The sequence below is a fragment of the Styela clava genome, chromosome 3 (assembly GCF_964204865.1).
Source record: "Styela clava chromosome 3, kaStyClav1.hap1.2, whole genome shotgun sequence".
NCBI lineage: Eukaryota > Metazoa > Chordata > Ascidiacea > Stolidobranchia > Styelidae > Styela > Styela clava.
In genome coordinates, this window is record NC_135252.1 from 6,082,291 (window position 1) to 6,226,469 (window position 144,179).

The window sequence follows — 144,179 nt, forward strand, 5'->3', positions numbered from 1 at the left end:
TGGGCATAGCATAACAATTTTTAGGAAAGTACGGTACGTACATGAGACCCCGCCTGTGTCTCATGTACTTTCCTACCTAACGTACTTCTAGTAGGAGTAGCATAACAATTTTTTTAGGTGTCAATCCTATCCCGCACCTTACCACACCATCCAAAAATTATGTCACTGCAACGTCACAGTGACGTACTAGAGTCCTTCAAACTATGCGAACTTTCATCCAAGACGCGCAGACGAGAACCCGAAATCGAACAGCCGTTTCTCTCGTTTTCTAGTCGCATCGATCCCGATAGGAGAGAGAGCGCTGACGTTAGTCAGTTCTTTATCGTCGGCGCCGATGCCATTTCGGGCGATCGTACCAGTATTTTGCAACCTCTATGACATGATTTTTGGATGGCGTAGTCAGGTGAGGGTTAGGATTGGCATGTCAAAAGATTGTTATTCTACGCCTACTAGAAGTACGTTAGGTACGAAACTACATGAGACCCGCCATATTTTTTGTGCTATCAAGACAGCCACTAAATATCATAACAGAGTTTTGAGTTATACTTACCGTATAGTCTCTCTGGTGGTAAATCGATTTCAAGTCATTTAGCTGTTTACCTTAAGCTACGGTACCGGTACCGTAATCTTTAAAATGGACGATTTAAACGAAATTAGTACCCATGAATATTTCACGTTCCTCCTATATAAGCCAAAGCATTTTAACTAATCCAATGGTATTTTTACTCGTTTATATTCTTTTTAGATTTGAGTAATGTAGTCCTATTAGCCTTGAATTAACACAGTGAACCTATATTTTGAGATACAATGGCATCGATTGGCAACAGAGCTAGGCAAAATGGAAGTGCTAAAGATCTGGATGCAAAAATAAAGGAGTCATTCAACATTTCGGGATCAACGCAAAAAGCTTCCTTCAAGTTTCAAGAGCCTGCACGTCGCACTGGGAAAAGGCCACAACACACAGTATATAAACCAAGTTCAACTTCAGCAGATTGGAACAGCCTGGCTTTGAAAACAGATGATTTCATTACTCCAGTACACCAATACAATACGAGACCATTAACAATGCAACACGGTGTAACTAATTTTCAGCAACAACCAAACTATTTGATGGCCATGAACCCATTAACAGGACAGGCTAGTCAAAATCAAATGCCACATAATGCTCACTATCAAAATCAAATGCCGCATAATGCTCAGCAGCAATGGGGGCCAAATGTTCAGTCAAGTGCTGGTTTTACACATGGAAACTTCGATTCGTCATTTGAACATTTTAAACATCAACCTAATACTAATTCCCATTCATTGTATTATAATATGCCAGGCTGTATGGAGCCATCAAATGAAACTAGATTGACCAACCAACAAGTTGATACTGGTAACACTCCAGGTGTAAAAGCAAACTCATACTTTGGTCAGTTGCCATCTTGGATGATTAATCCACATGAAATTCCGATTGTTTACAAGGAAGTAATCAAGTTATGTGCATTGCCAAACAACTATGCTGATACAGCCAAACTGTATCCAATTTTTGTCAGTTCACAACTACCACAAGATGTTCTTGGTCATATATGGTCTGCTGCTAACAAGACCACCCCCGGTCAACTTACTTTTTCTGAAGTATATATAGCACTGGCTCTCATAGGGCTCGCACAAATAGGTGAAATGAATCTTTCGGTTGATTTTGTGAAGAAACTGAAGTCAGCACCTATACCAGCACTTCAGTGCATGCAAAAGGATGTTAGAGCATTTGTTGCGCCAACTATTGCTCCGAATACACCAATTGTCAGTAATAACATTGCTGATGACGATTTCGCCGATTTCCAATCTGTTCCCCATGTTCCGGTATCCAAAAATCATTCATCATCCTCTTGGGGGAATAAATCATCAGACTTAACAGATGAAAGCTTCCAAGATGAAAGCTTCCAAGATTTTCAATCTTTCACCCCAAGCATTACAAATACAAACTCTATGATGACTCTTGATGATTCTAATAAACTTTCAGGAACGTTTACCGGTCAAAACAATGCAGAGGTGAAAGAACCGAATCTTAGTTCAAGCATTTTATTTGCAACTTTGCCCACTCCTCCAAAAAATACCAAAATTTTGAATACAACAAACTCAAAACCTATTTTCGAAAATTTTAGTGTGGTTCCTCCTATTATTCCGACTGGGAATGTGGCTGAAAATTCTGGCAAAATTAAACCGCTATCACTTTTTGGTGACACTGTTGTAAAGCCCCTGGAAGATAGTACTAGTAAGTCTACTGGATCTTTGCGATCTGAAACACTTTTAGACAACTCTAAATTTACCATACCATTCCCTTCTAAGACCTCTGTTGGTGATAGCCAAAAGAATGATTCTGCTGGTGACAAATATTCCGCACTTCGTGATTTGACATCCATATCATTTTCTGATGCAAAAACGTCTGAGGAATCAGATACAAATTTTGATTTGATAGGCCCAGAGCCAGTAGCAACAGGATCAACATTATTCCCAATTGCTAACGAACCAGAAGTGAAGGAAAAGCCATCCACACCAGTTAAGGAACAAAATCAATTTGAAAATGAACAAAATTTATTTGAGAATTTTTCGAACTTTACTCAAACTCCCCCCATAATGACCTCTTGCGAACCAGCAGCCACCGATGATGGTTTGTATAGTCTTGATGAACCCATTTCACCTTTGTCTGAGAGAAGAAACAGGAATGATATTAAGCCAATACCAATGTCACCACCTAAATCTCAACGTTTCGTTATTCCAAAACGTATTTCAGAAGCTGATAGTGATGACTTTGGCGAGTTTTCTTCGGGGCCACCTCCAATTGACGACCTTGATATTGGAGAGTCTGACATGTACCACAATGGAAACTCTTCCTTGGTTGACTTTGATGCTTTTGACGACTTTGAGAGTGCTCAAGAAACAAAGAAGACCAAGGACAGAGAAATAAAGGGAAAACATGATGGCACAGCTTTCAGTGAAATTCTTGTCGGCCAATCAAGCACAGAAAAATTTACAGCTTCAAATACCACAGTTGATGGTGCTTCAAATGACGATACAAAAAATACTGTGAGTGAAGGGGTTTGGAGTGAATCTATTAGCGATTTTAGTGAATATAAAGTAGATGATACAAGCATTCAATCGATTGCTGAGTCCAACAACGACACAGTAAAAAAAAAGAAAATGAACACAACTGATGTGAATAATATATCAGGTTGTATAACCCGACCAGAGCTATCAGTAGAAATGAATGAAGGTACTGTTGAAGTTCACCAGTCTATAGAAGAGCCAAAGTGGGATAGAGGATATGAAGAACTGAGAGCCATTGTTGAAAGTTCAGTTCGTTTAAAACCAATGGAAATATATGCAGATCATTGGGGAAGATGCTTGGTCATATGCAAAGACATTATTGCTTCCACCAGTAACATTTTTGCTGCTCTTAACAGCCCTCTTGTGTGCCTTGAAATCGTGAATTCCACTCGGGGTAAAGATTTTATTTCATGCACGAGTGAGGTATATGGCGTTGCTAGACGAATTCGGAAAGGAATGGAAAGTGTTGGACTTGAAAATGAGGATCTTGAAATGACATTAAAAGATATTGAAATATCATGGAATAATCTTTTAGGGTTTTGCCCATACACTCCATCTGTACATAAAACACCTGAGCATTGCTGCACACCTTCAGGGAAAAACTCAATTGATGTAAACGGTGCAGATGGATCATCTGCGTGTGGGTTATGCCTATTAAGTACTAGTGGTGAGTGGCCAGTTGGTTTGGAATGTGGTGGAAAACTGTATCATGCACCTTGTGCTAATTTATGGTTAAATCAGGTTACTCCTATTTTACCACGTTTACAAGTGCCCACTGTGTAGTTCTCCGGCTCATAACGATGGTGGATAATCATTTTTGTCAGCTAATCATCGTTCAGAGTGCATCATTTTTTTTTTATATAAATTAAATACTTGTGAAATAAGCAAATATCAATCTCTGTTTCTACTATCTACTCTATCGCTCAATATCTAATAGTATACACAATGAAATAAATCTCTTTGATAAAAAGAACTTGCAGGACTGGCTTGTTTCCAAACCTAATTTACTAGTGCTTGTTCATGAAAATATTCATCAAATGATTTTTATAGTTTTTTGGTGAGAAATAGTGTGCTGTCGATTTCGTCAAAGTTAATCTGTGTCTTATGTTTTCTCAACTGTGTTATATTTGTATGCTTCTCAAACTCATGTAGTGAAGTTAGATTTTTTAATAACAGGATATTGTAACAGAAGATACCGTAGGTATTTATATAACTGCCCGCAATGATTTAGAGTTCAAAATCTATCTAGATTTTAGTTATATGTAATGTTGTAAATTCCAGTGTTAAAATTATTATTCGCAAATTTAGTGCTGGTACATAGGATTGATTTTCTTTTATAAATTCGTCATAAGGTAGTAGTTTAAATTTGAATGTCTGAAGTTAGAGATATACATACATACATAACAAGTAATAAGAAGTAATAAAGTCTATATGGAATAAATGCAACATAGAACATTTGCCTATTTCACTTCACTTGCAATCCAATTTACATTTAAATAGGTAGAAAATGTTGTGATATTTGATTATCTGCATCTCAAGTGGTTTGCATGGTTTATATATCAACTTTACCTGATCATTTCTAATAATTGTACTAATGACTATGATATATCTGGTGCCATTGTGTAGGCAATTAATGATCTGACAAAAATCCATCCTACAATATTTGAGAATAATATAATCTAAATCAGATATTTTTGTGTGTGCTTAGAAATTTCATAATATTTCTGCAATTTTCTAACTCTATATAGTATATTTCTTGGTCTAAAATAATATCCCCATAACCGTTCTTCAGTGTTTAGCTGGTGTTAGATGGCAAGCAAAATACGATATCACCAAACCCAAATATCTCTTTGATAAATTTAATTAGGTATATGTTGGCTGCTATGTTATATATATAAAAAAATATATATTTACCATTAAATGCAACGGTTAATTACATTCAAATAAGGTGCCAGGACTCTCCTTGTGGACCACGTTCCCCCTATTGAAACAGTCTTGATTGACAATTTTAACTGCGTTAATTGCAAATGTGGTATCGCATATAACTTTTATTTTATGTTCCAACTTTTTCTCTATTTTATTTTTATCCATCTTGTGCTTCCATGTATTCGAGGTATGTGTGGAAGTTTTGTTGATTTTGAACCACCAATCAGATCAAAGCTTCAGCACTGAGCTAACTAGGTCAGTTTGTCAGATGGGCATTGTTACTTTGTTTCATACTCAACCGAGAAGTGATAACTATGAGCAATTAGAAGTCTATGTGACTAAGACTTCTGAGATATAACCCACAAAAACTTGGTAAATATTTTGATGGCAGGTTCTGTTTTTGTTTTATGAACAATTGCAAATATGTTAGTGCAATTTGTTACCTCTGATTGTTATCACCCATTCACCATGCTCAATCTTTTCATTAATATTTGTTTGGCCGTGTGCTTCTTATGAAATGTATAGTGCAATATATTATAAATAAAGTAAAATGTTCAAAGAAACCATTTTAAATGCATTTTGTCTCAGCGGGATATCGAGTAAACTGTTTTTATTATTTTGTAAACCACCGGTGTTTACAAATCGGATGACTCATTTAGTGCAGTAGAGTGACACAGTTTTTGTGATTCCCAAAGGAATAACGTCATCGCATTCAATAATCTTATTGTTTTTCGTCGAGGAAAGGCATGACACAATGGCATCTGTAATCCGTGCCGATTATTCCGCCGATGGGTGTTTGTGATGGCCATGATTGGATTCTTACACGGAGCCTTCTTCGTAGTAAAGATGTGATTGTTAGTAAGGGTATTTTATTCGTTATATAAAACCCCTCGCTTTATTTGTTCCCTGAAGAATAAATATGAAATCATGTTTTATGATGGATGTTTAATTATCGCTAATACCGTGCTTGCCAAGTCTTCGTCTCACAGTTTCGATTCAAGTATATGAAGTATTAACAATAATTTATTTTGCCGCGAAAACGGCATCAGCTTGCTGTGAAAACTTGCCTGCGTTATATTTACCGTTTGAAAGGTTAAAAAATTAAATAAGACGATTAGCTGAATTCGAAAAAAAAACTCCCCCTCCAATCTTGAAAACAAAATAAGCTAATTCAAAATAATTGAACAGCTTTTATCGCCATAATGGCCATTTACTGTAATGAATTTCGAAAAGATATGATAATATAGATATGCACCTATAATTTACCTAAGCAACAAAGGATATAAGAATTATAATATTTTTTACTACTTCGAATCTCTTTCATCGTAGAACCGTTAATTTGAAATTGGTCCATGCTCCCCTTCTTATACGTATCTTGCTTGTGAGAGTGAAACAAAAATTTCGTATTTCCCGCAATTTACAAAAAAAATTATAATACAGTAATTTTTACTCCGTGAAAACCCTACTGTTAGGTCATAATGAATTCTTTGCGATGTCATTGCCCAAAGAGGGGCGGGTCGGCAACCTGCCCGCGACTCTTCACTGAATTATAGTAACAAAACAGCTGTTTTGACGATCATATTCTTTACGTAACAGACTTTATTGCTGAGACGCACGTGTAGACTAAATGATATTAGAACCTAACAAGTATATAATTCACAATTACTCATTTAATGAGTCTATAATTTAAATATAATTAGACAAATGGCAACAAAACGCAGAAAAGTTGATGCTGAGTGCAAAGGGTTCAATGGCGCCGAAAATATTCAAATGGAATTTTTTGAGATGCAGTGCAATGGGGAAATAAATCGATATTCCATTCGAGAGATGTATCACTACTTGATTTTCATTAAAAAAAGTATCATCTGTTCGGTTTTAAACTTTCTAAAAATATGTGCGGCCGCCAATGACTTGCAACCCTAAATTTTGGCCCGCGAGCGACAAAAGGTTGCCGACCCCTGCCGTAAAGCCTCTCATCATCTAAATCCCGCCCTGGCTACAGCTCATCTCGGGCAAATTTTCTTGGCCCCATATTCTTTACCATGTTTCAACAACAGCGTGAACCCCAACAAATCAATCACTTCTTATATGTAATATGGATTAATCCCTAATAACGATTATCGCGCATGGTTGGATATTACATTGTACAGAGATACCCCCTTCAGCACGATACCGACGTTCACTAGTTATTGCTTCCAATCCAAAATCCCTCTGCCGTATGGTAAGCTAATTGCAGGATATTTCACCACTACTTTCACAAGTTCAGAAGAACAAGGAATTGTGTGCGTAATCGACAATTGCCTCCCATCAAGACTGGAGATGTAGCGATACCAGTTTATTTCGTCGATACCTATTACCAAAAAAAAATAAAAATCCGATACCTATTTGTAATTATCACTTTAGTGTGTACGGGTTAAAACAGTAGTCTGCGAGCATTATGAAACACGAAATGGACCTATGGATCGTTTTTTATTACGTTGTTGTTCTTATTGATATTTTTTTTGTCCCGCATGAAAAAACCGCTTTTCTCATTATTTACTGGGCCAATTTTTTTGAAATGTTCAGTGGTTAAAGATTGTATTTTTCGCTAGAAGGCTATTTTATTTATTTCATACTTTCTGTGGGCTCTATGTGATTTGTTTTTCACTTTGAAATTTTGTGTGATGACCTCTTGAAAATCGATACAAACATTTGTAGCGTTTCTTCGATCTTTCTCGTGCTAGGCGAAAGTCGGAAGTTTTTTTTACGGTAACGGTACTGAAAAGGATGCAGCCTACTACTGCTTCGCTTTGGTCTTCGTGTTCATATATTCGAGCATCGCTCTCTTGTTTCTAGTAGTGCATGTAATATCAGCTTGGGAATAATAATTTCTAAGAACCTAAGGAATTGATGTTTGTGATCTAGATTAGATGCATTAATCGATTCAGGCGCTAGTAATCTCGGTGTTCGATTAGTAAACTCGTAGCGGTTTGGCTATACTATAGATGGTAAAATAAAGAAATGTTCATTAAACTAATCGTAAATATATACTACTACGAACTAATGCATTGTGTTGCGTGCGTATAGGTGTTTGTGCCAATAGGATGTCATCTTTTGTATTTTACACATTGGAAAATCCACCAATGTTTGATTGATATTTTTCGACATAATTAGGCCTACCATGTGAAATTCAAAATGTTGATATAAAATTTTGGGAGTGAAAATAGCCAAATAAGTTGAGTCAATTTGTCTGATGAATGGCTAAACACAGGTAAGAATCCTGTTCCCGTTTCTACTCGCGGGGATAGAGACGGGCGTGGCTTACAGTTAACGAAGTGAATACCGAGAACATGATCCCATCATGGCAGATAATGATTTCAACATCATATGAAAATGTAATCTTGTGTTAAGCGAATGTAAAAATATCCACCAACAATATACCCTACCCTAAGACTTTTTTGAATAAATCGTATGTAACTATGTACCTGTCGCGTGCGATACCGATTATGCAACTCAACTGTTCAGTGGCGATAAACGAAATTAATAATTGACAGAAGTTATGCAAGAGATGTGGACAAACATTCTGTAAATGACGGGTAACATTTTACAATCGTGACCAAATATGGAGTTGCAACGAATACGCACCAGCTTTCAACTTCTATATTTATTTTCGTTTACATTAGGACCAACTACGGCCCGAAATAGAAGCATTATTTGGAATAATTTGTGCCAACGTCTTAATAGAGATGTACCGATGTATCTGTAATATCGGCCAATTTTCCGGTAATGTTGAAATTATTTTTGCATGAAAGGATTATGTTCGTGGTATTTGTCTCGTTAATTCGGAGCCATGCTCGTCCCCACCCTCGCGAGTATGAACGGGAACAGGATTCTGACCTGTTTTTAGCTATGTATCAGTCAAATTAGCTTAACTAATTTGGCTATTTTCGCTGCCAAATTTTCACATCGACATTTTTAATATAGCATGGTGATTATTTAGAAGTATATCTATCGAATATTAGTGGATTTTCCAATGTGTAAAATACAAAATCCCGCGCACGTGACTCAATGTTTGATAGGTCAAGTAAACATTTATTTACTTCACCATTTATAAAAGCAAAGCCCTACCAGTTTTCTTCCGAGCTGGAACATCTTTTTCAACCTAAAATAATGTGCACTATTAACAATGCTCAAGACTATTTTGTTTTAACCTGTCCGCCCTGCACACTGCAGGTAATAATTACATAGTAACGAAATACCGGCATCGGCTTTTGAAAATAGCGGCCTATGGGTATCGCCATTCAAACTGCTACCACGTCTTCACACCAGATCATCCCACGATAGGGGCCCACGTACATCACAACTGGCGGCACCTGTCGAACACATGTATGGAAACTTAATGACACCCCCCCCCCCAACACAGTTTCTACGAAAAACAAGTCAAACGTAATGTGTAATGTATATATTTAGTTGTGTGTCAGCAGAGTTACACAGAATCGATCTGGTGGAATGATACCGTAGGAATGCGTCTAATGTTTATTCGAATTGCATAACAGCGCATTTACATTTGTCGCAGATGTACTTATGACATCCGCATAGGGTCAAAGTGGGACTGATACTAGCAATAGAAATAAAAATAAACACTTAGAAACATTTTCTATGTACAATCGAAGGGCCAGATTCATCGTATTCTTGTTTGGAGATCCACATCTGCTGGAAGGTCGAAAGCGAAGCAAGGATAGATCCTCCGATCCATACAGAATATTTTCTTTCAGGCGGGGCAATGATCTTGATCTTCATGGTTGGTGGCGCAAGACTAGATATTTCTTTCTGCATACGATCGGCGATACCAGGGTACATGGTGGTTCCGCCTGACAAGACGGTATTTGCGTACAAGTCCTTACGAATATCGACATCACATTTCATGATGGAGTTGTATGTGGTTTCGTGAATTCCAGCAGATTCCATTCCCAAGAAAGATGGTTGGAACATGGCCTCTGGGCATCTGAATCTCTCGTTTCCGATGGTGATGACCTGTCCATCGGGCAACTCGTAGCTCTTTTCAAGAGAGCTAGAACTGGCAGCCGTTTCCATCTCGTTGTCGAAGTCGAGACCAACATAGCACAGTTTTTCTTTGATGTCACGTACGATTTCCCGTTCAGCTAAACAAGAAGAAAGCTTTGTTGGAACTTGAACTAAGGAATTTTAAAAATTATCAATGAGACGCTCATCATTCATTATCACAGCAAATTTGTATAGCGCATAGATCGACCACGCCCAGCAAATTTTTATGTCAAACGCCCTCTGGCCACATTTTGAACACTATTATAATAATATTAATGCAAAATTGCCAACTCATACCTGTTGTTGTGAATGAGTACCCACGCTCAGTCAAGATTTTCATGAGGTAATCTGTTAAATCACGCCCAGCCAGGTCCAAACGGAAGATAGCATGTGGAAGGGCGTAACCTTCATAGATCGGAACAGTGTGGGAAACGCCATCGCCGGAATCCATGACAATACCTGTATGACAAAACGATTTGATTAAAAAGGCCATGTAAATTAATCAAATAACGCTCGAAAATCAAATTCCTCACGAACCTGTAGTTCTTCCAGATGCGTAGAGAGACAACACCGCTTGAATATTTACATACATTGCTGGAGTATTGAAGGTTTCGAACATAATTTGGGTCATCTTTTCACGGTTCGCTTTTGGATTCAATGGGGCTTCTGTAAGAAGAACTGGGTGTTCCTCGGGAGCGACACGAAGCTCATTGTAGAAGGTGTGATGCCAAATCTTTTCCATGTCATCCCAGTTGGTCACGATTCCGTGCTCGATTGGGTATTTCAACGTCAAGATACCTCTTTTGCTCTGAGCTTCATCGCCAACGTAGCTGTCTTTTTGTCCCATCCCAACCATGACGCCCTGTTAAAATAAATCATTTGTGTTGACACATGTTATTTCGGGTGTTTGTTTCTTATCTGCTGCATTTCAATAAACCATACAGTTTTATAAAAGTTCGAATTCTTGCTTACCTGATGTCTTGGTCGTCCTACAATTGATGGGAAAACGGCCCTTGGGGCGTCGTCACCGGCAAAACCGGCTTTGCACATTCCTGATCCATTATCTACAACGAGAGCAGCAACTTCATCATCCATGATTATTTATTAACAGTTGAGTTACCGAATTAGTTAAATTAAAGTTGATTCTAATGAACAATTTATAAAAAAAATGTCAAATGCTTGTTCATCTCAAGACAGAAATATTAAGAGAAAAACCTTGGAAGAGTTAATAAACTAGTTAATTGTTACCGAAAGCGATGCTCATTTGACAATGTACAATATACCTTTTTAGTGAACGTCCGCACGTAAGTGTACATGAAAAGAAAATATGAATTTCAAATACACAATCGAAAACACCACCGTATGCAACGGCTACCTCTTTCAGATGGAGTAGCGGGAACGCCCGACCACGACGTACCAGGTAGACCTTCCGTCTCGTATTTCCTTTTTTCGTATCTCGGGAGTTTTGTTTTTTTCTTTTATTTCCGTCGCACCTCGTCACGGCCCATATACGGTGAGATCGTTATCCATATTAGGGAACGTCGAGCACAATGCGAGAGAAATAACGGCGGAGAAACAACGAGAGTCGCCGACTTTTCGTACAAGTAAAATTTGCCGCGCCCAATTTACGACTTGTATAGGTTTATCGAGTTGAGTCGCATTAGTTGAGAGGCAGCTTTTAAAAAGTGACCTTGATCCCTGTTTAGTTTTAGGTTTATCTATAAAGAGAGCGATCTACGAGACTTTCACCTTAGTTTAGTCTAAGCATATTACTTCGATACCTCCCCTTCTACAAACTAAGGTCAGAAACACAAACGTCGCGTCCGGTGGTCAATGAGCAACTACCAGCTTGTATCTAAGCCGGATAATAAATATACCTCGAATCGTAATACGTCACATTGTAAAAACCGCCTATCTTCCTTATTTGGCGTGCTACGAAATTGAAAATGTAAGCTCCAAACGAAAAAGAAAGAAAAAAAAAGATCGCTGCGGATGCTATCATCTTCAATGTTACAGTACGCCGTTAATGCAATAAAGTGCAGTTTAACGTAGTATTGCCCAAAATGGCGCACTGAAAAGATATTAATTACAACAATGTACCAGATGTTGAGTTCTTCTTACATATGTAAAATCTTTGTTCAATTACACATTCCAATGTGACGAAATGAAATGTATGTCACCCACACTTCCAGCATTTATATAAACAACTTTACTGTACATGTAAACTGAAACCATATATAGCCACGCAATAACAACCTTTTAATAATCAGCACTGTGCCATGGATCAGTGGCCCCAAAGCGTGGCCTGTGCTACATCAACTAACTTAGTGAGCAATAAGTTGCGACTTGAAGCGGACTTAATCCAAGGCTTAGTTGTTTGGTGACATGTTCGGGGCGAAAGTTGGTATCTCATTGTGAAATACATTGGTGAATTTACTGTTCATTACTATTAACAATTGGTCAACGAAAGAAAAACGCTCTCTCAATTTGCTTCTCGGTCGTTGGGCGTTGTGTAGGGCTTTTCTCTCACGCCCTCCTTTTGTTGTTCAATCACATGTGCCGGCACATGCCCTTATTTGGCGTGTCACGATATTGACGCGCAATCGGGCGAGGCGGACTTTTCGTAGTTGTACCAGGATATACGGCTAGAGCGGCGCATAGTTTACACAGTGACGTGTTGCAGGTATTGAAAGCAGGGTGATTTCATCTTGGGAAATTCTTTTGTAAGTTTATTGTCTTGTACGCCTTGATGGATTTATTCCATATGTGTTGATAATGCCAGCAAGAACATGCTAAAAGTCAGTTTGTTATCTCATTTCTACCAAACATTGCGTTTTTGTTTTATCCGACAATGTGCCTGCAGCGTCATATGCCCCGCGGGTTTAAAATGGCCTCACGCCCATGCCCAAATGACGGATCTGATGGGAGAGAGAGTATGTGATGATTTGTCGTCGTTTCCTTTTATGGAAAGTAAACCAAGCGTCTTTTCGTAATCATTCAAGCAAAACGGTTGACGGGACCTGCCCGAGAAGCCGTTGTAAGCATGTCTGAGCAACGCAGGTATTTTCGCTCACAAGTATGTTATTTGATCTCACCTCATCTTGTAGTAGACTCAAGACGAGCAACCCAATAAGATTCACGTTCAAAGACAATGCTTTCTCCAACATCCTAAAACTAAAAAAGTTGAAAAAAGACCAGAGGATAATTGGTTTATGATTTCCAATTCGGTAAACGTTGGCCACACAAGCCTATAAGAAATTTAGTTGAATCAATAAATATTCAGAGACTTCACTTGTAATCCACAGCTGCCGGTTCGCAGTAATGTGATTCCTACCAGTCAGTAGAATTCTTTATTACAACGCGTTTGTCGTTTTCGTTTTTTCAAATAACTGTAGTTGGGTGTAATTTGAATTTTCTTTTGAACAGTGTAAAAGTTGATGATTTGTGTTCGTAATTGGCGCGCAGTTCTAGAGGGTTCCACGGTTGTTCATACCTCCAGACCTCACTTTGAAGTGTTACCACCGTTTGCTAGTTGGCATTGCTTATGAAATCTGACTGAAAAATTCTGTATCCTCAATTTTTAGGTAGTCTATTTATACAACACGTACTGTTCGAATATTCTCGTCAATAATGGATGATGAAGTTGCTGCACTAGTGGTTGATAATGGTTCCGGTATGTGTAAAGCTGGGTTTGCTGGAGATGACGCCCCAAGAGCAGTCTTCCCTTCCATAGTCGGACGGCCACGTCATCAGGTTTGTGACCGGTAATGTTTTATTCCGTGAATTTGCAAAATTCCATGTTCATAACAAAACATTATATTTTAATTGACATAAAAGGACACGGTCTGGTCATGGAAACATATATCCATCTAATTGAAATATTGGTGTGGAAACAAAACCTCAGTGGAATGTCGGATTAAGTATAGTTTACAGTAAAATTTTGTTTAACTTGTGGTGCACTTTTATCAATCAGTTGTCACCCTAAACATTTTCTCCTTATAAATCAATTTTTGTGATTCGAAACGGGTACAACGGAAACAATAAACACAGAAATTGTCCAGATTGTGCCTATTCGACGTTCGATCTGATTTGTCGACTTAAATTTCTTGCGCAATCTTTCCTGTGTGAATTGTTTTCCGTTTTACTTGGAAACACGATTGTACCACTGGAAGGGACAAGAAATATTTATTTGAAGGAATCGTGTATGTATTATTATTTATATCAAGCTCTGTTACTGTTGGAAACTCAACTGTGGAATTTTTTTTCTCGGCCAGACCTTTAAATGCAAACATACAATTACGGGGTTGTAAATAATCGTAAATCATGGTATCAATGCATGTAATTGCCATGTTGGCCTCTGATAAAAATGCGGACTAAATGGGTTGTAAACCATTTTCAGAGAGCACTTTAGTAGGACATATAATTTCTAATTAGTTAGCGCTAAACGTATTGACGTGATACAAATATTTTAAAAATTTATGGTTGGATGAATAAATCATGTTTTTCTTTGACATCGTGCCGATTGATACATCGTACAAAACGATGGAAGCCTAAAATGATTGAAATTGGACTATTCAAACATATAAAAATGTTTTTCGCTTAGTCAAATACTTTCTTTACATAGCCGTATTTGTCAGTATAGGATTTTCACTGAAATTATTCAATCATTAACCAAAAAATAGTTTTGTGAGATCGTTTTTATCGCTGTGTATTTGAAATAGCATACCGGGGCGTCAAATCACCTGCCTATATTTAATGTCATTATTCACATCAGAAAAATGGGCACGCAATACAGTCATGTGGGTCGTTTTGCGAAATTGTGATCCATGTTGATACTGCGAATTTTCAGTAGCTGAAGATGGAACTCTCTCCTTTAAGGCATATTACTTTTATTTTTCAAAATTTGTCCGCTCCGTCGTTTTACTCTTTAGAGTATTTTTCAAAAATTAGTTTTTAAAACTGATCTCAACTGTCTTCTTGTCTTGAACGCCATCGGTTACCATATCTATATCGGCGAGGAATTTACAAAAAATGCACCAACTCGATGTCACCATAATAGGCATATTTACGCTGGCAACCGGCAATTTCTTTTTCGAAACTATTTTTTAATTAATTGCGTTATGTGGCTTTGTTTTTGTCAGGGTGTTATGGTTGGAATGGGACAAAAAGACAGTTACGTTGGCGATGAAGCTCAAAGCAAAAGAGGAATCCTTACACTCAAATATCCAATCGAACACGGAATTGTCACCAACTGGGATGACATGGAAAAGATCTGGCATCATACTTTCTACAACGAACTTCGCGTGGCACCTGAAGAACACCCAGTCCTTCTTACCGAAGCTCCATTGAATCCCAAAGCCAACCGTGAAAAGATGACCCAAATTATGTTCGAAACCTTCAACGCACCCGCAATGTATGTAGCCATTCAAGCTGTCTTATCACTTTATGCATCTGGAAGAACAACTGGTGAGCAAAGATGATTTTAGGAATCTTCCTGCAAAACCTGAAAGTGGAAAGGGCTTTAATTTAAATTAGTAATACCTTTCAACGCACAAATGTTATTCATTAGGCAAAGGCAATAGCCTAGTATTTTATGTATATATATACCAAATTTAGAAAGATGTCAATACGGCTTACGGCAGCGATCGGCAACCTTTCGTCACTCGAGGGCCAAAATAAGGGTTGCAAGTCATTGGCGGGCCGCACATATTTTTAGAAAGTTGAAAACCGAACGGATGATACTTTTTATAATATAAATGAAGCAGTGATACATCTCTTGAATAGAATATAGATTTATTTCCTCATTGCATTGCATTTTCGGCGCAATAGAACTTTTTGTACTTAGCATCAACTTTTCCGCGTTTTGTTGCCATTTGTCGAGTTATAATTAAATTATAGGCTCATTAAACGAGTAATTGTGAATTTTATACTTGTTAGAATATAGTATAATTTAGTCTACACGCGTCTCTCACTGGATTGTGTAACGTGCAAATTATAATCGTCAAACAGTTGCTTCGTTACTATAATTCAGTGAAGCGTCGCGGGCCGAATTATGTTACTCCGCGGGCCGTAGGTTGCCGACTTCTGGCTTACAGTGAAATTATTCAATCCAAATCGACATGGTCATACCACAAGTTTTTAAATTTACCGGCTCGAGATATGGGGAACTCTTTAACACATCCCAATTATTAGGGATAGAATTGACTAAATTCCTGTAATACATTCTTGCTTCCATTTCAGTAAAATCGTGTATTCTTTTTAGGTATTGTCATGGACTCTGGTGATGGTGTATCGCACACTGTGCCAATCTATGAAGGGTATGCTTTGCCACATGCAATCCTCCGCTTGGATCTCGCAGGGAGGGATTTAACAGATTACCTGATGAAGATATTAACCGAGCGAGGATATTCGTTTACAACGACAGGTGAATCTTGGGAATATGAATTTATATTATCAATTTATTTATATTTCGACTTCTGCATTGTATTAATTTATTAAATTGTTCAACTTCAGCCGAGCGCGAGATTGTACGCGATATAAAGGAAAAGCTCTGCTATGTCGCACTAGATTTCGAACAAGAAATGCAGTCTGCAGCCACCAGTAGTTCGTTGGAAAAGAGTTACGAACTTCCGGACGGGCAAGTTATTACGATTGGTAATGAAAGGTTCAGATGTCCAGAGGCAATGTTTCAGCCATCTTTTCTGGGAATGGAATCTGCTGGAATTCACGAGACCACATACAACTCCATCATGAAATGCGACGTTGATATCCGTAAAGACTTGTATGCAAACACCGTTTTGTCTGGCGGCACTACGATGTTTCCAGGAATCGCGGATCGTATGCAGAAAGAGGTTTCAGCTCTTGCTCCTTCCACAATGAAGATCAAGATCATTGCTCCACCTGAGAGAAAATACTCAGTATGGATTGGTGGATCTATCCTTGCTTCGCTCTCTACATTCCAACAGATGTGGATTTCTAAACAGGAATATGATGAATCTGGTCCTTCGATCGTGCACAGAAAATGTTTCTAACTGCATCTGGGATTATTGAACTAACTTTATAATGCTGACACTCCTATCCTGCCATCTTCGCGCAACTTTGACTTATACATTCCCATTATTCGTTAATAGACGCAAGAATGTGTTTGTGTCGAGTATATTTCACCCCATCTTCATGCACCTACGCGTGCTATCATATTTTCTTCAATTTGTTATTTGTTGTAGACTTGTAGTTTGTTTACATCGTATGTGGCGACCCAGTGACTGAAAATCATGATTGATTATACGAAACTGCTGCTGTAAGTCTTCTTCTTTGTGTTTTTGGCCAGTAATACACAAACGAATATATATATGTTCTAGTTGTTAAGTCTATTTTACGACAAATAAACTGTAGCCACGTAGAGATATGCCGCGGTTTAAAAAGCACGGTATTTTTGCTATTGTTGTAACTGTCCCAATTAACAGCTCATGGCTGTTTCAAGGAGACTTGAGCACTTAGATTTGCAGCATGTAACTACAACATCGAAAGGACTCTTGATACTTTATGTAAAGCGTGTCAATATAACTTGCATAGTGACATACTTTAGTAAATATGACGTACAGTTAAGTAGGCTTGGTTTTCTGAAATGAGGAAACCTGAACCAGTTCGGTACAAAAAAACGAAGTTGTTCACTGGCGATAACCAGCATGACGCTAATGATAATATTCGGTTTGGTTGGATATGAAGGCCATTAAATTGGCAGTATATCAGGCCTGCACAACTCAAATTACCACGAGGGCCGCAAGCATAAATTTGAAGGCTCGGCGGGCCGCAAACTTTGCCACATACATATTTCACAAAATGAACTACAAATAATATTGTAAAACAGTTAAACTTAATGAAACACTTTCATTACTGGGGGGGCTTGAAATTATGAAGAATCTTATTTTCTTGAGTAAAGACAAGGTACAGTATTTTTGCATATGAGATGGCAAGTATGTATTGAGTGGTTCAACTACCTTGAAAACCCACCCTTCATTTTCAATATTTCTTCGACTGTTAAATTACATTTTTCTACAAAATCTGCTCCAATTTTTTGAAATTTAACAGTAAATAGCAAAATCTTTTGTGCGAGAATTTCTGCACCATTCATAAATGAAGGAATTGTTTTTAAGTTCTAAATTTGAAAAAGAAACTACAGTTTCATAAACTGCTAGTAAAATATAGTGGAATTATCAATAGGTAGCTAATATGCACTAATGGGTGTGAGATTGTACCGATATTGTTTTAAGCGTTATTCAGTTTGAACACTAAGATATCTAAATCAGGGTTTTCCAAACTTGGGGCGAGAGGTCGAGCAACGAATTTTAAGGGTCGCGAAGGGCACACCAATTTCACACAAAGTTCGATAATTATTGAAACTAGTGCAAAACATAAACCTCCCGATTTCGAATATGATCGGCGTAGCGGCTCGCTTGCATAAATAACAATGCCGGCTTTGATTGTTAGACCCGAGAAGTGGCGTGTTTCCAAATCAACCGCGGGCCGCACAGAAGTATCTAGCGGGCCGCATGTTGTGCAGGCCTGCAGTATATGGACACGTCGTAGCACCTAGCTATTCTGGGACGCGACTGAAAAGATAGGTATCACAGATATCAGTCACTAAAAAGGTAGGTATCATTGACTAAAAAGGTAGGTATCAGTAGCGGATGACTAAATGGTAGGGTTAGGATACCCGTAACCCTAACTTTTCAGTGATACCTACCCTTTTTTAGTCAGATCCGCTACTCTGTGACCACGGCGGTTTACTTGTTTTGAATCTCGACTTCTGGCGAAAGATTTTTTCAGTAAGAACATCAAAAAAGAACTTGATGACCGGATATCATAATAAATAAATAATTTTTTATTTGAAGCAAAATTTGCAATAGGCGAAGATTATGTTAATATATATCACCATGCCTCTACTAACGGCGCGACTGACATTAAGACGTAACAACGCTCATTGGCTAGTTGCGAACACCGCACATCCAGCCCCCTCCGCAGACCAGCGGAATTAACGGGGATTACGGAATTGTTAAGACAGCGATAAGCTGAATTATACCCGTCAAAATTGACAAATTATCCCTCTAGAAGTAAGTACCTCTTTTAATACCATTTCTGATATGTGGATCCAAGATTGTCGCAAAAATCGATTTTTGGTCGATTAATCATTCATTTGTTGACCAACTACATAGTAAAAATGATTATAATATAGAATACAGTTGGTAACGTTAGTCAATGTGTGATAGGGAATCAGCGACCAATGCAATATGTTTGCCAAGCAACAATGTGTCTTTGAGTGTTAGGTCAAGTCACTGCACTGCCGAGTCACAAGTCAAGTAGAGTCGCTGTAATCCCGAATCACAAGTCGAGCCCTGAGTCATAATCGACTTAATAAACAGAGGTGGATGAATAAATAACAGTCTTATAAAAACTATTACGTAAAACACCCGATCTCATATTAATGCGGAGGTCGGTCACTTTTTTTATGCCGAGGGGCAAAATTAACAGACAGTACCTAATTTCTACCCATACAATTACCTATAGGTAAACGAAATAATGCAGGTATACTATTATACAAATATATTTTTTATAGAACTTGTGATAGTATATATATAATAAATCTATAAACGATAATATCGGTCAGAGACCGAAAATGCTATTTCTATACCAAGGTATTTTGGCAAGCTCATTACCGATATGCTGCCCAGAAATAGCTCAATTTGAACCACCGCACACATATATATTATATATAATATTTTTTCAAATTTACAGCTATTCGAGTTACAATCAGTTTCTTGGAAAGTTTCTTTTATAAATACCTAGTCATATATATATATATATTGACGGAAACCTAAATTGGAATGAATATGTGACAGAGTTGTCAGGGAAATTATCACGGTCTGTTGGAAACCTGAGTGTTCGTTAACTTTTTCCCACTCGAGTTCTGCGTTTGATATATTTTGCCCTCTTTCAGTGTCATATTCGATATGGTTAGGTTGCATGGACCAATTAACCAATTAGAAGAATATTGTCGCAAAGAATAGAAGTTTTATACCTTTATAATTTCAATATCTCATGGGCATGATTATGGATCCTATTTTTCGTTTTGTTTATCATATATATTTACATTTATGAAGTAGTCTTTTTCTCCTTAATCTACCAGTATAAGCAGTTATCTATTAATCTACAGTTTCATCCTTTAAAAGTATATACATACAGTTCTGACTTAGTATGTTATGCTCAACTTCTGGAATTCAATTTTGAAAACGTCTAACTAAATAGGCTGGAACAGCAATATATAAATCAAAATAATATAGAGGCGAATTCCCTAATCCTGAAAAACTAGTCGAACTATGCATGGCCTTGCAGCGCCATCTCAGGGCTATGCTGTTCTTGAGTTTTATTAGCGCAGCTATTGCAAGGTAGCCGCTGACAAGTAGACCGAATGGTTCTTGGCAAAAACATGAATATATATATTTTAAATTTCTTTTGATTCCATTTTATTGTTTCCGTTTGTCTGAATGGCCAATGAAAAACAATTTGCTTGATCGATGCAATCGAAAACACAATGACCTTATTACGATTGCAATTAGTAATTGCTGCAACAAGCTAGTGATCTTATATTTTTTAATACGACCTTAACAGTAGCAGTAAGTCGTACATTATGTGACCCACGTCACATTTGCTGACATAAGTAACAATTGATGATAACCAAAAGTAGCATATTGGTATTGTTTCGTCATAAAAATAACCGGAAAAATCTTTTGACACATTGTCGCATCCCTAACGTCGTTGAATTTGCTAGTGACATGTATAGCTGAGACAGTCAGTGGACTGATGCGATTTTGGTAGGATAGTTGAATAGTGTGCTTAGTCAGCCTAAACTGTTTTAAAAGTCAATTGTTCGATTTTGGCACCTTTGAATGACTTAAAACTTCCACAAATTGATTCTATCACTTCCTTCGGGAATATTCCGTAATAGTATCTCAAAAGGCTACAAAGACAAATGAATATCAGCCTAGCGTTATATTCCCTGCTGCCTTGTCTTTTTGTAAACAGTAACTTTGAAATTGGTGCCTTTATGTCAGATAATTTCGTAAATATCGATTAATGTCGCGATATTACCCTGCTTTAGTAATCGATCAATCTGAAATTAATATTGTGGCTAACGACGCCGACAACCTTGGACCACCCTGTATTGTATCAATGCACAGAAAAGTTGAAATCTTGAAACGACAACTGGTCACTTTTGTTGCTCGGAAACGACTTTATATATATTTTTAGTAGCATATCGAGATTATATTTATACTAATTTATACTTACATACTAATTTATTGATATGACATGCTTAAAGATTTTAACCCCCAATTTCTATTATTTAAAAAAATGTGCCTCTACTTAGGCTTTCGGATCGGCTCGCGAGTTGATACTTTTGTGGGGCCCTCTTTTGCGAGAACGTAGTTTTCGATCAACGAATTTTCGCGCAACCGCAGTGTCGAGATATGGGGAATTTCAGAACAAACTCTCTGTCATTATATGACGGAATCATTCATATGAGACAGAGAAAAATACCTCTATAGCCTATATATTTTTATTACATTGAATTGGTAACACCGAAAAAGTAAATATATATATATTATTTCTACCAAATTATTCCGATAAAAACATTGCATATTATTTATATACATATAAAGTTTATGAACCGATTGGTTGAGTCAGGTAAAGCACAGTTTAGTTCAAATATCTTGACAGCGGATTTCGGGTACAAAAGCATCTTTGTGCATTTTATTTGAAGTCGTCTAAACTTGCCAACCTTGCCTGATCAAAGTACATCAAAATCAAACTTTGTTCACGTTTTTCTGGATATCAGAATGGGAAAGATTTCGTACCATTCTTTCCTCGCAAATTTCAATTCGAGGTATCAACTTTATTGATCAACATAAATTGCAACACGAAAAAATTACCTGTTTTGGTCTTCCGACTGGTCCGTTTCCTTGTGGCACATACTTCACAAAATCCGCCTATAATTGCAATGAGTTTTTCGGACAAACTAAACCACTACGACCACTGTGGCTAACAGATCGAAGATTGCAAGTCATTCATTTCTCAAATTTCAAACTGCATTCGGATGCGAATAAAAGCACTTACCTTACTTTTGTTATAAGTACTGACTGTTCATCGTCAGCGTAAGTGTTATTTAGTCCATCGCGATCGTTAAGCTGAATGAATTCCGCCACAATTATCACGCTACACAAGAATTAATTGTTGTGCTACCATGGGCTTACATTTTTATTTTGCTCACGAAAACATTCGCTGATTCAGCAATAAGCAAATATATATTATTACGCGATCATATTCATAGTCGTCATAATCAAATAAGTGAACCCGATTCCCAAATTTTCATTAGCCAATGACGAAGAAAACTGAGGTTTATTTTTCGAGACGGCGCCGATTTAAATCTTTCATGTCGGCTTTTATTTTTGTTTATAAATTAATAATATTAATTTGTTTATAAATCAACAACGCCGGGAAAACGGTAAATCCGCGATTTAGTATATCCACGATATACTAAATAATATATAAGAGCTATTCTATACGCTGTAAATTGCAAGAAATGCAAAAACTTTTGTGTATGTTCGGTCACTATCAAAACGAGGATGAAAACGGCGGCGCTATGATGTGTGCGCGATATTTGGTTTTCTTTTAAACACGAAAAACGATATTCGAAGGCCGTGATATTCGAATTGGCAATTCCTGAATTCATTTTATTCTCTTTAATTATCTTAATGAGAACAATGTATGTTTATATCGTTTGGAAGTTTTTGGAAACTTGCTATTTTGTAAGAAGCACAGACAGCAGATTTGGGAAACGGAGAAAACTCTATTTATGCATAGCCTACTTATGTTTTCGATATATAACTGGGAGAAAACTTTACCCCTTTTTGGAATCATCAGAGTGTTGCCATGTACCAAATACTCGTGTTTCAAAAAGGCTTTACCATAATTTAGTTTTCTTGGATATTTAGATGTCAATTAAGTAAAGATTTTTTTTTATATCGGTCCAAATATATTTTGAACTAATAAAAATGCATGTAACTGCATATCTGTCGATAAGACTAAGATTATAGGAGCAAATGGGCGAATATATAGTCTGGCGATCACGATTGTGCACGTTGGGGTAAATATATTAACAATCCCCACAGGGAGCTGGAGTCACTGCGTCTCAGACTAACCCGCGAATAGGAGTCTATTCCTGAACCACGATAACTCAGAAATGCAATTGATGGCAAGGAACGGGAATCGGAATGCAAATTATGACACAGGTCGACTAGTCTGGGCGTTACCGGCGCACTGGGTAAATGACACAGTGGACAGAGGAACAGCGTACCAGTGCGATACAGTAAAATGAACATGGCCAGTCTATTTTTCAAGTAGACTCTTTTGAATATATCTTCTCCAAACATCTTTCTGAAATCAAAATCAACTGGCGGTGTGGCGGGCGCATCGTGCTCATCGTTAGGAATACGCTCGCCATCGCACCTCTGATTAGCAGTGGCGGCGCGTGGTATTTTGACAACCGGGGCAAGCTACTGCGGGACCAAGTCACCCCCATCCACGGGGACAGGATGAGCCCTGTAAGTTCTCCTATCATTTTATGAGTATAAAAACCATTCCATCGGTAACAACCAATCGGCAAAAGCGACAATTTTTAACGATAAGAAAGTGTCTTTAAAACCGGTCCAAATCAAGGGATTAATAAATATAGACATAGTTTATTTTGAAACCTCTTTCAAAAGGAAAGGCAATATTTACCCAGATAAATACAATGACATATTAACAGAAACTTCGGGAAAGCAGACAAAACCTAAAATAAGGTTTAAAACGTTACTATGAAGAAAGGAAAGGTAATGCAAAGATAAGGACATGCGTCGCTCACTCATAGATATATATGCTGCTAAACTTCTACTGCTCTCTCAGACTTCTCTACTGAAGCAAAATGCTCAATAACGCGCTGATTAAAGTCATGCATCCCAGAAATAACGTCTATGTGAATGGATAAAACAGCCAAGGAATTTAATCTATCTTGCTTCATTGTGTTTCTGAGATACGTTTTAATACGCTTCAGCGTGCTGAATGTTCGCTCTGCGTCGGCGGAAGAAATAGGCGTCGTCAAAGTGATGTCCAGAAATTTTGCAGACGCCGCAAAGGTAGTTAGTTACTAGAGTGTTATCTATGAGGAACCCATAGAGCGCGCAAGTTGATGTGATGTTCAAAAAAGTTTGATTGGTGTATATACATCGCAATTCATTTTCCAATTTATCCACGTTTATCATGGGGTAAAATTTGGAGACAGTAGCCAACAAATGGATGGGAAATTGACGTGCAACTTTGAAACCCTCATATCTTGCGAACCTTATATTATATTTATACAAGTTTTACATCGTGTGAAAGATAATCTACAGGACTAGTTATAATTTAAAAATTGAGATAAAATATTGTGATCATCTTATGAAAATTGGCAAAATTAAAAAGCATAAAAAAAATTGGTGCACAAGCTGGGAGACGGCGGCTACATATCTGGCGAAGGAGGTCAGAGCGCTTCGGCGAAACGGAAAAAAATGAAGAAAACCCCGAAACATTTGCAAAAAATATACGGACGAGAGGGGTATCAAGACACATATTTTTAATAACGAGGTTAAATTGGTGTGCATAACAATGTAAAAAATGCGCATGAGGAAAATCTTCTTTTATATAAACTTGAACACCATGTTTCGACCCACTCATGACTGCCGCGCCGTCATAAGTTTGAGCTATCAATTTTGACTTCGCGTTGTAAGGCTGTAACACTTCTTTCAGTACAGCCGATATCCCGCAAGCCGTGCGATCAACGATTGGTACAAAGCTGTGAAATCTCTCGGTATGTTTACTATCTTTCACAAACCGAAAAATCACCAGTTGGGAAACGCACGTGATGTCAGTTGTCTCGTCAGACTGAATCGAAAAGAACTGGCAATTCTCAATTTCCAGAGCCAAATGTTGTAAATAAATTTTATACATTGAGTCGAGCAAATCATTTTGGATATCCTTAGATGTCCCTTTCGAAACAGTTGCGGCATCAAGATGATCTCTCAATACTGTATCTAGGGATGCGGTGTATTCCACCATTTCCAAAAATACTCCTCTATTAGAAGAGCCAGCCCGTTCATCGTGCCCACGGAGGGACAGCTCGTGACAACAATGAACTTCAAAACATCTATCAATCGACCGAGAACATGGTGGTTTTTCTCGACGTTTTGGTTGTGCCGACGAATAGAAACCGCGCGTCCTTCATCCAACTGTGCTGCAATATTAACATTTCCGAATGTTCGGTATTTTACTGCATTGTCCAGATGCTCCATAGAAGATTGATGATCCCTGGCACGCTCGGAAAGATGTTTAAGATCTCTAAAACCAAATTTACACCAACGTGAGTCACGGGCGGTAGCAAAAAGTAGGCAATAAAAACAAAAAAGTGCATTTTTGTCCTCGCTGTAACACAACCATTCGTGTTTTTTATACCAAGTTTCTGCGCAGAATGTATGCCGACGCTTTCCTCCATCATGGGATTGTTCCAGTGAACAATTTTTTGGTTGATAAGGCCCAAGACGTTGTACCTCTAATTTTTGTTTCAGCGGCAGCTGCGAAAACGGAGTGCGAAGTAGTGCATCAACCTTATTCATTATGAGGTCTAAGGCTAAGAAATGCGAAGCCGGAAAGAAGTGAGGAGCTCAAAAGGAATGTGGAAAATAACTTAAGGCTTTGCGAGCGAAAAATGAACCATATCGGGAGAATATGGCTAGTGTAGACGGTCTGTGCAACCGATATTGAGGTATTTTTCGAATATTTTTTATTATACCGAAAAAACAACCGGGGCATTGTCCCGGTTGGCCCTATTGACGCGCCGCCACTGCTGATTAGCCTGCATGGGTTTGCATCCCGTGGGAGGCAATTATGTGCGAGAGGATTGCCAGACTCTCTTCCGCCGTAGGGTGGTCCACATAACTGCTGGTCGGGTACTGCTTCCTCCGCCATCAAGTCCATGCATCTTAAAAATCAGATCAAAGATTACGTAATCACATACCCGACATGCACTGGCAACCGGGCGAGAGGCCGTGGTTTGCTTTGTGATTAACTTTCTTCTTCTTCGGGATAAATATGCAAAATGTTAAATCTAAGATGTTTTATTTCGCAGGTAGGCTACCAGCACTCATGATAACAAGGTTGGCAGATCAGATATCATCCGAATCACATGCTATAAACATGGAAATATCATTGAACACTGTCAATCAGTCGCATTCTCTGCTACCCGACTACCCCAAATTTCATTTTGTAGCGTTCGAATCCTAGTGACTTGTGAACGTCGTATTCCATGGGGTTGCCGGGTCTTTTCCATGGAGAGTATGGTTAAAAAGCGGCATATATTTTTTATACAAATATTGGGCATATGAAACATATTGGGAATAGCCTCCTCAGCAGGATTCAAAGATATTGAGTGTAATACTGATGCCGATGGCGTTTCAAAGCGGTTCGTACAAAAAGACACGTAGGCTGTTATTGGACGCGAAGCGGGCGTCAAACTTTTGATTGCAGCCACCAAGGAATTGAATACCATCTACTAATACTCATATGAGTTTAGTATATATTTACGGTTTAGTCAATGCGATGCTGAGTAAAAAATTTTAATCGTGAGATTATCATCATTTCAGATATGTTAAAAAATATCCTTTTTTAAATCAGAATAAAGATTAAGTGACACCTTTTTATTTATGTCATACACTACATATTAGTTCATGAAAGTCAATTATAACAAGTGCTTCAATAATTTTCTAATTACTTGAAAGGGCCCATCGTTTCTCCCTTAAGTACGTCTTCAAATGCTTTATCGGATCTAGTCATCATCAATCATCAACGTCCTTATTTAAAGACTTTTTATTTCGATAATCTGATAGCAATTAAACAAAAATAAAGTGATTTTATTTTCTGATTTGAAATGTACCGTATATTATATATGCTTTGACGAAAGCGCTCATTAACATGTTACTTTTACGTGTGTACAGCTGAAGGATGTTGAATTGATTTCAAAGTTGATGCCTGATTTTATACTGTGTTCTTTATGTGATAGGCTTGTTTTTGTTGTTGGTTCAGCCAGCTGCTGTAGCACATCGATACTTGCATTTAAATATCTTTGGGCAGAATACTAAAAATATCAATAATTTTAAGCTTTGCTGTAAATCCGATTACTACGTTTGCTCATGAAATCTATAACGGTAAGAAATTTTGCTGGTAATTTATATATTTGTTTTGTCGTTCATGGTCGTTTAACATATCCGTGTATTGTACAATGCAATGCCGAATATGTTCGCATTACACTCTTTAGTATTCAGTTTAATTCCACAACATCATCGTTTCCGGAGCTTCCTTCCTATAGGTATACCGTATAGGTGACGAATGCGCTTGAAGCCGAGTTGTTTATGAAGAGGATAAAAGCGTCCCACTTACATGTACGAGGCCTATATAAGTGAAGACGCGGTCGGTTGATGAGATAAATTTTACAAGTACGAAAGCAGTTTTGGGCCAACCAATTTTACCATCAATGTTACAGCAACACTCCGTACAAAAGGGCAACCACATTCTTTTGCCCGGCTACCAGTCAATGTCGCGTATTGGGACAGTTAACGTGTTATTAATTTCATCTGTATGAACTCGATGGCGGAGGTATCGTATCGAAACTGACCAGCGTCAGTTTCGTGAACTTCCCACGGCGGCGAGGAGTCCAACAATTCTTTCGCACATAATTATCTATCAGGAGTGTGATGTCAAGCACACTTCTAACGCTTTCCACGATGCGCCAACCGCCTAGAAAAAATGTGTAAGCTGTCTTGGAAAGAGTCGTGATGGGTGGGTGAAGCGACATGGCCTAACAATTAGGATTTTTTAGAAACGTTCTTAGCCACTGGTAGCTGAAATTTAGAAAGAAGTAAAATCATAGAATTTAGCAAACGAACTGTTAGTGCTTGTGAGCAATGGAATGCGTCCGACCACAGCTTCACACGCGTAGTACGGTAAGCGCTAACGTGTCTATACTAATTGACTCCTTACATCACCATCCGCGTACGTGGGTTCTGCAGTGAATATCAGGACGATTATTATTATTATGTAGGTCTATAGCCCTGAAGCCTGTTTGCAAGTCAGCGATACGCTGGTACAGCAGGTGGTGTAGTATAGGAAACTTTACTCCACGCCAAATCATAGTTAACAACATAGATAATAAATCTGCGTTGATGTGATTTTTGGCAAATCAGCTTAGAGAAGTAAAATATGATACGTGATATTTACGGCTGTAGGGTGTAAAATGCAATATGAAAACAGTTTTCAAATGTAAGGTTGGGATGCATAAGTTTGATGGGCAGTGACTGCTAGCACAGAAGGATGATCTTATGCGTTATGAACACACCGAAGATTTGTTGAATGAATCCATCATGTTGATATTATCAATTTGATAAGATTAGGCAAGCGAAAACGATATTCTGCAATCATTGATCATCTCATGATATTCTAATACACTGATACCTGAATACCTAGATACGGTACCAGGTTTTATTGTAGTCTATACCATAGTTGCTAATTTTGTGTAGAATTTCTATATTTTCATACTTTAAACGATGATTGAAATGAAAGATAATTTAAAATTATGCAATAATGAATTAATTGCTGAATTATGTCTGTATGTGATGGTTCTAATGGTCATCGAAAAGTATGATTCTCCATTTCACAAGCATAGATATAAATCTATATGATATTAGACATAATTCTGTAATTATGGTAACAAATGCTAAACTGGGTAAATTAAATATTTTTCATTGTGTGTTTTTATTTTATATTTAGCCTATATACTGATATATATTGTTATGTAACTAAATCAGTAAATTGACCAAAAATATCATGTTATAGATCTAAGTTAAAGTAGTTCCAATTATGATTTCACTTTTAATAATCTCATAAAGACATTCTCATAGAATTCAGTTCTTAACTCTAACTAAAATCACTGAGATCAAAGAACAGCTGAGATCACTATCAAAGTAGCATCGAGTCACTACACTTTTAAAAAATTGATGGAATTCCACAATTGCTTGAAATGGCCCATTCTAGCTTTATATCCATTAAATTGATTTTGAATTATCCAGCTTTCAGTCGAAGCTCATTTCTAATTTCACGTTTAGGCAATTTTTCTCTCATGATCATTGAACAAACAATTTAAATTAATGTAATGATTCAAGATTCGAATAGAACTTGCATATTTTAAATACTGATATTCAGCTCGAATAAATTAGTAATGATCCTTTAAGTACAAATATATTGATTGTTACAATTAGTTTTCTCATTATCATTTCTTAAGAGCATTAGCTCATATGCCAGTATTGCCGCTTGTAAGATTTACTGGGCTCAATACAGCAATAAAGAAATAGTATTTGAATTATTGTTTCAATTTCTAGTGTGCCATTTCAATAAAATTTGCTGTACTAATATTTATAATGATGTTCCAAATAATTAATGTGTGTTTCTGTTACTTCAAATTTGTAACCATAATAATAAACTATGACAATTTGTGTTGGTAAATCGAAAGGGAAGGATAAAATTAACTTTTAATTGATCAATAACAAATTCTATTGATATCATAATGCCTTGTGAGTTTTTCATTTTATTTTTTATTTTAGCAACAAGAGAGTATAAGAATCTCATTCTACATAATACAAGCTATAGCAGATAACCTAGTATTACATGGAATGAGATGCTGCTCTTTTGTCGTTATAAACTCGCGACTTCATGTACATATCCAGCACTTCCATAAGCATGAAATTATAGATAGGCAATTTGTCTTACATTCTATCAGTTTGAATAGATACTCTTAATTAATTGATATTATTGCATTAATTAAAGGAACAATTATTCATACTGAATAGGAAAACTGTTTACCGATTCACGAGAATAGTATAAGAATGGAAGCAGGGTAGGCTATTGAAATATCTTGAATCTAAATTGTATTACTTCCTTTTAAAAACAGTAAATGATATCACAAGATAACAGGAAATTTATAATAACGAATCACTAATTGCTGCTGGTTGATTACTTGGAAGAGAATACTCGATTGGAATGGCTCCGTATTTACGGAGGAACATAAATGAATCAAGATGTGAAGTTTTTTCATACTTACGACTCTTTGCTAATCCTATAATTCCGAAGACGCCCAGTTGCATGGCTGCAATTTTTATAATGGTTTTTGCATTTGGTTATTGCAATGCTGAAAGTGCTGTGCATTATGCAAATCAATGGGTTGTTGAAATTGATGGAGGTGATATAGCAGCAGATGAAATTGCTACATTGTATGGATTTAGGAACTTTGGAAAGGTATGATATTTTCTAATATACGAGTGAGTGTTTGTTTTAAAACCACTGTTTCATTTGATCTTCACCCCAAAAGCAATTTAACTTTATGGTAAAGTATCTATGAAAGTTGCTGCAGATTTGATATTTCTTCACAGTCCACTCACTTGTGAATGTGATGAACTTTCTTTAATATTGCGTTAAAATATTGTCTTTTGAATAGTTGCATTAGGGGGGGCAACATCTAAAAGAATTGTTGAAACAAATTATTACAGTCAAAGCAATATGCTGTGATATATTCAAAATAGGTATAGGTTTGTATATGGCAGAGATGAATAGTGTTATATGTACTAATTATATGGAAAGTAGGGCTGGGTAGCTGGTTTGGAATCGCAATGTCTCCGGATCCAAAGTATATTTGAACTGTGGCTCCAGCTCTGGTCCTATAGCTTCAATTTTTGCATTAGAGCTTTGCTCCGGCCTCATACCCATGAAGTATTAGAAGATTATAAATGTGAAAAAATAATTAGATGCTCAAAGCCTTTAAAATTTCTGTTAGCTCCAGCTCCCACAATATGATAATAACCGTTTTAAATAATCATTTAGAGTCAATTAAAATGGGAACTAAATAATAACCGTAGAAAACTCTCTTTGTCTTAGACTTCATGATTTCTCTAATGTATGTATTTCCATTTTTGTAGCTTTTTGAAGATGGCAATGCATATAAGTTTTATCATCCTTCTGTTATGAAAAGATCAATAAGTGAGAGTCATGAACATAATTCAAAATTAACGTTACATCCAATGGTATGTATATCTATATTGTATTTCTTTCACTAATATAGGCCTATGCAATTTATATATTATTTCTTATATCAGGATAATGTAGTCCTTGTTTAGCATGTTTTCATTGGAGTCGGAGCTTTGGTTGTATTTTCGTATAACCCGGAGTCGAAATTTTAAATTCCCCATATTCTGATTTCAGACATTTAATGGTGATGATAAGATTTAAATTTTTTTACAAGAATTCAAAAAATCACAGTGGTAAAGCTTTTTCAACAGTCTCTTATATAGATGTCTTGCACATGCCAAATTTTTAATAATTTTATTCCAATGGATGTTTGCAGCAAGAGTTGGAGTAAAAATTTCTTCCAACCTAAGTCGTTGTGAATTTTCACTGTAAATTGACTTGACCATGACAGTACATTAAATTTCCACTGATTATGTTAATAATTATCCAAGCGAACACAGAGTAAATTTTTTAGTTTTTCAAAATTTGAATTTTGAAAATTTTTTGATTTGTGTATAATAAATGAAGATTGTAGCCAAGTAAACTTTTCAAATCAGCTACTTTTTACTTTCAAAGGTGCGCAGTGCCGAACAACAGATAATCAAAAGTAGGGTAAAACGAGACCTAACACATTTCACTGAGGAAGATCAACCCAAGGATCCACTTTGGCCAAAGACTTGGTATTTGGTAATTACAATTGCAATATTATTCATTTTTTTTTCAACAATGTGGCTTAAGCTGTGTATGGGTATCAATAGTTGTTTGTCCAACGAGTTTGTTTCAAATGAGATTATAATTACGGTAACGAATATTTTGAAATTTTTAATAACGCTTCTCAGAACATTTTTCTCAATAGCAGTTAAATATAGGATTTGATTTTCTAAACATAGAAAAATTTGGTATCCTTAAATAAATTCTGACATGAGCATCGTCAAAATTGGAAGGTTTTACTGCAGACTTCTTTTGAAGCAGTTATATTTCCATTTTATTATCTTCGTTACATTCACTGAATATAGGATAATAATTCTTACAGCTTCCCACAATTCGACCAAGTATGAAAGTGTTTGAAGCATGGGAGGAAGGTTACACAGGGAAAGGTGTTGTTGTTACTATTTTAGATGATGGAATAGAATATAAACATCCTGATCTTGCTGCTAATTTTGTAAGTAAAATCAAACATTATTTTTTTTGTTCGAATTTATATTTGAGTGGACTCTTGTGGGTCCTCCCGTAGTGTGTGTACCAGGTAAGGGTTAGGCCATAATTTTATTCTGATTTTTCTTATTGAGTTTTATTACGAGTTCGGGGACTGTCTGTGTTAGCCAAGTGAATATATATGCCCATGGGCTTCCGTCCCTGTACACAACTTGATGTAAAGTAGGCGAACAAAATTGGTTACCTCCATATTGGTACACACGCTTCTGGAATGCCTTGCTGTGGGCTAAGCAGCATTATTAATTTTTGATTTACTTTGTGATTTGGAAAAAAGTGTCGCTGAAATAAAATGCTTCGTCAGCTCACTCAATGTTTACATAATATTTATAAATTTGTGTCCTTCAACTTGGGAGCATTATTAATAATTACATAAAAATTAGTTTGAGCCAGTATTTTTCAAAGCATGTCTGAGATTTGGAAAGGAAGATCATTCTGTGCCATCATTTTTTATTTGTACTGTTATTCTGGGCATAGTGACTCAGTAAGCGCTAATGGAAAACTTGTTTAGAATCAAATGAAAAACATCTTACAAAAAATAATGCAGTTTTTTAATAATAAAATTATTATCCTGCTTTGTTAATTAAATTTGTGTAGTTGAAGGATATGTGTAATGATGTACTAACCTTTCTAAGATCTAGGTTGCTATCCTTCAAACCGATTTACTTTACGACATAAAGAAAATCATTGTCATTCAGGAAGCAATTCTATTGATTACTTAATATTTATCTGTTAGATTCTGAATGCCAATTCTGAGATACAGTTATTAAACATGCTTACGTGCTGATGTTTATGCATTTCTTGCCAGGACTAGAAATGTCACAATTTCAATTATGACATTTTTACATTTCGTCTTTCTTTTACAAGTTATGAGTTTATGGTCAATGCCTGGTAACATGGTAATCAATAGGAATTTTATGAAAATAGATGAAATTTTTTCTATATATATCGATGCCCTATTCAACCCCTCTGATTATCCTATGTAGGTTCACAGGTTTGAATACAGAATACTGTTTAATAAGTACCGGGATAAGTCCATAAGATCAAGTCCGTTTATCTGAAACAAATAACTGACAAACTAATCACATACCCGATGGTAACTGGCCGAGATAATGTTGTTCCCTATTATGATCAAGTCATATTTTTGGCTTACCTCTCTCCAGGATAAATACAAAAAATCATATCTTATCGTAACAGTTTCAGTCGTATTCAAAATATGTATAAAATTCCATTTTTAATATGACTAATTGGGCAACAAAATTACATTTTGAAGCAGAATGTTACAGAGAGGCTAATTTAGCAGAAAACGGTCTGAATGCTTTAACCCATGATCACTTCCTCACCTCGTTTTATATAATAGATTTGGGTAGGCATTTAGGCAACGTTGAACCCTAAATTCTTGGTTATTCCAATACTTAAAATAAGAGTGTCTTATGTAAGTGTCTGCCATGGACAGATCTTGTTCACGATGAGAGTTTTGTAAAAATTTCCCTTTGTATGACAAACTAGTCGATGTAATCCAACAGAAATAATAAGTTTTTTTATTTTCAGGATTTGCAAGCATCTAAAGATGTAAATGACCATGATGATGATCCTGCTCCAAGAGATACATATTCAAATGAAAATAGACATGGAACAAGGTGTGCCGGGGAAGTGGCAGCAGTTGCAGACAATAAATACTGCTCTGTAGGAATTGCTTATAAAGCTTCTATTGGAGGTATGCGTACATGCTTAATTTTTTAAAAGATTTCATAAGTAAATGTCAAGAGCATCAGACATTTTGTGTCCAGCTTGGATGATGAATATTGGACAACCCTATAGATTCTGTAAGAGTTGTTGGACATGAAATGTACATGTCTTGCTAAATACTTTTTGTCCTGAAAAATCACTTTGATTCTTAATAACACTGCTCTACTACCGGACCCATTGCTTTAAAATTATGGTTAAAGCTTGTTGTTGTTGCTAGAGGGCTATTACTTATTTATTTTAAAAATATTTGTGGCCTACTTTTTGTTTTACCATGAATTTTTGTGTGATGACATCATCAAAATAAGAAATTGTGCACCATTTTATACTACTTGGCTTCGGCTTTTGTGTTCATATATGTAGGCATTGCTCTCTTGTTATTATTAATTAATATTAAAACACTTTTGTATGACATTTGACCTTTGTGCAAATATGTACGAGCATTGCTCATTTATTTAATATTAAAATTATCGAAACATATTATAAAAGCTAGAACATTTTAAAATGGAATATATCGAATTTTGATGATAGGTTTAAACGACTTCCTTCATACACAGTTCAAGTTTCTAATTGTTTTCAATTAGTTTCCAAAGAAACCATACTCAAAATAACATCATGGAGTGTGTGCAAATCATGACTGAATTAATTTATGAATATTTAACATTTTTGTTACTGGATTTACATTTTTGTTATAGTAATTATTATAATAGTATTCAATGGTTAGTAATTAGTGCATAATAGGCATATTATGTGTATTATTCATTTTAATGTGTTAATGAGTTCATTGATAAATGATTTAGTAGGATATTGTTTTGAAGGTTCAAATATTGTGAATTTGGCGCTCCAGAAGTGTGTGTACCAATATGGAGGTAACTAATTTTGTTCGCCTACTTTACATCAAGTTGTGTAAAGGGACGGAAGCCTATGGGCAGGGAGTATATTCACTCGGCTAACACAGACATTCCCGAATTGTAATAGAACTAAAATGAGGAAAATCAGAATAAAATTATGACTTAACCCTACCTAACCTGGTACACATATTGCAGGGGTACTGTATATTTTAATTGCATATTTCAACAGGATATGGAATTACTGGCTTATTTCAATGATCATTGTTTTGTTTATGACATCAAATATTTTATACACATTATTGCCAACTAAGAATCAATCTTTATTTGAACATGAGCTATAGCGCTCAAGATAAACAAATACCTTTCTAATTAATGGACTTGTTGGCTTATAATGAGAATATGACAGTTGGGGCTTTCATGTCATGCCAATAGTTTTGATGTGACTAATTATTTACTTCCTCCTATTCCCTGTGGACAATTGTTCATCTGTCATTTAAGTGTTTTGGTTCCGGGCTAAAAATATATCTAATTTTTGTGACGTAGTAGCAACTTATATCTAACATGAAAATGCAGTGAGTTTAAGGTATATTTCCTGGTTGTTCAGTAGATCATCAATGGCACAATATCATTGGATTATTTTTATAATTCCTAAAGTAGTTTCTCATCAGGAAGTTTGTAACAGATTCGAACTTTTGTCTTCATTCTTCTCTCATGACGTGCGTTATATTGTATCTTAATTAGTTGTTTGCTAAGCATTCATTCTGAAACCTCTTGAATGCAAAAATGTCTCTTGAAAAGCATACATGTCATCTACCAGATACAGTTTGTGACTGATAGCCTTTGGACATGGAAAATTGCGAGCTAAAAATATTTATGATCTGTTCCATATAATAACTTCATTTTACACTTCAGCCTCATTCGAATATGACTTGCATTCTTTCTTAATTCACTATTTTTGATTTAAAAAACTAAGCAAATCGTTATGTCATTGAACTAAGGTATTTAAAACATTGCTGTGACATGTTGTTGCTATTGATAACAAAATCAATAAGATCTAATAAAAGATAGGGTGAATCAAAGTCTTGACTATTTAGTAGATTTATATTTATTAATGATTGGTTTTCTGTGAGACTAACAACTTATCCTTCTTCTATGCTTTTGTACCGGCAGAACCGTATGCATATAATGCAAGGATGCTGCAGCAAGAGTAAAGATAACTATCCCAAATAATTCAAGAGTCTTGCTGCACACTAACACAAATATTTTCTGAAACGTTTCATCTGACCAAGATCAGACTTTTTCAGACATACATACATATACAACTATGATATTATATTTATTTATCTGGGTTTATTTACTTACACCTTCTAAATACCACACAAAGCTAGATCACAGGCGGTTTGTACTACACTGCAGATAACATTATTTTGTTGTTGGATACATGGTTGATCTATGATTTTGCAACCTATCTTCATTTTCTAAAACAATTTATGAGAACGTTTTACTAAGTACGTGTTACTCATTGTCAATACTAACTAATGCCTGATGTTTACTTTACTTCAACTTAGTTGGTTTGAATTAAGGTAAACTGTTTTTGACATTTGACAAACTCATTTTATTTCTTGGTTTAGTAAAATTCAACTCATGAGATTATTTTTATTCTATTTGTATTAGCAATGTCATGGATTGTTGGATCATTGTCTGGAATCCCAGACAAAACGAGTCATGACCTATAGGAAATAGCAATAACACTTTGATTGTCATATCTTGTTTTGTCTGAAGAATTTAAATCGCTGACTATTTAATAACGAAATTCTAAAATACACCACCATTGTCAAACTGTTTTTGTTAAAAATTATTCTACTTAAAAAATATACAAATTATTATAATCTAATATCATCGTAGTAATCTATTTATTTGCATATTTATTAGAAATTATATTAAATATTAATCCATTGCATTGAAGAATGCATCAATTTTAATAAAAGCTCATAAATTATGAACTACCAATGTTTCGCTTAATAATTCAGCATCGTTTTATATAAAATGAAAATGTGTTTTCTAGTCTTCAATTAGTCGCTCCTGTAGGACAAATTGCAGGTCGCAAACGTAATATGATAAGGCCTGCAATTTTGTAAACCTTTTAATATATGAACACGCATAGTAAAATGCTTATTTTGCTCATCTTCAACAATGTAAAAATTTGGAGTGAAACGTTTTTGAACATATTCATTGCGTATACAGTTATTAATTAAGGTCAAATGGCAAATATGGCTACCCGATTGTCATGAAATGTTAACAGAATTATATTGTATGACATATGGAGGTACTTCTGCAAACTATAAAAACCAAAAAATCATTCGAAATATCAGGCACACTCAAGAGTTTCAAATGGATTGGTTCATTGGTTGTGGTGAAAACTAAATTTTTACAACAACCCTAGTCCCTAACTAGCAATAATGATTTGGTAACATATAGGTTCTTCATTTTATATATGTTGTCGATAGAAGGTTTACTGAAAAATATTATTTTCTACCATCAAATATGTGTTTATGAACCAGTAGTGTTTAGTAATGAGTCACCCACTAATAGCACACTTTATTATGAGCGTATTTTTGTATTAAATAATAATTAATTTGCTCATCAAATGTAATTTTATCATTCGTGTCTAATATGTAGCTCACTGTTAATAAAAAAAGTACTGTTAATTGAAGTTGTTCCATATGCAATATTTTGTCCTTCAAAAAATACTTCTCTTAAGTCTTAACCAATGTTATTCTATAATCCAATATTTCGAACCAAACCAAGATTGTGATATTAAAATATTGGCTAAATATTCCCACATTTAACGTGGACGTACCGTAACTGTACAAACGTGGTGGTTTGCGATATGATTAGGCTGATATATTGGCTTTACCCGTGCGGGGAAGTCTGATGAGCAGATTCTTTACAGATCACCAACTTCAGTGTCTTGGAATAAATCCATTGTTTACAAATGCAGCGTAAAACATTCAACCTGATGTACATCAAACTGTTAGAAAAGATCTTATTACAACCAAATACTATCAGTTTAATAGAAAATAACACAAACATGTTTGACACAGAATCGGAGAAATGGCATAGAAACAGGATAGGAGAAATGGCATACTATAACCCAATAACCCTCCCCTAGTAAAAATATGAAAAATCAGTCCTATATGTTGAATTTTATTAATATATAGTCTAACACACGCACACGAATAAAGGGAGAAAAACATCCATTAGGAATTTAAAAATTCAGATGTTTAAACGGAAATCCTTTCAAATTTAACTTATATCAAATTCATTACCGTAGATATTCATTTTGTTAAAATGATAATAAGAATGGTGTAGAATTTATGGATTTGTGGTGTCATCTTTCAGTTTGAATTGTGTGTCTGGGTATCATTCATCACTGGTAACTTAAAACCTTGAGATAGCAGTAACTTCACATGAATTGGTAAAGTAATATTTGTTTTGCATGTTACAGTCCAGGAAGTGGCATGAGTAACTGAAAATCCTATAAATAGATTATTGATGTAAAGGTGTGTTTGCACTTCACTGGCGTACTGTATTCTATGGATGAATGAAGATGAATGTTATAAAAAGAGTTTAATATGTGTTACATTAAATGATTTGCAAAGTCTTTTTACATACAGCCTTTTGAAGGCTTGTTTTTGATTGCCAAAAGTAGGTTTCGCTGATTTGCTATCAATTTTTTATTTATTGCAGTAGAATTATGATTAATCACGAATTTTATTTTGATATTATAATACATATAGGATTCTGTTGCCCATTGAGTCGATTTCTAATTATTTTTCATTCAAATCTAGAAATAATATTCATCTATTTAGGCGTAGTATAGTATGTAATATTTTATAATAAAATGAACTAATTAGATCAAAACTGTTCTTTGCCATATTTCATTGTATATGGGCAAAAAAGCACACATTATCGACCTAGATCATATTTATAGATTAAGTTACTGTAAACCTATATTACTATGCTGTCTTATTACAACAGGGGTTCGTATGCTCGATGGTCAAGTCACAGATTTGGTGGAAGCTGAATCAATAGGTCTGAGACCAAATCACATTGATATATACAGTGCTTCATGGGGACCCGATGATGACGGTAAAACGGTTGATGGACCGGCACGGAGAGCTAAAGAAGCATTTGAAAAAGGAGTCACATTGGTAAGAAAATTTGCTCTGGACATAATTCCTACCATAAAAGTGCTTTCTCAGAAGATTGATAGAATATGCCTTGGGCCATTTGCTGTACTGTCAGATTTAGTTTAAAAAAGAGCAGTAAGTATGACTTTAAAACCCAACTTTCAGTGTAATAACTCTTTTCCTTATTTATCTCAGGAAGAGGAAAGCCCATAAGACTGATTAATCATATGACGAGCTAATCCATTTATTTGGTTACCAAGTCCATGTGTTGTTAAGGAATAGTGGTAACCAGTTATCATTTCTGATGCATGAGCTTCTCACCATATGAAGCCGTAACTGACCAGTGGTTTAGTGAACTAACCATTCCCAAATCCTGTGAACCATAATTGTATCCCACTTAGTAATAAAGAAAGTATCATCTTTCATAATTTGTTTTCAGGGAAGAGGTGGATTAGGATCCATATTTGTGTGGGCATCAGGTAATGGGGGAAAGAGACAAGATAATTGCAATTGTGATGGATATACAAATAGCATATATACATTGTCAATCAGCAGTACAACAGAACACACTCAAACACCATGGTATTCTGAAGACTGCTCATCTACTCTAGCGACTACATATAGCAGTGGTATTGACTCAGACAGACAAATAGTGAGTTATTGTCATGTTAAATTTTACATTGTTTTTATAGTATCTTGGTACCGAATAAACTCGCTAGTTCAATTATTTGAGTTTCGCCAGGAATGCACCTTTTGTTTTACATTCATAAACAATACTGTGATGATGCATGGTGTCAATGACAATGAATATTTGAGAAGGTGATTCATATCTGAACTATAAATTTTGCAACTAGTTTTTATTTAGTTATATGGTGGTATGTGCATTGCGAAGCCTATACCTGAGTCTAATTTTCATATCTATGCCTGTGACATTACAATCCCTTAACAGTTAGCTTGTGCGAAGCGAACAACGCATGTCATAAGATCAATAACTAAGATTTTTGTGCCTGCTGCTATTAAACATAATAAAGTATTAAAAGTTACACACCCCATGCTGTAGTTAATCAGCCACATATTCTGTGAGGTTGAAATTGGGCATTCGGAATATTGCTCTGGTTTGGTACAACTGATTTAATACAACCTTGGTGAGGATTGATTCATGTATTCCAAAATTTCACATTTTCATATTTTTTTGAAGGTTACTACTGATCTTCATAAGAAATGTACGCAATCACATACAGGAACTTCTGCATCTGCTCCTCTTGCTGCTGGAATATGTGCTCTAGCATTGGAAGCAAAGTAAGTTATCACTCTTTAAACAGAATATTGCAAACTATACATTTATATTTAATTATGAACACTTATTTTGTTACCTATAGAAAGGTTTCAATTTTATGTTAATTTGCCCCAATATTTATGCATTGTTAAAATTGTGAATAGTAAATTATAAAAAAAAATTGGATTAAAATAAACTTGAACCTAATGCTGTATAAAATGCGTTTAAAAATTTATCTGTAATTACCCATTTTTTTTAGAATTTGCTGTTTTTCGCCAGACACTAGCTACTAAAATATTTTTGGTATATAGGCTATATCAGATCAGTATTCAAACTGACATGAGGGCTGAGGGTATTATTTTATTTTTTTTGTCTTTGTACTTTGAGTATGCAAACTTGTTTTGATTAATGAGTCCTTTTGTGTGTTCGAAATATTTTTGATCTCCAGAGCAGCTTTTCATAAAATTTCTGGCAATGTCTTTAAATTGAAGTGTTACAAAATGAAGCTTGAGACTATTACTGGAAAATCAAGTCAAGCATTGTCATATTCTAAAGTGGTTTCAAGTGTCTGTAACGGCCATAACGTCATATACAGATAATACAATGTTCGTTCTATCTAATCTTATTAAATTGAAATGTCTGACCTTGGTGAAAGAGGCTTGATGTTTCACTGATGGATTAACCACTTCATATTCTACCTACTTGGGATATCAAAGGAATATATACATTATACAATATAATTACTGTTGTCAGTTGTGCGAATTTTGTGAAAATAAATTTTGACCAAAATGATGGAAGTGGGATATGACTTGTTACATCCGATTTGAACCTCGTTTTTAAGTGCCATTGTTGAATTATTTATGTAATTTTACTTTGAATTTGGCGACCATTACTCTGCCGACATGTTTTTCGCTCATGAGCTGTGTTTTTAGATTGATGATAGAATCTTAATTGAACCATTATGTTGAAATTCCCATATACAATCAGATTATGTAGCCTTTTTTTAAAGTCAATTATCGTTTTTCAATAATTAATTTATATATTTATACTGTTTATCAATATTGAGTAGAAGTCCCAATCCAATCCCCGATTTGTGAGTCAGGTCTTGTCGGTTTCGCAGTTAGTGAATGACTAGTAGGAAGTCATTCCATCAGATGACTTGAGTAACTTTCTAGCTCAAGTTGAGTCAATGACTCGAGCCTTCCTAACACTGCTGTTAACTAATCGTGTAAAATTGTTGGAATTGGTTGTAAATTAATATAGAATGCAAAAATAATTTTACTATCTCTCAGAAGTTTCTGATTATCCTCCCAAACAATAATATTCTTATATTTCACAGTAAAAACTTGACATGGCGAGACATGCAGCACATTGTGGTTCAAACGGCAAATCCTGATGGCTTAACAGCTAGTGACTGGGCCCTGAATGCTGTCGGAAGAAAAGGTTTGTGTTCTATTTCAATAATAGTCGTAATATCAAATAATGTCTTTTGTGATTCCGATTTTAATCATAAAAACAAACCTAATAAAATTATTCAATAGTAAATATGATATTTAGATATTACAGAAATGGATATATAATAAATACATGTGATGTAATGAATATACTTCAAATTTAGCCTTTTTCAAGTTAGTTCAAGTGACTTATCAAGTGAAGTTTTCCATCCTATGCATTTTATGGGTAATATCTTGTGGTAAGTCCGTTGAAGATTCCCGTATTGAATATTTTAATTGTATTATAAGGGTGTTGTTGTATACTTGTATTATAGCGAATCTTCAAGACTGTTGGAATGAAGGTCACAAAAAATATGTAACTATCTAATTTACTATAGCTGGACAGTACAGCTGTAAATGAAATCTCAAATTTTCCTTTTTTTTTCAAAATTTCACACAAAAACATTGCACAGATTTTCTTTGATTTTATTTTCTGATAAACAGATATATCACTTCTTTGTTGTTTTTAATGTGATTTTTTTATCAGTAACATTGCTTTGTTTGTATTAGCCTGATTAAAATAAACTAATTGCAGTGAGTCATTCGTATGGATATGGATTAATGGATGCTCATGCTATGGTACTGAAGGCAAAAAGTTGGAAGACTGTTCCCCAACAGAGGAAATGCAACATTACCATATTACATCATAATTCCAAGTCGTCTTTTTCAAGGGGAAAACCATTAAAGATAACTTTTAATGTAAGATGCTTTGTGTAATTCCAAGAAGTTTACAGTAAATGGGAGTAACATTTTTTGTTAGATTAAATTTTTTTTGCAAACTTGCTTTAAATTTGCTCAATGATGACATCACAAGAAAAAAATCTGATACTCCTGTAGTTTGTGTACCTGTTTAGGGTTAGAGTTTTATTCGGGGGACCGTCTGTGTTAGCCAGGTGAATATATATATCCCCTGGCCATAGGCTTGCGTCCCAGTTGCACAAATTGATGTAAAGTACCTAGGCGAACAAAATTAGTTCCCTCCATATTGGTACACACACTTCTGGAGCGCCAAAAATTCTAACAACCCATTTTTTGACGCCAAGGGGCAATGAAGTTGAAAATGTCTGAACTAGTTTTTTAATTGATTCATGACTACACCACTTATAGCAGTGTGTGAGATAATTTAGAAATTGTGAAGTGATATACATTTCTGAATAATTACTTGTCCAATTTTGGAACTCAACAAGCTTAACAATCTTTTTATATTAACATTGAGGGAGAAGTAAGACTAAACTATTTTTGACAATCATCCATGTTAGAATTGTTTATAACCTGTTATATTAGCAAAAAAAAAAAGGTTTGCGTATTACATTGATTAAATGCCAATGTATTTTTCTTGTCATAATTAAATGTTAATAAATTATAATGCGCCATGATTTGTGCTACAGAAAGTGCATGCAGAAATAACAAGTTGTGTAACCTCTTGACTTATTGGTGAAATATTTCATTTTTTTCCAAGGTTAACACATGCGAAGGTGTAATGCCTGACAGATTAGAGCATGTACAAGCTGAAATCAGTGCAAGTTGCGACAGACGAGGTGATATGAACATTTATTTAACATCAGCAATGGGAACAAACTCTACATTGCTAGATAGCAGGTAATCATTTGTTCTTCTTATTTTTCTTATAGAACATTGTTGAAGAGAATTTTCATTTCATTTTGACCTGTCTTTGGAAAATATTGAGCACTATCAATATGACTTTTTTGAAGGTAAATGTCCTATTTCAGGATAAATATTGATAGTTTTCCACTTTTTTTTTCAAATTGGCTCAGCAGTCAGCACTTTGTCAAAATTGGGATAATTATAATTTTATTGTAAATCTCCATTTAATATTGGATTGTTTTTGTATACATCAGTGTTTCAACCTATTTCACTGCAATAAGCAGTTCAGTGGATTTAATGTTTTATATTAGGCTCAACATTGTGGTTTTTGTATGATTTGGTACCATCAACATATAAAGTATAATTAGTGTAGTTTAATAGTACTTAATGCCTTAAGACGAGATTATAAACACGATTGAAATTAATTTTAGTATGTGGCTTATTTCATATTGAATATTATTTTTAATAGGCAAGTAGATCTGAAATCTGGTGGTTTCTCAAAGTGGCCTTTCATGACAACTCATAGCTGGGATGAAAATCCTGTTGGATCATGGACATTGGAAGTTCATACACATGGAGTCGTTACTGGCACTGGTAATCCTTATTTTTGCCTAACCATTTGTCAATATATCAAGGGATTTCCAATAGCAAATTGATATATAGAAATAGATTTTAAACGCAGTGTATAATATATTGGGTTGACAATGCCGGATTCATTACTCTGCCTCTGTATTGCTCACCGTTATTATAAATTTTAGCAATTACTTTGTTAACACTGGGCTTCAAATATTTAAGAGCCCATTTGAAACAAATGTCAAAATTTAAAGAACATATGGTACATATCAAACTCTTGTATAAAGTTTATATCATTTTCACAGCATTGTCATCTATATAATACTCAGGATATTTAAGTTAATCCCTGTCATATTAGATATTTGAGTTAATCTCTGTTATAACTTAGTTAGTGTTGGCATTGATGACTGAGAATGGTGAATTACGAAGTGCTGTTCAGGAAAGCATAGTAAATGGAAATCGAAATTGATTACTTACAATTTGCCTGTGTTTTGAGATTAGTAAGATAATATAGCGATATATTATATGTTATTGCAGGTTCTGTATCATATTTCAACCTCATACTCTATGGAACTTTGAATAAAGACTGGTCAGCAGGTCTAGTTGAAAATGTTCAAACCTCAACTACGGTATTTGTTATTAATATTATATTTCACATCTGTAATTTTTATGCTCCAAGCCAGCGGTTCCCCACTGAGTTTTCTCTCTGATAATTTGGCGCTGTACGAACAAAAAGTTCGCGAACCACTGCTCTAAGCAAAGTCTAATTTGGATGTTGGTTTCAGTTTTGCTAATAAATTTTTGAATACATTTCAATTCTTAATTGATAAAGACTGCTATAATATTTTGAAATTCTGAATTTCGGTTTGACCGTTTTATAACAACTTGAGCTTGTCTTTAGACATACCCAAAATATCAAAATTCTTTCGTAATTTATGTATCATTATTTAACCAAGAGCACTCATCAAGATCTGGACCATCTAGCCATTTTGTAACTTTTCGTGTGACTATGTGGCTTGTAGCATTACTTTATGGATTTGTTTTTACTGTGTTCTAACTTTTGAAATCATTTGTTATATCTAGAGTGTCGCATCATCAAAAATAGCTTCATCTCCAGTAACTGAAGTTTATGAAACAAACAGTAAGTTGCTTGATGACTTGAGCAGGTTTCTAAATATTGGGACAGGTAGTCTTGTTTGATAGGAAATTGGCACTGATGTTAAAGTTTCTGAGTTTTCGATTGAATATTTCCTCAGGGAGTTTACCTGCTCAGATATTTTTTTTATCTTGTAGTTCGTTTATTTCATTTGGTCTAATTTGGTTGTAGTCACACTATTCTTGTTAAATCTTGATAGGGAACTCCCAAGTCGATGTTAGCATAGTTGATGGCATTAGTGCTTAGAGGTTTTTTTTTTTCTCAGAAAGAATTAACTTGTCAAGCCATTATAGGTTGTCCATTTCTGAGAAATTTACTGGTTTCTTGTCATTGCAGGGTAATTTCATATTTCACTAATCTGTAATACCTTAATTAATAGCTCATGCATTGGCTACTTAATTGGTTAACTGTTTCCATAACTGACATGGGCTAGTATTGAATCCACTGCAAGTAGTTTCAATATTATCAAGATTATGGGTATACCAAAGTAATATTGCGTTATCCCAATTTATTTGACAAATTCCAAGTCTTAACTTCTTTAAAAAATCTAGATGAAGTTTCTACAACTCCAAGCCACTGCAAGATCACCAAGTCTAACAATTTATGTATAGGTAAGAATAATTATTTCCTTTGCTGGAAATCTTATTTGTTACATATTGAATGTTTGCTTTGAATGGGGGAATATTGTTGACTATGTGTATTTAAGGTGTTGTAGTATTGGTAGTAAATGGATGTTCAGTAATCTGTGGTGCTACCTACTGCTTTATATGAAATGATCTTGGCATGTATGGGCCTAACAGTCAAAACAATTTCGGAAACGAGATCGGAATATGTAAATCGAATCTGGATGGGGTTGCAAAACTTTAAACTATGATTGTCTGACTGAAATGCCAATTATAAATTACTGTAAGCTGAGATAAAGATACTTTGAATCTATCTCGCTATTTATAATTATAATAAATTGCAGCAAGATTTTCCTTCTCTTGTTTCTAGCAGCAAGAAGTTCTAGTACATGAAAATTATTAATTTTCAAAAGCTGAAAAAAAGATTCCATTTGATTCAATTCACTCCATTGAATACCATTTCTATGTGAATGTGACCGTCATATTGGCATGTTATGATGAATTACTGTTTCCTTATTGCGTGAAAATATTCGATACAATGTATGTTTGATAGTTACGTGCATTGGTTGTGTGGCATTGCTTGATGTTTAGCTTAATTATGTTAAAATGATCATTTATTTCATCATTTTATTTTGCAATAAAACTGTTAGCTGTCCACCAGACATCAATGTTATTTAGTTTTTATTGTTCGCTCTGGAGAAAGCTTTTTTTTTTTCAGGTTAAATGGTGACTAGGCAATCAGAATTTACTTGCATTTTACTACTATTTGATCTCATGGCTGTGCATTTTGCATGATCCCCCTTTGTAAATTTGCAATTGCTAGATAAGTGTTACCAGCTGTTAGCTGGTATTATGAAGAACAAAAATTTGTCTTCCATGTGATTTAGTACCAGTCTGTGCTTAGCAATAGAACTATTTCATAGTTCGAAGCAGTCATTTTTTGTATGATTATCTGCTACGCATAATCAGTGTATCGCATGTCTCCTTAAAATGTGCATCTTCGTGTGTATTTTAATGTGTGCTTTTGTCAAATTCTCTTCAATAGTTGGCAGAAATGCATGAAAATAAACATAACTTTTACTGTCATCTAACAGTAAATATTCTGTAGTATATTAAATTTTCTATGCAATTTTATTACCTGGGTTTATGATGGTTATGTCGTGAAAAAGAATTTGCCATTTTCGAGTCTTGAAGATCATAGACATATTAAAGTATGATAAAGACAACACTATCTATGAATCATAAATGGTATAGCATATTGGTGAATAAAATTGCAACTCCATAATATCGTAATCGAAGCAATAACTCAATGTTCCTCTTCGGAAGGGTTATAAAATCATTTATTTACCTATTTTCGCATACCTTGAATATAATCGCCAGGTCTTGATGATATATGATTCCAATTGGCCATAATGTAAACTGAACAAAATTTTTGCAGCATAATATACAATACACAAAGATTGTGGAAATTCTGTCGTTTAAAGTACTAATGTTACAAGTTTACAAGAGCTTGTTTGCATAATTTATATACACCATTATAAGCCATTATGTAAGAATAAATTTGGACTATAAGAAAGGTGTATGTATTGATGATCTTTCAAGAAGTTACATATCAACTTAATGTTTACTTTATTTAATTTGGAGTCATACATATGTGGAATAAATGCAATGGCGTAGGGTCATTAAACAATTAAAATTCACCACAAGTATGTTCATAGCCAGAGGCATTTTACAAAGCCTGTCTATGACAACCGCATACTTGTTTATTGGTGATTAAGAATATAGAGAAGCGAAACAACATTCCACATTTATTATTAGAGATAAAATAAACAAGGTGTTGGTGTTGATATTTCAAAAAATTGTCTACTGTTCTTTTGAATAAGAATGTTGCTTTGCTTGTCATTTGGACAACTGGTTTTATAATAACATAGCTTTTTTTTATAATTTGAGTCCTTCGAATTTGCTTAGCTAACTCACTCTGCTATAGTTCGCTAGCTGAAAATTATGCTGATGATTTTGCTTAATATTTTTAATTTAATATTGAACATCCAGAAAATTTAAAGTTCCAGACATTCATTTTGGACCTTCACTAACAAAATAAGAAGTAGTTTCTAGTCTAGGTGATATCAGCTGCTGAATCTAATTAAGTTTTTGTAAGGAATACTATGCAATTTGGTGAAACTCTGTAATGTTTATTTCTAATTATTACAATCAATGACATTCACTTGAGTGTAGGGATGCTTGGAATAGGAATCTTGATTATTACATAACTTCGACTGAATGCTATTTTGTTATTTATCTATCCGAATTTCAAAACTAACAAATTATCAATAAAATAATGTTTCTTCAGTAAATACAAAATATCAGATAAACAATTGGTCAAGTAATTTCAAAGGATTAGATTTATTCAATATCTAACTTGACCATTTTACTATCATTCAATGGCAGAACTTAAATTTCTTGAAATTAGATTCTATTTTTGGCATCCCTATAATTGATAGTAACCAATAAGGATAGTTATTACTCAGTTATTAGTATAATAGTTTTAGGGGATCTTATATGCAAGTGTCCAGCCATGAATTGAAGCCCAAAATCTACTGATAGGTCTGGTGGCCAGCTAACAGTTCAATCTCACTCTCCCGTAGTAATGTGTTTATTTTTTGCATCTTTTCTACTTGGATGGTTCCTGTTTTAATGATGATGTCTTTTTTGTCGTCCAATTCTCTTGCCAACTCACAATTACAATCAACTAACAATGTGCCTACGTACTGTGAACCCGTACTATTACCTCACAATCACCATATTGGATGTTGCAATCTCCATTACGTTTTTAAGTGTGCGAAGATGGGTATGTTCGCAGCCATGATGGGTTGTCTTGCCTAACCTCTTGCCCAGATGGACAATATCTTTCATCGGAATGGGTTGATGAAGCTATGAAGGCTGCAGCTGAAAAATTACCCAGGACCAATGAAGACCATGATAATTTGGAATCTGACAATGATGGATATCCTGAGAAAGTGAATGTGTGTGTTGTTTGCGATCCAGGTTTTTACTGTACTTCATGTCATGGACCAGAGATAAGTGATTGTTCCAAATGCATTGATGGGTTTAATCTAGTAAATGGAGAATGCATTCTTGAAAAATCAGAAAACCAGGAGTTGCACAGAAAAATCTTTGGTTTAACTATAGCAGTTTGCATTTTTTCTGTCATCATATTTGTATTTTTGTTTGTGTCCCTGCATTATTGCAGGAAACAAAATAAACACTGTTGTTATCCATCAAGTACAAAGCCACTGTACTCTTATGTGCCGAATGGTATAGACAATGACGAAGAGCTTGATGGAGCTCGTTATTATAGCAATGGTACTATAGGATTTGTAGACAAAAAACGTGGCAAACCTAATGGCTCGGCACTTAAAGATGCTGATATGAATCAAGGACTTCTAGATGAAAGTGATGACGGGAGGACTTGAAACACTAAAAATTGGAAAACCAAATGCGCCTTTACCTGAAGCTTGAGTTCACCAGTTCTATGCCCGTCATCAATGTATAGACTTTAAATGCAGTTGAAGCCCAAAAATCAATGTTTTGGTTAATGTATGTTGAATTAGCGAAGTATATTCGCTATTCAATGCAGTTAATAATGTGCAATTACCCAAAGATTCCATCTTATTGGCAGTGTTATACTACTTGCATTTTAACTGATCTGTCATTGGTCGCAAGACTTGCAACAACTAATCTGTTGTGTCTTCGATTCAATATATTCTTGACACAGTAACAGATACAGATCAATAGGATGATTTTAATGTTCTTACCGAGTAAATCCAAGTCAAATGAATTCTTCTTATTGTGGTAGTTGTAACTTGTATCGCAATTGGCACTCACTCGAAATTTCAGGTATACCCAACATTTGATAATCGTAGGTAATCGATTATTTTAACATTTCTGAATCGAAAAATTCAATCTCCACTAATGTGTGAAACATTTCCTGATAAATGTGGACCAATTTCGAATATATTTGATATTCCATTTTTGGAAATATATTTTCAGATTGTATTCAGAATATAAAACTATACAAACTCTTATGGCCATATTTGATTGAAATTACAACTAGAGAGCAGATGTTACTACCTGAGATTACAATTTCTATATCTAGAGTTTAACATCTAGTTAGTCCATAACCTAGTTATCAACAATATTATTTTATTCCCAATCAGTTCATAATAATCTGAGTACAAGCATGCAGTACTTTTACATGTGCTACAGTATAATGATTATCAGATCAAGTAGTGTTCGACTTTTTGTACTTGGGAATTTACTATTACATTCACTACACAATTTTCCATGCTAAAATTTTGCATACATCTGTATTACTGTATGCCTTATTTTTGGTACATTTTATTCCAACAACCATTCTTCTATCACACCTATATTATATTCTTATTATCCTTTGTGTTTGTTTCTTGGCACTTAAAATAGAACAAACTTTTTTTTCTATCATTTGCTTATATATTATTCCAATGCTCATTGTGCAACTCGCAGTACAACTTGCTTTGTGATCAAATTTTTAGATAGGTCATGCATTTTGATTTTACCATATCTCATTGTTTCACTGGTATAAGTTAGTTTTTCAGTGGCGCAGGAAAATGTAAATTGATTGCCTCGTCACTATTATCTGTAACAAAATTACCCTAGTATTTCCTTTCATAAGATCACTGTCTGCCTCTACTTCTCATGTCCATTTGAAATAAATAAACATAATGAGGAAGCATCCCCAACATCTCGCTGACAAGATCGCCATTGATGCTTTAGTGTTTATCTATATTCTTACTCAAAATAAACATCATTTGTGTGTCTGAAAAATCCAATTCAAACTCGCTGCCTTTATTACATTATTTATTTATTGTACACATCTTCTAAGGAGGCTTTAATATGTCGTCCCATATTGGTGCGTTTGGCTGGTATAAAATCTTAAAAACATGTTCACTAATTCTATCATGTATGACTGAATGGACGAGGAGACATTGGTTGTGACTAAGGTAACAAGGAATCGGTCACGCGTAGGTAATGGCGCCATGAGGACTTCAATTTGAAAAGTTTCCCACGTCAGCATGCCTGTGGTCGCGCTTTGTGCCATCAAGAGCTGCAAAAGTGAAACAGTACATTTTGTGTGCTTTGCTGCTAACAATTATATTTACGTTATCCTGATAAACATTAGTTTGCACAGTTTGGTGTGAGTTATAGCACCATGTCTTAGCAAAATTTTATTGAATCATGTTTTATTAGTTACTGATATTTTTGAGATTGGTGCTTGCTGCATATTGGAAAATTTATTTTGTTTTTCTTGCCGTCCTGTAACGTATATTTAAGCAGCTAAAAATGTATCATGGCATTTGTGTTTTGTTCTAACGGGGATGGGTCAGAATTCCAACGATTTAATGGGTGATATTGAAGACTGTTGCGAATGGCAGACCCAGCAAAGATGTTTGATCGGTCGACTGACTTGTACTTAATTTCATCTTACTCCCAATGGGTCAGTTGTTAAGTAAGCCAGTTATTGAATTTTGCTTCCTGGTAAGTGGACCGGTGCACTTATCCCCATATTTGTACCTGCTAATTATCAGATAATCTCATTTCAAGACTTTTCTAATTGTGAGGGTTGACTGTTGAATTTGTGTGCTCGTTCCGGTTGCTGCCAGGTCTCGTATCGGCCGGATGTTTCTCGCTATTATTGCAGTAATGATGCAGATGTTTGTCGCAAACTTGTTTTCCATTATTGCAGGCATATTGATATTTGACTACTTTTAACTGTTATTATAGAATGGGCTGCCTGGCGAGAGGGGATGTCAAGCGAATTTACCAATTCGATTTATATACAAGTGTTTATACTGTGTTAAATTGTTATTAATATATATGATGCATCTTTCGATGACTGGCGATTTAATCCACTATTATTGCATCAATGCGTTCTGCACAATATTCTAGAACTCATATTTCAATTAGGGATATACCCAGCAGGATAGCGGCCAAGGACGCACTGGAGCTGGATAGATGTAATCGGTTAGTTCTAGTTTGTATTTTCAGACTTATGGAAATAATATGAATTCATGTGATTAGTTGCTCTGACAGTTTTATTTGTCTTATCTGATCGCGTTTGTGCTGATTTTCCACGTTCTGTCATTGATTCCGGTTGTAGTTTGAAAATTTTGTAATGCATGAGAAGCTGAAGGCAACAGTTTTAGTAATTCGCGTTCAGAAACGTTGACCGGCCACCAATATTGACACAAATCTTCGGATTCCTGAAGAATCAACACCCGAGAGTGAATCCACCCACCCACAGAAGCCGATAACTGAGCCCCAGATGACACCAATGCTTTCAAACTAGGAGAAATTACCTAGAGCGTTATTCAGTCTTCATACTATTTTACAACCCTGGTCTACACGAAGAGCCACGAATATTTTCACATGAGCCCAATACCTTGTCAAATCAAGAACTACCACGTCGGTCATCAAGAAATAAGAAAATCGACAAATGATAAAAAAATTGCAATTATTGATTTAGCAAAATTGTGTAAAACATCAAATATCACAATGCTCATTTATGTCTCTGTCTTCACTCAAAGGTTATCCGAAGACTTGGGATTATCAGTAGCATTGTGCATTTCTTCATGTATATATTTATTGGTATTCGATATCACCCCATACAGTAGGTAAATTATTGCTAACTAATCGCCTACTACAAAAATAGTGATTTATAAACATCTACCAACCGTTAGTTGTAATTATAAATTTAGTTCAGTTTTATATTCAAAATGGCTGGGAATCGTAAAAAAGTTGGCGACGAGGGTCAAACGTTCCTAAGTTATTGGATGGAAAAATAAGGCAACCCAACATCGCTGTTATATGCTGGAGATATCACCAACAAAGTTGCTAGTTGATTTGAACGTTTTGGCCATCACACAGAATCAACATCATCCTACACATTGATGATAAGCAATGAGCATGTGATAAGTAAATAAACATGAACAATGTGAATTTTTTGTAAGAAATGAAAAAAGTCACAAATCGGTGGATGTGTCGGGGAGAATGTGTGTCCTTATCTGCGTGTCGGGGGGGGGTTGCTAAAATGACCCATTTTCATTGAATTCAACATACTATTAATACAAAGGGGTTAAATACATTAAAATCCATAGTTATAATCGTTACGGACGTATAATTGAGACGGGCGTTAGTTAAACATAGGCTTACCATAAATCTGAAACAAAAAACCGGGACGGTGCGATTTGGCAAACATTCGGTTGATTGCCAGTCTTTGTAATATTGAAACGTCTACCAAGCCATTGCGGGTATATACGGCTGTAAATCTCTATACTGATCATTGAATTAGAAAAAACACAAAAAAATAGTTTGTATTATTTATTTAGACCAAAAGTATTTGTTCGCAGATGGAACCCTTCTCAAAAATTCTTGTTTTGATTTTGTCATATAACTGATAACAAGAGACATCACCATTAAATTTGCAGGTTACGAGTGCTTTTATATTTTCTTCTGGCATTCTGAACCTGCTTCCAGACCAGAAAGTTTTAACAATGGAGAAAAAAATCTGTTCAACAGATGCCAATGTTCCGGCAAACAAAATCAACGAGTTTCTGCAAATTCGAAATGCTAATATTTCTGTTAGAAAAAACGTTTAACATCTCTGTCCACTTAAATTCAACCGCAAAGTAAGCCAAATTGCATTTGGACCATGCTCAGATAAATATCTCTTTATCAGTATTCGTCGAAAAGTGCATCTCTATTCAAAACCTGACTAGCTAACCGAACATATCATTTATCAATTTTGCAAACAAAACACTTTAGTCCAGTTTAAATCACCCATAATTTGTCCATATGTGGGGCCTGGGGAGCATTTTAGGCTTCATCATGCAGCTTTATATACCGCAAACATTCTTTTTAAATACAGTTACATCGATTTCATCAGAGCGTTCCAAAGATTCCAGAAGTACAAGTGATTGCGACGAAATTAACAGTCTTCACCCTTTTTCCTTCAAATTTAGCTTCGCCTCTGACATCTGCGGCAGGGCTTGGCAACCTTTTGTCGCTCGCGGGACAAAATTAAGGGCTGCGAGTCATTGGCGGGCCGTACATATTTTTAGAAAGCTGAAACCGAACGAATGATACTTTTTATAATAAAAATCAAGCAGTAATACATCTTTCGAATAGAATATAGATTTATTTCCTCATTGCATCGCAAAAAATGGCATTTGAATATTTTCAGCGCCATTGAACCCTTTGCACTTCGCATCATTTTTCTGCGTTTTGTTGCCATTTGTCTAATTATAATTAAATTATAGGCTCATTAAACGAGTAGTTGTGAAATATATACTTGTTAGGTTATAATATAATTTAGTTTAAAAAATATAATCGTCAAAACGGCTGTTTTGTTACTATAATTTAGTGAAGCGTCACGAGCCGGATTATAATATTCTGCGGGCCGGATCCGGCCCTGGAACCGTAAGTTGCCGACCCCTGATCTACGGCATTAGTATTATCTTTTTTCAAAATTAAAATAATTTTGTTGAAGTAGGTGAGCTGGCAAAGGACAAATTTCAAGTGAAGTTCGTACGCTGGAACATTTAAGCATAAGAGTAGGGCATCCTTCTTGAGAATTTGAATAACTTATCAAGCTTTCAAACAGTTCCGTAATCCTTTGCAAAGCAGGTAATAAAGGGAAAACCCGAGTGTTGCCATGCTGTAATAGCCGTTGATACTATCAACAAAATCGCAGAATGATTTCTCCTCTGTTACTCGGACAGTGTGAATGTAATAGTATTTATACATTTTGACAACAACACAAACAGGCAAAGTATCTACGACATGTTGAAAATGGCATCGCAGTGCACAGTTGAACTACATGGTACGCACAATCTATACCGGTTATATTTCTTTTAGTTTGAAAAAAAGCATTATTTGTTTATCGTCTTTTTACGCCTCCAAAGTTGATGTTGCAATTATCCGCACAGAATCCAACAACTTTTCCGAGAAAAGAGAGTATTCAGTAAAAGTTTTGGCGGTTTCCCTGGGTAAGGATTTGAATTCTAATAGTTTTATCTTCACACCAACATCAGGTAAAAAAATAACGAACCACAACTGGAACAAGCTTTAAATTCTTTCTGTTTGATGCATCGAAGGTTACTGATACGAAACTGGTTTAAAGTAAATCATCATCAAGTTCAGAGGAGAACAGCGGAGCAATTCAATTAAAAATCACCGACTCTCATTTATTTCTGGCTAAACGTGCAAAATCAGCGAATCCGCTTATCAGACAGCGGACATCAGAAATCCTAACTGTGTATATTTACAAGTTAATGCAAATTTAGATCGTTGACATCAGAACGACCATCTTATTCTTGACTAATAGAAAAACAGATCTGCAATGCGTACAGTGTACCTTTCCTCCTTCAGTTTGCGCAAAATAAGGAAAATCTCCTTTCAACTCATTAGAAAATTTGTACTTTTTTTATGGCATTTCGACAACTTAACGGCATTGTAGTTAACGCCAGAAAACGCATTAAAACATATACCGATTGTGACATAACAATAGAGCAATTTTTTACTCTCTGAATTAGCGAAGTGTGTCGCAAAACAGTGGTAAATGGGCTGCCACTGTTAAAAAATTGTAACAATAAGGAATATGAATTTTTCACCCATGACAGCCGTGCTGACAAACCGGGACATCTGAGTCGACCGGACGGGACGCCGGGACAGCTCGTCAAAACCGGGACTGTCCCGGCTAAACCGGGACGTATGGTAAGCCTAGTTAAACACAATAATATAAGTTGCGTCCTAAAATGTGGCGATTGTTTATAGGAGGAAATTAATGCGACCCGCACACCTCCGGAAATTTGTATTTGGTCCAGTAGTGCATAAAGTCTCTCCCACACGGTATGTTAGTCGTTGCTCCCACATTTTTATTCGATATTCACAACGACTAATGATATTCGAGAGAAAACTTGCGGTGTTTGACGACGCGTGACAAACTCAGGCTGCAAAACACAATAAGAGAGAAATACGCTATCAATCTGCTTGCACGTTCTCTTGATCACGTTGTAAGCCAAATTAAACTCGACTAAAAGGTTAAATTATTCTGGAAGTCTCGCTGGTTCAACGACTTCGACCAAAAGCTTGCTTGAGATATAAGCTCAATTTTATCGCGAGAATTCATTTGACGTTGAATAATACAGAATTAGAGATCGAAATGAATGCATGCATAGGCCTAGCCTAGTTCTGTAACTTAATTCTGTAATTCCCGAATTTAGTGACTGCATAATTGACTAAAAATCTAAGTTAGCTGGAAACCGAAAAATCTCAGCATAGATTTTCAAATCTTGATATTGGTTTCATGATAAAAACATTCTTATTAGCAACTGTTGTAAATAATAATTTCTCTACAATGAGCATAAAACCACTTGATTTGGTTTATTTTTGTCTGTTACACAAACAACTAACTGCAGAACTGACTAAGTCTGGAAGTGACAGGGTCTGAGGGAGGTGCTTGGTCAAAGTTCTGAAGTTATGCCACAGTGGCAGAACGGTGTGTGTCAGGGTCATGATACAGTACCGGTACTCATTATACTGTTATAGGTTGAGCCTAAATGGTTCATTAATCAACTAATTAATTAATCTATAAGAAAACAAACACTCTCAAAATAGAACAGTTAAAGAATTCACTTTAAATTTTGAATTCAGGTGTAAATTTGGGTTTTATATCTAGATTTCCTATTCGTTCAAGAGAGCGTATTAGGTAGTAGGTAGGCTACACCCTATTAGAATCATGGCAGCGATTGAACCACAAATGGAAAATAAACTTGAGGTTGAAGATGATGATGATAGCGATATGGAAATGGGTGATTGCAGTGGGGGATTATTTGACTTCGACTCTGATGATGACAGTGGCCAGGGTTCATCTGAAGATAATGCTCCTGTGAATGAAGCAAGGTATTCTATTTTCATGTTAGTTCGAATATTTAGTTTGGTTCTGCGTTCTTTCATTACCTTTTAGAACTCGAGGAATGAAATCGCTAATGCTTATGACTGTGCTGCATAAACATTTTTCAAAGAAGTATTTGAATGTTCTGTTTTACAGTTCTTTATATTTTTGATTTACTTGTTCATGTATTATGCTATTGAAAAGACATGCATAAAAATAGTATCATTTAAAAATTTTGTTTATATTACATGTACATTGTAGTGTTATATACTCTGGCTGTAATGGTCACCACCATTTCATGATAACTTTTTATAACTTATATCTGTATATATATTATTTAATATATTTTTTTGTTTGTTACATTTGAGATTGCCTGTTGCTGCAAATGATATATTGTATAATAAGGGATTTCGATATGTAGTGTTGCCTAATATTTTAATCTTTGTTTACTTCTTTCTATCATGACCACATGTGAAGTGGATGAACTGATGTGAACTTTAGGAAATGAAATACTCAACAATATTTATATTTATTTTTGAAAGTGAAACAAAATGGAAGTGATGGTACCTGGTTTTTGCTTTCATGATTGCATTGATCAAATCAAAATGAAATTATAGAGTTTGAGTTGTCAAAATGATTTTTTTAAGAATTAAGGTGATCACAAAGAAGAACATTGATTTATTTGAATAATAATGAATGAAAGCCTCATTCTGGACCTACTATCTTATGACCTCTTCAGGTTTACCATGTAGTCATTTATTTGTTTTGGTCTTCAAAATATTAGATCATGCAACCCTCTCTATCACATGTTAGTACCACAAAGCAATCAAGAGATGTTTCCTTATAATAAATAGTAAAGAATTATATTTTCCCCTTGACTCGTTGTGCGTCATTTCATTTTGAAGCACACTTGATGACTGTCGTTTTGTAATCAGAGTGGCATGGTGTACTAATATAATCGAAAACGTACATCGCTAGTGGTCAGTTCCTATTATAAATTCGGTTTTGATATTGATATCGCGATCAAAGTATTGACTGATTCAAATTGTATGTAGAATAAGAGAGTCAAGCTAAAGGACTGAATTGGACTGAATTTTGCTATTTTTGATAAAGGTTGCTTGTTAAAATTACTTGGGTTGGTATCTGCTTTGAATTCTTATGTCTAAGTGACAATGTAAGAAGTAAACAGAGTTTTGCAAGCTTTTCGATTGATAATTTATACAGCGATTCTAGATATGCCCATTTCATACAGAAATACACTGCTTATTTACTAAAGCATAGGTTTCCAATTTTGACCTAAAAACTGAATTATTACATTTTTGTCAACTGTCTGGAATCCTTATTGAGCATTATAGTTGTTTTGTTTTGCTTAAAGTAAGTTTTATCGATTCAGTGAGAAAAATGAAGAGGAAGATCACGATCACGAATCATTGGCAGACAATTTAAGATCAATTGTCTTCAAATCGATGACTAATCAGGTATTGAATCTTTTTCACTTTTTGTGAATTTTTTTTTAACATTGTTTCAATTTAAATAAACTAAATGATGTATTTATCTGTTTGCTGTCACACAAGTTCTTTTTGAAGGGGCAGGTTCGTTGTCCACCTAGCTGTGCCTATTATAAGCTAGGGCAGGAAGACTGTTTTGAATTCATAGGCTGATAACATCTAAGAATTGTGTATACTTTCTGTATTGTAAAATGAGAATTTACAATACATTTAATTATAATTATGCTAAAAACCCATTATTTACCTACACTTGATGTGTTCAGGTGCAGATAAAATTGAATTGAAAATTCTCTGGGAAATTTTTGATCACCAATATAGATTTGAAAACAATAGCTTAATTGTGAATCTCTGGCTCTTGAAATATAGGAAAATAATAATTTCCAATTTATATTGGCATTACATATGAGTTTGGTTAAAAATTAATCTTAATCATTATATATAGACATTGCAGAGTACATGATGACCATATGCTGTCACATTTTTTCTGGCGATCAAATATGGTTTAGATGTGTTTACTTTCATCAGCTATACTCAGTCTCAAATACAGTTGGATAATTCGGAATTGGAATTCTTCCCATTTTTCAATTATCAACAGAACAGTTTTTGCAGCAGCCTAAATATCATCGCTAAAAAATATTTTTCTGGCGTAATGCGAATCTATTATGCTCACCAATACTGCATACATGTTATTAGTATGTTGGTTTATTGGAATGACTTTCCATTCAGCATTTGCTGTATAAAATGAGTGCAAACTCGAATTCCTAAAAAATTAAATATTTTTTTTTCACACATGCATGTCTCTACTTTGGCTTATAAAACCTGCCTTGAGAATCTGGTGGATTTTCCAAATGTATTTGATTTGGATTGACAAATGCAATTCATTGTCAATGAATTGTCTTTGCATGTATCAAGATTTACATTATATCATTTTTATTCATTGTCGTTTGTGTGAGTTGTTAACTTCTTTCTTGCAGCATATAATAGGAAGAGTAATATTACTGGTGGCAGTAGTGGTTATCGCTTACATTTGATTCATTTTAACATATTTCCAATGCCTAAAAATTGTTGTATATCAATATTCAACATTGCTTTCCAGTCGGGTATTTTAGTTATTTTTGTAACTAACTAACTCAAATTATCAGGAGGGAAATTCTGAGTTAGAGGATCAAGATGAGAAGGAAGAGGGAGATGTAAGAATGCATGATGTAATTGGAATAATCACTGTATTAATTATTTGGCTTTAGTTTATCACAACAACAAAAAGACTCACATTTCTGTAAAATAACCACAGTTTTAGTAGTTACAGTTCACAGACATTTTCTGTTGACTACTCACACTACACAATAAGGGAAATTACAATAGAAATACCTATAATATCACATAAATTTTTTCATGTTATTTTTGATTGGTACCAGTGAAACATTTTTTGAACCGATAATTACTTGGGCTATGCTTGGCAAGAGAAAAGCTTTGATGATAGAAAGAGGGCATTGTGATACTTGATAACACGATCAATAAAAATACAAATGACGCTCTAGTCTACGTGCATTATTTGTTTTAGTTGTAAACAATACTTATGAAACGCTCCACTTCTCCGAATCTATTACGTATGTTGTTAAAGTTAACAAGGCAATTCAACAACAACGCGTAACACAACAACCACAACAGAATTACCATATTAGCACACCTGTTCTGACATAATTGAATATTGGGTATTTTATCAAAATATTCCAAATTCAATGATAAACATATCACTTATCAGTCACATTTTTGTTATCACACTGCATGATCTATTTGCTTTGCTTCTTCCAAAACTGCATTTTATTTTTGAATGTTAGGTATGCTCTTATTAAGTATTTTCTTGTTATTATCTATATTCTTTTTATTATTATTTATCTATTTTCCTTTTTTTCTGTTGTTTTATTTAAGCTACCAAAAGGACATCGAAAGTCTTTTCCAGTTATTTCACAAAAGATGGCGTCACCGGTATTCTGTAGTGTGATTCAAGCATGCCTAATTTGCCTTTTTTGAGTTATAGCTTCGAAGAGTGTTTATTAATTTATGCTTGGCTTATGGGACTAGGCTACATTACATATACATGGTCATGCATGTAAACTGAAAATGGATGTGCCCAAGCAAGACAATCCAAAGCTCCTAATGTTTATATTTTGCCTTATCTCACCATCAGCTCGCTTTGTTTTTATATATGGTTTTGGTCAATTTGTTATATCGCATGATACTTATTTTTAGAGATAGTGCCCTGTTTACTCTAACTCCTTCAAGGCTTGTTTTGTGCTTCCTTTTTTAATAAGTTATTTCATTATCATTAAAATTTTGAATAGAACTTATTTATTCAAAAATGTTGTAATTATCTCATAAAAGAACAATTTTCGCTTCGTATAGAAATTCTACTCTTGGCATTCATTGTTTATATTCTGTATGGTTATCAAAAGTTCAATGTTGCATCTAGTCTACTCATTTATAGCTAATTACCAGAAGGTTTGGCTGATCATCCTCAGTGACCTTCATTATTGCAAAGAAAACTCATTACAAATTATCACAGCTATTCCTTCATAAGGTTTTATGTAAAGCTTTACTCAGTAATGAACCAATTAAAAATATTCTAAAATATCTCAATATTATGAATTGAATATTACGAAATTTTCAAAACATATTAAAATGTAACTACAATTCAACTTATCGTGAACAAATAGATAGTTGAAGTCTGGATAGTTCAAATTTATATTTTTAGATAAAAAAAGTATATTCCTAACTATTAGTGGCATAATCATTACTCAATAATATGGGTTTAAAAGTATTTTTGATAATACAAAATTTCAAATGCCAAGTAAAGTGCTTTATTAGCTTTTGCTTCCTGCTGGAAAGTTGGTATAATTATTAAAGCTACGCTTCTATAGATATTGCTTGTAGATATAAGCCATTAATTATTTGCTTCTTTGGCACTTTGTTGTTGCATGATTCTATCATTTATAAATAGGGCTGGGTGTTTTGATACTGAGTGTCAAAAGTCAAAACATAGAGGTGTTGAAAGTTAAAACATTGACGTTTCAGCAAATAAAAAAGCAATACTCGTTAATTTGGATATTTGTCCCATTTTGATTATTTGGATCGAATTGCTCTCTGGTAGCATGCTACTATTTTATCTAGTTTTCCCTGGAATTCACGCTTTTCAAATTAGTATGCCGCTTTTTGTTTGAGTTAAAATGAAATTGTAAAATCCTTATTATCATCTCATCTCTATACTTTTGATAATATTTCAAATCATTGCATTTTGAAAAACACCCAGCTCTCTGTAGTAAATTAATTAGGTTAATTCAGTTCAGAATAATTTTCCATTCATAGAGTAATTATTATTTTTACATCAGCTAGAATAGATCTATATTTGTCGGAAGCTAAGTTTGACTGAAATAGGTAATTGAAAAGCAACTAAAATTAACTGATGAGCTTTGTTACCTATTTACAGAGATGCTTAAACATGGAAAAATTCGATAATTATTGCTTGAGTTCATTGTGTTATGTTATGTCCTACCATCACAATTTGACTTTGTATGATTTATCTTGTTAACATTATTACGCTAATTGAAAAGTCTCATTTGGGCAATTTATCAACATTAAATTGGCTGGCCTTTTCAAAAACTGAACGGAACAAAATCTTTATCATCTTGTATTAATTAATTAATAAATGTATAGCGACTTTGATGTTCGTTCCTATCTACAATTACTATTATCCCATACTTGCAGGCTCGCAAATTGTCACAGCCTAACATGCGTGGAAAACGCATGTGGAAGTTGTCTGCATCACATGCAAGGGCTACTGCAAGAGATTTGTGGTCTGCGATAAACAACCTTCGAGTTGAAAAAGTGCATAGATACAGGTACAGTCCAAGGAAAGGAATTTGGACAGAAGATGACATTGAAATAAAGATGGAAGAAGACGTGAGTAAAATCAGACTTTTGAATATATTCTATTTTCCAATGTTCCCAGCTACGGTATGCCATTAAATTTCTACACAATGTTTTATTTTGTTGGTGATTGCATTTTTTTCTATGTGTGAATTCACATTCATTCATATTTAATTATATTATGTGTACTTATTAGTCTTTAAATTGGCGACTTAGGGTTAATCATGTAGGTGACAGTTGTCAAGCAAGTATTTCTATCACTTGTAAATGAAATGCAGTATTTTAATCCGTTAGGCTATGATAATCTTCAATATGCATTTCATATAGTTATTTAAATCCTTTATTCTCATAATATTGCAGGTAATAATAATATACCAATACCAATACTCGAAGTCATGTTACAATCATTTGCCTCTATTGGATTTACAAGAAATGTATAGTGGGTGTTAAATTTATATACTTAGAGAGCTTGTCAGATTGTATGCTGGCCTAAAATTTATAACAGTTCAAGTTTAACAACATCTAATACTGAAGACACTTTCAAATCTAAAATAAATCATATATTTTCACAATTTATGTCACTTTTTTTTTGTGGTATTGATTTTTGAAAATATATGTCTCAAAAGTTCGATATAAATTTAACAATATTCTGTCCCATACAGTATTAAAAATTTGTTCATCAATATATGAAACCTGAAAATACCAGACATGAAATGTCAACTTGAGTTCATGTTTCTTTCTGTGTTTCCATTTATTGATATCCTTTGGGCTAGACACGCTCAATAGCATATACAACAGTACTACCCAGATATAAAACTTTTCAGTGTTCCTGTATTATTTCTGTATTCAGTTCTTGTGGTCTTAAGACATTGCAACGATGTAATGGGTATTCATTAGGAACACTCGATTTTCTTGAACCTAGTTCGTGTTTTGACCCCCTTTCTGCTTTTCTCTTTTGCAGTCATTCAACCATGGAGCCATGAGAGAATGCTTCAGATCGTAAGCTACACCTATTTTTTAACACCTTTGTATTGAGCGTTGAAGACAATTGAAAAAACAAAATCCTTTGAAATAAATAATATTATTTAAATGCAGTTATACATTTTATTTTCAAATCAACTATGTCATCCAACTTTGTGACGAACTTGACAACCTATTTTTTATTTGAATGTATCTAATATCCGGATCCATATCTTGAAACACTTCTATATATTATTAGTTGTTTTATTTCATATCCAATTTTTTTTTACCTATTTGACATATTTTGAGCTTTTGTGCCATTTTCAGTAAATTTTATATGCAGATAGGGATATCTATAGATATCTATCTTATTTCAAATGAAATTATTGATATTTGAATTACCGGTAGTTCGATTTTGACAATTATCTTGAAGAAATGTTAGATATGATATGTTAGTTAATAATGCAATAGAATGTAAGATTATTGTTTTTCGTGAGTTGATTATAAAATAGATCAATATAGAATGTTCAAATCTGAAAAAAAGAAAAGATAAAAATTGTGGACTATCGAAATAATAATATTCAGTGAACATCCAAAGTATTGTCTAGTAGACATTTCGATTTTCATTCTCACTACTTACTAATGTATACAGGAAGAAAATGTCTAGTCTTTCTGTTAAAAAAGATTGGGCGGGTGCAACAAACTGTGTTGCAAAAAAATATATGGAAGATGTCGAAAGAAAAATTTACTACGAAGACGTCAGATTGCAAATGGATGCTAAACTTTGGGGAGAAGAATTCAATAAGCACAACCCGCCGAAGAAGGTTGGTAAACTAATAAGTTTAAAATAAAATAAAACTAGATACGCTGGCCTATGGGTGTTAAGCATTGAAATGCGCTATATGCCTATATAGATATTAAGTTCTTATGCCATGCCTACTGGCTGACTTTATGTACGATACTTTAATTTTTTAAAATGGCACCTTATCCAGTAACCTCCCCACGCAGAGGGGCAATAATAGTATTTATGAAATAAATACAAATAACAAAAGAATCAAATTGAAAATGTATCGTTATATATACATGTCAATATAGAAAGAACAGTGATGACTTATCTAACTAGGCAAGACCCCAAAGAAATATAAGTGGAAAGAAACATGCGTTCGTATAAGAAAGTGCTCTCAGTTACTTTCATATGAAAGAGACTAAATTTTATGTCACCATAATCTGGACAAATGTCATACTCATATTAATTCTGACATTAATCCAATTTAAAGTACTCAGAAAACAAGATATCTATTATATAATATATCATCATTAGAAGTCACTCACTTGAAATATGGCTTCATGAATTTTTGGTAAATTTGTGTTAATGTTCATTCAAGAATATACGGAAGTATTACTGATAATAATCAATCCAATATGAATAGATATTTCATGTGATTATTCTGTGATTCAGAAGTATTTTTAAACATAATGATGATGTTGAATATTTCCTTGAATGAGTTAATACCATTTGTAATACTGAATCATTACGTCAGTTGACATATAACTAGACTTATCTCAGCTAACTTTGACTAGTTTTGGGAAATTTTGAAACATTGTCTCATAAAAAGTTTTATGAATAATAAATAAGAATTGTTCTTCTGAGAGTTCTTTCAAGTTTATCTGAAACCAAATTGTGTTTGTTGTCGAGAAAGTTTTCGAATGTCTGAGTGTGTAGCAGTCTAGCAGACAATTTTACTCTTGGGAATATTGAACAGCGAAGCCACGTACTAAATTTAATACTCACAGAGTCTCCTTGCAATTTTAATTTTTGTTCTAAATTTATCTTAACTAGGTTTGTTTTAATTTAACCAGTGTTTGTTTATTTAGGTTTTTTTCTTTCTGTAGTAAACCTTTAGGGGCCATCAACTATATACAGCAGGGGTGGCCAACCTGCTTTCGACCGCGATCGACTGAAATCTTCAAAATAGCTCGCAATCGACTGATCGGTAATCTGGTCATACACAAAAACGAATGCTTACTGAATATGCAGATAACTACACACACGCTTACAAAATTACACCGCTGCCAATAAGCTCTGCTCTGTGGGAGCATTCTTAATGGAATCGCCACAAAAATTTGTATGTTTTCATGTTTCATTAAATTTGTTAATATGATTATGTAATTGAACCAAGAGTGAAGGTTTCATCATCTATTTGAGATGTATTCAAATATTACAATTCAGATCTACGGCCTGTCTAATTTTTAGTCGTAAGTGTTAAAAATTTTCCAAAAAAAACTTCAGTATCAAATTTACAATTTCGTCCAAGTCCAATTCTTCGCTCGCTCGGAATTAGAAAAAAAATTGGCACTCTGATGTCACTGTTGCCATTGCGATTAAAAATTTCTTTTAAAATTAAACACACTACTCTTGGAGTGAGACAATAACTTTTGGATACTGCAAAAGTTATTATGGGATTGTTTTGTCGATTAAGACCCACAATATTCGGCACATTCATTCCTGAAGCTTGGCAGCAGCAAAACTTTGTTACGTAATAATATGCTCTATCGGACTTGCCCAGACTCAAGTAGTGTATGTGTATATCGTATGTTGTGCATGTAAAATACTGTATTCTTCCTGGTATAAAACACACAAGAGGCACTGCATGAAACTGGTTCAAGGCACACTGGTTCACCCAACATTAGACGCGATCGACTACTCAAACCATGGCGATCGATTAACGTGTTGACCACCCCTGATATACAGTATTAGTAAATTTCCTTTGCAATTTGAAAAATAATAGAATTTATGAACACTCTGTACTATTTAGATTTTTGTTCTACATGGTTCCAGCTTTTACAAGAGTGAATTCCGATAGAAATTATTTTATACAACAAAATTTTATTGTTTAGGTTGATATCATGCAGATGTGTGTAATAGAATTTGTTGACAGACCAGGATCACCACTCTACCATCTTGAATCGTATATTGAAGGAGATTATGTTAAGTACAATTCCAATTCTGGTTTTGTCTTTGATGAGGACATAAGGGCAACTCCACAGGTACTTGCCTTTTAGTTTGTTTCACTTAAATAAAATAAAAAACCGCAACAATTTTCTGTTGTCTAGTCTAGTTGGATATGACTTAAATTCTGTAAAATATCGAAAAATTTGTTCCTCAGTTCCTCCAAAGAAATACATTATTTTCTTTTTAAGGCTTTCAGCCACTTCACATTCGAATGCTCCCAACACAGACTTATTGTTGTTGATATTCAAGGAGTTGGAGATTTATACACAGATCCACAAATTCATACATATAAGTAAGTTTAAATTTTTTATCAGTCAGTCAGATTTGAATGAGTCAATTTCCAATACCAACCCAAGAAACAATTTTATTTTGAATTTCTATATTTCCTCCTTAGCAATTTAATTTATTATACTTAATTTGAATTAATTCTGGTCAATGTGTGCTAACTACGATAATAAACTGATTTCATGAATATTCCAAATTTTAATTTTTCTAGTATAGAATTTTTAGTTTTACTGAATAGCCTATTGTTATTTAAAGACATAGAATTGTTTAAAGTCCATTTCCTACCCTGCGGGATGATTTTGCACTATTTTTGTATGTGCATTGCAATGTTCCTGCACACTGACTTGTTGAAATATAGCGTCTCTGGGAGAGGTGTATACAGTTGAATTCATTGAACTATCTATCACCAGAACAATCCAGTTTCAAATTTTAAATTAAATTTCTGAGAACTTATTGTCTATCATTTACAGCAGGACATATTGTATACATAATAATTAATCATATATTCTTATAAATACTAAATATTATAATTACGTGGAACTGGAAATGTAACATTTTAATATCAGGGTTTTTACAAAGATTATTCATAAACCACTTTAATGCGTTTATTGTTATTGTGCGCAATGTAAGATCTGCCCCTAGGCATCCACGTTAGTGAAGATTTACGTGAATCACCAGTGTTCTTGGTAATATCTCGAGTTACTCTGATGATATAAACTACCAAGTTCAGATCATAGGTCATTTCCTGTTTTTTTTTCTTTCAAACATAATATTGTATAATTTCATAGGGTATCAATGACGTAACTGCTTATTTTTAATTTATGGGTTTTTCTAACAACTATCAAATAAGTTTTTAACAATATTTATAATATAGGAACCCGTTTTTTAAACAATTTCCCATATATCAATTTACTAGTAAATTTTGAGCGCTCCAGAGTATGTGTACCAATATGGAGCTAACTACATCAAGTTTTGTGCAGGGACTTATACCTATGGACAGGGGGATATTCACTTTGCTAACACAGACAGTCCCAGAACTTGTAATAGAACTAAAAGAAGGAAAATCAGAATAAAATTATGGCCTAACCCTAACCTGGTACACATACTATGGGAGTACCAAATTTTGGAACAATGAACCTCTCAGGTCATTTAATTAATAAAAACCCTTTTTGACACTTAACATTATCAACTTGCTAGATAATACGAACTGAATAATATAGTGTCGATGTCGAGCCAAATATTATATTGTTTGAACAACACATACACACACACCTAACCACCCACTCGCCCATCCTAACCAAGTCAATACATATGCTAGTTTATACTTCCACTCCAATTAAAAAAAAGTCATGACACTATTCATCATGTTAATTCAAATTAAACTTTTGTTATTAAGGTAATACTGATTTCTATGAATGCTTCGTGCATGTGCTAATTCAAAAAAATTCAATATACCAGTATTTTTCCAGGTTTTTTATTTGGGAAGTTCATTATTTGATTTTGACCATGTTAAACAAACATGGTTTTTGCTGGCTTTGCAGGTCAGCATAGAAAACAAAAGCTCGTGTTTACTTTGTTCAGCATATAGGAACAATAGACTCTGTGTTTATTTTGTACTTATGGTGTATTATCGTCTGGGCTTGTCAGGGTTACGTAGGTACCTGATGCCTTCAGGCCTTGAGTTTATTTAAATATTATTAATTTGAGTTCATGCACTTGCACAGTTTTCGATGAGGTGATTCTTTATTCTTTCGATGATTCTTTAACTGAATTTATGTTGTTCAATTCATTGACTGCGTGGAACAGTGGTCGGCAAAATGTGGGGTGCTGCCGAATTGTGGGCAGCTGAGCATTTTCCAGTGGCCTTCAATAAATTGCAATTATGCCAGTGATATACAAAAAAGGGCCTCATTTGGGCCTCACCTAAAAAACTTTGCCGACCAGCATTCACCCGTCACGAATTCAAAAGTGAAATGCATCTCAAATTTTATTCAATTTTAACTTCTACTAATACCCATAATAAGTCATGGGGCGAAAGAGGAATTTCAATGTTATATTGTGGATGAAGATGTCTAAAATAATTTGTGTAAAACCATATCAATACAGTTAAACATGTACCAATGATATTGCTAAATTTCCTGGTTGCAAAATTTACTCTCAAATCAGGTCGAATTTACCTCCAAGAGTTGATAGGTTTAATCAAATTGAAGCTCATAAACTTCATAACTTTTTATCCCATTGAATGCCTGCAATTTTTTACAGTGTTAGATTCTTATTTTCTTAAACAATCATTTTATGAATGAGAGAGACTTCATTGGAATACTATATTTCAGAGGTACAGAATATGGTGACGGCAACCTAGGTACAAAGGGAATGGGATTGTTTTTCTTCTCTCACACATGCAACAAAATATGTACAAGTCTCAATTTGTCACCTTTTGATTTGTCATTTCAAGAACATAAGAATGACAAAAGAGGTTCTATCTTTCTGGTAGGTTTCTTTTCTATTTTAGTTATTGCAATGCTGGTTGGATTAACTATTTTTAACTTCAGAATCAGATGGAAATTTTGATTTAGAATTAAATCAAAAAGTTAAGATATTTCAATGTAGTTCGTCATTTTTAATTAAATTTTCATGGGTAATTTCACCAATTAATGGACCGATTCATAGTAGTGAATTTTCCTAGGGGCATTCCACATATTGCAATACAATATACAATTATTTGTACAACATGGAAAAGGCAAAGATTCCTGTTATAATATTTCAGAAATTTGGTTTACATTTATTGTTTCTATACTGTTGTATGAAGTCCCATGAAAGAATAATGCTTCCCAGTATTAGGGAAAACTTGTATTCACCTCTTGGCATCATTTTATTCTAGCAGTCATATAGTAACTAGGTCATAACTATTCAATACTGGAATAAACAGTCCATTACATGACCTATATTATATGTAGTTGTTTACTGAAGACATTTGGATGAAGGGATTTCTGAGAAAATTTCATTTTCTTCTATTTGGAATATATAAAATGAATTTATTGATTCAAATACATCTGAATTAGAGATATTTTATATAGTAAATGCCTGAGTTTAAAAATAATTCACAAAATTTTCATTTGAAATGTATTCTTTTGAACAATGAACTTGAAAATAAATTGGTGTTGTGGAGCACATGAAGAGGTTGACCAATATTTACAGAACCCCACAATAGATTTATAAAGAAACGTTCTTGGGTGAACTAAAATTACCTTATTTAATGACTCGGATGTATTTGCTGCTTTGCATTTAACGTTATTCAGTATATTATTAATGAGTAAACGAATAGCTCGCGGATCCCCTAGGTTTCTCTCACAAAGTACTGGGGCTCCGTATGGAGCACCTTGACAACCTACGATATGAAATATAATGCTAATTTTTATATCTCTAATTTAACAGAGAAGAGGAACAATGCCAACTGGTTATGAAGAACCTCTTTCTCCATTAGTTAAGGATTCATCAGATTTATTTGCTGTTCTCGAGGAATCATCAAGCTATCTTCCTCCAAGATCATCAGAAGGTTTTTAGTTTTATATATATTCTCAACTAGGCAATAGACAAGTATCTTAATTGGGACTAGAAAATTTTTTTTGTTAAATTGACATACTCACATATTCTGATAATATTTCTGTATATGAGCCTTTAACTGGTTTTATGAATCTAAATCCTCTAAATACCTACATTTTTGTATGAGAGCAAGCAAAGATTTTATTTCCATAATAATCTCATATCATATTTTTCATATAACAACTGACAAAAATATCTACTCAACCTTTATCTTCATGTTTTGTAGGACTTTTAATTTGTCGAGGTCAAACTAACTATAAAATGCTGATTCTTGGTACTTGGTATTGTATATATACTTCTCCATTTTGTATTTATGATTTGATAAAACATGCCTTTGTTCTTCTGTTCAGGTTGATACAGTAATAATCAAAAATAAAACTGTGATTGACTAACTCAATATGATTTGTGTTATTCCTTGTTGTATTTTTTATTTTGAAGAAAAATTGTTATTACGATTAATTAATGATCCTTTCAATCAAAAGTATGCATTTAAATTGTTGGCATTGACGAACATAGAAAATCGATCAAAGCAAATTATGTCTCAATTTTTTTTATCCATTATAGAATTCATTATTCAGAAATATACAATGATTTTTACAAATTTGTCTCGTCCAATCAAAATCGATTCTATATTTAAAAAAAAATTGTTTTGGAAAATATTCAGAATAGTATAATATTTGTTTTTGGTCATCCCTGATTCATGTTTTCGGGCACTAAGTGGTCGTCTTATGGTCCTATTACTAAATTGTTGTAAGTTGTGAGAAAAAACGGAATCTTTTCCGCAGCCAATGGATTTCAAATTTTCAATATTTAAGGGGAGTGAAAATCTGCAATTTTTTCTAATCGATTCCAAATTTTCAGTATTTATTTTTAAAGATGAAAGAAGTCTCAACTCCCCAGAAGGCTATTTCTTGTATTTTTTCAAGTGTTATAGGCACGAAATTCCACCCCAATATAGGCTGTTTATTTTAGTATTCTTATTAATAACTATAGGTAACATTTTAGAATGAATTTCGCTAACAGTCAGCCGTATTAGTATCATGCCCTTGTATCTCATACTTTTGTAACGTGAATATAAAGTTTTGACCTTGAAATAGAAGGTGTGATTTCAGGAAATGACGATCTCTACATCCTGCAAGAGGAAGAAGAAGAATGTGATGATGGAGAAGAATTGAGGGAAGGAAGAAAACGACTTTATACTAATCAGGAATCCATGTAAGTTTGTGTAAGGGATTATGTTTTTGTATGATATGGGGACAGATTCTAAGGAGTTTTCATAGTATAAGTAGTTAGCTAACTGGGTTTTGGAAGGGTTAGTGTCTTTCTGGTTCAGAATACAGTATAGTTTCTTCAAAAATGATTGAGTTGAGTGACTTGAATTTATATTTATAGTGAATGGGTTTGACTCATAAGTTTATAATATATAATGCCATCAAAGGATATGATTTTCATATTTGTTAAGGGAAAGAGGGAAGACCACTCTCAATTTTATGGCTTACCACGGTTCGTGTAACCTAGTTAATCAGTTTCAGATGGAGGAGAAAACGGTCTTAGGACCGGTATATATGTGAACCCTATGATTAGGAGTACAACAGTCTCCTCGCTCATAATTGCTCAACCTTTTTTTTATCTGAATTGGTTAATGCGTTTAGCGTAACCAGAGACGTGCTCCTCTAATGCTCAGCTCGATGCGCTGACATTGGGTCATAGTTAAGATGGAGCGTTAGCTTAACTATTAGAAAACAAATTGCTCTGAAATTCTTATTCACATTTCAACCTGGGTGATATAACCTGTAATAGAAGTACAGTAATTACTAACACCAATCTTTAAATCTCTATGAATATGATGAAGTTATCTAATATATAACCTTTTATTATTTAAAGTATAATATTCATCAATTAATTGTTCACTTAAAATATATCTGGTGTATCACTAATTTTCAATGGGTATGTTGAGTTTATTAGTTTTTTTTTATTTCTAACCTTCATACAGTGATAGTGCTTTCGGGGGGAGTTCTGTTGCTCAAAGCATCAGTGAAGCAGATGAGGACGATTCATCAATTTCCAGTGGATATAATTCCAGAAATGGTTCAGCAAGACGTCGACATAGAACTATCAGTGAACTCTCTGATCATTCGGTGGGATTTCTTTATTTTTTTAGTTTTTTTAAGCTGTGTTTCTCCACTAAGGGTGTGAGACTGTCCCCAGAGGGAGAGAGAATATTAAATGTTAAGTTGGGATAAAAAATCAACTTATTTCTGTAATTTGCTAATAGTTCGTTTATTATTTTAATGTCATATATGTGAAGGAGTTGGAAAAAAAACTGGTTTTGCTATTTACACACAAGAACAATATTATTTATCTTAATTCCAAAAATGAGATTCGAGAATCTGTTGATAATTTTAAAGTAATGCAAAAAGGAAAAATGTTTGGAAACTATTGTTCTAAGGAATCAATTTCTTATTTCAAATACCTGAGCTATTCAATATAAGGAAACAGCTCTTATCGATGTTATTAATTATAATTTATACCAATCTGTAACTCAACCCCCAGCATCCAGTTTAGAGGTTCCTAGTTTTAACTATAACGACTTAGTTTGTGTAATATGAGCCTATTTGAGTTTTAGTAAAAAGTTATTGATTAACTTATGCACTTCTCTGAGACCAATGACTGTGACTTTGGGTGATGTTATTTAGTTTTTGTAGAGAAAATTTTCTCTTTTTTATCACCAATGTAAGTTTGAAAATATGCCAGTGGCTACAGTGAGACACAGCCCTGGTAAAAGTATTCAAAAATATTGACTTGAATAATTTTCATTCAACAGGAATATCACGATTTCTTGAATGCAGTTGGCTCACCACCACCACCAGTAGCTGAAGATATTCTTGCACCTCTACCTAGTTTCCGAAATCAGAAAAGCAATCAACACCTGTTGCCTGGTGCCAACATGATAGGAATGAGAAGACCATCGTGTGTCTTAGCAGAAGTGTCGAAAATGCTACATGTTTCTCCCAAAGTGCAAATTGGGAAGTCTGTGCTTGGAAAGGTGAATTTTAAAAAAAAAATTGCATCAACAGTTAAATGCCAGCCAAATAATCATTCTCTTTTCTGAAGGATTGTAATTTAGTTACAATAATCATGAGTTTGTCCAGAAAAAAACAAAGACTGCCATGGACTAGGCCATCAAGGTTTTTGTACCCAGGGCCCAAAAATCTAGACTAGCGGGCCCTGTAAGTGTGACATAAAAGTTACATTTTTTGGGCAATATTTACAGTGTTACAAAAGCAGAAGTGGAAAATAGTATAGTCATTCCAAAACATTCCAAATTTAATCGCAATCCCATCGAATTCTATGAGCTATTTTAGCTAAAACATCAAAACTGGGTTTTAGTTTGGTTGTGACGGCATCAGGCGGGCCAGATTGAATTACCCAACAGGCAGCTTTTGGCCCGCGCGCCTTAGTTTGCCCATGTCAGGAGTCTCAAGTTAGCCATGCCCATGGGTTGGTTATGGACATGTAAACCAATTTGAAACAAAAATACTGTGAAAACAGGCATTTTATGATTTGTGATATTAAAGTATAGGAAGAAGCTTTCCATGGTAAATGGTGTCATCCAACATTTTTCTCATGCCAAGAATGTGCTTGTGATGTTTTGCTCTTTGTTTCAGATTCATTATGATATGGTGGTATACTATGATTTGGGACGATTCCCATTTGATGAGGATTCAGCTATCTTTCATTTGGAAACAGCTGCTGAATGTGGATCATTGGATGGAATTTTGGTACTTGCTAAAATGTATCTCGGAATGCCACATGACATTCTCGCTAATGTAGAATTAGAGGTATGTATAATGCAGTTTAAATCAATTTCATACTTTTGCTTTGGTCATTTAATTTAATGTCTTTCAACCTTAGATCAACATGATGAAGCTTGGTTTCTACACTGTCAAACTGATATATTCTTACTTTTCTATGGCAAACTAAAAAATAGCAAGCTTTGCATGATTGAAAAATGTAAATTTCTGAATAACTCCTTCCTGTAATTCAACACAGTGCCAATGCCTTTGGGTACTCCCGTAATGTGTTTGCCAGGTTTGGGTTAGGCCATAATTTGATTCCGATTTTCCATTTCCATATCTTAGGTCTATTACGAGTTTGGGGACTGTCTGTGTTAGCGAAGTGAATACACCCCCTGCCCATAGGTTCCAGTCAGTCCCTTGGTCCCCTTCCAACAAATATTCTATTCGAGACCATTAGTGTTTTAAATAACTAGGTTTAACTTCAGGAAATATTATGAAAATAACAAATTATGGCCACTGAATACTTAGAATCCATCCATTGCAAGTTTTGTATTTTTGTATTGTATATTTTTCCATTCTGAAGCTATTGTTTACATTTCTATTATCAGCTTTACCAATAAATTTGAGTTTATTACTGCTAAGCAAGAGGCGTGTTTCAGATAAAATTTATATTTTCGCAGAATTTGAAAAAAATTATTATGACTGTATGTATTAAAAATTCTTTATTCTGCTACTGACAAAGCAAAGGCAATAACTGTTATTAATTCATATTATTTCAGCAATGTGAAGAGAATACTAGAAAAGGATTTGACTTGATGGAAAGAGCTGCTGATGCAGGAGATCATAATTCGATATATATTATCGCACAAGCATATCATTCTGGCGCTGGTTTGCCAGCTGAACTGTAAGTATATTGTATTTGTTGTATCTAAAGAATATAATTATTGTATGAAAAAAAATGGAACGGTTGTGCTGGGAGTTACAAATACGCTTGCGTACCCTGCATGGGTTCACATGTTCGAATCCTGAGGGGGATAATTATGTGCGACAAGGACTAGTGACCGATGAGAGGCCATGGTTTGACATAAAGTATACCTTGAATGCTCGTTTTACGGTCCGTGTGAACAGAACGTAAAATTAAATAAGGGCCGGTGCTTGAATACCCGCCCGATGCAAAAGCTGATTTTTCAGTGTTAGAGAACAATAGGAAATAAGAAGCGCTTTTGTCACAACGCTGTTGAATTTTAAGCGCTGGTAGATAACACTCACGCCCTAGGCGTCCAATTACATAACAGATAGCATTGATTATGTAACACCGGGGTTCTCAAACTGGGCGTCTCGCCGCCCAAGTGCGTCGTTTCAATATTCATAGGGCGTATCAAAACTTTTCTTCTTCTGCGGATTCATGCCTTCGGTGCGCAAAAAAAGTCAAAATTTTCGGTATTCTCGTTCAAATCATACTTGAGAACTGGAAATGACAATATATTAATAATTATTGTAACGATTGATCTTATCTACGTATATGTGACTTGACAAACATCACGGATCATTCAATACTGTTCCAAGAAATAACAAGCGCCCATGCTTGAATAAGGGCTCGGTTAGTGAGTTTGGTTAAAAAAATATGGGCTCGTGCTACAAAACGAGCAAATCTGTTAGCTGTTTCATTTGTTTCCCCAAGATAAATATGAAAATTCTATTCTATTAAAATTGGGATCTGGATTTGGATATAATATTATTTTACGACTTTATTGTATTGCTCTGTTACATGTAGGACATAATTCTCATCTTCTTCATTTTTCCTACTGCTAAATTTGTGTATGATCTTGGTCACAATTTGATGTCTGGGTATCTTCAGAAACTATAGTTTATAGCACAAGTTTTACCTTTTTAAAACGGTGTAGCATAGATTTTCTTGGTGAATCTTTTGTCACTATACTGACGGGCAGACAATTTATAATCTGGATTGATTTTGAATTCTGAGAATTGAGATTTCTCTTGTCCTTTTGTTGTAAATTGTGTAAGTTAGAAATTCTATACTATTTGGATTGCTGCTAACTATTCAGATACACGTAATACATGTTTGTGACACAATACTTGCTTATATTCACAGAGAAAAAGATTTTTCATCAGCTTTGCACTGGTATGATAAATTACTAAAAGCTTCTGAAGAGAATGATGCCGAAGGTGGATATGATGCTGTAACAACTCGTATTGCACCTAAATATCAAGTAAAAGCTTCTCAGGCAGAAATCTATTTACATGGTGGACACGGAGTGCAAGCTGATCCCAATAAAGCAGGTATATTGATTGGTTCTAGTTTATTCAAACCTTTACGCACAATCAGGGCTGGGGAACTGGAGCAGGTGTTAGAGCCTGAAGCCATAGAGCTGTGACATTTTGGTGGAAACAGAGCTTCAGCCAAGTTTAGAATATTAGACTTTTTTCTACGTTTTAATTTTCCAATACCTAATATGGCTAATAAAACCTATCCTTTTCAGCTTATACTTTTTTTTATTCTTTTTTAAAAATTTCAATTCCAAAGTTGAATTTATATACCTGAATTTTAATTTCATATGATTTGAAGAAACTAATTGGAAGTCAACAATTTCGCTAACATCTTACAGCAATATAATATTCGCGTTATTTTCTTTCTGTATTTGTATTTTATTATTCTGCAAAAAAAATGTTTTTCAAAAATTTAATTTTTAACCTTGAAACCCTTATCACCGTTGTCACAGATTTGAGGTTTCACAAAACTGCATTCTGGCTGACGTTTTTGTTGTATTTGTGTATTTGTATTTGTGGTCGATTACAGGCCCGCTCCGACATAAAAAAAATGAAGCTCATGAGTTTCATCCGTAGCCAAAATAAATTTATTGATTCATAAGTCCAATTTTATTGAAACAATTCATTATTGTTTCAGGTGAATTGTATAATGAAGCTGCAGAAGAAGCAACAACTGCAATGAAAGGACGACTTGCAAGTAAATATTTTATGTTAGCCGAAGAAGCTTGGGCACAAGTAGAAGAAGAAGAAGAATAAAACGTCAACAAATATTAGCTCCTAATTTTTGCCTCAATTTTTCCCATTTTTTTCTTCTCTTAGTGGGTTTATATCGAACTCTCATCATATCATTAGACAATTTTCAACTCTACTGGTGGGTGGAAAGGTTATGAACATTGGCTGCTGAATGTATAATTTCCTTCTTGTATTGGATTTTAGGGGAAAACTGAATGTGCTGCCAATTCTTTTTTTTATGTCTAAGTAATATTTCTTATACATACCCAGATTAATGTATTTGGATACTATTCTGACTTGTTAATACCTGTGAAAGTTTTAACCATCATCAATCTTGAATGAGCTCTGAACAATGTAATAGTATGCAATCATATTGAAACGACAAGCGAAAATGTAGTCTAACTGAATTTCTTCATAAGATTGAAATATAGCATTTCCAACTTTAATGCATTTTGTGTTATAATGAGACGGCAAAGAGAACACTTCTAAAATTAATCCTATTAGTCTGCAGGTATGACGTTAAATCATTGTTTTCTACTTTTTGATGTAAAGACACTAGGGTGTCACGATTCTTTCAAATGAAATCGAGGATGTTGAAATAATTAGGTTGATATGTTACTGCGGTCTGTTGGCCAGTCAGCAACTGCATTCAAACTAGGAAATTATTTACCAGTCACGCATATCTACCTTTTTTTTAATTTGTTTTCATAACTGGATCATAGCAACCTGTACATAGCACCATATTCATCTTTCAATTTTCTTTTTTATTTTCATTATGTTCTTTTTAATGTGTTTTTGTCTGTATTTGTATTGTGAAACCTATAATTGATCTAAATCTAGACTCTAAACAAACACGGATTTTATGTAGCTGGTATTCTTATGGGTCACGGGTGCTTGGTTTTTTTCAAATTTTGAGAAAGAAATATGGATCCAATTTTGAATATTGTATAACGAGATTAAGATTCTAATCGGAATTTTAATGTAATAATTTTAAATTTGGTGCTTTCTTTTTTTGTTTTCCAAAGATTGGCAAAGAACTGCTTGGTGTTTAACACAAAAGTCTGATATTACATTCTAAATGAACCAGGTTTTCACAGTTACATCCTTTATATTTTGGCACAGAATAATCTTAAAATGCTTATTCCTACAATTAATATTGGTATGTAAAAACGTAAGCTAATCGCAATAATCTCCCAGTACTGCTTTTTCAGTTCAAACTGTTTTGGATAGAGGTGTCTAGAAAGCTGAAAAGTTTTCTTGGCTAAGTAAGTACATTTCAAACTGCCCTAAGTATTGTGTTAGTTGATAGTGTTACTGCACCAATAAGACTGTACCTCTGAGTACACAATTACTTAATGTTGTAGAAATAATTTTTTATTTTAATTTAATGGGATAGGTATATGGGTTAGAATTATGGGTGATACCTTTTTGATATAAATTTTGTGGTGCTCAACAAATGGCCCATCATGATTTTAAGTTCATGTCCTGTATGGGAACAGGCCATTATTGTAATTTCCAGTTAATACTTGCTGTATATTACTAAGATGGCAATTAGTAGAATAAATTATTTCTTACATTCGGTAACAACAGTATAATTTCAATTCTACAAACTTCTGTCTCGTCTGATATATAAGTCTATGTCTAAATTTCTCTGGTATATAGTTTTCCTTGAAGAGAAATTCGGCCTGCATTCTATCTGGAAATATTGATGTTTGAATATGTTCGTCGTTATATATTGTTATATGTTTGTTAGCGTTAGGTAGTATAAACCTATTATGGCATTGGCTTGTAATATAATGCTATGGCTATTCTTCATGTTATGTGTTGTAAATTTCATGGCATGGTTGTGAGGTAATAATCTCTGTCCAAAATTTCTTGTTATGTTTAGTTATGCATTTGCTTATTATCAAGGTGTTTTAGCGGCGTGGGTCGTAGAATTTTGTAAATATTGCAATATTTTTCCGTAGTCACTGATCAAGGGCGATGTTATATTTAGTAGCAGATCATTAATAATTTCATGTCTCACTCAGTGCCTTTGATCTATTATAAAATGTATAGCGCTACAGAAGCGCGGAGTAACCTTTGCAAATAAAATATGTTTTGCAGTGCAACTGTCTGTATTTTGGTTGTTGGTATCGATCTGGGTAATAACAAAAATGTCATGGATGAATTCTATCTCCGGTATTTCAGGGACATAAACAAAACCAGAGTATTCGCGATGTCCCTCGATGCTGCTTTCTGTCTCCATATACCCGAATTATGGCGAGGCGCGAAACGTTGGGAATCCGCTGCCATCGCACCTCTGATTACCCTGCTTGGGTTCACTCACACGTTCGAATCCTGCGGGGGATAATTATTTGTGAAAAGATTGCTGAACACCTTAGGGTGGTTCCGGTTACGGCTTCCTCCATCAAGTCCACACATCTGATACAAATGCATGGTGACAAGAAAATAAATCGGAACGGATGAAAACATTTGCGGTTGATCTTTCGTATTTATGATGCTACGACGGACTTTAAACTGGCGCGGGTGAAAGTATCCGCATGACAATGTTTGGGCAAACCACGCTGGTAAAATATCTTGAGTCACAAATGTGTGTATATTAATCATCACGAGCACAAGTTTGGTACGTACATTGGGTACGAATACACGTTGGAGTAACTGTTCATTAGTAAATATTTCGCCTGAGAATAAGATGAAATTTTAACGCTCCAACTCACACATTCCACATTGTGTCCATGACGACACTAACAATTTGTGATAACCTTTCCGGTTATTGATTATCAACTAATCTATGCAGCAAAGTCCAAAGAACTTATTAGCGGTCCATACACGTGTGATGTTGCGAATTGCCAGTCGCAAATAATCAATCACTTTAAAGTTCATATCACTGTTGCAGAATTAAACAGTGAATAAAATAATTTTATTGTAAAGTTTATATCTGGCGTGGATATGACAGATATTGTGCTTATTTCAATAGGTTCAATAAATCTAGTATATGATAGTGAACACACTTTCGACTTTTAGCCTAAACAAAAGTCTGATACAGTTAATTAATTTATGATAATCAGGAGATCTCTAATGATTTTTGATGCGTCGGTTTTTATTTTTGGCATGTTCGTGTGGTGGTTCGTGACGTATGGTAGTTTTATCAATATTTTTTATGTACTGATATCATTTGCCGCATACACTGGCGTAAACGCCCAACGAATGTCATAACATATGAGCTTTATTATTCTAGTTATAATATATTTTCAAGTACTTCTAATTTGGTTTAGAGTATAGATGAGAAATTGTTTGAATATTTAAGGTATTACCGAATAAGGCGCAGTCCTGTTTACAAGTCTGAGCACAGCTGAGAAAAGGGCGTGTTGAACATTAGTGAAAAGCATATAATCTTGTGACAAACAAAAGTCAGCGTCAGCCAATATGTTGGGTTTCTTCGGAGGTGTCATAACGATAGTCGATAAACCTCTGGTGCATTTGCATTATTTAGGAACCAGAAAAAATACAGAAATACTGGTGGAAAAAATATCAAAATAGGCCATAAATCCAATATAGTGATTCAATGTCTTGCAGCACATTAATACAATTATATATCATTGGTTTATGTTAGTGTGCAGAAAGCATTCAAATCTATCTCACCGAAAGCTCATAGTCGCGTGAAATCAATACAAACTCAAAAATAAGTAGCCTAAATTGGCAGTGGATGCCACATGTCATGTGAAATCGAATGGCTCTTCCCTCAATGCCTTGATCAAATACCCTTTAGCGCTACATCTATTTACGTTAGATTCGTCTGGAGTGAAAATAACATTTAACTGAACCTAACCTAACTTCGAACCTTTGGCCTTGAACGTAACTTTTAACTCGACTTATTTTCATGCGATATCCAAGATGGGCTCTCTCTGTCTGGTGATTTGGCCCTAACCTAAGTAGCCCAAGTCCAAATCGTTCGGAGAGATAATTTGGTTGGTTTCCCTCTTCATAACCACAAGGTGATTGGCAATAATCGACATTAACTATAGGAAAGTTAACCTTTAGGTATACGGGCCAGTCTATTTTTGTAATTTATTCAATAGCATTTCACAGAAACACGCTCATACTAATATGGGAAGTTTTGTAGATAATGAATGTCAATTAATTTTCAATTCACTAGCTGCAAACCTTTGGGCTGATCTGATTTTAAATTGCCTTTATTATAATATTTTCCCCTCAGAAGGATTTCACGCAAAAACGCTGTAATTAGAACTTAGAAGATCAAATTTGTTATTATAATTAGGTTAACATAACTAGGTGACCATAGTGTTATATAATATATATGATTACTTTTTATACATACAGTGTAATATAGGTCATTCCTTTTAATAATTTACCACAATGATTTCGATTGCTTTCCGTTGTAGTTTTTTATATTTTGTTGCGGGGATGATACTGGCATCCTCATCAACGGATGCAGAAGGAATATCATGCTACGAAGGTTTGGGCGTTATTGGACAAGGTGTTCAAGTTAGAAATAGCACTGCAAACAAATGTTCTGAAGATGTTGAACATACTTGTTTGTCGGCGGCAGTGTATGTCCAAGTTTTCGGACTTTTATGTAAGTTGATCATGAATTGTGGAAAATACTAGTCTGGTATTCATCATAGATAACCAGAATATCACGGTGACCGTACATTTGATACCACGTACATTTGAACCCATACATTTTCACCCGTATATCCGCGTATATCAATCTATATGAAGGTGCTAAAATTCCCGGGTTAGGGTTAGTATGGGTTCAAATATCCTTAAAAAATGTCCATAGGTGCAATTGTTGTAGGTTCAAATGTAATGGAACCGAATACAACTACATAGTCTTAAAATATTTGGATGAAAATTTTGTATTGACTTTTTAATGCTGTTATTTCCGCATAAATTGGAGATTAAATTCTTTGGAGAACGGTGATACTCAGAAACTTCTTTTTGTATGAATAGGACACTTTGAAACAAACCGTCTCCAGTTGCACTGAACTCAAGTAAATGACAACCCGAATAATCTTTTCTCATAATTATATATAGGCTATATAATAAGGAAGTTATTGTAATTTTTAAATTGTCCTGACTCCCAAGCTAGACATCAATGCACATTCAGTAGTAATTGTATTACTTTCAATGGTAGGCTACTTAAATTTTGCTATTTATGTTATTTTAACCTTATGCATGCAAATATTCGTCGTTTACCTATATAAATCTCTCTCTGTTATATTCAGTCGATGTCGAAGTTGGAGCATGCCTCGAGGTTGACAGCATTCCTCTTCTTTCTTGTGAATATCTCCTACAGAGATTCAACGAGTCTGGATATGTCCCTAGGGGTTTGGATGTGTCAGCGCTTGATATCAGGTGGGAGGAATCTGTATTCATAAAACGAATTACCGGGTATTGATACTACCTCGACATTAGGCGTGTCGGTTCCAGGGAATGGAAGCACCATTGATAATCATGTGGGTTAGACGCAGGTCAATATCGTTCCAGATACCTGGACTCGTTTGGACGAGGAGGCTCTAACCAATCAGCGTCGGCAAAATCCAGTAATTCTCTCCTGCATATTGATTCATTATAAGATATGAATAAGCGCTCCCAACCGACGATAATCAACCGTATCTCGTAATTCTCACCTGAGTTTCCTAGTAGTCGAGTAGACAAGCTTGTTGGTGGCGCAACAGCAAGCAACTTATGAAATATGAACGAGTAAACTCACCATAAAAATAATTATCACAACAAATCGTTGAAAATTTCTATAATTGCTGCTCTTAATATAACTCATAACCAAGTGAATGTAAAAAAATTATCGGATATCTCAGTATTTGTTGAAGAGATAAGCACTCAAAAAAATTCAATTTAAACTCCACATATATTCGCAAATTATGTGTATTTACAATTTGTAATTTCAAAATGTGTATGCGTAGATCAATTGATCTGTACAGAGCAACGTCTTACAATTTTTCGTGTCACGTTTAGAAATTGGAAAAATACTCCATGTTTCTGTATGTAGTCATTAGGATTAATTAACTAGCCACAACGTAAAATTAGCATTTTAATATCAATGTTTCATAATAAAATGTATTGTTTTTTAGTAACTGTACCCTTGATGTCTGCAACACTACGTTGTGCAATGGAATCCATGCTCCATCTCCAACCCAAGCCCCTTCCTCGACCCCAAGTAGAGGACTGTGGGTTATGGCGTCTTTTCCTACACTTTTACTCGGAATCGTTTTATACTTATTGTTGAATCTAACGCAATAATCAACGTTTAACGAATGCTCGAACCAAATTGTTACTCCATAGCTTGCTAATCTCCAGTACAAAACAATTAACGCCAAAGAAGAAAATAAGTACGACAAGATTCTCGGTGACATACCACCTTTCGTAACAAATTATCTGATTTTTCGACTTTATACTCACCATGGTTTTATATTGACAGTGTAAAATCTTTCTTTCCATATGCTGATTTTCCCTATTTTAAATTTCACTTATCGGTGACAACCTTTTCTGCTCAATTTTATTTTTAAACAAGTAATTTTATATTTTTTCACCATCGATTCAGAGTTTTAGACCAATATATTAGATACAATCATTTCTCAGGCAAAGCTGATTCCAATATTTTTTCACGTGTTTTTTTACAATCTTTAGAACTAGATCGCTTCGTTTCTAATCCACGAGAACTGGCAAATAACGATCCGAAGTTTGTGCAATAAACTCAGAACAAGCCATCTTTTTCATGAAATAAATTGTTTTTAAAATCGGCAAAATTGATTATAAGCTTGAGTACTGCTCCCCCAATATTATTTGAAACAGAGCAGCGCATTTGAAGTAAAACCCATTGATATAGTAAGCATACTGTGTCGTTGACGACCTCAGTTTTTATTACTGTGCCATCACTGTAAGAAATTGCTACGAAATAACGGTCAGTACAGAAATTCGCGAAATAGGATATTACACTTTATTTATCTCAATAACAGGACAACCCGCTTGGGCCCCCCAGCACGAGGTTCGGTCTGTAAATTTAGCAGCCTGACTAGTTGTAGCAGTCCACTTTGCGTAAGACAGCAGTTAACTAGGCGCAAAACACAATCCAATAAAACATTCAGCATTTATTAGAAAAATAATTTAAAAAACAAACGACTAAATGAAATCAGAAAGTGTGTAGAGAATATTTTGAATATCATCAGCAGAAAACAGTGTCAAAATCTCGGAAACGGCATTATGCATTTAGGTGAACGTCTTTTCCCGAATTCCAGTCTTGATCCGACATGAAGTTTCATGAATAAATTGGTGTTAGTTTGCAGCAAGTTCTTTGCAAAAAGCAAAACAAATGGAATGAAAAAATACAACCATTTTGTGTAAAAGCAAAAAATTTCTCAACTATTCAAAATTTGGATATTTCTAGAATTAGAGAGAATTTGACAAAAGTTAAAAGAAATAATTAGCGAACAGACATTACCATTAATACCAACAAAACTTTTTGAGGTGAAGGATTGGTTCATAGATACATCCTACAAGCTATTCACTAATGTAGAATTTAATAATAATAGAGTAGAGAAATTCCACACAACTACTTTTCAACCAACTTCAAAAGTAAATGGGAGAATATTGTTGTACCAGGTTGCTTGATCATCCATTCCACTGCATCAGATTCACAATCGGCTTGAGTTTCAAGTTTACAAGGAGAAATTTTCCTTTCTTTAAAGCTATCAGGTTGAATATATAACTGGAGTGCAAGCTGAACTACAGAACCTTTCTTTGAAAGATCGTCATTATAGGTCTGAGCAAGTCCAGATTTCTCATCCGTCACAAGTTTTAAACTAGGTGATATTATTACTGGAATTTTCTTTTTTGCAACAGCATCCTCAATATTTGATTTACAACGCATATCATAAACTGGAGTATTTTCAATTGGTACTTCACCGCAATCTAATAATTTTCTGATGTCACTCGCTTTTGTGTTACAAAAGGCAACGGTCCAATGTTTCGAAACAGCTTTCAAATCAACATTAGGATGGGTACGTAATCCGAACGAACACCATCCAACAGGTTGTGGGCAAGAATTTGAAAATTCACTTTGACATTTGCCAGGCAAATCTTTTTTACTTTTAAAGCAAGCATTACAAAAGCAGGAAACAACACCAGTAAAAAATTCCTCTGGTACTTTTAAAGCTTTTAGGTACTTGCTGCAACTACTTTGGTATAGACACATAATATTCGTGGATGGTAAAGAACATTCTCCAAGTCCATTTGTAGGTTCTTTGTAGTTCTTCAAATTCATTTCTGTAAAGTATAATTAATGCATGAATATTACACAAATCCTATTAAAGTCCATCCATTTAAATAACCTGTCACAGAGGGCTATATGTTTTCAAAAAAGCTAGCCACCAATTTCAGTTTTATAACAATACTGCTATCTGTGTGATAAATAAATTTCTGCAATTAAATTGTATATTTTTCTTTCGTAGCGAAAGCATATAAATTAAAAACAAACTGCTTGAATTTAACAAATAATTTGTAAAGAGAAAGGCATAATTGTCTAAACTTTATAAAAATACCACTTATAATACATATGCAGCTTAGATCTATCTATATTGACAAATACTAAAAATACAGTACCTTCAGTTACTTCAATCTTGTCACAGCTACCATACAATTCCACAATGGCATGAATTGATTCAGGTACATCAGTCGCAGCTATTCCCTGATCCTCACCATCAACGAACAATCGCAAATTTTTTTCTTCATCAACACAGATCCCAATAGTTTGACAAACTGTTATAGTATCCAAACCAGGACCATAGTTGTCCTTCAGTTTTATTCCATTTTTGAATACAGAATCACCTTGTATTAACCAGGTTTGTTTTGCAATTTTTAATGCATCAATTGCAAGTTTAACTTTTGAAAGTGCTTCACTTGATACACCAATAGAGAGTGTAGATTTCCATTTTCCATTCAGATTTTTTACTTTTACTTGAAACAATGCATTCTTTCTTAAGGGTTCTGCTGTGGCCACAATTGCTTGGTTGTAACTCCCAACTCTCATTGCCACTAAACCATCTTCAGATACTCGTACATTCTTGCCACAAATTATTTTTGAAAAAAATTGGATTGTAGGTGGTATTGATGCAGTTTGTGCTTGTTCAGAATAGTCATCATCATCTTCAGAACTGCTGTCTGAAAGTGAGGGCGGTGCTTTCATTTCTTTAATATTCGCAGCATTTTTGACAACCTCAAGACAACTAATTCGAGTTCCCAAACAAATCACAACATATGGAAGTTCGTTGCCTAGAAAATTGCAAGCGATTTTACCCATGGCTTGTCCATTATAAAGGAGTTGTAATGTTTCATCACCACCAAGCATAATACCAACCCTGTCATCATGGTCAAGAGTATATAAGTCTGGACAATAAAATTCATTAATCAGAGTACCATTAACTGTGACACCTTGAGCAGATATCAGGCAGCATCTTTCCAATTTCTGAAGGTCTTCAAGCGTTTTGGTGTTGGAAACGCAGGCAAACAACGATGTATATTTTAAACAGACAGCACCAATGACAATACTGCCAATCGATGCACGGCTGTCATTAATCAAAACTTCAAATACTTCGCCTACTTTGAGGGGTCTCGCACTGAATATAATCGGAGGTTTTGTCATTTCATTACAAAGACGTTTCTGAATCACTACTCTGTTTTCATTTAAAAACACATAACTTCCATCTGTGTGATCAAAAAATCGATGGTTGTTTCTCAAAACGATGCATGGCGATATCTCGAGTGGTGACTTGGGAGATATTCCAGCTTCCATTTCATGGCTTAAATTAGCATCACCTTTTCCTAAAAATGTAATCCTGGCGCACTTTCCATATAAGTTGATTACAGGATAGGAACATTTTTTTATGTGAGAAAATATAACTCCAATATCTAGACCATCATAAAAGGCCTGAAGATCGCCATTTTCATTCAGCATTATTCCTATCCGCGAACCTGATTTGAGATTCTCAGTGTCATATGCAAAATTATCCTTAACAAGTTGTCCATTTTCAAATAGTGAACGTCCCGTCCAGACAAATATATTTTTTTCCATATCAACTAGACTAGATGGGAACGAATGCAAATCAATATTGCTTGTTACACCCAACTCAAATGATCCTGACCAATATGGAACTATTTCATTAATTTCAAATTCGCATACTTCACCAACAGTCAGTTTTTTGTCCATAACTATAACACTACCGTCAAAAAAGTGATTTGGGTTTTTTCTATGAGCAGAAAGAGAACCATCTTCCATTATACAAACATGAGTTCGAGCAGAATTTAATTTTAAACCAGCTTGTTGAGATAAAGAATACCCAGTTGGATCATTAATTGGAACTGGCATTGAATATTCCCAATCGACAAGCGAATCCACAATGGTTACTTTCGAAACTTGTCCATACAGATCAACAACTGCATAGATGTTTTCAGGGACATCTTTAGCTGCTAATCCTTGGTCTATTCCATTCATATAAAAATGTAGATTTCCATTGGATTTTCTACAAACTCCAAGAGTGTCTCCAATAGACATATTGTCTACGTTTGTACCATAGTCATCAACAACAGTTACACCATTCACCATTACACCTGTAGCTGTCATGATCCATGTTCCAGATCGTACATTTGTCATGGTTGCTGGGAAATTCAAGGCTTCTGGTGGGTATGTCGTAATACCAATCTCCAATGAACCTGACCATTTTTCTACAACATCTTCCACTTTAACAGTAAAGGTTTCTCCTGCACGATAAAATATTAGCATTATTGCAATTAATTATATAGTAAAAATGTTTGTAAAAATGTAAATATATATAGGAATGATAAATTGGAAATAATTTTGGGTTTTACCTGATTAATAGCTAATTTTTTTTTTGATTGTTCAAATAACTGTCAAATATGATCATATCACATGAATGAGGCTAAACCAGTATATATCATTTTATAAAATGCAAGAATGCTGAAGTCAGCCTACATGGGAATTTGATATTTGAGGAATGGTTTGATCCACCATAAATTAACAAAGGGGCAACACCAAAGATGATGAAAATGAAAATCAAACTTTGTTTTCTAATGTACGCACCAGTATTCAGAGTTCTTGCACTCAGCACTACTGCATGATTAAAATCTTCCAGAGGATTTTGCCGCATGGCTGATTTCTTGCACGATGACAGTTCGATGTGCTTTCCACATGAAACATCAAACAGAAGTGGTTCACGTTCTTCAAGAAGATTAGAATCAAGCAAAATTCTGTCAACAACCGCATTGTTTCTTCGACTCCTAATAATATAACGAGGAAAAGTTTTCGTTATGGAATAAGTAAACAAAAGCTGAATGGCCTACGCCACGCCTATTTATATGGCCCATATTTTTGGATGCTTTTTCCTATTCGTAACAAGACCTGCATTTTTGACTTTGTGTCACATGATTATAAAAAGCATAAGTTCTACACTGAGTGGTGTCTAAAATACTTCTTTGTTCAACACAATCAGGATGTGGTATGCCTGATTTATGCAAGCAATATAGCAGTGTAAAATTGCTGTACAAAACATTCTGCTGGTTACTATAGCTAAATAGTTTGGCCATCAGCATCATCATTATTTTATGTTTTAGGTCATTGCGATAAACAGTTGCATACCCATGTCCTGGACAAAATAATCCATCATATCAAAAAAAGTTATTATTACTATATACCAATATATAACAGAATGAAATTGAAATTACATGGTAACTTGGCATCTGTAACTGATTTTAAAATGAATTTGAAAAGTTTATATTAGTTCATGAAATCATTACAAATTATTTAATCAACTTGTTGTGATATCTATAAAAAGGTGATCAATAAATGGGTGATAGCATTTTATCTGGATAAAGAACAAACCTTTCAAAAACAGAGTGATGTGGAACAATTGAAACACTGACTGCTCTGCCATATAAATCCACAACACCATATATATGAGGAGGTATATTGTTTGCTGCAACACCTTGGTCTACTCCATTGATGAAAAAGTGTAAAGTACCTAAAATATAGAAATAAATATATTTAGTAGCAGTATATATAGTTGATGCACCTAGTCCAGCTAACCACAAATCCTGCTTTATGAAATAATATACCAAAACTCATGATTACTCAACCAGTCATAGTTACACCTTACACGTAAAACTGCAATATGTTCAACATAATTTGTTCAAATTGGCAAAATGTATAAGAGGTAATTAAAATTTATTTTTCTCAACGATTGAAGTTTCATATATAATCAAGAATTGCACTTTCTTGTTTGGATTCTGGTTATTAATACAGTAATAGTTGAATATATTGAAAATTCTGTCATGTTGAGTGGTAACTAATATTGTTTTTTGATTTGACGATCAATAAATTCCTTCCTCTCTGTAACTACATATAATGTTTATCAAACCCAATTGAATAATATTGCTAGTCACTTCTTACCTTCCTCTTTCCTCATTAGACCGATATGATCTCCAACTTTTAATTCGTCCAAATGAAAATCTAGATAGTGTTTTCTGCTACCTTTACCATTTGTAATGATCCCACAGCCACTCAACATTACTGTACCAGACCGAAGATTTGTCATCGTGCTCGGGATCTCCAGCAAATCAGGAGCATGTGTAGTAACACCCATTTCAATAGAGCCAGACCATTTGTCTGTCAAGGCGTTGAGTTTTATTTCAAATAATTCATCATTTTTCAATGTTCGATTTGTCATAACGACACCGTTATTAAACTCATCTTGATGATGGGAGCGGACCGCAGTCATACCACCTTCCAGTAGTTGTATTAAAGAACCACATTTTGCATAAAATACTAATGATTCTCCATCCAAAAAGCAAGACTGATGTTGCAACATTTTACTTCTATTTCTTCTGTCAAATAAAACTTCTGAAAATGTTAATGAATCTTGCAGATTTGAAACTTGTGGTAAAGAGACTGTTGAATCGGAGACTATTGTTACACCAGCACATTTTCCATACAAATTAACCATAGCCCAAACGGATTCATATATGCACACAGCAGCAACACCTTGATCAGCTCCATTTATATACAAATGAACTTGGTTATTATCATTTCTCATGATACCTACAGTATCTCCAATGTCTAAAGAATCCAAGTCCTGACAATAATCATCAATTGTTGCCACACCATCTATATTCACCGAAGTTCCGGATATAAACCAACTGCCATGTCGAATTGCAATCGCCCCCTTTGGAATAACTAATTTTGATGGATCTGTTGCAACCAGCCCAATTTCAATAGAACCACTCCATGAAGCGATTTTTTTGTCTATGCATATGGTAAACAGTTCATTTGCTTTCAATGGATTTTCAGAAAATATCATTCCATCATTGAATTCCTCTTTGGCATGCTTCCTTCCAGCACTTGTGTAGTGTTTCGATAGTTCAACCAGTCGACCTGTTCGTCTGTGAAACTTTTGTGCATTTGTCATTTTAAATTTGAAAAACAATTACTCTTTGTTGTTTTCAATTCTTCTGTGCAGTGGTATATTGCACTGGGTTAATTATAAAGTTGAATTTATTTCTTGTTGGCTCATATGCTTCATGTTTCATATGTTGTATGTATTTATCAAGTACTGAGGTAATTGGTATTTAATTTTAAATATCCAACAGTTGCATTATAGGCACAGACAATCCATTGGCATGGATTGTATGTCAGTAAGTAGCTAAAATTTGAACAGGAAAGATGTTGAAAATTGCAATATCTGAATATTGACTAAGCGGTCTAGTATAGTTTAGGGGTCTGGTACCGGTATAGTTTAGTTCCACATGCACTTCTAGTTGGCCTGGCTCAACAACTTTTGCATATGTCAATCCTAACCCCCACCTGACTACGTCACCGAAAAATTACGTCATTTCGACGTCACGGTGGCGTAATAAGGCCCACCAAAGTATCCGGATGGTCGTCCAAAACGCGCAGACGATCACCCGAAATCGAACAAGCTATTTTTCTCGTCACGACGATAACGGTAGGAGAGAGATCGCCAGCTTTAGCGAGTTCGTTTTCGGCGGCGTAGATGCCATTTCGCAAGTGCAGTTTTAAGTATTCTATGGCGTCTGCAGCTGCCGCAAAACCATGGCGGTATTTCCATACCATGGCCGCTACGGCCAAACCTATGGCGACTGAATTTTTAGCTGCCACAAACCAATGTCGAGCTGCCGTTACCGCGGCAGCAAATTGAAAACCAATGGCAGGTAAAATTTTGCTGCCTTAACCGCGGCAGGTGGGCCGTAAGGACAGGGCTGTCCCTTAGGGTGACAAATATTGGGTAAGTTGGAACGTTTTTCTTATGGATACAGTCTTGATGGATTTGGGGTTAGGGTTAGGGTTTAAGTAGATATAATTCCCCATGATCAATTAGAATTTGGTACATTAGTTTGTGAATATACCGTTAATACTGATTACTGAATACAGAATAGCGCTATAAAACCATGGCAAGAGCTGCCGCGGTTCGTTCGTGGCAGGAGCTGCCATAAAGTGGTAAGAACTGCGCCTCCCATTTCGGGCGATCGTAATTATACTTTGGCAAGCCCTATGACGTGGTGAAGTCGTAGTGACGTAATTTTTGGATGACATAGTCAGGTGGGGGTTATGAATAACATATGCAAAATTCGTTACGGTAAAATCGAGTAACTTCGGGTGCCTTGTAACTTCGAATGAAATTTTCAATCGTTTATATCTCGACTAAATAGCGTCATATTGTGCTTCTAGCAGTTTCTTTAGTGAGTCCTTATATATCTCAATCTGTTATCATATTCAATCGCGCAGTTTAATCCACTTTTTGATTAAGAATCTCGTTTTAGCATAAAATTGACACTCAGTTTTCGAGCGGTTCAAATCGTGACTTCTACCGATGCTAACTTCGTCAAAATACCGTCATTCGACAGAGGACGTTATCAATGTATATAAAAAATTAGACTGATCGCGAGATGTCGCTGATACTCGAGACACAAATAAAATCCAAATATTTTTTTTATATCAAAATAATGGCATCTAACGCACACGTTGAACTGACGTCACCCTGACGTCGCTCACTTCCAAGGAAACGTCATGTTGCGTCGCCGTTACAGATTTGACGCCAGACATTCGGGCGCCGACGAGTAGGCTTAGAATTGAAAATAACAGCGATATTTTGTTCGATTGGAGCAATATCGGCTAAAATATACACATCAACAGTTTTCTGTGGATCTCAAATTCATGGCGTCAAATGCTGGAAATGTAATTTAATTAAGTTTATTAAAATTGGAAATTAACGAAAAACATTTTCGTTCGATTTGACGATTCAAATTCCTCCATATGGAACGGCAGCATGGTTTAAAATAGAAAAATTGTAAGCAGTCAAGAAATGCTGCGCAAATATAAAATCAGCGATAAATAACAAAAATCATTGTTGCAAGTGAGACTTCCGTTTAATAAATTTAACGTAGTATATATTTACGATTTAACTAAAGTAATTTAAATTAAAGTTGCCAAATCGGTGTTTTGTCCTGATTTATGCACGACCGACATTTTAATAGGTCAGTTTAATAGAGAATTCGGTCATATGCATGCTCAATAATATTTATTGTTTAAAAAAGGAATGTAACCGCTTTTCTTGTTATAGTTGAACCGTAAATATATAACTATGTATGTCTGAAGAAGTCTGACCTTGGTCAGACGAAACGTTACAGAAATATATTTGTGTTAGTGCGCAGCAAGACTCTTGAATCACTTAAGACTAATTTTAATGTTTGCACTTAAACATTGAAATTTCATTTAAAGAGGGTGTGATACAAAACAGCAAAACTGTTTATACTTCTCTTAACGGTGCTGTGATACAATTCCATAACACAAAGTTTGCACCCATCGAACTTGCTTTAGTAGGTGAATTTATTAGACATATTACATATTCAGTTTATCTTAGGTAACATTGATGGTACATATTGCCTCGTAGATAGGTTTGCGTCTAAATTTAGGAATTTAGCTCATAGCCCACTAATTAATATTATCTTCTATGTAGGAGGTTGCAGGGCTGAAATCAACTTGCAGCCTTACCGATCACCTGATGATGCTCATTTACTTTGGCTCGAGCAAGTCTTCTTGAAAGACTTCACCGATTTAAAGATGTCAAAATGATGGATATCAATAAACCAGTTGAAAACCAACACACAATATTACAAATTTACTTCCGATACGCGGTTTAAATGAATAACCTGAAACTAGTATTCTTTAGAACAGCATACAAATTCTATGGGATGAAATCATACACAAAAGCTCGTCAAAAACCTATAGATCAATAGACAAGTGGAATTTGATGCATGTGCGCAAAAATGTGCGCGTTACCCCATGCAACCGAAGCACTCAGGAAAATATATGTGATGTGCTAGTGATCAAAATGTTTGACTCAACTATGTTGGCATAAAAGGTGCACATCTCGGTTTCGCATACGCATATCCTCTATTTCCACAAGAATATATTAATTTGGCCGAAGTCAATGCTGAACCTGAAAGGTTCCGGTTCTTCCAAAAGAAAACACGTTACACATCATTAGATACCAGTGGATGGTTTTACATGGCCTAGTTCGGAGCGAAAGACGAGGTCAAATATTGCAATCCATTTCAACTAATAAACGATTTCACAAGTCCCGAAACTTTAAGCAGGAAAACGAAACGCCCGCGGCAACACAAATGTAGTTTGAAGAGTGCAAAAAAAGTGGCTAGATGCTGTCGATAGATCTTGGCTTCTATTAGTGAAATGAACTACCATTTATTGTACTAAAATTGAATTTCTGACACTGTGAGGAGATTCAATGTTACTATGTCTTCAGAACTAACCCATGTAGTTATGAAATAATTGTTTTTAACAAAAAGGTGCTCTCGAAGTATTGGTACCAAGATGGCACACAACCTGAACATTGTATGTTTACCAGGTTAAGGTTCAGGATACGCGTCATCTTGGTACGAATATTTCCGGAGCGCCCCGAAATCCACTTAGGAAAAATTGCTCAACATTATATACTCCACACCCACCTGGGTATCTTTATTTATGTCATCGACATTATATCTAAACAATAAAAAAAACTTTATGTCTCAAAACGAGGTTCGCCCCCGATTCTGTGGGACGGTGTCGTGCCGATGGTGTCCTGGATTTTTGGAGCAGCACAACTTGTCTACACGCCGACAAACGACAATTTATGAAAATTCGCCCAAGGACTATGAAATTCACCCGGAACGGGGATCATCTGAAGAATTATTATCACCACTCAAGAAAAGTGGTGGGTAGAGGAAAGTATTACTATAGATTCGTTGATTGATATGGAAAAGACGGCCTGCCACGTATGCGACGCGAACGGTCTATGCTGATGGTGGCCTTTCGCTGTCGCTGTTCGCTTCAAATTTTAAATTCATTTTCAGTGTTGGTATTTTAGCACAATTTTGTTGACTAAGTGGTACTTTCAGAAATTGTTTCAACAGAATATGGTGTTACCTTCGATTCATCAGAGTCTAATGCATGGTAGTGCAGATATCGAGGTCCCAACAGTTGCCAATGAGGTGAACATATTTCTTTAGTTCCAAAGTACTTTCTGACTGTTCAAGCCTCCTTACTTGGGGGAACGAGCAAAAAGCGGGTTATATGAGTAAGTTGTTTGGCAAGTATATGTGTGTGACGGAAACATCAACTCCAAGTGAGCAATTATTTTCTGCAGCTGAAAATACTGCCACTGAGCTCGCTTAGATCAAGCCTCACCGCATCACATATGGAGGCTATTGTATTTTCAAAATGCAGTCTTAGTATATGACTCTTTTTCGAGTGAGTTACTTGTGAAATATGTTTTTTATTGTGTGTGGCAACCCAGCAATGTGACTGAGTGATGTGTCTTAGGTTTTCAGTAATTTATGTGTCAGGAGGATCCGATACAACGAAAACGTCACACACAATCATTATGTATTCGTAAAGGCCCACATTAGTTATAATGTCAGACACGACACAGAGACATTTGGATAACATTAATAGAATACGTTTAGTTTTACATAACACCGCCCTTGACTGACAGTACACATCTTGTGTATAGCTGCCGTACAACCAAACCATTCAACTGGTGATTAAGACCATATAACCAAATACCACGTCCTGTAGCTTCAAAAGTTTTTAACAAAACATAACTTCAATTTATATTAGAAAAAAATACAGTACAATACAAAGCAATCTAAATGTTGCCAAACAAAAAACAAATCGGAAGAAGGTAAAAACGAGAGTAAATGCAAGTTTATGCTATGGGGACAAATTCCCTCGAGCGGCATCGCTAATATGGACAAGCCGGCAGTGTCCCTTCTGTATACTGAGATATTTTATTAGATCGAATGTCTCTGCACAGTAGGTAGCTGACAACATTGAATTTTTGGCTCCGAACTATGATATGGACAAGCACCTCCTCAAAAGAATGTTATGTTTATCCGAAATAGGCTCTTTGCAAGCAACTATTCAAAAGCTTGAAAAGTTTACTCTGTACTCTGTACACGATACGGCACGAAAGTATGGCGATTTCAATTATCTGCGCTCACATATTAAAAAAACACCACGATAGTCTTGAGTGCCTGCTCCTGTACATAGCCTACTTCAGGGCAATCATTTGATGAAAGTCTTTCAGTCGTTGGTTGTATATAGATCCTAGTCCTAGAAGCTAATATGTGATTGACCACAAACAAAACTTTGGGAAGAGCTGCCAGTCGTTAAACAGTGCTCACGATGATAATGTATAATATATACTATATAGGACACTTGAGGGCAATGTAGTGCTCATGCTGCTTAGTGTTCTATTTAAGAAAAAGAATCCCCGAGGTAATAATCTATTACCACGATGCTGCTTGAATAAATTGTAGAAAGGTCCCTGACAAGGCCCACGTGTCATCCTTTGCTTCCAACCTATCCGGGCGTTTGTTTGATACTGAGTGAGTATACAGCTGAAAATCTCAACTCATAAAGGTAGGTAGTAGCAAAGGGAATAACAACAGCCTCTCTTTACTATAGACAAGCCAACATTTCTTCCATAGAACACCAGAATTGTACAAAATCTTTTGTGTCGAATGATTAATTAAATACCCTATTTGCCTATTGTTTCATGGTATTTTGTAAACCGACACGAAAACATTGAGCTATCGAATTAAAAGTGGTAACATACCGTATTTTCCGGCGAATAAGACGATTTTCTAGACCTAAATTTTTGGCCTGATTTAGGGGGGGTCGTCTTATTGGGCGAATATGGTAATATTAATTTTTTTCGATGTCAGTTTATTCTGCAATTAGGATCATGAAATATCTTGCGAGCGATAATATGCCCTCCCCGACAGTTTAGTTTGATGAATAGGCGTTCTCGCTTGGTAAATCTGGAATATAAACGCTTTTTAATTATTGTATTTGAAGTTTCCACATTTGCGTGTGCATCACGAGCAGAGTATAAGTCGCCAAGATGGCGTCGCATTTGTGTGTGCATCACGAGCAAAAGTAATCGATGAAATGAGAGAGGCGGGCGCGCACGCCATCGCGAGAGAAACATCAATCTGTTAATCATTACTAGACAGATCAAAGTTATTGCGCGATGACCGAATCCGAATATCAAATTTCAATACTTTGAATTGCCCATGCGTAAATACGGAAGTCTCACCATGGATTTATAATTAGCCGCAGAAATATTTGAATGATATAATATTAACGCAAATAAACAACATTTGAGCGGAAACTAAATTTAACAATGGACATTTAAATATATAACTTTTAAAAACACGAAATTCAACACGAAAAATCAATGAAAAGAGAGTGCATTAGCGCGTAACTGAAAAATACAACAACAGAATCGGTTAAAAATAATAGTGCGCTTTTGTGCTTAACTGTCGAACGGAGACGCAGGGTTGCGATTTTCTTACTCGTCTTATTGGACGAATACACGGAAAAACCCCTTTTTTTGGTGCCAAAAACAGGCCTCGTCTTATTGGCCGGGTAGTCTTATTCGCCGGAAAATACGGTAAATATAGCCATGGAAATAAATATTCAAACAGGGTCGGCCAACCCTAATATGGGGGCCCTATGTACAATAGACTTGAGGATAACAACTGAAGTTCAAATTTTGCAGGAGAAAATGAATTTCTCTTTGCATTTTATTGCCTTTTGAAGTACAAAATCAGGACGAAAGTATATTTACATTATGAGCCTTGCGTGTACAGAATAAATACGCGGACTTATGTACGATGATATGGTTTATTATGGTGAAATTTAATAATTTACATTTAGAATTAGTGAGGCGTAGGCCGGCCCTGTGCCCGATTGATTAGTCTCAATATAGCCCCTAAAAAGTGGTTGATTGTTTTGATTATATTTGATTCTGTGGACCTCTCGAACACTATCGCGGACCACTTTTGGGTAGGTTGATCCCAGGCTAAAATCCCAAGACTATGGTATATTATTTATACAAATTCATGGTGATGCTTTTACATGGTGACCGTACATTTGAACCCATGTACATTTGAACCCATGCGTATATCCACGGGTTCAATCTATATGCGGGTGCTAAAACCCATGGGTTAGGGTTAGTATGAGTTTAACTATCCGTGACACAAAAAAAATTCCATAGGTGCAATAGCATACAGGTCCAATTGTCATGGGTTCAAATGTACGTGGGTTCAAATGTAATGGAACCCTTTTACATACATTTCATGTCTCTTTCGCTCAGAGGTGAATATGAATTCAAAAAGGGAAACCGACGACAATATGCGTTGAAGACGCCCTTGTTTTGGACGGATTGCGGTAATTAAAAAATAGAAATAATAGAAATATCATTTTATATGTAAAAATTTATTTCAGTTTACCCAAACATCAAATTGAAATAGCACATTCTACCATACCTAAATATTGCATTTTCAAATGGAATGCTACATTTGGTTCACAGGGATAAGTTGAGCCTATTTAATAAAGAGAAACTAAAAATATTTCATTAATAACTGAACCTGACATGCCAAGCGCGACGCGAGCCCCTAGAAAATAGTGGATTACCGGTACCGAAAAACTTTCGACTTTCGCGTAGCACGAGTTAACAAAATCAAAACGGAAGACAGTCGTCACGCTTGGCGGAATAAAAACCGTGTTCCTGTGAATAGAAAACAACAACGGAATTTCGGGTGAAGTATTTAGTGACCAATAAGAAATTTAGGGACAAACAAAAGTAATAGCCTTCTGGTGTCAACTTTAATCTTTAACCACTGACGATTTCAAAGCAATTGGTCGAGTAGTTAATGAGAAAGGCGATTTCTTCACAACAAGAAAAAAAGCAATGACTAACAACAACAACATAATAACAAAATGATCCATATGTACTCTTCGTGTCCAATTTATATTCCAATAACTATCACTCTAGCAATGGATTCATACATGCTGCGTTCCTATTAAGAGTGAAAAGACCACCCAGGGATTTACGTACAGGCTAGTAGTCTTCAGGACCTGATAAATAATAATTATGAAAAATATTTTTACCTCAGAAAAAAGGCGCGCTAGGCCCATGAAATACGCTCAGTCAATAAATGGACATTGTTTAGGAGATCGTAAATTTGTTCTGATTCATCTACTTTGGCGAACGCTTAAGTTACGTTAATGATTTACCGCGAGAACTTAAAATCCGAGCAATTACAACATGTCGTGAACACTATGTACACAAAACTCTATTTCAATGTTGGTCTAGTGACAACATTTTAAAATAAACCTGATTCCCATGCATGGCCGACTGTTAACTTTGGGTTATGAAATGTACCGTTGTCATGGGATGCAATGACAAGAGTCCCTTGCCTCATTGTGCATTAGCTTGTATAGACAATTTTTGAGAAAATTACAAGAGTTCAAGATTGTTCGATTGGAATTGCCTGGCGCAGTGTTTTACCATCAGACAGTAATGTAGTTTAACAATGAAGTCTCTTTAAAATTAGGTAATTATGTATTTTGTGATTATTTTATTCCGCAATCTCCAATGAATATTATATATAAGATATTATATTGGGAATTACTGATAAAGAACAATTGCAACTACAGTATACGTGAGTAAAAATCAAGTTTAATTCAAGACACTGTGTAACTATAACTGAAGATAATAAAAGAAACAAGTATGGGAAGCCAATATTTTCCCGCAATTTAGGTGTATGTTCACGTATGAGCGCACGAGCTAATAATATTCAGAATACGTTGCTCGGGGACTCAAAATTCATGGAAATAATTCCGCTTCGAACTAATAACGACGTATATTTTCAAATGCTTGTCCCTTGAACCCTAATAACCAGGTTGGACCTCAACTCGATACATGATGTCATGATTTCTCGTGCTGTAGGTCAAAGCTAGTAATAAGCGCTACAGCGATAGTGTTATGCTTAGCGCACTGTCCCAATACCTTTGTCATTACTGGTTCGGTCGAGGTTGGCCAATTCTGGAGGCATTTTATGAGTAAATCGGGTAGGCTATGCCGAACAACAAAAATCCCATCCTCTTTAAATGGCTTGTTCAGAGAAAAGGTTTGCATAAATAAGTAATGCGTAAATTAAATAGAACTTGGTTATTGTAAAAACGAACCTTCACAACACTAGATGAAAAATGTCGGCTATTTAAGATATGGGATGTTTATATTATCTCTTTACAATTAAAAATAATTATCATTAAATGATATTCCTCAATATAATTATTACAATTATTTGTTTAATTTATGGCAATAAAGACCCCCTTATATATCAAATACAATACTCCAAGAAAAATTTGACAAAATATTATTCTATTTGTAACGTGAACCAAAGTTTACTCAAAGCAAACTGTACGTTGAAAATGACCTTAATCTTATTCTATTTGAGACTTCTTAGAACGAATGATTTATTCAAAAAGCAGCACGACTGTGAAATACAACCAGGTAATAATAACTGACTCTGTTGGATAGCTCATTATTCAAAGATGACCCTAGTGAAGCGAAAAGGATAGCTTTGTTTGCGTTGATAATAGTCCCGATAGGTGCGTGCCTAATATTTGATTCAAAACTTGTAAAAGTTGTGATAAATAACATCGGAGGTGAAATGGAATTTCGTCGTTCCACGAGAAAGCTTATTATTCATCCTATGGTCTGTTGGCTGTTCTGTATCCAAATCATAATGGAAGTGTTTGTAGAATTTTATGTCAAAACAGCATTATAAATGTATACTAATATATTCAGAATCTTGGAATTAGGAAGCTTAGGATTAACTGTTGGAACTGTTGAAAATTACTTACGGTTGAGAGAGAAAAAATGGGAAAATAGACTACAGTAATTTCGAGAAGATTTCAACGCTATTCTCACCACGACACAGACCGCAATTATTGTGTGTGGAAAGAGGCCAATTTTTTAAATTTCTATATTCGTAATGTAAACTTCGTCGAGTGAAAAGTAAATATATTCCTTCATACTCGTGACGAGATATACAAACCAGTTATAACAGGTGTTCAATGATATGAATCCATAGAATAGTAATTACAACTGTTGAGATAAATTTAAACAAATACTTTTAGGTTAGGTATTCCTGTTAGTCGATGTCTTATATTTTAAGTTAATTTTTTAGTCAGATATATTTCAATTGCACTACCGACGCGTATAATTAATAGTATTTAAATGAATTTTCAAATCTGCGTTTAGATAAAATCATAACACATGGATCTCTGATGAGTGCGATTGAACTGTTGAAATACTTTACAGGGGACTCATAAAAAAAAATGTCATAACATAATATAAGCCTATACAGGAACAGTTTACTTACCCATGCAAGCCAGAGCATGGTGCACTTGAAGGGTGTTTTGTCTTTAACTTAAGTTTGGTAAGCCTGATTCTCGACATGAAAGGAAATGATATCTTATCGTTATCGAATTTCGGAATTCCGAAATATGTTTGGTGCTCTGTCACAATCAATAACATGTCTTTTATGATGTTACAGTGCAAAGAAAAATAAATCCACCATTTGTTTTCATAACAACAATATGACAATCGATTCAACCAAAATATCATCATTCGCTTTTCAGGGCAAATATTTCAAGACAAGGCGCTCAGAAAATATAAATATATGGGCGAAGTACACCTTAGGGATACAGAATTATATTCCAAAAAGCCGTAGACCCATTTTATTGAGTAATGTTTTTATTGTTTAGCGAAAAATACTGGTTTAATAATGAGGGTATTTGTGACATTTGGTGGGACTAGGATAACGGTGGACATACAACCGGAGGACGATGTGAAATTGGTTAAAAGTATAGTGGAAGATAAATTACTGCTTGAAACGCACGAGGATAAGAAAGAGGGAAAAGTTCTGGATCTCATTTATGGAGGTGATTTTAGTAAATCTCAGTTTAAATCCAGTTTGTTGCTGATTTTTAGACAATCTGTGCTTTGGAACATAGGTCAACTGCTGAATATTTGGCGTCGAAATACCCAATTCATGTGATCCCAAAAGTAGAGCATAGTAGACTACAAATATGATCTGACGGCACAACTTCCAAAAGTCGTCGTAACTATCTGATAATGATTTCATGCAATATTTTACTCTTTCATCAGGAGCTTCTCTCCAAGATGATTGGATATTGCAAGATGTGGGTATCAACTCAGGAACTACGATCAAATGTCAACTGAAAATGATGCAGAAACCAAAACTATATGTATTATTAGGATACACAGACGAAGTATTGGAAATCATGAATGATATAAATCCTATTACGGTAAAAGAGTCAAAACTGACTAAGCATATTTGAAAAAATTTAAGTACAAGTACTTTAAAAAACTATTGACTCCATTCAAAAATCGCGCAATACAATGCCGTCATTTAAATTCAGGAGATATGACAAACCTAATATGGACACATTTCACATGTAAACAGTTTTAGGTAAAATGGATTTTGGAATCTCGTGCGCGTTCTTCAAAATGCCGTACTTGGTGTAGAGATCCTTCCAGTAAGCTGTACATTGATATGTACCGTTATCTTTACTCTTTGCAGACGACTTTTGCAACAATTTAGTCAATAATTTCGTTAAAACTTGTCCTTATCTTTACCTTTACTCTCACAGACGACTTTTGCAACAATTAAGTCCATAATTTCGGAAACACTTGGCCTTCCCGTATCAGCTTATCGACTATGCGTATTTAATCCAAGTTTAAGTCACGGAAACCCGAAGAAGAAAGAAATAGAAAAGGATGATTTCATCGAAATATTTGACTGCAACACCATGGAAAATTATGGACTTGAAATAGGCTCAACGGTGAAACTAGAGGTGTGGGATGGTTGGAGTGAATTTATCAAGGTTGCTTTGCAAGGTAAGATCGGTGTCAATTTATCGAGTGCAATATTAGTACTTTCATTTTCAAATGAAATTCAACAAACTTTATATATAAATAGTATCAAGTTTCAAATGTTCTATCACTACACTCTCTAGGATCGTTTGATTTAGATCTTCGTTTTGTTTAGGCCACGAAAAACGTATTGATCAATTTTTATCCTACGGAGAAGATGAAAGACATTTTCAACGAAGAATTGCGTTACAAATAGCCGCACATTTTAATTATACCGGACTAGCCTACGCTATGTTGAGATCAGGCGCAAGACCAGATATACCTGTTGGTGTGCATCCAACTCGAGAATGGTGTGGCACAGGAGACCACATTGAGACAAAAAAGTGTGCGATTCACGAAGCAAGTGAACGCGGAAATTTGAATGTTATGCGCATGCTGATAAAAAGCAACCTGCTGTGCTTTGTTTCTAAAGATGGCAAAGGAAGAACACCTTGGGAGGCAAGATTTTTCCCGTATTTTTTATATTAATTGATCGATCCAATCTGGCGATTGGTGTCCGGTGCTTCATTTCATCTTGGGCATTTATACATCAACACAACAAGTTGTAATACTTGTTTTTGTCCAAAGATCTCAAAAAGAAATCACTAATATTTTTTTCTAGACAATTATTTTTTAGTTTTTTTCATATGTTCTTCAAATGAAAATTTATTTTCAGATTGTTATTGAAAAGTTCCACAAAGACTGTTTCGAATATCTCCTTGCTCGTCAATGGGGTCGAAAATCCGGAAACGATGTCAGTCTTCCCATTTTAATATACTGCAAAGTCCTCCAATGGTGTGAAAGAGCTAGGAATCGTGTTCTTGTCATGCATGGAGCTGCGAAATCAACACTTCGGGGACGACCAAGTAAAGTAGGAGCGCTAATTGGAAATGGAGTAGCCGTTGACGGTTTGAATAACAAACGTATGTCATCTGTCCCTCTATCAGCAATGCCAAAGCCGACAGTGAGTCCGCGCCGAATGTTACCAGCGCTTGCTAAAGCAAAGCGTCGTTTTCGGCGGCAAAAATCTTCAATGGTCTTTACGAAAAACTTTACGAGGAAAGGGGGAGATAGCAGAGGACAGATATATTCTAGAAATACAAGCTCCCAATTTTCAATTCCTCGATCGCCATCATCAACGATTATGACCGAAAATATGTCGTCTAACAACGCATCGTTAGTTTTTCCTCCGGAGGATAATCCAACTCGCAGCCACACTGGGAAATCCAATAAAGTTGAATATATTGAAAATATTGACAATCAACAAAAGCCAATAGATGAACTCGGAAACGCATATTCATCAAAAGGTATATATGAGTCATATTCAATGAAATAAATTTTATTGCGCTGTTTGTTTTAGTAATCGTGTACATGATCACGGAGTAACATAGGAATAAGTTTGCCGGTGAAACCCTTTGGACGGCATCATTTTCTGTATAAATATGTGTGCTTTATTGTGAATCAATAAAAAAACATGTAATCACATTTTTAATAGAAAAGACGACACTTCCACCTATATCTACATCCAAAGAACAAGTAAATGAAAGGCACTATGTGAAGAAGCGACAGAATAGGTATACTGTTTGGGATAACATGAGTGTACAGAGCAGCAGAGAGAAAAATATGCCGGGCAATCAAAGGAGGACTGTGCCGAAACAAGTCGCCGTAGATGGTGGTAAAGTTAATGGCATTCCGCTCCCCTTCAACAGCTTTCCAGGATTCAGAAAGCCATTCATGTATTGGGGAACTGCAGCAGGCGATGAAAACCCCATTGAAGTAACTTTATCACGCTTTGAAACCTACAGAGGCACTTCAGCGAGGGATAACGCCATTCACTGCCTAACGTTAGCTGATACATTTTCAAAAAAGCCATGGTTGAGCCGGGCAAATATGGCATCCCGCCTTGCGCGGCGAGGTGTTCTACGAAACACTGCTGCGTTTGCAGAATAAAACTAAATGTATAATTTTTTATTTCTTTTTTGTCACATATATATATAACATATATATACAGAAAATTTGAGCAATGCGAATAAAATATATTTCATTCAAACTAGTTTATTCAAATGTTACTGAATCAGGATATTTTATGTGGAACTGCCACAGATTTGTATCGTCACAACATGAATTGATTTATTGCGTGTATCCTGTGCGTCCTCTGACTCAGAGAATCTTCACCCAAATTATAAACAGTTCATTTTGACGTAAAGTAAACATAGAACGATAGAACAAAACAATGAGTAAGATTCTACTCAAGAACTATGAAATGAAAAAGGGCCTTGGGAGGCATAAAAGCAGCACAATAGAATATAGACTATAGCAGCATTCACATTGCAGCTATGTGAATAGCAGTTTATTCTATTTTTGGTTGTTTCATTGAAATAAACTTCTAATTTTTGATAATATAGTTGAGATGTTTTGAATAAGGCTTTTAAAGAACCTTTGTTTGATACATATAATACAGATGAATTTTTATACAAAGCAAACCCATATACGAGCAACACGTTTTCCCATTTGTTACAGGTAAATTAGAAAAATCACGAAGCGTTTATGGTCATAATGAGCATGATTTCAATTGTTGAATTACTCTTACTATTGTCATCAATTGCACTGATAACAAATGCAAGTCAGTTACAGAAAAGCTGTATTTCAGAGGGCATGGAAATCGATGCTGGAAAGGTACGGTGGAGATGAAGATAACAACTCAAATTGAGACTAAATTATAGAAGTGTGTTGAACCCACTTGTTTTTGCTGATTTTAATGAAAAACATGACTCTTTAAGTTAATATTAAAGTAATTACTTCCAATCCGTTATTAGTCATTTATTACACATTTTTGTGTAACTAGTATTAAATTCTAATCAACCAATGCTAACATACACCGTGTTTCCCAAATATAAGACAGGGTCTTATTTTAATTTTCTTTCGAAAAATAACACTAGGGCTTATATGGGAGGATGCCATTTATCAAAAACAAAATTACGAAGTAGAAAATTACGAGATTTTCAAATATACAAAATATGAAACCCGATATCCATTTACTTAAAAATAACACGTTTTTATTAAACAAAAAACTGCCATTATTCAAAATTGACCATATCATCATCCTCTGGAATGTCATGCCAGTCACTAGATTCATAAATTCCAATGAAGATTTTACTCATTGAACCTTTTCCTTTCCCACGCGTTTTAGTTTAACCATTTGAAACGCGTAAGAGAGATTTCTTGCCTTCGATTAGGTCAAAACAAATTTCACGCTATCGGCTAGATCTTATTTTAAGGGTAGGGCTCGGATTAAAATCATTTTTAAATTTGGGCTAGGTCCTCTTTTCAGGCTATAGGACTTATTTTTGGGGAAACACCGTAATTTAGGATTTTCCCCATTTTGTAGTTATCAAAAACTACGTGGTATTCTGGACTGATGAAACAACGTCTAAGGTCTCTTGTGCCTGATTCCCTAATATCACGTCTACAGAAACTGGATTCCAAGCTGTTTCAAAGGAAAATGGGTCCAGCTAAATATATGAAAACAAAAAGCAAAATCTACAGAGTATAAATGTGTTACAATAAGTAAAATATTGTTGAAAATAGCTAAAATTAAGAATAAATTATTTACCTATAGTGATTCTTCTACATTTTCATATGTTGTTTAAATTACCAAATCTACCTGAGAACTCGTCCAAGAGTTACGAGTCTATTTCCTCGGATCTGATAGCATACTAATTAATAATGCTTTCCAATAAATTCTCGAAAACACAATTATAAAATTAGATAGCAGGTTGCATAGAAGGACAATTTTTTTAACACCGTTTTATTTGCCAGATATGTTGAATTTGAATTTCATGTTGACTATGAATGAGATGGAACTTATCATATTAGGAAATTAGACGATGGTATGTTGTGTACACAAAATGTATCCCAATTGAATGCTTTCAAAACGTCGTGGAAAGTTATTGATTAGCATAACAATGAAAAGTACTAGTAAACTATTTTATTATTTTCCTTCTAATTTAAGACATTTGTTAATTTTTTGACACAAATTGAACGTTTGCAGAATTTATTCACCTCGAGCACGGAGAGGAAATGAACGGACTTGCGAATGAAGCGGTGTCAAATATGGGTAAAATTACTAATACATGTACATATATATATAATATAATATTCGATATATTGATAAATTATTATTCTTTTGTTGGTCTGCAGTTAAACTCATTTAATTCTATTTGTTTTAATCAGACAACCTTTTAGACAATGCAGCTATAGTTTTTCTTTCTGAATATGAAAATTATTTTGCGGCTTTGTTATGTCCACTCGACAAATGTATGAAAACTTATATCAAACTTTTTAAGTACTGGAAGATATTGTAAATTAAATTACCAAGTCGAAGTATTTGTTGTTGCATCATGAACTAGTACAAATACCGGAATATAAATACTCCTTCCATTGAGTTCAAACGTTTGTTCTCTACCCATTGTGGACATGAACAGCAGTCTCGTTTTGCCTTAGCTATATATATATGCAAGATCTGGTGATATCAGAATCTTATCGAAAAAACTTGTGTGCTTTACTTTGTTCAGATCATCAGGTGATTCGTGGATTTTTTCCAAGTCCAAATCCAACTTTGTGACAGGTTGCAGCCTTCATTAACGTCTTGCATGATGTCGCAATATCTGCAAAATTTTCTCCTTCAACATGTCCAGAAACTGACTGAAGTCATTATTTGAGATAACCAACTATTATTTATCAATGTTAGTTACATATCTATATATATACTAATTTCATCAACAGTCCTCGATGTTTGCTATTATTCAGAATATTGTATTTTAAAAAATAACGCTGATTACGTTGTTTTATAATTATCTAAATATATATTATCACACCCGTATATGAATGAAAATAATGACTAACTCGTAACCTGTAAGATAATATCACTATTTTACAATTTAGCCATTGATAAAAAAAATGCTAAAAAATACGTTAAATATAATTACTATGACCAAATTTATTGTTAATTAGGTTTTGATTTGGGTATTTTGAGAATTTCGAAAAGTATTGATATTACGTAAAGCGAACTCGCCACGAATCAGCTTGGTTTGGTACAAGATTGTGTTGTCAGTTTAATTCATGCGATGTGACTGCTATACGTTTCTAAATATAGACGCCGTCGGTAAAAAGTAATGGTCAGAAGGATTGGCAAGATTTACACACAAGCCATTTACAGATTCTCACTTCTCTTTTTATTCACGTTTCTATTGCAAAATATACTAATGGTTTTAAAAAGTCGAACTCTTCTTTACGGTCGATAGAGTATAGTCAATGATTCGAGAAAATTCATTCCAGTATATATACATGCTCTTATTCTCTACGTTCATAATGATCTCCCGGCAGCTTGTGCATATACGTACGGTTTCACAAAACATTTTCATGCTTCCGAGTCTTATTCCTCTGTTTTAAATCGTTCCTATTTTTTCATGTCAATTTGTCGTACTATTTTCAACTTGACAAGCTGGATATTCATCAAGTACATCCGCTTGCTGTTGCCAACCTTCGTTTTTTTCAGAGCTCCAGAAGTATATGCACCAAGATAGCGCACATCCTGAACATAGTATTTGTACCAGGTTATGGTTCAGGTTGTGCGCCATCTTGGTGCACATACTTCGAGAGCCGCGTTTTTTTGATCCTGCTTAAATATAATTTTATCAAAATTTGCCTTAGCCATGATCCATCACAATTATATATACCAGCTTGTCAACAGAATTTCGCAAGTAAAACCAGAACCAACCTATTTTTAGAATGAGAGCTAAAAAATGACAAAGTTATTAGTAGATTATCAGTAGCATAGTGCATTTCTTTATGTTTATATATTTATTGGTATTCGTTATTCACCATATACTTTCTTTTCATATAGTGGGTAAATTATTATTTACTGATAGCCTAATAAACAAATAGTGATATATAATTATCCATGATTTACCCTATGTGGGATACCTTGTGACATCAAGATGCCAAAAATCAGATGCCCAATCAACGAATGTGATTTTGAAACAGAGGATGAGGCCTCTATTGTTGCTGCATTGCTGAATTTACACGCTACCACACACAGCGCACAAAAAACTCAACAACCCACAACCCAAGTTGAGAAAGTAAAACGTCCAACCATCACATCTGCTAGCTCAACTGAAGAATGGACATATTTTGAATCAAGATGGACAGACTACAAAGCTGCCACAAAAATATTTGGCCAAGACATAATGCTCTAACTATTGGAATGCTGTGACGATCCACTGCGCAAAGATCTAACTCGCACCTCACCTAATCTTACAGGAAAATCAGAACAAGACATACTGAACGATATCAAAGGAAAAACAGCACCAGAGTCAAGCTCGCCAACATGAAACAAGACAGAGACGAACCAGTAAGAAACTTTGGCGCCCGCATTCGTGGCAGTCTGCCAAGCGACAGATTCCCAGTCCACAGACGCCATCAGCTCATATCGAAGGGGGCGCATTCAAGTCAAGCCCACATCCGATAAGATGCAAGCCACATGTACTTACTGCGGAGAAACAGGACACGGCAAAAGTTCTCCACTGAGAATCAAATAACGTTCCTGTCCTGCTTTCAATCAGACTTGCTACCACTGCTTGAAACTACACCATTTTGAATCAGTTTGTAGAGGCAAAACATCGTCAAAAATGGTCAAACCATCACAGGAACCTGATGACATGGAGAACTCTATGTTCAATTCATTACGCTCAGTTTACAAAAATTCATCCAACGGAATGGCTCTGGACCACCACCAATATGTGCCAAAGTTGGGAAAAACGCAAGTCAGATCCACAGCTATTTTTTGATATTATGATCGACATACTGCCATCTGACTTTGCTAAATTGGGGTTTAAAAAGAATTTCAAACCCCAACAACAATGACTGCGACCAATAACAAATGGATACATATCCTTGGCGCCCTAGTTGCAAGATTTTCAGGAACAACTGATAACGGGAAAACAGTTCGTTCCCGTCAGATCATTTACATTCCGACAGCTCGAACAAGCTGTTCTTGAGCAGGAAAGCATGCATTGAACTCGTTTAATTTTTCAAAGATTGGCGGAGTCAACAGGGAAATGACATCAATTAACATGACGGACAAAACTTTGACAGGGACTAAAAATGGTGACATATAAATATGCACATGTCCCCGCCGCAAACTTCCCCCACCAATCCCAACGTCGTTACCATACTCGCCGAATGGGAAAAACGGACAGAAGCTACAGGAGTATCTAATCGAATAATACAAATCTAGCACTTTCAACACCTGCGAACACCAACCGCTCCCTATATGATGGACGGGCCGCCAATAAAACTTATGATAGACCCTGAAGCAAAGCCTGTCGTTCATCACACACCAGTACCAGTACCCCTCCACTGGAAAGAAGAGGTAAAAGCCGGCCTAGACAGGGACACTTATAGGACTATAGGATATTGGGTAAACTATCTGCTTTTGGTTAATAGATTACGTGTTTGAACTTAGTCACTCTAATCTTAAAATTAGAAGTAATATCTTAGTCATAAAATACGTAACAATTAGACGTACTGTGGGGCAGGGGTCCGCAACTCCGGGGTCGCGACCCAAATTTGGGACGCGAAACCCCCCGCTCTGGATCGCGAAACAATTTAAATTTTCCATAAATATGAGCATTGCGTCTGTGTAGCGTATTTATGTATAACAACTTTATAAATCACTGATTATAATTATGAATGTTTCCCCGAGTATACACTTCCTTATTTACTGTCGTAACATTGGCCAATCAGCATAATTGCAAAAATGAAGTAACAACAAACGTTTCAGAAGCGCTCAGATACTTTTTCCATTCAGACAGTCTTTCGTGGTTGTGGATATTATCTCGTTTTGGCAATTTTCGCGTGTTGTTTGTTAGTTTTTAGTTGTGTTTTGGTAAATATACGTCCTAATCAAATAACTGAGTCCTAATTCTTGAAATAAGAACCAATAATTTTGCAATGGTAGAGTGTGGATCCAAGAGGAAGAATTCAAGAGATCAAAAGTCGAGGAAACATTCGTTACTTAGTTGTTCACATTATTACATCCTACTACGTAGACTTTAGGTTTTCAAAATGCTCCGTACGCACCCTCAGGACTCCGTTAAAGACACTTAGACCTCCGCGAGCTATTCGTTCACTTGAAAACTGTCCTCGACCCACTGCCCTACATCAATCTACTTACCTATCCTCGACCCACTGCCCGACCTCCTTCAACTTTCCTATTCTCAACCCACTGCCCTATCTCCCTCAACCTTCCTATCCACGACCCACTGCCCCACCCCCCAACTTTCGCATCCCCGAACCACCACTCTATCTCCCTGAACCTTTCCCCTCTCGACCTACTGCCCTATCTCCCTCAACCTACCTATCCTCGACCCACTGCCCTATCTGCTACAACCTACCTATCTTTGACCTACGGTGCTATACTATTCAGTACTATTATTTACTACCCGATCGCCACACTGAACTTTACTATCTTGCGACCAACTTCCATGGGTTAAACTGGTCGTGTATGCCAATGAGATGATTTAATAGTACGTCGACAAAACAGGATTGACGGCATTCGTATAATATGTAGGCTGGAATCTCAAATGGTAAACAATAACCATAATTGACAGTTTAAGAATGTGTTACTAATTGGGCTACTGATGGTTTCTTGCTGGGAATGACAGTTTTCTAAATTTTAACAAGCCGTTTTATGCCCTTAATAATTGGCCATGTCGTGAGTCTTGTGACGATATGATGCCGATCCGAAATGAGCAATAGTGCTCCTGTTCGTATAAAGTATTTTTCTTTGACATTTTATAGTAAAAGCTGCGTCCTTTGCAGCTCCATAAGTTTCAGATAAGATAAGCTCAATTTTGGGACTACACGCTGGATTGGAGGGCAGTTGGCAACGCTAGCTACGACAAAACATTTCATGTCTTAAAAATAGTTTTGAAGGAATTACACTCACTAAGCGACTTATATTTTTGACTGTTTTTGACTATTCAGCCTCCTCAGCCACGTAAAAAAAATTTGTATATACAACAAGGATATGGCAGAACATTCGTTGAAAAAGACTAAGCGTGCAAATATTCGATTACTTCCTCGTCGTTTTGCCCTGCACGGAAATACAGGCGACATTAAATGAGTTTCTGAAAAGGAACTCAGATATTTCGATATCGAAAGGCCTTTTAGAATTCTAAAAACAGTAACTCCAAGCCCGATGCCATCAGTAGCCTAATTAGTAGCACATTTTTAATCCACTAATTATGGTTATTGATTACCAATTGAGATTCCAGCCTACATTTACGAATGCCGTCAATCATGTTTTGTCGACGTACGATTGAATCATCTCATTGGCATACTCGACCAGTATAACACATGGGCCGTTAGGTTAGGTACTCAGTGGTATAGCGTCGTGGGTCAAAGATAAGAAAGTTGAGGGAGGTCGGACAGTGGGTCGAGGGTGGGAAGTTTGAGGCAGATAGTGCAGGGGATTGAGGGTAGAAAAGTTGAGGGAGATAGGGCAATGAGTCGAGGATAAAAAAGTCGGAGGGGATAGGAAGGTTGGGGAAATAGGGAAGTGGGTCGAGGATAAGAAGGTTAAGGGAGATTGGGCGGTGCGTCGAGGATAGGAAGGTTGAGGGAGGTGGAGCAGTTGGCCGAGGCGAGGGAGACAGGGCAGCGGATCGAGGATAGGAAAGTGGAGGGAGATAGGGCAGTGGGTCGAGGATTTGAGTTGGAATGACTGTATAACTTCACTGGCTCCAAAGTCTAAATCAGAAGTCGGCAATCTTCTGTCGTTCGCGGACCAAAATAAAGGTTGCAAGTCATTGGCGGGCCGCACGTATTTTAGAAAGTTAAAAACTAAAGGAATGACCAGTAAATCACATTTTTTCACCCAGAAATTTCAATCAGTGCACCAAGACTGATTATTTGAATATTTTCAGCGTCATTGAACCATTTGCGCTCAGCATCATTTTTTTACGTTCTGTTGCCATTTCTCTAATTATAATCAATTATAGGTTCAATAAACGAGTGAATGTGAATTATATACTTGTTAGGTTATAGTATAATTTAGTTTCTCAAAACAAATTTTGACACGTAAAGAATATATTCGTCAATAAAGCTGTTTTGATAATATAATTCAGTGAAGCGTCGCGGGCCGAATCCGAATGTGGTTTGCCGACCCCATATTTAAACCCTCCCATGAAAGTTTGATCATTTTACTGTGTCGGTCGATATTCGTCTCATCACTGCATCTAGAAATCACTGATACATTTATGCATAGACCGAATTCGATATGAAAGTATCAAATATAATTGGCTTCATAACTGCAAACTCTCCCTTAACAACGAAACATTGCGATAATCCTAAGTGCTGGAAGAGCAACTCAAAAATACGATTTCAATCCATTCCTTGCTAGTAGACGGTTAAAAAAGTATTCCATGGTTGCCGTATTGTAGTATATTAGTCAACTCAAAGGCGAGCAACGATGAACACAATTGAATTGATATGACAAGACATTTTAAATTCACGGGTCGGCCATGGATTGAGCGATGAGTGTTGCTCGGGAATTTTCTATTCTGAACCCCCTCCCTTATAGACAGGGTTGCCATACCGTGCTTATTTCTAAGATTTTTGCTTATTTTCTAGCCCGCGTCTTATAAAGTAACGATGTGCTTATTTCTAAGTAAAGTGCTTATTTTTGAGTCGCGTGCTTATTTGGTCTTAGAAACGTGGATGATCAATACTTGTTTTGCGTACAAAGCTTGCGTGGAAACGATGAACGAACTTTTTCTGTCAACAATGGGGTTTGCGGTATTTCCAGGCAAACTGTGACACACACAATAGTTGCTGCTAGTTTTTAGGAATCCTGTTTTTAGGGACAAACTGCAATTTAGAGTAAGCGTAACCATGAGTTCTGTTTCGAACATGAAAAGAATTTTTTTTTTAACTACTGCTATTGCGACATCGAGAAAGGTGGAAAACAGTAATCGGTGCCCACAATACTACCATAAAAACACAAGAGGCATTGTGGGAAACCAAAGTATGAGGACTTTAGGTTAGAGGTCGGCCGCCTGCGGGCCATATCCGCCGCACGGAGTAAAATAATCCGGCCCACAGTGCTCACTTAAACCTACGGATCGTTGTTATGTTATTCTTGTTCTTCATTAATAATTCGTTTTCCAATCTTTATGAAAAAAAAATCGCTTTTGTTTTCAATTACTTAACCAAAATAAAATTTTCTTTGCGAAGAACTAGGATTAGTGATAGACATTTAGAAAATTTTGATTTTATCTAGTGTGTCACCTAGTGTCGCATTAAATATTATTTGTAAATATTTTGTATAATAAGACGACTTGAGTCAACGAGTTGTCGCAGTGTTCGCTCGCTATTAAAGTCTGAAATTTGAATTTCTAATCTGTATGAATGATGTGGTTCATCAGTCACCCGTTCAGTTTTTAACTTTCTTGAAAAAATATGTGCGACCCGCCAAGATTCGTAACACTTGGCTTTGACTCGGGAGCGTCAAAAGTTGCCGACCCTTGTCTTAGAGATTGCGTGTGGCAGTGACTTCGTCTCTTTCCATAGCTTTTTGCAATTTTAGAGCTGCGTACAACGTAGTAGTATATATTTAGGGTACAACCATGTTCGAAGCGACTTCTAATGATAAAAAGTGGGAGACTCGTGTATGATTTCATGCCTTTTTTTGGCTCTGGGTAGATGGCAACCCTGCTTATAGAAAACCATGGCTGGTGCGCCCATAGTTATAGATAATGTTATATTTGAATCACTACCACATTTTGAAACCACCGTCGTCAAATTTTATTAGTGATGGTAATGCTTCTTCACAGATACAAAATTAACCAAGTCAGTTTTCCAAGTGAAAGAATAGCTCGCGGAGCCCTGATGCTCCGTAGGGAGCACTTATAGCAGTGGGGATCAACGCCCGACAAATAACTCATCTTCTCACCCTCATCGGATAGAAATACATCACTCAAACCCTAAATATAAGCGGAATAACAGCGAATATTGTATAAAGATTGGTTCCACGTGTATCTTACAGCAAAGCATCCAAAATTCAATAAAAAACCAATACATTTTCCCGCCTATCAGCGTTTTCATACATAAAATACAATTACAGATCAAGGCTAGAGGTAGAAAAATATCTTCGAGTTGCTGTCTCCCAAATTAAACCTCGATTTGATATGTTGTGTATTATACACAAAGCTTTTAATTTGCATTAGTCATAATAAACGCTATTATTCACAATTTTATGTGATAAGTTTCATATAATTTTGTGCAATAAAAATGCTAGTGTCGACAATAGTCTTAAAATCGATAACTAATTACATGTTTACCAAATGCTTGCTTGGGTCGCGAGTAGTTGAAATTTTTTTTGGTCGCGCTAAAATGTAGTTGCGGACCCTTGCTGTAGGGTACGATGACGATAATGCGTCATGCCCTAAGGATACCGAAACCAGCATAAAAGCGACCATTCGTTAGGAGAGAAAAAGGGGATAACGCTAACGATAAAATAAGTAATTAACGAACTCGGGCTTGCAGTGAAACTTAGATTTAACAGTCATGACTTGAACTGATCTTTGTATTTGTAAATATACAATTGCAATACATGTATTCGGAACCAGGAGTATGTCTTCATAAGATCAGATCAGAGAGCAACAGAAAGAGCCAGAAACAACCGCAAATACAAAAACAATAGCAAATACTCATTTGTTCCTTAAACACTCAACTAGGAGTAATCGAACATGTCCCTATCGATCACATGGTGCCACGAAATGGTTATATGCGCAAAGAAAAATGGTAAGCCTCGACGAACTGTTGATCTACAGCCCCTGAACAAGTTTGCAACTCGCGAAACACATCACACTTTATCACCTTTCTACCAAGCTCACCAGGTACCTCGTATCACAAAGAAGACAGTTTTCGATGCTTGGAGCGGCTACCATAGCCTACCCCTACACAACGATGCCCGCCATCTAACAAGTTTCATCACACCTTGGGGCAGATACCGTTACAAAACAGCCCCACAGGGATATATTGCATCTGGCGATGGCTACAGCAGACGTTTTGACGAAATCGCCTCTGATATTTCTGACAAAACGAAGTGTATCGATGACACTATATTATGGTCGGACAACATTGAAAAAGCATTTTTCCAAGCTTTTCAGTGGCTCGAGCTTAACCGATGCCCGGTCCTGGTTTGGCATGGTGAACCAGGTATCATACGCTTTTGCATCAGATGAAAAGATGTTATCATTCCGCCAATAGCTCCAGCCGTCGACCAAATTTGTCTGGACGGAAGAACTCAACCAGCTCTTTGAGGAATCCAAAAAAACAATCATCAGAGAAATTGAATCGAAATCTATGACAAAGATAGACTCACATGCGTAACCACTGATTGGAGCAAAACCGGGATAGGATTCCGGCTTCTTCAAAAACACTGTTCATGTCCCACACAAAACCCATTCTGTTGCAAATCAGGTTGGAAAATAACACTTGTCGGTATCACGCTATGCGTCAGTAGAAGGCGAGGCCCTAGCTGTTGTTGACGCCCTTGAGAGAGCGCGCTATTTTGTTCTTGGGTGCGAGAACCTTACAGTTGCTGTTGATCACAAACCACTCTTGAAAATATTTGGAGACAGATCACTGGAGAACATTTCGAACCCTCACCTAATGAGCTTAAAAGAAAATTTGCTACGCTACCATTTCAAAATGATACACGTTCCAGGCCTAAAAAACCTAGCGGCTGACGGCATGTCAAGACATCCAGTTGGTAAAGCAACAAAGATGACATTGATTGAGGACATATCTGCATTAGATAACGCAATCGAGCATTCTAATGATCATAATTCGATACCCTTTCTACCTGGCTCGTTCATTGCTAACATCTGCATATCTAATGAATCAGAGAAGTTTCTCACATCCTGCGAAAATGCCACCACAATCCATGCTCTCAACAGCCTACAATCAGTTACATGGGACGACGTAAAAGTAGCCACTAATAGCGACCCAGGCATGTCAAAACTCATGACTATGATCAAAGATGGCATCCCAGAATTCCGTATGAACTCCCCGTGGAACTACGCAAAAATCATAGATTTCGTAACGACCTCCACACTTACAACGGGATAATACTCTACAACAGGGGTGGGCAACCCCTGGCACGCGTGCCAAAATTGACTACAAAGAATTATATTATGACGTAACAAAAGAGTGAGGTCCCGAGAAATTTTGTCGAGAAGACCGCAGCATTCATTTGGCTACATTCTTACGTAATATAGTTCGTCTGTACTGCCCTTTTTCTTCATTTCTGCCTGATTTATGAAGTATAGCTCATGTTGGTTAGAGTTACTATTTGCTACCTTACTGTTATAAATTGATTTCGAAAGAACTATAAGCGATTAGGGAAGGGAATACAAGAGAGAAGTGCAGAAAACGAATTATTGCATGATTGGAATGCCATTGCCAAAAATATTTCGTGTCTTAAAATCTTTGCAACTGCATTACTCATGTATGTTTTCATTTACATATGCTTGTGAATCTCTGTTCTCAGTTATGAACTTTATTAAGTCTCGTAACAGGAGTATCCCAAAAGATGAAACGAGTAGTTTGTCTATTTTTTTGAAAGTTACCAAATATAAAACCAATGTAAAATCTCCATCAGCGCTAATGCAGCAGCAGAAGGCTCACTGATATAGAATAAGAAAAGTAATCAAATCTATTTGCCGGACTGATATTTTACCGAATAGTGGATCTGTCTGTACATGTTTGAAAAGTTTTTTGTTTTGACAGTAGCAAAGCATTGTTTCTATATTGGTAGGCACGCGGAAGAATTATGTCGTTAAATTTAGCCGATTTTGGCACCCGAGCCGAAAAAGGCCCACCCTGCTCTACAAGAACCGGATTGTGGTTCCACCGTACCTCAGGGAACGCATCCTAAAATCCACTCATTCTGCCCATCAAGGATATCTTCTATGTCATGACATCACGAGCAGAGACATCCGTTTTCTGGCTAGGCATCCCAAATGGTATCACAGCTGCGAGGACAAGATGCAAGCACTGCAATCGTATGGCACCATCTCAGCCAAGCAACCCACCTACGCCCACAATCCAACCAGTATATCCATTCCAATTTATACGTGCAGACTATTTTCACTATAAAGTGTTTAACTACTCTGTCATAGTCGACAGATATTCACAAATTGAGAATTAAACACGGATGCATTCCTGCGAGCGATGCTACAATATCGCAACATCCCAGATCAGGATACTAAAATGTCTCCGGCCATGCAGGTATTTGGTAGGCCAATTCGGGACTTTATTCCTATTCCACCCGGAAAATACGTACCCCAACAGACATGGCGAGAAACAAGAACAGCCAGAGTGGAAGCCTTGAGGAATCGTCACATGAAGGCTGCGGAACGCTGGACTGAACACATGCGACAACTCCCTGCCTTGGAAATCATGTCCGAATCCAAAATCGAACTAGCACACATTCGAATAAATGGGATAAGACTGGAATTATCATAGAGGTGAAACAGTTTGACCAATACATGGTTAAAGTTGACGGATCTGGTCGAATTATCATGAGGAACAGAAAATTTCTTAGGCGATATGTACCAATGTATCCTAGGAGCCCAATTATCGACCTCTTTCAAAATATGGCATCCCCATACATGCCACAAATTCAACATGGCCGCACGTCCAAAAGCGTTGACCGGTCACGAACAATACCACTTGATGATGAAGCAAAAATCCGTACTCCAGAAGAATAAACACCAGAGAGCAAACCCAACCACCCGCAGAAACCAACAACTGAGTCCCCGATGACACCAACATCTTTAAACTATAAGAAACTACCTAGAGCAGGGTGGTCCAAACCCAGCCCCGCCGCCGCTTCATTATCTGTGGCCCACGTCACATTCGGAGAGTAATCAATAAATCGCATTTCGTGTTGTTTTGTAATCAAATTAATCAGAAAAACATATTGTTACATATTAATGATACATATATTTGACACTAATGTCACTGAATTGACTATAGTGTTATGGCTAGCTGAGGCAATTGGCGAAATTGAATGATGTGCTTGGCAGTCTAAATTATTATCTGGCTTTCTATCTTTTTGGTCGGGAATATATGCTAACAATATATCATAGAAAACTGAAAATCAAATGCGGATTCTATTAGCCTGGGATGACTATGTCTGATAACTATGTGTTTGCACAATAAAAAAAAGCGTTTGTTTTGTATTGCACTGTTTACCTATTCTTGGCACTATTGTGGCCCGCAAACAATAAAAAAATAAATTTGTGGCCCGCGGAGACCTAGAGCGTTATCCAGGCTTCAACCTTATAACAACCCCGGTCTACACGAATAGCCACGAATAACTTCACACATGCCTAATACCTTGCCAAATCAAGATCTACCACTTCGGTCATTAAGACACAAGAAAACCGACTAATGACACAAATTTAAAATAATTTGCAATTATTGATATTGCAAAATTGTGTCAAACATTTATTTGTCACAATGCTCATTTATATATCAGTCTTTGTCTAAACTGGAACGCTATCCAAAAACTTGGGAGCGCATAGTGGATTATCAGTAGCATTATGCATTTCTTTTTGTATATATATTTATTGGTATTCGTTATTCACCATATACTTTCTGTTCATACATTGTTTACTGATAGCCTAATAAACAAATAGTGATTTATACTTATCTAGTTATAGTCGTCAAACATCATACCTTTACTTGAAGCAAAGATAAAAAATATTCCGTAAGAGAAATATTGTCAGACAAGCCAACTCAATTTGAAAACCTGCATACGTTTTGTGATTTCATTCAATGCTTCGGTAAGATTATGGGTTGATGCGACAGAATGTGCAAAGAAGTTGACAAAATAACAAAAGTAAATTACCTTAGATAATTAGGTCCTCATAATTAGCGCCTACATAAACAGACACGAGTTATTTGTATTCATGTCAATTAGCTATGAGGCGAATTTTATCCTATAATAGACGATGCCCACAATGAACGAATTCATGAATATAAATTTCAAAAATCGAATGAGGCCGCAAAATGTAAAACACTGACCAGGTGAGCTACTGGTGCCACCATGTCTTTCACGTTCGCATTTTTGTTTTTCAATTTTCATGATATCCAAAGGTGAAGAATTAGCCTTGGTGTTTCCGGCGGAACCTTATACATGCATGAGAATCAAATATTTCACTTTGGCCATTCATTTGCGTCCCATATTCAGATAATAAACATATATAGAATGGCCTTTAAATTTTTAGCAATTTTATCTATGTTCGATCAAGATTCGTCCGAATATAGAGGCGTCCGAGGATATTTTACTGATGCAATAATGGCACAATCTGAACTCAAGCTGTGAACAACCAAATGCGCAATTGCGCAATCTACCTTACGCAAAGCGTTACGCACGTAACGTCGCGTGAACGTTATCACGACAATGTCGTCGTCGCCCTTTGCGTTGTTACGCAAACTTGGCGTCGAAATAGTTGATCAATTTTGTTCACAAACCATTGGAATCGATAGCACAAATTCTGCAACAAAATGAGTTAGGCGTAATTTAAGAAAGTCATCCGTATATCTCCTGATAGGTAATTGAGTATACTTTTCAAAATTTTATATAAATTGATGACACATTTCTAAAAAAGTTGTCAAATCTTACCAAAATACAAAAAATTAGTAGATGGGGCTAAAAATAGGCTTACACATCTCATTAAAAAATCTCGTAAGAAATGATGCCAGTTATAAATAAAAGACTAGATTAGCTTGTATAAGACATATTACATACCATCTGATATCTAATGGTTTAGAAGTTACATTGATTTAAAATTAGGGATATTACAAATTTTTAACGCGTCGAATTGATGAGACGCCGTGGGATGTCAGGATGAGAGAGTAGCGTCGTTCTGGGGATTCAGAGTTCAAGGAGTTAATATACCGCACCAATCTGCACCAGTCTTTCTCGAATTTGGCCAGTACAAGGTTAGAAAGAGACCCTTTAGTAGCAAGAATACCGTTTATCAGACTTACCAAAAAACGCCTAAAATCAAGATGATCGTACACAAAATCATCTTCATCCACAAATATTTTGCTATATGGCGCATTTTCATCAAACTTCAAAGATATGTGTTTTTATGTTGTTTACAGTCAGTTCATGTTCAAGAAGTCGGCAATTGCTTGTTTAAACTTGTGGTTGTATCGCGCGAAATATCTGTAGTATTATCAAAAACATAAAACTAAATCTCTCAACATGCGACTGCGACTAATGATTCAACGTGTTACTTCAATACAAACTCAAACCAGAATTTGAGCTAATATCTGTGTTTTTATCTATACTAATTTTATTACATTTAATTGGAAATACATAGCATACTAATATATACATATTTTGAGTTTTAAACTGCACCAGAGTATAAACGTTGTATTCATGATTTGAATATATTTTAACGCTCCAGATAATGAATATATTCGAGAGGGTAATATTTGCCATCAATTTAATTCTTTGGTATAATTGTCTAAGTTATCAACATAAACACATTTGGAAAATGCAATTTCACAATTTCCCATCCATTCCCTATTTCAATCATTTTGTTGAAGACTCGCAACACATCTTCTGCTGTCAGGTGCCGATTGCGCATTTGTAACCAAACACTTCTCGAGCTTGCTTCGATATCATTGTTAATAAGATTTCCCGTGTATATTATATAATTTTCGTAATCATTATGCATAGAACACATCAGCGTCGGAAAATCCTCTGCGACTTTTTCATCAGTTGTTTGCTGTTCCGACGAAGATGCGTCGATGTCTTTTGTTAATTCACTTTCAAACCTGTTCCGATCACCATTCATAATTCGATATCTGTCGTCTCCTATATAATCAAAGATTAGGGGAATCTTTTTAAATCTTAGCTTTTTGATATTGTTATCTAAGTGATAAAAGAATCTACCACGTTCGGTTGATTTATATTCGTTTGCTGCAACACACCCTGAGATGCTGTCGATCCTTAGGTTAGCATTCAGAACATCGAACCATTTACCGTCCAATCTGCCCCAGTTTATCTGATACGCAGTATCATGTCCCTGAACACTTTCCTCATTGCCACACGTTGCTTTTCTTATAAAAAAAAATACAAAGCCCTGTGTTACTTCAAGACAAACTCACCCCGAATTCGAGCAAATAGCTGTGATTTACTTATATCCGTTTCATTACATTCACATGGAATATATATAGAGTTACCATATTTTAATGACTTCAAAGCGGGACGCCTCCAAAGACGAAGACCCGTTAGCTGTGATTTTTTTGACTTCACATTTTCCGATTTTACCACATAAGCCTACATTTAAAGCCATCCCGGCAGTCTTCATTGACCATATTGTAAACGAGAGTTCATGCGCATATTCTCTGTCTAAATATCGGGTTCAGTTCGAAAATAGCAAGGAATTGACTTTAACGATACAAAATAATTTGAATTTAGATATTTTTTATGTACAGCAAAAAGAAAAAGAATAATAAAATTGCCTGCCGCTTTCAAGCAATGAGAATTTACTTATTATACTCTATATTACTGTTTACTAACGATACAAAATAATTCGAATTTAGAATTTTTTATGTACGTTTTCAAGCAATGATAATTTACTTATTCGCCCAACCATATTGTTCTGTAGATAACACCTTTTTAAAAAGACGTTGTTCGATGTTACATTCTTGCGTACGACTTTTACGTCCTGCTGACTAGCAACCTCTCTAGCAACGTACAGGGCTTACACGTAACAAATTGTACCAATGAACCGCCAACAATTTTAGCGAAAAACAACGGAACAAACAAAACCGCCTTCAGTAAGTATAGGCTTCCGGCACGCTACACAGCAACAACAGTACCAAGAACATGCTAATTGGTAATGTTCGTGTATTATGCTGACTCAACGCCAAACCGGAACTTTTGGCTGAACGGTCGGAACGCCGGGACAAGACGTGAAAAGTGGGAATGTCTCGCTTAAAACGGGACGTAAGCCTAAATATAAAGCATATATATATACAGGGTGTCTCAAAAGTAAGTATACACTTTTAATTATGATTTTCTTTTCAGGTACTCATCCTAGAGCGTTCATTTCATCAGGAACATCCTGAAAGTAAAATTTAGATATTGTTTGCATTTTTCATCAACCCACAGAATGACAAGGAGATTGACCCAAGAAATGAGGTGAAAAATTGCTGTTTGGCAAGAAGCATATAAATTAGGAAGACAAAGTATTATTAACTAAGAAATTCCCTAGCGACACACATCTTTTCACCAAAATGCTTTTAAAAACGTCTGTCAAGTGTTCCACTTGTGGGACACATTCGGACAGGCCCTGGGGACATTCAAGAAGAATAAAAAACAATGATGTAATATTTAAAATAAAACCGGCATTTATATATTACCAAGCAAAATTTCTAATTCCGGCCAAAGGCAAGTTATTTACTTTTTCGAACCTGCATCAAAACAAATTGAATCTGGTTTACATTTCATATTGAGCTATGGGTCAAAAGGTAACCTAATAGTGCTCAAAACATAACGCATTTCTAGACTTCCAAGCACTTGATGAATCAAAAACTGTCGAATTGTGCCCAGTGGAGCATGTCCCACTAAACCCCGGTCCATTGTTCCCCACAGGGAACAAATATTTTTACTACCCCACGTCGAGATTAGGAATGCACATCGAAACGCCAACGTTTTGAATGTTTTACAGCGGACTGAAGCTGAAAAATATCAGACGTTGGTTTGTCATGTTGGAAAGGCTATGGTAGAAAAACAATAAAACTTCAATGCTAAAATTTTAGTTTCAACCCTCCAAACAAATTTTATCCCATAACTTACGTCGCTCACAGCCGTTGTCCGTTTGCGAGGACGTTGTAACTCAACGAAGGGCGGATTCAAAAATTGAACCGCAGACCTCATTTCGGGTATAGTATGAGTGTGAGAGTTGATTTTCTGTTGTGCCCCGTGGCCCACCTTCCCTTACTTACTTTGAGGCACCCTGTATAATATATATATCAAGTATTTAACTATTCATCAAAGATAAAAGTTGACTTGAATATATTTTAACACTCCACTGAATATTTTAGAGAGAGTAATGTCATACAACACATCGTTCTTCGGAAAAATTATTTTTATTAGTTTTCTACATATACAAATTTAAAATACAATATTATACGGCATTCCATCCATTTCCTATTCCAATCATTTTGTTGAAGACTCGCAAAAAATCTTCTGCAGTCGGATATCGATTGCGCATGCCTACCCAACCCCTCTCGAGTTTCCTTCGATGTTTTTGTCAATATATTTTGCATTCATTATGTAGTTTTTATAATCAGTATAGATAAATCTATATCTTATCTTTGAATAATTTTCGACAAGTTCTTCTTCAATTTACGTTGTTTTGGTAAGATTACATCAATGTCGCCTTCAAAGCCTGTTTCCAATTTCTCCAAATTTTTATGCATAATCCGATATTTTTCGTTGTCTATATATTTGTAATGAACTTAAACTTTTTGTATTTTTCTTTTTCGATGTTATAGTCAACCTCATACGCAAATCCTTCGCGCTTGTAATCGTTTTGTAATGCATCCAGTAATGCAAAATCCATGATGCCTCTTCCAATCCATTTCTCAAGATTGAGAGTGTGTGCACTAATTAGATTCGTTTAGATTTCAGAATAAAAATTTATATTTGTAGTGCAAATTCCCGTGCTTTGCATGGATGACATAGATTACCCTATAGTTGCTGTGAGCAGGGGCTGCGTGTCAATTGATTAGCTACATACAAAATTATGCGTGGATAGTGTATGTTTTTTGAGATTACAGACCCTGTACGAAAAAATGTTGCCGACAAATCATTTCACGTTTCTTTTGCAATCAATAAAACGCGCAAACAAGGAACATCTCATGATTATGCCCTTCTTGTCGTAGCGACAGACGCAAGGATTCAACACTTTAACGTTGGTTGCTAAAGATGAAAATAGATATATCATTCACAAGTTTGCTGCTATTTATCCTTTGCATTTGTCTGGATGGTACCCCTGTCACCTGCATTACTAAGGATAAAAGTATGTATGGCAATGGGCAATTACAAATCACCCAAGCGCGGAGGATTTGCTGATACGATTGGCACAACATCGAACGAAAAAAATACAAAAAAATTCCAGTTTATTATAAATATATAGGCGACGGAAAATATCGGTTCATAAATAGAAATTTAGAAAAAATGGAAATTGGCTTTGAAGGCGGTATAGATGCAATTTTACCAAAACAACGAAATATTGAAAAAGAACTTGTCGAAACTTTTTCTAAAATAAGATATAGATTTATTTATACTGATTATAGAAACTACATAATATACGCAAAATACGTTTGAAATATGCATTCAAGATATGCTTAAAATTGGTTCTATCATATATATGCCTAGAAAACATACATCAGATGGTCGTGTGAATTCACGGTATATCGATATACATTCCTTGCTTGAAAAATATCATATCATTACAATCTTCAATATCATTACAATCGGAATGAAAAAACACATAAAGCAAAATGACATGTTATTCTCTTGCATCCAGCAGCATTGAGTTTTCACAGGTTGCCCTGGCAAACAACTGTACCCGAATAATTTTATTGTTGGTTGGTGAAGATGGGAAGGAACATTTTATTTTTTGGCCTCATGTTCTCTCATGTTCTCATATTTTTAACTGCAACGTATGGCAGCAATGAGTAAAGTGTTCAGGGACATGATTCGGCGCATCAGCTGAACGGAGACATATCAAACGGAGAATAGTTCAATGTTCTAAATACTAACATAAAGATCGACAGTATCGCAGGATGTGCTGTAAACATCGACTATAAATCAACCGAACGTTGAGTATCATCACATTTGTACGATTACAATATCGAAAAAAGCAGTTTTAAAACGTTTCTTCTACATTCTGATTACATAGACGGAAAAAAATATCGATTCATGAATAGAGATAGGAAGAAATATGAAAGTGACTTAACAAAAGATATCGACCGGATATCTTCACCGGAACAACAAAAAAATGATAAAAGTTGTTGAGAACTTTCCGACGCTGACGTATTCTATATACACTGGGTACATGCGGGCCCCACAATTATTTTTGTATTGTTTGCGGGCCACAATAGTGTCAAGTATAGGTAAACAGTGCTATACAAAACAAGCACTTTTATTGTCCAAACACATTGATCGTTATTTGTCATTTATCAAGCTAAAACATGCAAAAACTACCAAAAAACTCACTAAAACGTACAAAAATCTCACTATATCTACATTTAGTGTAAGATTTCACACTCATAACTGAGAAAGTTTCCGTTTTAGATTGTCTGTTTCAATTGGTCAGCTTTATTTTCATTAATATTCAGTTATCAGGCATAGCCAACCAAGGCTAATAGATTCCTCATTCGAATTTAGTTTTCTATGAAGCCGGCTTTGTTAGCATATATTCCCGACGAAAAATCAACTTCTATTCAATATTTGTATTTGCTGCCTCATTTAATCGCCCAGGGAATTCATTTATGATATATTCCTCATCGGCTGGTTTATACGAATTCTGGAAAATAACGTCATTAGCATCTTTAACAGGGTTGATAAACACTGACAGCATTATATAATTTTTGAAATGATTGAAAACGAATTGGATGGGACAAGTTCAAGAGATTTTCACCGCCAACAATATTTCTTCCCTGAACAATTTTGGTGCAAACAATTACAACGTAGATTAAGCGGCATTCGCCCTTTTCCAGAAAATGCTCGAACACAATACAACACAGACCGGAGTTTTCAACTGTTTTACTGACCCATTGCGTGTAATATAAGATTATATTCTGAAAAACAGAAGAAATTTTCATTTTTTTGTTTGTTTTTCAAATTGAAACTCAATTCAAACTAAAAATGATTCAAAATAGATGTATTTGATAGTGTATAGCAAATAATAACAAAAAAATATTTTTTATGAATTTATCAAGTCAAATTTATGGCTATTCAACGACAATATCCCAAATGTAATATTTTCCTTACCTTGTAAATTGCTCCTACAACTTTAGTAATATCTGTTATAGTGAATGATGCATCATTATTTACCTAAAATGAAATCTTGCTATCTAACTAAATTTTTTAATGTTGTTGCTCTGTAGCCGAATTTCACATTCTGAAGTTTGCAAATAACTCTTGCTAAGCATAAAGCCGTAAAGAATTCTTTTGAAAATCAAAAACTAATTGGATGATTTTTTTAAAGCTCCTCAATAATTCACAAAACAAATGGTGCTGTTTTGTTTTGTTCCTGTAATACATTCTTCATGTAATTTTGATTAATTTCGTTTTGTCTGTATGTCAACCGCAATGATACAAATATTGAACAAGATGTTGGAATGTCCACAATAGCTTTTTTAATACCTCGTTATATGATAAGAAGAGTTGAACGATATCTCCAGCCCTTTGCGAATATTTTTCAAGCCCATTTTTTCCCTGAAAGAACAAATAATGGGAAATATATATTATATTGTAAAAATCATAGTTACATACCGTGTTGAGTCATATCAGGTCAACTTAAAAGTAAAAGAGGATAATTCTCGCATTACAAAACTGAAATGTCAAAATATATATGAGGTAAAGAAAGGGCGGGATGCACGTATTTATTAGAAACAAAAACATTATAGTGCGTTATAATTTTATCAAAAATTATATACGAAAATAGACAACTTCTACCTAACTTACAACGGCTCCTGTCACAAGTGTTGAAATTCATTATGCAGATCTTTGTACAGGGTAAATTACCCTTTTGTGAATTTGCTTAATTAAATATTGCCAAAGACTTATCTAACTTTCTAAAATTAAACGATTCTTGTTTAATCATTGAATCATCATGCCTTGAATCATTATATTCCGCGAAAAAGTTGGAACTTCAATGCTCGAATCTAGTCAATGAGCCTGGTCATATAGTTACGCGGTTTGGGAATATAATATACTTTGCCGTACAGACTGTAGAAATTACGATATATATTAAAATTTTGATAATCACTGTTCGAGATGCTTATGGCTTTTCTAATTATTCAAGACTTCGCATTAGGAGCGAATAACCTGGGAACTATCTTTTTTTATTGATTCGGATTGGCGACTTAAATTAAACTTGGCCAGTTAATTGACTTAGCTATTCAGACACATCAAAGGAAAAGAATATTTTTCGAATTGCGACACATGAACAAAGACGAGAGTTTGAGGAATGTCAAACTTCTATAAATAAATGTGTTTCTAGATTTGATTTTACCCTGTGATAATATTTTTCATTATACGCCAGCGTTCTTACCATATCATTATTCCTTGATTAAGTTTGTCTGCATTGAAACGTCACCAAATTATATTATGCCAACACCAAATTAGAAAAGCGCCAACAGACTTACTCAACGTATGAGTCGCTCGCTATACGGAGTCTAGTAGAAATTTACTGCATTGTATACTTTGAAAGTCGATTTTTTGCGATCTTTATTTCGCTTTGCACTTTTTTCATGAACAAAGCATATTGCCTACAGCATATGCGCTCTAGAATGTGCCACTAGCTACCTCATTGCTTCAGCCAATACTTCCTTGCAGTATATTGCACCGTGGACATACTTACACGTCAGCAATTACTTTACCTCCTTCTATTCATCTTCACCATCAGACTATATTTGAAATAATAAAAGAACGATACTCAAATAGATGGACACGATAGCCGGTGCTCCTTAAGTATGCGTAACAAAATGGCGGACACCGGAACGTAGTATATGTACCACGTTGGGGTTAGGCTATAATTTCAGGTACAAATACTACGAGAGTATCTTGGCTAGTCCCCTAACTTGAAATAAAACAAAATAAGGGAAATTGGAATAAAATTATGGCCTAACCCTAACCTGATACACATAATTCGTCCCGGTGCCCGCCATATTGGTTTACATACTTCGGGAGTACCGAAGTCGAATACTTAGTCATATATTAGGTGCAAACGTTATGTGGTCGCCGAGTTCGCCATATTTCATTTTACTTGTATTGTATTATTTATCGACTGACGATTTGCTTGCTCCTTCTTTTTTATTATTTTCCTCCGCGGGACCGCACTCGCTAATTTCTATTCTCTACCCAGGTTTCTACCACCACCATTTTTATGTTTCTTGGCCTGCTGTCATGCCCTCCCTTTTTTACCACGCCCACCTGTATCGTGTGCTGATCCTGCCTGCCCTGGTGTATCAGAATCTAGCTTATTCAATAACGTCACGCATGACAACCCACGACTAGGCTAATTAACTCTCAAAAATTACAATACACATACTGGATTGTTTTAAAGGAAGTGTTGTTATAGCTGAATGGAAGTCGTTCATCTGAAACTATCGTTTGCGTTTGCTTTACAATTTTACAGTATTCGTGGAAATAAAATGATATCTCATTTTAGCTCTTGATCATTTTAGTTTTTTCGATAAAAATGCGTAATTGCGAAAAGATGCGTAAGATAATTTGAGAAGTGAATCCGCGGAACCAAATTTTTTACGTTCAGTCAGCTTTTTCATCCTTCACAAACAGATTCAAGTTATTATTTGAGTATTTTATTTCAACCGGCCAATATCGAGGTATATGTCGTTTGACTGATTCGAATCTGCCAATTAGTCTAATTCTAAACACTGAGCCTATTGAAAAATCGTCTATGGAAATTACTAAAGTGCAGATATTTTTGTGGTGCTCATTTTCATTATTGCCAGAAGCACCTGATTCTATTACTTAATTCAGTGGTTCCCAATCATTTACGGTAACACGTCCTAGCAGCCACAGCCTGTCGGTACTGGACTATATATGTTTCTTTTTTCTGACAGCATTATCCAAGTCTTCATTACGTTTCATTCCACTGCTCTTGACCTATAAATAATAGACTACAATCTAATTTACAAACGTTATTGCGATTATTTTGCAACTTTGTGATTCTTCCGAAACTATGCCAGCAAAAATTAATCAACTGAAAGTAGGCTACCGTACGATTTGGGCACAGATAGCAAACGTCAGCTTCAATAACAGATGCATCGTATGACATGGAAATTACAAGATTGCAAAAAATCTTAGCCCTCTGCTTCAGGCAAATACTTGCTTCACCTATGTTTGAATATTGTGACAAAAAACAAGCATGGGGGGAAATGTTAGAAGTCTTTCACGTTCATTATTATTCTGGTAATTGTAAATAAAATTGCAAGCTGGTTCATATTTTACACAATGCCATAAGTTTATAAGTTATATATTTCCGTAGTATGTGAACTGGGTTAAGCCATACCTTCATTCAGATTTTCCTTATTTTAGTTATATTTTGAAATCGGGCTGCCTGTGTTGGCCAAGTAAAAATACTCCTTAACATAGGTTTTTGTCCTTGATGTAAAATGGCCCAACAAAATTAGTTACCTCCATATTTGTACACACACTTCTGGAGCGCCGTTTATGGGGCTTGATCTGGCATTTTAAAACCTTGTGCAAGTTTGAAAGCCTGACATTGGGTTAAATAACTATCTTAAGCAGAGACTACAATTAATTGATTACCATCTCGACGTAGCATGTTACAGACAAAGTTTCTTTGTTTTATTTTGTATATATTTGACAGGGTTTATTTCAAAATATCGGTCATTGAGCTTTGTTATTTGGTTGACCGCTCATAAATTACTCCCTTTTTTGAAACAATTTCACCATCTGTTTGTGGGCATGAATAGGCCTGTCGGCGTAAACAAAACCCTTTATAGGTCTTTTCTTTTTCTCTCATTCTTGTTTATTTATTATTTTGAATCATTGCCAGTCGGCTGTTTACTATTTATTTAGTGTTAGGAGTTTGATTTATTTTGCATAATTTAATGTTGCTATTGTTTGCATATTTTAGAATAAAGTATGTTTTAACTTGCCTGCTGGGTTGGTCGTAAACTTTAGCAACTCTCAACATTACTATATCCATTTATTGGGCCCTCTACATTGCAAAAACTATTCACACGTCTATATCTACGATACTGGAATCATTTGTTTTTATCACCACACAATTTTATTGTTTCATTCATCACATTTACTTGTCGGTATTTCATCGACTGCAATATATTTCAATCATATTCAAAGTGGTGGAGTTTTTAATTATTGAGAAATCTGGCAGGTTATACATCAAAGGAAGTTAATAGCGCAAAATATCACCGCCCAACACGTTATAGGCTTCTTGTAGAATGTAGATCCTCATCATAAGTACTAAGTCGCTTATAACCTACATATCATATTGACACACTCTGTTGTATTGCTCAACTTATATGTACAAAACTGCGTGTCGGAATTGGTTGGTATAAATTGTCACGTTTCTGGTTTAAACATGGAGATCGTCGCCAAAGTGACCCTAGAAAGAAAATTTTCTATAGAAATGATCACTTGCACAAGTGTACATGCAGAATGAGATATACTTATGGTGGTGTCTCTCTTTTGTCAAATATAAATTTTATTGGGTCTCCTCAAGCACGACTCTCTCGTCAAATATTTATTTTATCTGATTCTTCCCAAGCACGAAAAACGAATCCCCCCTTTATGGTTTTTAACATGCTATACTCCGTCATGCTAGTCAGCAATTTCTTTGGTGTATCTACGTTCACCCATGCATGAAGTTACAAAGTAAAACTGACTACGCTCACTCATGCATGGCGTTACAAAGTAAAACTGACCATGCTCACTTATGCATGACGTTACAAAGTAAACTGACTTAGTGCACTCATGCATGACGTTAAAAAGTGAAACTGACCACTCTCACTCATGCATGACGTTAAAAATGTGAACTGACTTCGCTCACTCATACATGACGTTACAAAGTGAAACTGACTAAGCTCACTCATGCATGAATGACGTTACAAAGTAAAACTGAATACGCTTACCGACGCATGAAGTTTTATATTAAAACTGAGTATGTTACAAGGTAAGACTGAATACGCCCTCCCAAGCATGAAGTTACAAAGTAAAACTGACTATGCTCACTCATGCATGAAGTTACAAAGTGAAACTGACTATGCTCACTCATGCATGAAGTTACTAAGTAAAACTGATTCGCTGACCCATGCATGAAGTTACAAAGTAAAACTGACTATGCTCACTCATGCATGAAGTTACTAAGTAAAACTGATTCGCTGACCCATGCATGAAGTTACTAAGTAAAACTGACTATGCTCACCCATGCATGAAGTTACAAAGTAAAACTGACTATACTCACTCATGCATGAATTTACAGAGTAAAACTGACTATGCTCTCTCATGCATGAGGTTACTAAGTAAAACTGATTCGCTGACCCATGCATGAAGTTTCAAAGTAAAATGACTATATGCTAATCATGCATGAAGTTACAAAGTAAAAAAGGACTATGCTCACTCATGCATGAAGTTACAAAGTAAAACTGACTATGCTCACTCATGCAAGAAGTTACAAAGTAAAACTGACTACGCTCACCCATGCATGAAGTTACAAAGTAAAAGTGCCTATGCTCACCCATGCATAAAGTTACAAAGTAAAACTGACTATGCTCACTCATGCATGAAGTTACAAAGTAAAACTGACTACGCTCGCCCATGCAAGAAGTTACAAAGTAAAACTGTCTATGCTCACTCATGCATCAAGTTACAAAGTAAAACTGACTTGCTCACTTATGCATGAAGTTACAAAGTAAAACTAATTGAACCTAATACGCTTACTTACTCATGCATGACGTTACAAAGTAAAACTGACTACGCTGACTCACGCATGACGCTATAAAGTAAAACTGACTATGCTCACTCATGCATGAAGTAACAAAGTAGAACCGACTACGCTCACCCATGCATGAAGTTCCAAAGTAAAACTAACTACGCTTTCCCATGCATGACGTTACAAAGTAAAACTGACTATGCTCACTCATGCATGAAGTTACAAAGTAAAACTGACTATGCTCACTCACGCATGAAGTTACTAAGTGAAACTGATTCGCTGAACCATGCATGAAGTTACAAAGTAAAACTGACTATGCTCACTCATGCATGAAGTTGCTAAGTAAAACTGATTGGCTGACCCATGCATGAAGTTACTAAGTAAAACTGACTATGCTCACCCATGCATGAAGTTACAAAGTAAAACTGACTATGCTCACTCATGCATGAAGTTACAAAGTAAAACTGACTACGCTCGCCCATGCAAGAAGTTACAAAGTAAAACTGACTACGATCACCCATGCATGAAGTTACGAAGTAAAACTGACTTGCTCACTTATGCATGAAGTTACAAAGTAAAACTGATTGCACCTAATACGCTTACTTACTCATGCATGACTACGCTGACTCGCGCATGACGCTATAAAGTAAAAATGACTACGCTCACTCATGCATGAAGTTACAAAGTAGAACCGGCTACGCTCATCCATGAATGACATAACATTGTAAAACTGACTACGCTCAGCTATTCATGACGTTACAAAGTAAAAATGCAGTCATGCAAGAAGTTACAAAGTAAAACTGACTACGCTCACCCATGCATGAAGTTACGAAGTAAAACTGACTTGCTCACTTATGCATGAAGTTACAAAGTAAAACTGATTGCACCTAATACGCTTACTTACTCATGCATGACGTTACAACGTAAAACTGACTACGCTGACTCGCGCATGACGCTATAAAGTAAAACTGACTACGCTCACTCATGCATGAAGTTACAAAGTAGAACCGGCTACGCTCATCCATGAATGACATAACATTGTAAAACTGACTACGCTCAGCTATTCATGACGTTACAAAGTAAAAATGCACTCATGCATGACGATACAAAGTAAAACTGACTACGCTCACTATATGTTACAAAGTAAAATTGACGGAATCTGACTACATTCATCTATGACATGAAGTGATGTTCACTCATGCATGAAGTTACATAGTAAAACTCTCACCCATTCATGAAGTTGCAAAACTGCTATGCATGAAGTTGCAAAGTAAAACTAACTATGCTCACCCACGTTTCAAAGTAACACTGTCTATGCTCACCACCCATGCATGAAGTTGCAAAGTAAAATTCACCCATTTTCTTGAAGACCTTTCAATGCATTTCTTCTTGTAGTTATTCGGGAACCCTCATCAATTGCGAACTTATAATATTTGTCTAATTTAGACAATTGCTGGGTAGATTTATATAATTCAATAGCCCGACTAGATCTGCCATTTCGATACGGAATAGAACAAAATATTCAAAATCGTTATTTTATTAAACAGATCTATTTTTTCATTTATTATATATATGCAAAATACAACTAAAACATATTGCAAAGAAAGTGCAGTAGTCACATATTTAATGAAATAATAAGTAATATATATTCATTGCAAATAGTAACATTGTATTTTTTAATAATTAAAATAAAAAAGTATTTTCTAAATTGTCAAAATAAAACACCGATCTTCCATGTGGACCCAAGAGGTGTCGGTTTTTCCACTCGTTAGGACTTGTTGATGGGGTCCTATCGCGCTCCAGAAAAATCTGAAACGCCCTATGCCCATATTTAAATTCCAAACGAATTAACTAATTTGGGAAACAAGACTTTACCAATATTATAAAAACCCAGTCATTAATGCATTATATTATACCTTATCGTGATTGTCTTCACAGATATTGTTCGGCTTCTTCTCTTTCTTGGTAAGTAATCTTCTGAAAAAAATATCATTTAATAAAATATTCAATAAAATCGAACTTATTAATAAAATTCACCTAATTGAACTTCTCATCATAAAAAATATCTAAGCCTAATAAATTGGTAAAAAATATTTACATGTAATTTGTAGATTTTCCTTGTATCCGTCTTTTCTTAATTTTTCCAGTTCCTTCATAGTTCTGTGCCTGAGAAGCTGGAATAACATTAAAAATATCTAAGCCTAATAAAAACCCTATTTTTCCTAATGGCGGGAATGGGTCTAAATCTATCTATAACAAATAAAATGTTAACAGTGAAAAAGCCATGGCCATCCCTGTTAATACTTTTCTTCTTTTGTCGGTGTCACAATATCTTGTTTCCTGTTGAAAATATCTCTAAAATAGAAGAGAAAATAATGATTATGACAAATAAGATAGGCAAATATGAATACAGCATATTATCAAAAAAAGCTTTATTAATAAATATTCAATAATAATAATAACATATTTACCGGTATTTTAGATTTGTCTCAGGTTCCGTCTTTTTTTAATTTCTTCAGTGCCTTCAAAATTCTGTGCCTGAGAAGCTAAGATAATATTTACAATATCTAAGCCTAATAAAATTGGTAAAAATATTTACATGTAATTTGTAGATTTTCCTTGTATCCGTCTTTTCTTAATTTTTCCAGTCACTCCATAGTTCTGTGCCTGAGAAGCTAGAATAACATTAAAAATATCTAAGCCTAATAAAAACCCTATTTTTCCTAATGGCGGGAATGGGTCTAAATCTATCTATAACAAATAAAATGTTAATAGTGAAAAAGCCATGGCGATCCCTGTTAATACTTTTCTTCTTTTGTCGGTGTCACAATATCTTGTTTCCTAATGAAAATATCTCTAAAATAGAAGAGAAAATAATGATTATGACAAATAAGATAGGCAAATATGGATACAGCATATTATCAAAAAAAGCTTTATTAATGAATATTCAATAATAATAATAACATATTTACCGGTATTTTAGATTTGTCTCAGGTTCCGTCGTTTTTCAATTTCTTCAGTGCCTTCAAAATTCTGTGCCTGAGAAGCTAAGATAATATTTACAATATCTAAGCCTAACAAAATTGGTAAAAATATTTACATGTAATTTGTAGATTTTCCTTGTATCCGTCTTTTCTTAATTTTTCCAGTCACTTCATAGTTCTGTGCCTGAGAAGCTAGAATAACATTAAAAATATCTAAGCCTAATAAAAACCCTATTTTTCCTAATGGCGGGAATGGGTCTAAATCTATCTATAACAAATAAAATGTTAATAGTGAAAAAGCCATGGCGATCCCTGTTAATACTTTTCTTCTTTTGTCGGTGTCACAATATCTTGTTTCCTAATGAAAATATCTCTAAAATAGAAGAGAAAATAATGATTATGATAAATAAGAAAGGCAAATATGGATACAGCATATTATCAAAAAAAGCTTTATTAATAAATATTCAATAATAATAATAACATATTTACCGGTATTTTAGATTTGTCTCTGGATCCGACTTTTTTCAATTTTTTCAGTGCCTTCAAAATTCTGTGTCTGAGAAGCTAAGATAACATTAACAATATCTAAGTCTAATAAAATTGGTAAAAATATTTACATGTAATTTGTAGATTTTCCTTGTATCCGTCTTTTCTTGATTTTTCCAGTCCCTTCATAGTTCTGTGCCTGAGAAACTAGAATAACAATAAAAATAACAAAGCCTAATAAAAACTCTATTATTCCTAATGGCGGGAATGGGTCTAAATCTATCTATACTAAATAAAATATTGAAAACAAAACAAAAAACATGGCAAGCCCTGTTAATACTTTTCTTCTTCTGTCGGTGTCACAATATCTTGTTTCCTGTTGAAAATATCTCTAAAATAGAAGAGAAAATAATGATTATGATGAATAAGATAGGCAAATATGGATACAGCATATTACTAAAAAAGCTTTAATAATAAATATTCAATAATAATAATAATAATAATAACATATTTACCGGTATTTTAGATTTGTCTCTGGTTCCGTCTTTTTTCAATTTTTCCAGTCCCTTCATAGTTGTGTGCCTGAGAAGCTGGAATAACATTAAAAATATCTAAACCTAATAAAAACTCTATTATTCCTAATGGCTGGAATGGGTCTGTTAATACTTTTCTTCTTCTGTCGGTGTCACAATATCTTGTTTCCTGTTGAAAATATATCTAAAATAGAAGAGAAAATAATGATTATGACAAATAAGATAGGCAAATATGGCTACAGCATATTATCAAAAAAAGCTTTATTAATAAATATTCAATAATAATAATAACATATTTACCGGTATTTTAGATTTGTCTCTGGTTCCGTCTTTTTTCAATTTCTTCAGTGCCTTCAAAATTCTGTGCCTGAGAAGCTAAGATAATATTAACAATATCTAAGCCTAATAAAATTGGTAAAAATAATTACATGTAATTTGTAGATTTTCCTTGTATCCGTCTTTTCTTAATTTTTCCGGTCCCTTCATAGTTCTGTGCCTGAGAAGCTAGAATAACATTAAAAATATCTAAGCCTAATAAAAACCCTATTTTTCCTAATGGCGGGAATGGGTCTAAATCTATCTATAACAAATAAAATATTGAAAACAAAACGAAAAAAACATGGCAAGCCCTGTTAATACTTTTCTTCTGTCGGTGTCACAATATCTTGTTTCCTGTTGAAAATATCTCTAAAATAGAAGAGAAAATATTGATTATGACAAATAAGATAGGCAAATATGGATACAGCATTCTATCAAAAAAAGCTTTATTAATAAATATTCAATAATAATAATAACATATTTACCGGTATTTTAGATTTGTCTCAGGTTCCGTCTTTTTTCAATTTCTTCAGTGCCTTCAAAATTCTGTGCCTGAGAAGCTAAGATAATATTTACAATATCTAAGCCTAATAAAATTGGTAAAAATATTTACATGTAATTTGTAGATTTTCCTTGTATCCGTCTTTTCTTAATTTTTCCAGTCCCTTCATAGTTCTGTGCCTGAGAAACTAGAACAACATTAAAAATATCTAAGCCTAATAAAAACCCTATTTTTCCTAATGGCGGGAATGGGTCTAAATCTATCTATAACAAAAAAAATGTTAATAGTGAAAAAGCCATGGCGATCCCTGTTAATACTTTTCTTCTTTTGTCGGTATCACAATATCTTGTTTCCTGTTGAAAATATCTCTAAAATAGAAGAAAAAATAATGATTATGACAAATAAGATAGGCAAATATGGATACAGCATATTATCAAAAAAAGCTTTATTAATAAATATTCAATAATAATAATAACATATTTACCGGTATTTTAGATTTGTCTCAGGTTCCGTATTTTTTCAATTTCTTCAGTGCCTTCAAAATTCTGTGCCTGAGAAGCTAAGATAATATTTACAATATCTAAGCCTAATAAAATTGGTAAAAATATTTACATGTAATTTGTAGATTTTCCTTGTATCCGTCTTTTCTTAATTTTTCCATTCCCTTCATAGTTCTGTGCCTGAGAAGCTAGAATAACATTAAAAATATCTAAGCCTAATAAAAACCCTATTTTTCCTAATGGCGGGAATGGGTCTAAATCTATCTATAACAAATAAAATGTTAATAGTGATAAAGCCATGGCGATCCCTGTTAACACTTTTCTTCTTTTGTCGGTGTCACAATATCTTGTTTCCTGTTGAAAATATATCTAAAATAGAAGAGAAAATAATGATTATGACAAATAAGATAGGCAAATATGGCTACAGCATATTATCAAAAAAAGCTTTATTAATAAATATTCAATAATAATAATAACATATTTACCGGTATTTTAGATTTGTCTCTGGTTCCGTCTTTTTTCAATTTCTTCAGTGCCTTCAAAATTCTGTGCCTGAGAAGCTAAGATAATATTAACAATATCTAAGCCTAATAAAATTGGTAAAAATAATTACATGTAATTCGTAGATTTTCCTTGTATCCGTCTTTTCTTAATTTTTCCGGTCCCTTCATAGTTCTGTGCCTGAGAAGCTAAAATAACATTAAAAATATCTAAGCCTAATAAAAACCCTATTTTTCCTAATGGCGGGAATGGGTCTAAATCTATCTATAACAAATAAAATATTGAAAACAAAACAAAAAACATGGCAAGCCCTGTTAATACTTTTCTTCTGTCGGTGTCACAATATCTTGTTTCCTGTTGAAAATATCTCTAAAATAGAAGAGAAAATATTGATTATGACAAATAAGATAGGCAAATATGGATACAGCATTCTATCAAAAAAAGCTTTATTAATAAATATTCAATAATAATAATAACATATTTACCGGTATTTTAGATTTGTCTCAGGTTCCGTCTTTTTTCAATTTCTTCAGTGCCTTCAAAATTCTGTGCCTGAGAAGCTAAGATATTATTTACAATATCTAAGCCTAATAAAATTGGTAAAAATATTTACATGTAATTTGTAGATTTTCCTTGTATCCGTCTTTTCTTAATTTTTCCAGTCCCTTCATAGTTCTGTGCCTGAGAAACTAGAACAACATTAAAAATATCTAAGCCTAATAAAAACCCTATTTTTCCTAATGGCGGGAATGGGTCTAAATCTATCTATAACAAAGAAAATGTTAATAGTGAAAAAGCCATGTCGATCCCTGTTAATACTTTTCTTCTTTTGTCGGTATCACAATATCTTGTTTCCTGTTGAAAATATCTCTAAAATAGAAGAAAGAATAATGATTATGACAAATAAGATAGGCAAATATGGATACAGCATATTATCAAAAAAAGCTTTATTAATAAATGTTCAATAATAATAATAACATATTTACCGGTATTTTAGATTTGTCTCTGGTTCCGTCTTTTTTCAATTTCTTCAGTGCCTTCAAAATTCTATGCCTGAGAAGCTAAGATAATATTAACAATATCTAAGCCTAATAAAATTGGTAAAAATATTTACATGTAATTTGTAGATTTTCCTTGTATCCGTCTTTTCTTAATTTTTCCAGTCCCTTCATAGTTCTGTGCCTGAGAAGCTAGAATAACATTAAAAATATCTAAGCCTAATAAAAACCCTATTTTTCCTAATGGCGGGAATGGGTCTAAATCTATCTATAACAAAGAAAATGTTAATAGTGAAAAAAAGCCATGGCGATCCCTGTTAATACTTTTCTTCTTTTGTCGGTATCACAATATCTTGTTTCCTGTTGAAAATATCTCTAAAATAGAAGAAAGAATAATGATTATGACAAATAAGATAGGCAAATATGGATACAGCATATTATCAAAAAAAGCTTTATTAATAAATATTCAATAATAATAATAACATATTTACCGGTATTTTAGATTTGTCTCTGGTTCCGTCTTTTTTCAATTTCTTCAGTGCCTTCAAAATTCTGTGCCTGAGAAGCTAAGATAATATTAACAATATCTAAGCCTAATAAAATTGGTAAAAATATTTACATGTAATTTGTAGATTTTCCTTGTATCCGTCTTTTCTTAATTTTTCCAGTCCCTTCATAGTTCTGTGCCTGAGAAGCTAGAATAACATTAAAAATATCTAAGCCTAATAAAAACTCTATTTATTCCTAATGGCGGGAATGGGTCTAAATCTATCTATAACAAATAAAATGTTAATAGTGATAAAGCCACGGCGATCCCTGTTAACACTTTTCTTCTTTTGTCGGTGTCACAATATCTTGTTTCCTGTTGAAAATATCTCTAAAATAGAAGAGAAAATAATGATTATGACAAATAAGATAGGCAAATATGGATACAGCATATTACTAAAAAAGCTTTAATAATAAATATTCAATAATAATAATAATAATAACATATTTACCGGTATTTTAGATTTGTCTCTGGTTCCGTCTTTTTTCAATTTTTTCAGTGCCTTCAAAATTCTGTGCCTGAGAAGCTAAGATAATATTAACAGTATCTAAGCCTAATAAAATTGGTAAAAATATTTACATGTAATTTGTAGATTTTCCTTGTATCCGTCTTTTCTTAATTTTTCCAGTCCCTTCATAGTTCTGTGCCTGAGAAGCTAGAATAACATTAAAAATATCTAAGCCTAATAAAAACTCTATTTATTCCTAATGGCGGGAATGGGTCTAAATCTATCTATAACAAATAAAATGTTAATAGTGATAAAGCCATGGCGATCCCTGTTAACACTTTTCTTCTGTCGGTGTCACAATATCTTGTTTCCTGTTGAAAATATCTCTAAAATAGAAGAGAAAATATTGATTATGACAAATAAGATAGGCAAATATGGATACAGCATTCTATCAAAAAAAGCTTTATTAATAAATATTCAATAATAATAATAACATATTTACCGGATATTTTAGATTTGTCTCAGGTTCCGTCTTTTTTCAATTTCTTCAGTGCCTTCAAAATTCTGTGCCTGAGAAGCTAAGATAATATTGACAATAACTAAGCCTAATAAAATTGCTAAAAAATATTTACATGTAATTTGTAGATTTTCCTTGTATCCGTCTTTTCCTAATTTTTCCAGTCCCTTCATAGTTCTGTGCCTGAGAAGCTAGAATAACATTAAAAATATCTAAGCCTAATAAAAACCCTATTTTTCCTAATGGCGGGAATGGGTCTAAATCTATCTATAACAAATAAAATGTTAATAGTGAAAAAGCCATGGCGATCCCTGTTAATACTTTTCTTCTTTTGTCGGTGTCACAATATCTTGTTTCCTGTTGAAAATATCTCTAAAATAGAAGAGAAAATAATGATTATGATAAATAAGATAGGCAAATATGGATACAGCATATTATCAAAAAAAGCTTTATTAATAAATATTCAATAATATAAAAAACATATTTACCGGTATTTTAGATTTGTTTCTGGTTCCGTCTTTTTTCAATTTCTTCAGTGCCTTCAAAATTCTGTGCCTGAGAAGCTAAGATAATATTAACAATATCTAAGCCTAATAAAATTGGTAAAAAATATTTACATGTAATTTGTAGATTTTCCTTGTATCCGTCTTTTCTTAATTTTTCCAGTCCCTTCATAGTTTTGTGCCTGAGAAGCTAGAATAACAATAAAAATATCTAAGCCTAATAAAATCCCTATTTTTCCTAATGGCGGGAATGGGTCTAAATCTATCTATAACAAATAAAATGTTAATAGTGAAAAAGCTATGGCGATCCCTGTTAATGCTTTTCTTCTTTTGTCGGTGTCACAATATCTTGTTTCCTGTTGAAAATATCTCTAAAATAGAAGAGAAAATAATGATTATGACAAATAAGATAGGCAAATATGGATACAGCATATTATCAAAAAAAGCTTTATTAATAAATATTCAATAATAATAATAACATATTTACCGGTATTTTAGATTTGTCTCAGGTTCCGTCTTTTTTCAATTTCTTCAGTGCCTTCAAAATTCTGTGCCTGAGAAGCTAAGATAATATTAACAATATCTAAGCCTAATAAAATTGCTAAAAAATATTTACATGTAATTTGTAGATTTTCCTTGTATCCGTCTTTTCCTAATTTTTCCAGTCCCTTCATAGTTCTGTGCCTGAGAAACTAGAATAACATTAAAAATATCTAAGCCTAATAAAAACCCTATTTTTCCTAATGGCGGGAATGGGTCTAAATCTATCTATAACAAATAAAATGTTAATAGTGAAAAAGCCATGGCGATCCCTGTTAATACTATTCTTCTTTTGTCGGTGTCACAATATCTTGTTTCCTGTTGAAAATATCTCTAGAATAGAAGAGAAAATAATGATTATGACAAATAAGATAGGCAAATATGGATACAGCATATTATCAAAAAAAGCTTTATTAATAAATATTCAATAATATAAAAAACATATTTACCGGTATTTTAGATTTGTTTCTGGTTCCGTCTTTTTTCAATTTCTTCAGTGCCTTCAAAATTCTGTGCCTGAGAAGCTAAGATAATATTAACAATATAAAAGGCTAATAAAATTGGTAAAAAATATTTACATGTAATTTGTAGATTTTCCTTGTATCCGTCTTTTCTTAATTTTTCCAGTCCCTTCATAGTTTTGTGCCTGAGAAGCTAGAATAACATTAAAAATATCTAAGCCTAATAAAAACCCTATTTTTCCTAATGGCGGGAATGGGTCTAAATCTATCTATAACAAATGAAATGTTAATAGTGAAAAAGCCATGGCGATCCCTGTTAATACTTTTCTTCTTTTGTCGGTGTCACAATATCTTGTTTCCTGTTGAAAATATCTCTAAAATAGGAGAGAAAATAATGATTATGACAAATAAGATAGGCAAATATGGATACAGCATATTATCGAAAATAGCTTTATTAATAAATATTCAATAATAATAATAACATATTTACCGGTATGTTAAATTTGTCTCTGGTTCCGTCTTTTTTCAATTTCTTCAGTGCCCTCAAAATTTTGTGCCTGAGAAGCTAAGATAATATTAACAATATCTGAGCCTAATAAAATTAGTAAAAATATTTACATGTAATTTGTAGATTTTCCTTGAATCCGTCTTCTCTTAGTTTTTCCAGTCCCTTCATAGTTCTGTGCCTGAGAAGCTAGAATACCATTAAAAATATCTAAGCCTAAAAAAACCCTATTTTTCCTAATGGCGGGAATGGGTCTAAATCTATCTATAACGAAACAAATATTTAAAAAAAAGCCATGGCAATCCCTGTCAATACTTTTCCTTTGTCTTCACGATATCTTGTTTTCCTGTTAAAAAATATCTAAAAATACTATAGAAAATAATGATTATAACATACAAGATAGCCAAACATGGAGGTAGCATATTTTCAAAAAAAGCCCAAAACAATAATATAAATAATGAATCAGTAATATACAATAACAGTAATAAAAATATAAGTATAACGTAAAACGAAAGAAATATTTTAATTTTTCCATACCAGGACGTCAAATAAACGATTGCATTGCAGGGTGTTAAAATACAAATAACAATTGTATTCAGTTTTCTGAGATATAATTCAATTTATTAATGAATATTTAATCAAGAATTTGTTTGCAATTATTCAAATTACATAAATAGTTCTTCACGGGTCGAGCCATGTTGAACTTCCGCTTATAATCCTTTACAGTGTGTATGGCATTTTTGTATAGTTTTAAACAACAGTCTTATTTGATATAAATACATTCGTGTGTACTGCCCAGTGCATTTGTTTGCGACCACATATTGGTAATCAGTGCACATGCATACGATCTCAAAGTACGTATGACAATGGGATACAGTTTCAAACCAACAGTCAATTTTTCTATATCAAAGTCTTGTGTGTGGACTCAACGCATTTGTTGGCTAGCACATCTTAGTTATCTTCAATAAAACTCTTCTTCCTATTTGAATAATTGAGTTTCATTTTCTTTTGAAAAACAGAAAGAGTCGTCAAGTTTCATAATTGAGTAATCCTGAAAAAATATATATACATTTAGTTATTATGCCTTTTTATAGTAGAGGAAGTAAATTATGAGAAACTTATTACGTATGATGTGGCTCTACAAGGCGCCTATAACGTGTTGGCGGTGACGCTGCGCGTCATCAACTCCCTCAGACTTATAACCTCCTAGTTTCACAATATTAACAACTCCAGAACTTTGAATATGATTGTAGTCCATTACTGGCAATGAAATATCCAATCTACATGAACAATGTACGAGAGACGAATAATATGTGATGAAATACGACAAATAGTGTGGTGATAAAAATGATTATTGTAGAGGTCGAAACGCATATTGTAGATGTATAGGGTTGCTAAAGTTTACGTCCAACCTAAGTATGTCGACAACATACTTAATTTCAAACAA

General features: G+C 34.9%; 8 protein-coding genes and 1 long non-coding RNA gene across 27 annotated transcripts; 6 read left to right on the top strand and 3 right to left on the bottom strand.

The window, feature by feature from the left end:
• Positions 1-717: 717 nt before the first annotated feature.
• LOC120342263 (synergin gamma-like) lies at positions 718-5,579 on the top strand. Its single transcript, XM_039411025.2, has one exon. It carries the CDS (start codon positions 808-810, stop codon positions 3,871-3,873), a length of 3,066 nt encoding a protein of 1,021 aa, XP_039266959.2. The 5' UTR covers positions 718-807; the 3' UTR covers positions 3,874-5,579.
• Positions 5,580-9,442: 3,863 nt separating this feature from the next.
• LOC120342222 (actin, cytoplasmic) lies at positions 9,443-11,234 on the bottom strand. The gene is made up of 4 exons (XM_039410968.2): positions 11,032-11,234; positions 10,597-10,921; positions 10,357-10,518; positions 9,443-10,157 (listed from the first exon to the last, which is right to left on the bottom strand). Exons 1-4 carry the CDS (start codon positions 11,152-11,154, stop codon positions 9,640-9,642), a joined length of 1,128 nt encoding a protein of 375 aa, XP_039266902.1. The 5' UTR covers positions 11,155-11,234; the 3' UTR covers positions 9,443-9,639.
• Positions 11,235-12,636: 1,402 nt separating this feature from the next.
• LOC120342224 (actin, cytoplasmic 1) lies at positions 12,637-17,409 on the top strand. The gene is made up of 5 exons (XM_039410969.2): positions 12,637-12,782; positions 13,644-13,812; positions 15,201-15,525; positions 16,322-16,483; positions 16,573-17,409. Exons 2-5 carry the CDS (start codon positions 13,690-13,692, stop codon positions 17,088-17,090), a joined length of 1,128 nt encoding a protein of 375 aa, XP_039266903.1. The 5' UTR covers positions 12,637-12,782; positions 13,644-13,689; the 3' UTR covers positions 17,091-17,409.
• A 12,757-nt stretch (positions 17,410-30,166) lies between these two features.
• On the top strand, positions 30,167-51,407 carry LOC120343553 (furin-like). Of its 4 annotated transcripts, none has more exons than XM_039412758.2 (16): positions 30,167-30,525; positions 31,203-31,307; positions 31,867-31,977; positions 32,324-32,452; positions 34,054-34,219; positions 39,141-39,313; positions 39,732-39,944; positions 40,491-40,591; positions 41,908-42,011; positions 42,597-42,760; positions 43,521-43,660; positions 44,136-44,260; positions 44,777-44,868; positions 45,323-45,425; positions 45,947-46,006; positions 48,854-51,407. In XM_039412758.2, the coding sequence occupies exons 1-16, from the start codon at positions 30,271-30,273 to the stop codon at positions 49,489-49,491; spliced, it is 2,679 nt and encodes an 892-aa protein (XP_039268692.2). In that variant the 5' UTR covers positions 30,167-30,270; the 3' UTR covers positions 49,492-51,407. The 4 variants fall into 4 exon arrangements, with proteins under 4 accessions (XP_039268692.2, XP_039268693.2, XP_039268694.2 ...); XM_039412759.2 differs by having other exon boundaries at positions 30,168-30,525; positions 45,323-45,380; XM_039412760.2 differs by having other exon boundaries at positions 30,168-30,525; positions 48,664-48,956.
• A 5,337-nt stretch (positions 51,408-56,744) lies between these two features.
• Positions 56,745-79,233, top strand: LOC120343350 (eukaryotic elongation factor 2 kinase-like). Of its 11 annotated transcripts, none has more exons than XM_078111233.1 (19): positions 56,745-57,016; positions 58,402-58,486; positions 59,659-59,706; positions 60,446-60,502; positions 62,279-62,473; positions 63,402-63,439; positions 64,053-64,224; positions 66,299-66,448; positions 66,602-66,705; positions 69,032-69,188; positions 70,134-70,254; positions 70,528-70,575; positions 71,414-71,516; positions 72,295-72,439; positions 73,126-73,347; positions 73,970-74,143; positions 74,881-75,005; positions 76,215-76,402; positions 77,028-79,233. In XM_078111233.1, exons 1-19 carry the CDS (start codon positions 56,853-56,855, stop codon positions 77,144-77,146), a joined length of 2,415 nt encoding a protein of 804 aa, XP_077967359.1. In that variant the 5' UTR covers positions 56,745-56,852; the 3' UTR covers positions 77,147-79,233. The 11 variants fall into 11 exon arrangements, with proteins under 11 accessions (XP_077967359.1, XP_039268426.2, XP_039268427.2 ...); XM_078111238.1 differs by lacking the exon at positions 56,745-57,016 and adding an exon at positions 57,977-58,143; XM_039412492.2 differs by lacking the exon at positions 70,528-70,575 and having other exon boundaries at positions 71,399-71,516.
• A 2,238-nt stretch (positions 79,234-81,471) lies between these two features.
• On the top strand, positions 81,472-84,208 carry LOC120342067 (uncharacterized). The gene is made up of 3 exons (XM_039410737.2): positions 81,472-81,722; positions 82,375-82,504; positions 83,239-84,208. The coding sequence occupies exons 1-3, from the start codon at positions 81,503-81,505 to the stop codon at positions 83,405-83,407; spliced, it is 519 nt and encodes a 172-aa protein (XP_039266671.2). The 5' UTR covers positions 81,472-81,502; the 3' UTR covers positions 83,408-84,208.
• A 32-nt stretch (positions 84,209-84,240) lies between these two features.
• Positions 84,241-90,898, bottom strand: LOC120341824 (neuralized-like protein 4). The gene is made up of 5 exons (XM_039410383.2): positions 89,625-90,898; positions 89,058-89,196; positions 88,260-88,456; positions 85,766-87,919; positions 84,241-85,429 (listed from the first exon to the last, which is right to left on the bottom strand). The coding sequence occupies exons 1-5, from the start codon at positions 90,637-90,639 to the stop codon at positions 84,717-84,719; spliced, it is 4,218 nt and encodes a 1,405-aa protein (XP_039266317.2). The 5' UTR covers positions 90,640-90,898; the 3' UTR covers positions 84,241-84,716.
• A 10,478-nt stretch (positions 90,899-101,376) lies between these two features.
• LOC144420947 (protein ANKUB1-like) lies at positions 101,377-104,847 on the top strand. Its single transcript, XM_078110832.1, has 6 exons — positions 101,377-101,552; positions 101,779-101,939; positions 102,285-102,531; positions 102,683-103,005; positions 103,223-103,853; positions 104,042-104,847. The coding sequence occupies exons 1-6, from the start codon at positions 101,396-101,398 to the stop codon at positions 104,494-104,496; spliced, it is 1,974 nt and encodes a 657-aa protein (XP_077966958.1). The 5' UTR covers positions 101,377-101,395; the 3' UTR covers positions 104,497-104,847.
• Positions 104,848-124,883: 20,036 nt separating this feature from the next.
• LOC144421050 (uncharacterized) lies at positions 124,884-127,523 on the bottom strand. Of its 6 annotated transcripts, none has more exons than XR_013474914.1 (3): positions 127,409-127,523; positions 127,088-127,159; positions 124,884-126,744 (listed from the first exon to the last, which is right to left on the bottom strand). It is a non-coding gene; the product is annotated as an uncharacterized LOC144421050 (long non-coding RNA). The 6 variants fall into 6 exon arrangements; XR_013474916.1 differs by having other exon boundaries at positions 127,400-127,520; XR_013474913.1 differs by having other exon boundaries at positions 124,884-126,245; positions 126,713-126,744; positions 127,088-127,453.
• Between the last annotated feature and the right edge of the window lie 16,656 nt (positions 127,524-144,179).

Coding starts and splice junctions, on each gene's coding strand:
- LOC120343553 (XM_039412758.2), top strand. CDS start 30,271: ATGGCTCCGTATTTACGGAGGAACATAAATGAATCAAGATGTGAAGTT. Junction 40,592..41,907: donor GCTCTAGCATTGGAAGCAAA/GTAAGTTATCAC, acceptor TATATTTCACAG/TAAAAACTTGACATGGCGAG. Junction 42,012..42,596: donor GAATGCTGTCGGAAGAAAAG/GTTTGTGTTCTA, acceptor AACTAATTGCAG/TGAGTCATTCGTATGGATAT.
- LOC120343350 (XM_078111233.1), top strand. CDS start 56,853: ATGGCAGCGATTGAACCACAAATGGAAAATAAACTTGAGGTTGAAGAT. Junction 58,487..59,658: donor TCAAATCGATGACTAATCAG/GTATTGAATCTT, acceptor TCAAATTATCAG/GAGGGAAATTCTGAGTTAGA. Junction 71,517..72,294: donor TATACTAATCAGGAATCCAT/GTAAGTTTGTGT, acceptor ACCTTCATACAG/TGATAGTGCTTTCGGGGGGA.
- LOC120342222 (XM_039410968.2), bottom strand. CDS start 11,154: ATGGATGATGAAGTTGCTGCTCTCGTTGTAGATAATGGATCAGGAATG. Junction 10,922..11,031: donor TAGGACGACCAAGACATCAG/GTAAGCAAGAAT, acceptor TTATTTTAACAG/GGCGTCATGGTTGGGATGGG. Junction 10,519..10,596: donor CGCATCTGGAAGAACTACAG/GTTCGTGAGGAA, acceptor TTTGTCATACAG/GTATTGTCATGGATTCCGGC.
- LOC120342224 (XM_039410969.2), top strand. CDS start 13,690: ATGGATGATGAAGTTGCTGCACTAGTGGTTGATAATGGTTCCGGTATG. Junction 15,526..16,321: donor TGCATCTGGAAGAACAACTG/GTGAGCAAAGAT, acceptor TATTCTTTTTAG/GTATTGTCATGGACTCTGGT. Junction 16,484..16,572: donor ATATTCGTTTACAACGACAG/GTGAATCTTGGG, acceptor GTTCAACTTCAG/CCGAGCGCGAGATTGTACGC.
- LOC144420947 (XM_078110832.1), top strand. CDS start 101,396: ATGAGGGTATTTGTGACATTTGGTGGGACTAGGATAACGGTGGACATA. Junction 102,532..102,682: donor TATCAAGGTTGCTTTGCAAG/GTAAGATCGGTG, acceptor CGTTTTGTTTAG/GCCACGAAAAACGTATTGAT. Junction 103,006..103,222: donor AAGGAAGAACACCTTGGGAG/GCAAGATTTTTC, acceptor ATTTATTTTCAG/ATTGTTATTGAAAAGTTCCA.
- LOC120342067 (XM_039410737.2), top strand. CDS start 81,503: ATGATTTCGATTGCTTTCCGTTGTAGTTTTTTATATTTTGTTGCGGGG. Junction 81,723..82,374: donor CCAAGTTTTCGGACTTTTAT/GTAAGTTGATCA, acceptor TGTTATATTCAG/TCGATGTCGAAGTTGGAGCA. Junction 82,505..83,238: donor GTGTCAGCGCTTGATATCAG/GTGGGAGGAATC, acceptor ATTGTTTTTTAG/TAACTGTACCCTTGATGTCT.
- LOC120342263 (XM_039411025.2), top strand. CDS start 808: ATGGCATCGATTGGCAACAGAGCTAGGCAAAATGGAAGTGCTAAAGAT.
- LOC120341824 (XM_039410383.2), bottom strand. CDS start 90,639: ATGACAAATGCACAAAAGTTTCACAGACGAACAGGTCGACTGGTTGAA. Junction 89,197..89,624: donor TCTAATGAGGAAAGAGGAAG/GTAAGAAGTGAC, acceptor TCTATATTTTAG/GTACTTTACACTTTTTCATC. Junction 88,457..89,057: donor CATCACTCTGTTTTTGAAAG/GTTTGTTCTTTA, acceptor TTATATTATTAG/GAGTCGAAGAAACAATGCGG.